At 36.6% G+C, this 144,179-nt stretch overlaps 1 protein-coding gene and 1 long non-coding RNA gene across 2 annotated transcripts; both read left to right on the forward strand.

Moving 5' to 3' along the window:
* Positions 1–14,085: 14,085 nt before the first annotated feature.
* LOC125867098 (THO complex subunit 2) lies at positions 14,086–71,591 on the forward strand. Its single transcript, XM_049547520.1, has 32 exons — positions 14,086–14,408; positions 15,002–15,127; positions 19,864–19,905; positions 27,832–27,891; positions 27,998–28,060; positions 28,394–28,474; positions 33,092–33,163; positions 33,238–33,285; positions 33,431–33,499; positions 33,595–33,728; positions 34,742–34,817; positions 34,932–35,125; positions 37,163–37,243; positions 41,028–41,235; positions 41,371–41,613; positions 41,693–41,773; positions 41,858–41,977; positions 42,075–42,134; positions 42,824–42,951; positions 52,192–52,288; positions 52,380–52,508; positions 55,679–55,782; positions 56,130–56,310; positions 56,981–57,162; positions 57,310–57,916; positions 58,044–58,148; positions 58,634–58,789; positions 58,879–58,959; positions 59,481–59,867; positions 64,478–65,638; positions 70,346–70,644; positions 71,247–71,591. Exons 1-32 carry the CDS (start codon positions 14,274–14,276, stop codon positions 71,314–71,316), a joined length of 5,580 nt encoding a protein of 1,859 aa, XP_049403477.1. The 5' UTR covers positions 14,086–14,273; the 3' UTR covers positions 71,317–71,591.
* Positions 71,592–131,249: 59,658 nt separating this feature from the next.
* On the forward strand, positions 131,250–132,831 carry LOC125867109 (uncharacterized). Its single transcript, XR_007446609.1, has 3 exons — positions 131,250–131,422; positions 131,947–132,018; positions 132,684–132,831. It is a non-coding gene; the product is annotated as an uncharacterized LOC125867109 (long non-coding RNA).
* Positions 132,832–144,179: the final 11,348 nt, after the last annotated feature.

Consider the following 144,179-nt stretch of genomic DNA (forward strand, 5'->3'; position numbering starts at 1 on the left):
GGAAGGACTCCATTCCGATTTATTAACCTCGAGTCCTCAACACAGAAAACAAATATTCACAAGGAGAGAATCAGCCTGGACATTAACAAAAAGTCCAAAACAAGCGATCTGAACAAATCAAATAAGACATCCAACATTAAGGACCAAATCCAACAGATATATGAAGCCATGCATTTTAGATACTTAAAAATGCAATTATCTCCGGATAACTAAGAGGCTCGAGTCTGTTCCAGTGAACAGATTCGAGATGAGGAGTAATGGAAACTCAAAAATATATATACCCTGATTCATACATTTTAAGGCAAATAATGAATGACGCAACATCATTACTAATGCATATTCATAACAAATAGAAATAAATTACTAAGAAAGTGGTTAGATTTCAAATTAGGACATGACCACATGAGTTTCAATTATGGTCAATTGTAATTAAGAACGTAGCTCAATTGAATTAATTTAGCAAATTCGACTGGGATTTAAATAAGATTAGTTAACACACTTTTTAATCTTAACCAAATAAAATAAATAACTTATTGATAAACTAATTAATTCGAAAATATAATCTACTAACTAATAGTACTAATTTAACAAAATATTTAAGTAATTTAAACGATTTTTGAATATTCATAAAATGTATGTATTAATTATATAAAAACATACTTATTATTTAAAAATTATAAAAAGCGACAAAATTTATTTTAAAATACCTTGAAAAACATTGAATTTTACAAAATCAATTATTTCAAATCATTTGTAATTGCTGAAGTTTGATGATTAACCTTTAAAATAGGGTGTCAACAAGTGTTTATCATGATTGAGCCATTTTCCAATTCCCTTGAAGAATTATTTGATGTTCATTAACAAAAGATTTGTTAGCTTTGAAGTGTTCTGACATGTTTCTTGTCTCTACTACCTTGTTTGGGATCTCGAAGATACTATCATGCATTGCTAGATATATGTTGTTTATGGGTTTCAACAATTTGCTTGAGCATCTCGTATATTTTCAGTTCTTCAATGATCTGATTGTTTTAGTGAAATCGAGAAGTTGCTCGATATATATATCAGTTAATTCTCAGTTTATTAAATCTATCCGGAATATTTATCTGTCGAAAAATAAACTAATTGCACTCTTCTAATTTGTCTTTCGGATTGCAAATATATATGGATTATATTCTTATTTTTGTCTAACTTTAAATGCTTAGATTAACTTAATTAATTTTCAAAGATAAATCATTTTTTATGTTAATTTATTTAATTTTTCTTTCACAATTTACTGAGTTTTATAAATAAAGTTTGCTTACTTTCTAAATTATTTCAAATGTTTAAGTTAAGTTCTTTTTATTCTTAAAAACTCAAAAAAATACTCATTAATTACTTATTTTTCTCAAAAGTTAGTCAAATATTTTAAATTAAATCATCGGACAAAGTTGCAGAGGAACACCTTGTATAGTTTAGTAGAAATGTAATTGCAGTTAAAATCTTTTCATTTTCTCTCACATTGAGTTATTATTTCTATTTAATATATAAAAAGATGATTGAACATTTCATAAATAAAATTATGGACAAAATTAATGTTAAAAAATATGTAGGAGTTTGTGAACCAAAAGCACACCAACATAACAAACATGAGGGACTAATATTATTCCATGTGAAAACTCAAGGATGATTTTAAGTCATAACCCGAAGATAAGAGACTATTTTGGGCATTCACTCTCCAAATTCAATCCGAACCTACCCAATTCCTATATTAATCCATTTTTATCAATAAAACTAACAAAGTCCCCATTGTGCTTTGTGAAAGACAGGGGCAGAGCCATGTAGGCTCCAAGGGTGTCCAATTGGACACCCTTCGTCGAAAAATTATACTATATATACATGTAAAGTTTTGACTTTATATTGGTATATATAGAATTTGGACCCCCTGAAATAACAAAGTGATGCGCAGTAGAGTTGGCAATAGCCTGTGCAATCCTACTCTCTGTACCGGTTCGATTCCCCACAGGGTTGTTTTCTTTTTCTGTAATTATTTTGACTTCTTGAATTCAATGAAGTAAATAAATATGCGTAATTTTAACATAAAAGTTCAGTAGCTTGGTGGATGATAGTATCATGAATGGCTCCAGGGGACCCAAGTTCGAATCCCTCCTCTACTAACTTATTTTTTTCAATTAAAATTGAATTATTTCCTTAAATTTTAATACATTTTCCTTGTGGAATAAGATTTCCTTAAATTTAATATTTTTTCTTGTGGATTTTTTTCAATTAAAATTAAATTATTTCCTTAAATTTTAATACTTTTTCCTTATGGAATAAATTTCCTTAATTTTAATACTTTTCCCTTATGGAATAAGGTTTTCTTTCTCTATAAATAGGACACTCATTTACCCAAATTATATCACAATATTATTAAGAATATCCACTTATATTTCGCTTAGTGAAATTTGCTTTGCTTTTGCCAGTTGCTACTGCAACCGTTGAAAGAGTTTTCTCGGCAATGAAGTATATTAAAAATGACTTGCGAAATCGAATGGATGATGAGTTTTTAGACGGTTGTATAGTGCCTTATGTAGAAAAGAAAGTATTTCGTACTATTTCTAATGAGTCTATTATAAAAACGTTTCAGGATATGAAACCTCGTCGAGTACAATTGTAATAATATATTTAAATTATGTTTTCAATAGTAGTTTATTTTCTTTATGTTAGTTTTGAATTATACACTTGTAATTCTATTAAAAATATTCCTATATTTAATTAAATATTGCTTAACTTGATTATTTGTTTAGGTAATTTAAATCGTCATTTTTTTAAAAAAAGATTACTATTAAAAGTTTGGACACCCTTCATTAAATTCCTGGCTACGCCACTAGTGAAAGAGTATTACGTATTGTTCAAGCATTTTATGTAATGGTAGAAGATATTTTAACCTCTTTGCCATGTCTTGGAAATTCTCTCGCAACTAGTAAATAAAAGAGAAATCGTATGAACCTGCTTGATATCAAAATCTTAAAGGTATATATGGCTTTCTGTTCCCATTAGTCTTATCAAATAAATGGTTCACCAGTCAGTGAGTTCAGTTCACAGAAAATTTCAGTATTGCCGTTTTTGTGAAAAATTAACTGGACTGAAGTTTGTTTTTATAGAGAATGGAGGCTTTTGAGGAGTGATATAGGTTTTTTTTGTCTTTTTCGCCACATAGGTGGCTAAAGTGTCAGAGTTATCTCTTTAAGTTCTTGACCATTCTTTCTGTTTATCCATTCACATTCTCGTTCGAGAATGTTAACATTTGTTTTGACCATGGTCCCTCCTTGGACATTGTGCACCTCAACTCAGCCTAGAAGCCTGAGTTGATGGTGGCTACTATAGAGGAAAACAAGAAAAGAAAGGGGTTTGAAAAGAGTTGTGTACTGAGAAAAAGAGAAAAATAAGATGGTGTGGCAAGAAAAGAAAAAGATAAAGGCATGAAAAGTTGAAGAAAATATTGAAACGAAAAAGAAAAGCAAGGCAAAGCCACATCTAAGCTTTAATGAAAACATGAGAAGAAAAGAAAATAGAGGTGAAACAAGTATTAGTTGTAAAAGAAGGAAAGTAGTCAATGTAACGTCAAGGAGGGAAGAAAAGTCACTTTAAATCTAAATATACCACAATTGACCCTGAGTCTATGTTACAATCTATGAAATTCCTATAGTAATTCTAATTTAACGGTTCGAGAGTCCAAGTGTTGAATATAAGGGCAAGCCTATGATATTGTACATGTACTGTATTGAATTTGATTGTGAGAGTAAGCGTATACCAAGTCCTTGTACTCAAAATATATATTGATATATGTTTGAAGAACGAAGATTTTTTTGTGGTAAGAGAACAAGTTACATTGTCGAAAAGTCGATATCTTGGTGATTGTTATATGTATTTGTGAATGTATCCATTGGTATGTCTATGTCATGAATTGATCCAGATGTGTTATCTTATTTTGAACTTAACAATCGCATTGTGTTGAATGATGAAAATGGAGGATAGATGTTGAGAGAAGTCTATGTGATTACTTGAATTCTAAGTCTACTTTTTCTTCGTGTCGCTTTTGTGTTAGTAAGTGTCGCTTGAGGACAAGAAACAATTTTAAGTTGAGGGTGTTGATGTACCACAGATATACGATACTTGTAATGCTTTAAACTAGGAGTTTTACATGGTTGATAGGCACTTGTTAGTAGATTTGATGGTATTTTACCTTTGGTTTGTGGGAAAATAGGTTTTTAACAAGTCGGAATGAATATGTAGAGAATCAACATTTTTGGAGGTTTGATGACTTCACCTACGAGCCATATACTTTTCTACGAGCCATAGGAATAAGTCATAAAAGACAACAATGATTTTTGGATCTAAGTGTTCGGCAAAGAGATTGGACTATAAGTCATAGGTTAGAGTCGTAGAAAAGATCAAAGATTTTGAGCTCCAGTACTTAATCTACAATTTGACAGGGAAAACCGCACAAAGTTCTACGAGTCATAGATCCTGTCCGTAGAAGAGTACAGAAGATTTATTGAGGAAGTTGTTTCGATGAATGGTTCCTACGAACCGTAGAAGCGACTGTCAAAATCCCATTTTTCCTATATTTTCATTTCCTAGTTTAATTAGGATTAGATGTTTATAAATAATCATTTATTTCTCATTTTTTTTACGTTAGACAGTTGATACCCTTGTTTCTACCTTTTGAGAATTAATTTGTGAAACACTTTTCCATTCTAATTCTTGAAATCGTTGGTTTATATTGCAATCTTCTGTTCATCAATTCAAGATTTTGAAATTCATCTACTTTAATTGTAAGTTCATTATTTATTTTAACAATATTAATATGAATTGTACGATCACCCAAGCATGAGTAGCTAAATTAACAACTAGGGTTGTGGGAACCATGATGAATTAACTAAGTAAACCTAATAAACTTAGTAATTCTTGAATAGCGTTTATGCATGTATTGTTGATCTATTTGCTTTAATTGCTTTTTAATGAGGGTCCACATTAGAAATTGCCTTATTCCTACTTGTTTGACTAAAGAGGGTAACGAATGGGAAAAGAGATTAGACAACATAGATTTGATGACTACAACCTTCATCTAAAAGCTTGAACAGACCAGTGAGAGCTAATCTGGGGTCACGGGTAAGGGTTAGTAAAGCAGACACCTGTAGACTGACCAAAGTTGCGTGGTGAAATTCTCTATTTGGGCGACCAGCCACTTAGGAGATTCATAACTTACTGATCGTGCATACTAGACACTAGACAAGCTTACTACTATTAGGTTTGTTGCGTTAAGGACTTGTGGGAAAAACATATACCTTAATTTCATCTTCTATTGATTTTACAAAACATTCAATTCTAGTTACTTAGTTATTTGTTACTGAAATCAATCAATAAAGCTTTTTTTATAACTCTCCTTTTTTACGAAAATAATTAAGACTGGGCTCGTTTGGTGTGAAGGATTAAAAATAATAGTGATGGGATAAGGAAATAGTGATGGGATAAAAAAAAGGGAAAAAAGACAAATATAGCCCCGAACTTTTGTAAATGGTATCTAAATACCCTCCGTTATACTTTTAGAACTCTGATGTCCCTACCGTCTAATTTTTAGAGCATGTATACCCTTTTGACTAACGGAGGGACACGTGTCACGATCTTGACAACCTATCCAAAATTTATTTAATTTTTATTTCCAAATAAAAAATTGACCCGGAGAATTAAAAACCCACCCAAATAATTTAAGATCCGCTCCGAAACTATAACCAAGTTATCAAGAGACGGAGAACTAATCCTAAAGTAAACTTCAAAGTTTTATAACCATGTTAGCATTAAATTCCCTGAAAATGGAAATTCATGCAGGAAAGCTCAAGTAATTCTTGAATCGCCAATCAAACTAGGAACCTTCGCTTTGGTACAAATATCAGTACTAAAACTTTCATTGTTTTTTCCTAATATTGGCATGTCAACAACTGCAATTCTTGATTCTTCATCAATTTCTATTCAATTGTCGCACACAATGTTCTTGTCTTGAAAAATGCAGGAAGTGTTCCAGAAGGTCATTTCAGTATATGATGTTTTCCCTAAGGCTATTTAATGTATTGTTGATTTTCGATTTTCACAGATCTATTTTCTTGGCTTTCAGCCCTATAATCTTCATTTTTCAAAGTTTCAGTCATCTAAAATAGTTATTGAGTTTTGTGATTATAAATCCATTCGAAGGTCGCTAGTTGATTCGTCGGAGTTGTTGGAGCAGCGGTGAGGGAGGGATGGGTGAGTGGTGGTCAGGTTTCATGGTGGATGAAGGTCGCTACCTCAGTGATTTCGCTGGAGCGTCGCTAAAGCAAGGGAGGTTGGGTTCGATAGCAATTAGAGGTGGTTTTATATGTGGAGCTTCGCCGAAGAAGATGGAGTCGCCGGAGAAGATGGAGTTGCGGCAGTTGCTTGAACTAGAGANTTCAGTCATCTAAAATAGTTATTGAGTTTTGTGATTATAAATCCATTCGAAGGTCGCTAGTTGATTCGTCGGAGTTGTTGGAGCAGCGGTGAGGGAGGGATGGGTGAGTGGTGGTCAGGTTTCATGGTGGATGAAGGTCGCTACCTCAGTGATTTCGCTGGAGCGTCGCTAAAGCAAGGGAGGTTGGGTTCGATAGCAATTAGAGGTGGTTTTATATGTGGAGCTTCGCCGAAGAAGATGGAGTCGCCGGAGAAGATGGAGTTGCGGCAGTTGCTTGAACTAGAGAAGAAAGGAAATATGGGATTTATTTGGGTGGATCTTAAATTATTTGGGTGGGTTTTCAATTATCTGGGTCAATTGTTTAATTGGAAATAAAAATTAAATAAATTTTGGAAAGGTTGTTAAGATCGTGACACGTGTCTCTCCGTTAGTTCAAAGGGTATGCACGCTCCAAAAATTAGATGGTAGGGGCATCAGAGTTCTAAAAATATAACGAAGGGTATTTAGATACCATTTATGAAAGTTCGGGGGTATATTTGTCCCTTTTCCCAAAAAAAAATTATGTTGTTTGGTTGTCATGTTTGGGATAACTTATCCCACCATTTATATCATAGTGATGGGATAAGTTATCCCATATACATGGTGGGATAAGTTATCCCAGGATAGCTAATCCCAGGATAACTTATCCTGGGATAACTTGTTTCCAACCAAACGACCCCTTAACAATATGATTAACAATCAATTATGCTAAGTCTAGACCTCATTCTTTGTGGGATCGACTCTAATATAATCTCTGTTAGGTTCTTTATTTGAACAACGATCACTTATACTTCTTTAGGGAGGTATAATTTGGGCGTATCAGTTTTTCTGCAGATTTTAGATTTACAAAATCAAAAAGGACACATGCAGCAATACAGGGAGATGCATATAGTAATGCAGCGCTAACAGAGTAGAACAATCATGTAGCGCACAACATTTCTCACAAGAACAGTTCAGCCAACTTATTCATTTCCTACTTTCTCCAATTCTGTCATATCTAAGAATGATGTCACTCTATGGTACAAGAGATTGGGCATTTGCCTCATTCATCAATGAAGAAAATTTAGTTTAACTGCTACTTATGATGGATTTAGTTTTTTTTTTTTAACCATTGTAGATGATTTTAGCACAGGTTCTTAGACCTATTTGTTATCTACCAAAATAATGCTTTTCAATTCTAAAATCATTTTTTTAATGGTAGAGAGACAATTTAACACCAAAGTCAAAGTCATTAAATCTAATTAGGGGTGAAGAAGCCAAATCGTAAAGTCAAATCGGACCGATGGATCAAATCAGACCGAAAAAAATGATTTGTGGTTTGGTTTGGTTGGTTTAGCGTTGAAAAAAAAAACCGACCACTCTTGATTTGGTTTGGTATTAAAAAAAAAAAGTCAAACTGAACCCAAACCAAACCAACATAATATATATATATATATATATATATATATATATATTATATATATATATAAAATTTTATTTTATTTATAGATAAAAAATATTATTTATAATCTACTTTGTTAATATATTTTTAGTTAGTTTATAGTTTTCAATGTTTAGATATATTATTTCAAATTTGGCCTTGTAAAATTTTGTAAATATTTTATTTTGTATTAAGATCGAAAGTTACAATTATATTGTTATAGTTTTTCAAATTCGAAGTTAACAATTTACTTTGTAAATATTTTGTTTTGTATTCTGTTTGAATACTACGAGCACTTGTCTACAGCCCATAGACACTTCTACGACTCGTAGGTCTCCTTTGTAGAACGCGAGGTAACAAAAATAACTAACACTGGATCATTCCTACAAGCACTTCCTACCGCCTGTAGAGATTTCTACGACTCGTCCTATTGAGTCGTAGACCTTCATCTAAGACTTGAATTTTCCAAAATCTATCTTAGATTCTACGACTGTCATTCTACGACCCGTATAACTTTCTACGATCCGTAAGTAGGATCATAGAAACCCGCACCAACTACTTTTCCTAGCATTTTCTTTCCAAACTCAACGTACCAAATTTTGAGGTGTCACACAGACGCGTAAAATTAAATATATTTTACAAAACTAATTATTTATTGTAATACTGTACCTTTATCATAATTCCCCGGATTAAAGGTAGGTTTACTACTCTTTATCTTATTTCTTATTTTTTTTTCTTAACAATCAGAACAAATGTGGAAAACAATTATTTTTAAAACATTTCTCTTAAGCTACAACTTCTTAAAAACAATGCATAAATTTCAAACATGAAATGATTTCGTATTTAAATTGTATTGATGAAATATTTAAAACGAGAAAAAAGGTCGATCTTCATATTTGATATTTATTAGAAATATAACTACTTATTATTTTTCAAACTACTTTGTTTTATTGATTTTTGTTATTAATAATACTTTTTAATATACAACAATTTAAAGTGATAACAACAACAACAACAACATACCCAGTGAAATCCCACTAGATGGGGTCTGGGGAGGGTAGAGTGTACGCAGACCTTGCCAAAAAAAATATTTTTTAACTAAGTGAATAAAGCTAATACCAATTTAGTTGCTCGTGTATGTGGTTGAATTAGAAAATAATGCTACTAAAACATATTCATGTTTCCTCATATTGAATTTCAACTTCGTAGATTTAGACAAAATCTAATTATTTTAAACTCAACAAATAAATTACTGTAAGACGATTGACATTTTAATCATTAATAAGAAATTGTTTTTTCTTATTTCGTATATAACTATTTATCAATTTTTTTGTTGGTGAATATGTCCACATGGGCCCATTTTCCATTTAGCAATTATCAAAGGGAAAATTGTATATAATAGCAAATCATTAATTCAAATTAAATATTATAACCATAGTTTGATTTAATTGTACCCCATAGCAAATTGTTGCTATTTCGCGTCTCTCCTGGTGAATCTCGCTCGTCACTCTCGTTCTCGCTAGGCAGTCTCCCTCGCCTCTCTCGCTTTTATACAAACAAAAATGTATAAAATGTGTTTGTATTTGTATAAAGCGAGAGAAAATTGTATATATACATATATTTTCGTTCCCCTCTCTCCCCTCTCCCAGATCTCGCTCTCCACTCTCATTCGCCTCTCTCACTTTATACAAACACAAATGTATACATTGCGTTTGTGTTTGTATAAAGCGAGAGAATATTGTATATACAAATACAAATACATATATTTTCGCCCTATACACTTATGATTATACAAATACTATCTTCTTCTACCCAGTTTTCTTTTGTCTTTCTCTCTTTCTTGCTTTATACAAACACATATTATACAATTGATCTTTTGTATATGTATACCGAAACAAATTATACAATTGCTTTCTTTTGTATATGTATAGCGAAATATACATATTTATGTTTGCTATGGAGCACAATTATGCAAACTATAGTTATAGCATACAAATATGATTTTTATGTTTGCTCTATGTGAAAGTTGCTCATTATCAAACAATTCCAAAGAAAGAGGTCCAACAAAAAATACATCTAAAAGTACTTATTTTTATCAAAAATAACAATAATAACAATAACAATAATAATAATAATATCAAATGTTTGGACTAATTTATTAGGAGTTATTTGGTAGAGTGTACTATAAAAATTATGCATGCATTAATTTTGTATGTTGGCAATATCTTGTTTGGAACACCTTTTTAATATATGTATAATTAATGCTACACTCTATTCTCTATTGATGTGTGTATTACTACATGAGAATCCGTGATATTAATAATGTAAGAGGATTTTAATGCATGCATTAATATGATTAAAGACTTAATTGTCTCTCAAAACTTTTTTTATATCTTTTCCACCATATTTGAGGAGGGTATCTTTGTAAATATATATATATAGGGAGAGAGAGAAAATATTCCTAACTTGAATGGTAAATTACTATAATATTCCTAACTTGATTTGTGACTTATTCGATGAGTTGTGACTTTCCTGATAAGTTGTGACTTTTTTGAAGGGTTGTGATTTTTCAATGAGTTGTGACTTTTCCAATGAATTGTGACTTTTTCAATAAGTTGTGACTTCTCCAAAAGGTTGTGACTTCTAAAAAGGTCATGACATTTTCGATGAGACACAAAAAATACTTGTTCATACCACCCTTTGTTGACTATAAATAGAGGGGCTTCCTCTCATTTTTTTCAACCACATTTTTTTTTAATTTTCTACTCTTCTTCTTCTTGCATTTTAAAAGATTTCGTGTGATTTATTGTCATTGAGTGAGTTCGAATAAGGATGTAAGTGATGCCTTTGCTCTTAGTATATGTTGATTACTGTCAAGTTGTGAGTGGAAAGAAAGATTTCTTTTTGGTGAAAACAGAAAATGTACATTTTTGTCGGTGTATTACTTGTGTCATTAGTTGTATGACAACCCGGTGCTGCCTTTTTTGTAATAATTTTATCATATCAAAATTAAATTAGCTGCTAATAGTGGTCCATGTGTAACTTGCTAAGTGCATGGTAGTGGTGTTAACTCCCCTTTGACTATATGATTCAATGTTCTACCACCAATAGAATAATTAAGCAAAAAAAAGATAAACTTTATCTTGAGGATTACAGGAAACGTATCTATCCTTTCCCTTCACTCAATATTTCTCTGGTGTCTCTACGTTGCATTTTGTACCTTCACCTTTTCTCTTATTTTTTAATTGCTTGTCAAGGAACACACCATAATTATTATTGTCAAAATGCGGTTGTCTTTACCTCCCCCTTTGATAGTGATCTTTGATATTTGAATGAATTGCCTTTTTTTTTTTTTCTCAGAATTGTTGACTGATGAACTTCTCGATTGGCACTACCGAAAGGCCATCAATTTGGATAATATATACAATAGTATGTAATGTTCCAATATATGAAGTTAACATGATGTAGTCTAAATTCATTTGTTTTTTTTTTAACAATTTCTCTTGTCATGTAAATATATGTTTTTGGACATCTTTTTCCAAAATTATTTAACTTCTCAAGAGTTAGAGAATTGTCACAATTTATTTATTTGATGCTCAAGACAAGATAATTACTTTATTTATCAATGTTACTTATGTTATTTAGAATGTTAGGAAGTTTGCTTCAAAATAGTTATTACTATATAAACATTGCCTTTTTGTTTTACCTATTTACTATTTCTTAATATTACGGTATTTTAGACTTAGAAAAGTTTATATATATATATATATATATATAGGTATGTATTTGTATTTAAATTAATTTATTATATATGTCACAAATGTATTATCAAGTTAACAAGATCTTTTAACTTCAAAATACATTATTTTAAATTGTTTCGAGTTCTTTTTTTTTAAAAAAAAAAAAACTCACAACAAATGTGAAAATATGTGAATATATATGAATCATTTAAAAATTATCATTTACAAAATAAATTTTATTTTCAATAATATGGAATAAACATTTTCATTTTGTCCCTACACTAAATTAAAATCTAATAACTATATAAAAATATAGCAACATTAATTAAAAGTCCTATTTATATATGTTAGTATAAAATGTATTAGAAATACAACTATTGCACATTAATTCTTTAGTTATAACATTATAAATTCTCTTAGTTATTACTAATTATTGCAAATGTAATTCACACTCTTTAACATTCTTTAGTTATAAGATTATGAGTTCTCATAGTTATTACATTAATTGTTTCTATATTTCATCTTCTCTTATCTTAACTTTTGACCAATAATTTTTCATATTATTATACCGACCCATATATGTGATAACACAATGTTGTTAGTTTTTCTTAAACGAATCATGCTTTATTGAATAAATTGAAAATTGCTTACAAGTATATGAACTACATCTTTGTTCGGTGTAAGATAAACAAGTGATTATATATATGATTTCACAGATAAAATATATTCTTTAATTTTAGGTTTTAGTTTTTCCGATAAAAAAAAATATTTCTCAGTTAACTATGGACAGTCAGATAACTAGCTTTGATTTATTTACACAGTCAATTGAGAAGTCAATATGAGAGCCAACAACAAGAATGTCATTTATTATGTTATAACTTATAAAATAAAAATTAATATGCAAAAATTAGTTCTAAAAAATAAAATGTAGTTATTCTTTTCACATGTTCATAGGACATCTAAATAGTTACGTGAAATACACGTGCAAACACATCTAGTTAAGATGACTAGAAAAATACACAACAAATATCGTTTATAAGGTAATATTATTGAGATACGACTAATTACATGATTGAACCTCAGCAAATTGAAATAAATATATGCATTTAACTAATAAAAATTTTCATTGACCATCTTCATAGGTTCGCGTGAATAAGAGATATATATGATGATCCACATTGAACATCCATAAAAAAATCTGCAATATTATTGTGTGCAAAACTTATTATTCAAATCTTCGCTTATATAAGCAATAATATTTACTATAACATATTTTTTCTGAATTGGTAATCACGCGCAACGCACGTGTCCAAAAACTAGTATATATATATTAACAAATATGCAATACATACTATTTTTAATACACCAAACCGAATAATACATACACAATATTTCTGCATAATTAGTGCAAGCATAACTAATACAAAAGTTACAAATATAAGCATTTTGGTGTAAATTTTAGTGTTTTAAAGCTCCAATCCTATACCATTTTTACACTATTTTAGTGTGTGAATAATGTCACACCAAATTTGATATGACACTATTCATCCACACTAAATCACTTTTACAATATTTTAATATTCTTTTCATTGAAAAAACATTTAAACCAACATTTTATAAATAAGTCCCTAATACACTTAATTATTTTTATGTAATATAATTTTATAATATTAATTTATATCTTAAAATTGTCGTATATAACTAATTTTTGTTTATATAATTTTTAAAATAAAATTTAAGTTAAGTTTTATTATAAATTATAATTGGATAAATACAATTAGTCTATTATTGTGCAAACTTTTCGTGAGTCACGCTCTCAAAAGAAAAAAATATTTTACGATGAAACAAGAATCATGTTGAAAAAATGTTGAACGTGCATTCAAAATTTTGCAATTATGTAAGATTTTTAATAGTATTTCATCAGTGATTTCACTTTTATTTGTATTATCAATTATTATGTATAATATTTGCTAGCAATTTCTATTACATAAAAATTACACATAAGATAGTTATATATTAAATAACTATATAAAAAATGAATTATATAGGTAAATATATGAAAATAGAAGAATAATATGTTTTATGAAATAAGAAAATAATGTATAATTTTAAAGAAAGAAGAATATATATACAATATTTCTTTTTAACGTAAAATTTAGTACAGAGGATTGAAGTTAATTCACACATAAAATTGTGCTGATACTATTTGAATATAAACTTTGATATTATAAATTAAAATACTTTAATAATTTGACATTATTTTTACACACAGTACAAATATCAAACCGTCTTTTATCTTAAAATAAAAGAAAATAAAATAATAATAATAAAAAAATCAATCCTATATTTTGTTACACCCCATGGATGTAAGTTGATACTATTTATTGTAGGAGTAACTATATTTATAGAAAAAAAAAAAACAGAAAAGAGAAGGATCAGAAATTTGTCGCAGAGAGGCATTTATTTTCCTTGAAGTTTCGAAACCCTAAAAAAAAGCTGATATCGCCATGGAAAATCTTCGAAATTAGGATTTGGTGTTTCTCTATCTTAATTCTCAAGAAGCAAGTGCCAAAACCCTAGGTCGTAGGGTTTGTCATCTTCGACAACAAACATGTCTCTTTCACCTTTGGAGTATTTGTACTTTACAGAGGACTCCATCAAAGAGTTGAAAAATGGAAACACTAGCTTCAAATTCGCTCAACCACTTCCCACTCTTCGCTTTCTTTATGAGCTCTGCTGGGTTATGGTATTCATTTTATTTATTTATTTATTTATTCAATTTTAATTATTTGTGTTTCGTTTTAGATACTTAGGATTATTTGGAACTTCCATTATTATATAATTGAGTTGAATTCATTCATGTTGTTGAAACATTAGTTTGTTATTTGCGAAGATAGTGATCTTTTTAAAGAAGTCCGATTATGTAGAAAACCGATTAATAGATAATTCACTACTCATTTAATCAATTTGTTGAACTAATAGTTCGTTTATCTGCAAAAAAAAGTGATTTTTGACAAGTTTGATAATTTTAAAAATCCATTATTACATAATTGATTGAAAACTTTATTCAATTTATTGAAATACTTGGTTAGTTGCTGAAAAGGTGATCGATAAATTATGGATCCTTTTGGGTGAGATTAGTGGGTTATTTTCTGCAAAACACTTGTTTCTGTTTGTGAATTTATTGAATTTAAAGCAACATACTGATTAGATCATGTAAAATGAATTCAAAAAAAAAATACAGGCCCTGAAAGGATATTTTTGTTAGCATTGCTTTTCATTGGTTTGTTGCTTTGCGGTCTGTGAATTGATTGTTTTGGGTTGTTTTGGGTGTTCAAGGTTCGAGGTGAGTTGCCTTTTCAGAAATGTAAAATGGCATTAGAGTGTGTGGAGTTTGTGGATTATGCATCCCAAGAGGAGCTAGGATCGAGTTTGGCTGATATTGTTACCCAACTGGCTCAGGATGTGAGTTTTCCTATTCCCTTTTCTTCTTATTGTCAACTATTAATCCTGAAATTATTGTCCATATTTGTTTACTTTTTGTCTCTTAATATGTGAAAATAGACTTAAATGAGGGGTACAAGGGTATCTTTGTACTCCACATTCACTTGCTGCTCTGGACATCAAACAAACACCACTTGATTTTGGCTTATAAACCTCCAACCTGAAACATCAATTTCTTTGTTGGAGTTCTATGAATTCTATTTCTTAGTATTAGCTTAGTTTGATGAATTGATGAGTATATTTAGTCAAATATCGACTTGTATAAAGCTCATTTCAGTAGGTCAAACTTGACTATATGTTGTTATGACTAGCATTAGTGGCACTAGGTACAGGTGGATAATAGGAGTAGTTTCTCAGGTATTCTGTGGTCATTATCAGGACATATGTGTGAGTTACAATAGGATGCAGGTGAGTGTAATTGTAATTGCAACAGTCAAGTAGCTAGATAAGCTCTCTAGGGACATATAGGAGCACTAAGTTTTCCTTTGGGACCATAGGCTTAATAGAAGCCAGTGTATAGGACATTAGAAACAACCAATCTGCTGTGAAGTCCAGAGCAATCAGACTCGTAAGATCTGAATTTCGCTGGTTTGAGTTAGTTCCAAATTATTGAATTTAGATTGCTTTTGTGCATGTTTGATTTTGTAGATCTTTTTGGATTTGATAACTCAGCTGGCAGGTCAAATGCCGTTGCATATATTTCCTTTCCTTTTGGTGTTAATTTGAGCTTGTAAATCATTATAGGCTCCCTGGATAGTTAACCAGGCATGCATTTTCGATTTTGCTTTTTGATGTAAATACAGAGCACTATCTTAGAGATGAATTATTAATATATTTATGTAGTTTTTTTTTGAAATGACTTCCTCATCACACCTATATTGTGTGTATCACATCCCTCTTATTTATGCCGATATGGATATAAAATGCTAAAACTAACAGTTTTGAGTACAACCTTTGATAAGATAAATGAGTTTATTAATGGTGGAGAAATCTCTCACAGGTGTATACTAAAAAGTAGAGAATCTACTACATAGTATGAATCTCTACGAATGACACCCAATATGCTATAACTATACCATGAGGTCACTATCACTCCAAAAGAAACTAGAACTGAGGCTATTCCTCCAATGTAAATAGTTGTTCTCTGTACCTCGAAGGCTATTCTATTTTTCTCCTTCCAAAAGATCCACATGGGTTTTAGCGGGGCTACATGTGATGCTATGTCTAACTAATAAGTTCCTCCATTGTTGCATGACCATTGTACTCGGAATCATCTCATCCCGTCACAAGTGAGTTGCTAGTTGTAGAGATGTGGTCCATATCTTCACCTCAACATTTGCACATAAAACACTCGGGGGTCGTTTGGTGTGATGGATAAGAGAGGTTAATCCCAGGATAATTTTTGAGTACCGTTTGGTTGCAAAGGCTGGGATAGCTTATCCCAATTCCCAGGATTAACAATTAGTACTGAGATAAGTTATCTCTCCAGGGAGGTGGAGTAGTAATCCCATGATAACTTAAAAATAACAAAAATACCCTTCTTAAACTCTCATTTATACACCACTTTTACATTCATGTATATTAACATAATTTTTAACAACATTTATAATAACATTCACAACCTTAATTATTTGTTGTTTTTATAATAATATATTTTTTTATTAAAAAATTACATTTTATAAATATAGTTTTAATTTATGAATACATTATAAGTTGGATTTATTTGCCTAATTCTTATGTTTATTTATACTTTGATTTCTCTTAAAATGTTCACTCCAATATTAAATTACATATTTTCAAATTAAATAGTTTATTACTCACTTAAAAATTATATTTTATATATCAATTAAAATGTAGATAATTTTAATGATAAAATTTCTTTTACTTTAATAAACTTAAAATGAAAGTTTTATTTTAAGCTAAATAAGATGGAAGTTAAGATGACCCTTCGGGGTGGCCCAGTGGTTTGGGCTTGAGACTTCCATGTTGGAGGTCTCAAGTTCGAAACGCCTTGCCAGCGAAAGTAAGGGGTTTGCCTTCTGGGTCGAGCTCGTCGCACCGAACTTGCCTAGTGCGGGTTACCTCTCCTATGTGGTTTGCGAGCTATTGCATAGGAGCGGGGGTTACCTTGTGCGCACCCAAAGGGTAGGAGCTGCGCACCCAATCTAAGCTCTAGTTGCTATCTATGTGAAGAACAGGTGGAGACAGTCAACCATCTCTTTTTACACTGCAAATGGACTGATCAATTGTTGCAGATGTTTATCCAAAAGGGGAAGATTAAGTGGACAAAGCCTAGGAGTATTATAGAAGTCCTACAATGTTGGAACAGGGATGGAAATGCAGGAAAAAATGAGAAGAGATGGAGGATTGTCCCAGCTTGCATTTGGTGGACAATTTGGAAGGAAAGGAATCAAAGATGCTTTGAAGGAAAACAGAACAATATCCAGAAGATAAAGACTAATTGCCTAGGGCTTTATTATTTTTGGTGTAAGCAAGTAGTGATAGGAGATACTGAAAATGTGTTTAATATTATTGACTGGTTGCAACTAGAAGATCCTAGGAATGATGTAAGTAAAACTTTTTTGAGGGGGACTACACTTTGATGTAGTATACCTGTGGATATATAGAAGTAATGTTACCTTTCTCAAAAAAAAAAGATGAAAATTTTATTTTTAAGCTAAAGAAGATGGAAATTTCATTTTTAAGCTAAATAAGATGGAAGTTTTATTTTAAGTTAAATAAGATGAAAGTTTAATTTTAAAAACACACAGCACAGTCATGGAAATGCATACACAAAAATATTTAAGCTAAACAAGATGAAAAATTTATTTGTAAGAATGAATAACTATAGCTTGCAAATAAAATGTACAAAAAAAACTAAATAAGGTGGAGGGTATTTTTGTAAACAAACAACTTATACTTGAAATAATGCAATGAATATAAGTTTGAATACAACAAACCAAACAGGCAATAAAAACTACTTCCAGCATAACTAATCCCAACATAACTAGGTGTTTTGAGAGCATAGAAAATAGTGTGCAGAAAGTGAAGCTCAACTGCATTTTACTATTATGTTTTTGGTGTAATCAGTTATACTCAAATGATACTGTCTCTATAATTGAGGTTTTAGACTCAATTTAGCCATAGAGCAGTAAGAATTTGGGGCTTTTGTATATAAGGTTTCAGTACAACCCATGTACTGTTTTGTGATATAATACAACCTTACCAAGTTCAAAAAAAAATCCCAACATAACTTATCCTAGCATAAATAATCCCATCATAACTTGTATTCAAACCAAACGACCCCTTACACATGTAATTTTTTTTCATTTCTCAAATTCTTAGTTGTCAGAATCACCCTCTCGTTGCACAAGTAAAACACCACACATTTCTTTGTGCTAGGGATTGAAACAGATAAGTACGGAAAAATTGATTCCCCGCTTCCAAGTGCCTATGATTATGACTTTTTTGAAAAATGATCCGTCTCCTTGCACCCCAACCTTCATGAATCTTGAATACTACACTATGCTTAAAAACACCTCAACGGCTCAACCAGGCCTTGTAATTCATCTTCTTGTAACCCCCCCCTCCCCAAACACACACACACACAAAAAATCTCTAGATCTCTTGTACTGTCATTGCATTGGATATATTCAGGAATGTGATGTCTATTTTCTTTGAGTAAGGTGGTCGGGTTAGCTTATGGGCACCTCAACTAATTTCACAGTGTACTTGCTACTTCCTATCGAAAAGTACCGATGGCTTTGTCTACCAATGCTTGGATAGGTGGGGAAGAAATCTTAGTGTTTTGCTTGTGTTGAGAATTTGAACTTGAAACCTCATTGTTCTCAAGCCACTTTGAGCCTGTTTGGGTATGATTTATTTCAAATGCTTTTAAGCACTTTTGTAGTGTTCGAGTAAAACAAAAAAAATGTTAACAGAGTAGTGAAACTTTTCAGCTTTTTGTTTTTTCCTGTCTCTTTCTCTAAAACCTTGCAAATGCTAACAAAGTACTGGAACTTCGCTCAAGGTAAAAGTATGAAGGAGGCGTGCTTTGTTGTAATCATATGACAGTTCTCTTTGGAATATTCTTTTGCAAATATGGCTTACTGATAGAGATGACCTCTATCCATTTAATTATTAAAAGAATCTTAGGGGCCATTTGGTTCAGAAATCAAACAAGATAGTTTCTGAATACAATTCAGTGTGGTTTATAAACAAAATATGGTTGTGAAATCAAGTCGCAATCTGTCCAAAAGACCAAAACTGAAGGAGTCCATTACCAAAGTAGGCCCCTTATCAGTTGCAATGCTACTATTCTTTTTGACAATTACAATACTTCCCGGATTTTCCTTATCTAAAACCAATTATTCCAAAATTATTTGCTAACACTTGTGTTATTTCCCAAGGGAACCAGTTATTCCAAAATCATTCCAGATTCCAGAGCAAAATGCAACGTTAGACTTCTTTGATATGGATTATAACTCCTTTGGTTTCACATATTAAATAAGAGAAAAATTTAATGGATATTCTTTTCTAAATAAAGAGAAGATTCAGTTCATAGTTTTTAGCAAAAAATAGCAAGAAGCTAACTCTTATTCCTTGCGAATGCACTTACTAATTTATGCAATGTCATTATGAAAATTCTTTTAGGACATTCATCATACTGATACATAGGAAATGTTTTTGCTTTGCAGCTGTCATTGCCGGGAGAAAATCGTCAACGTGTTAGCAAGCTGGTTAGCCTGATCTCCTTTATTCTTTTGTGTGCCTTACTCGTCTCTTTGTTTTTTGTTTGTTTGGGTAGTCTAGCATTTGAAGCTATTATTTCGAACACTTCTATCGATTTTTTTTTCTAAGCTATTGAAGAGTCTTAGGATGGAGAAAATAAAGAGAAGTACAACACTTTTTGTGTGCTACCTTACTAAGGACCCATTCTTTAATTCTGGAAAAAAAAAAGAAGAGAAGTACATCAGTTTTTGTGTGCTACTTTGCTGTGGATCTATTCTTGAATTTTTAAAAAGTTGAGTTTTGCACTTGCTGGCTTGGGAGAAGCATGGTGCTAGCGGTGGATGGAGAAAATAAAGAGAAGTACTCTCCAAGCTATCAAAGTGGGTCAAGTTTTAAGATGTGGAAAATAAAGAGAAGCACATTAATTTTCGTGTGCTGCCCGGCTAAGGACCCATTCTTTAATTTTGGAGTAGTTGTGTATGGCACTTGTTGGTTTGGGAGAAACATGTTCTGGGTTTGGATCTTAACGGTGGATGTGATTGTTTATCTTTTATGATTCAATGACCACTATGTTGCAACTGTTACTCTTAGCTAGCGTTTGACCATAGATTTTCAAATATTTTTGGCAAATATTATTTGGGTGAAAATTTGGATGAAATTTCACCATGTGTTTGATCATAGTATTTTGGAAACATATTTCACTTTTTTAAGAAATATGAATTATACCCATGAGTTTTAAAATCTATCATTACTTCCACAACAAATCTATTGGATCTTCGTTGCAAGAAATAACAAGTAGTGTCCATGACACTAGAGCAATGTGGTAGTTCAGAATGAGTGCAACAAGCATCATTCCATATATCGTGGAGTAGACGAAGCACATGATTTTGTTATCTTGAATTGATTGTTCATCATTTTCATCAATAACCATATCATCACTTTCATATTCACCGAATATTTCATAATTGCTTTGGTGTTCACATAAAAAATTATGTAATACAACACAAACAACTACTATAGAAGATGTTTTTGTAAAAGATAAAAGTTTGGTGTAGAATTTGAATTTTTAAAAGCTCCAAACAATGAGATTTGACCCAAATACTAGTGTTTTCTAGTATTTGAGAATTTAGGTTATTTGCCAAATAATGATAAATTTTATGGACAAACACTATTTGCCAAATTTCCCCCCAAATTTTACTTGAAAAATCTATGGCCAAACGGGTCCTTAGTTACTTAATTGATGACATGATTAACATTTGTCATTTCTTGATTCCAATCCTTTAGTGCTTTGCAACGATCAAATGTTCCTTTGTTGCTTTAATCTACAATAATAGGGTAACAAGGCTACTATAAACTACTATGCAACGTATACGAGACATCGACAAACATAAGGTGGCGTCAAGCTCGCGAGACTTTCAAATCATCGACGTCCTTCATACTCAATCTTTCATATTACTAATCATCAATATATTTGCCTTCTACAAGGCCAACTGTTGCGCCCAAATCGCACACGCAAGTGTACGTGGTCGTTCAAGTATTAAAGTGGCTCTTATAAAGAGCCGGGTATCATACCCACAGGGACTTGCGATTAGAAAACTCGATTGTTCCAATAGTTTCAGCTAAGCACAAGTGTTATCAAGATTTCAAGAGTGATTTATTTTATAATCTAAAACTTAAACATAATTAAACAAACGCGATTCAATTTCAAGGGTTTCAAACAATGATTGGGTACAGTCCAGGGCTGCAACTCTTATTAGGATTCATGCAATTATATTGTTTAAACGGGTATTAATCAACAATCGAATCAGTGATCACAGGGTTAAATGTATGATCATGGTCTCCCGACCTCTAATCGCCTACAATAAATGACAACCTAACTACATCGTTGAGCGGGGATAGGTTGGACCAAGTACCGAGCATTGCGATTTCTTCCTGTATAGTGACCAAGCATGGTTTCTAGGTATATCCCTATCCTAGATACAAATTAACCATAATTATTAAGAGAAAATCATGCTCCTTATGCCCAACGTTCTATCCTCTTATTCCTCTCCCGAGTTCAATTTGGACAATGTGTTTATTTCAATGGTGATCAGTCACGAAATACGAACAACAAGAACATAAGAAAGATTCATATGATAATTGATTTTAACCTAATGAAAACTTAATAAATTACCATCATCCTGTAGCCACAGCCCTAGAACTAGGGTATTTAGCTACTCATAACAATAGAATCGATCAAATAATTTTAATAATCATAAAGAGATCGAAAGTAAAGGAGTTTAGGAAAGAACCCTAAAAAAATGATGAGATAGCTCTCCAAGTCGCCGTTCTTCAAAACCCAGAAAAAGAATATTTAATAAAATAAAATATTAGTCTATTTATACTAAATTCGAAACGGCCAAATCTGGCAACTGATGGCGCGACGCAGAGGCTTGGCTGAAATTAACTTCGTGATAAAGCATGCTTCTCCGCGACGCGGCTGCTACACGGATGGTTCTGCCTCAAAATCCATTTTCGCGAACAAAAATAAAAATCCCTCTATGCGACGCGGAGAGGACACAGAGTGCTCTGCTTGGGAATTATTTTACGAACCAAAATAAACTTCCTCTCCGTGATGCGGAGAGGATACAGAGATATTTCTTCTTTTTTTTCTTCCTTGCTTCTTTTTGGCTCGGCTATTTTGTGTTCCCTAGTGTCCATTCCAATGCTCGTTTCTCCATTTAATCTCACTTACACAACTAATCATGCTGGTTAGTACATATAAAATCCAATGACTCTAAATGACTCTACTTTGCATAAAATGGGTCCAAACTTGGCCTAAATGTGGTATTATTAGGTCCTTGGGCATATAAATACGCCTAAGATCACCAACCCATCAAACAACAACTATTACAACTCTTTACATACTCCCCCCTCACTAAATACATCAATCACGACAAATGAAACTTAGACTCATGGCTTCCTATCACTGTCCCATGAGTCCTACTTATAGAATACAACTAAAATGTTGAGAATGTCTCGTATATGACAGTAGGGAAAGGAGACATACCTCTATTGCTAGAAAACACAACCTCTTCTCTTTGCATTCATCAAGATAATACTTATCCTTTAGGACAATAACTTAGATTAATCACTTTTGCAAGAACTTGGAGGAATATTGTCACTTGATTCTACACCTTGAGTTTTGATAAAGAAGAGGGAGAAGTCTTGAGAGAATAGACCCAAAATGTTCTTAACAAATTTTAAATGAAATCCCTCCACTGCAACTTAAAAAAACATGAGTTTTTGGCTGAAATACTCGTGGTGCCATGTTCCCTGCATGCCTTTGGGTGCTGTGCAGTTCCGTAGTTAAATGCGCAAAACCTTTTTTTTTTTACCTTCGTCAATTTTATGAGAGGTTTGTGTCATTGGAAACTAGACTCAATGATATTTAATTTGATAGGTAAATTCTTATACTAACGCTCCCATAAGTCCTTAAACCTTGACTAAATTTTACTGTATGCTTGTAATAAATATTGACCCCAAGGAGGTCTTGGCATTAAGAACCTTGCAGTCCACAACAAAAGTATGATGATGAAGTGGCTTTAGAGATACAACTTGGAAGACGCAGGGCTCTGGAAAGAGGTCATCATAGCTAAGCATGGAAGGCTGAATCAATGGTGCACAAATATTACTACACTTCCTTACGGAGTGGGACTATGGAAGAGTATTAGGATGTTGTGGGACACATTTGATCAGAACGCTTACTTTGAATTGGGGAATGGTTTACTCAATGGCTTGGAAATAACACTCTTCAGGAGGATTTCTCGGATCTGTTTACAATTGCTCAAGATGCCAATTCTGTTATTGCTGCTAATAGAGAAGGGATCAATTGGGATATGAGATTTAGAAGGAATATGCACGATTGGGAAGTGAATGATCTGGTAGACCTTTTTGCTAGACTACAACACTGTCACATTAATGTCACATTAATCTCCAGGCAGCTGATAAGCTCAAGTGGGGACACCAGAAAGGAGTTTATACAGTCAAGGAAGGGTATCAACAATTGTGCTCTAGAAACCTTGTGATATATAACTGTCCCCTGGGAACTCATTTGGAGGACCAAGCTACCACCTAAGGTAGTTTTTTTCACCTGGACAGCTCTATATGAGGCATGTTTCACCCAAGACAACATAAAGAAAAGAAAAATCCAGTTCCCAAACAGATGCTATATGTGCAAAAAAGAGGCTGAAACCCCAGACACCTTCTTCATTGTGAGGTGGCCTCAAAATTATGGAGCATGTTTTTTTGTCTCTCTGGCATCAATTGGACCACACCCCTCACAATTAAGGATGCATATGAGAGTTGGAGTCTATGGAAAGTTGACAAAGCCATCAAGAAGATTTGGATTATGATACCTGCTTGTATTTTTTGGTGTATTTGGTTAGAGAGGAACAAGAGATGTTTTGATGGAGAGTCAACTGCTTTAGGCATTTTGAAGAGTAGGTGCATTGTAAATTTGTTTAGTTGGTCCAACTTGTATCCTGCTGTTAATGCAGAACAACTTCAGGATTTTACTAACTCATTAGTTCTGGCTTAGATAGTTTGTATAGTTAGCTAGAGATTTTCTTTGTAAGCTCAAATGCCATATCTTGTAAATCTTGCATCTTCTTGATGCTGTTATTAATACCACTTATCTTATCAAAAAAATAAATATTGACCCCAAGGCTCATACACAACTTTGTCCTCCCCTATTCAGTCAAAGTTTACGTCTACATGATTGTATGCTAACTCAAGGGTGTTTGGCATTACATTATTACTAACACTTTCCTGTTGCTCTAGAACTATTATTTGTACCCGAATACTACCCGAATCCTCTATCTCGGATCCTGTGTTGAGTGGTTCAGGCTTTGAATATGAAAGTTTGGGGTATTACAATTTCAGAGGCCATAAATAAAATTTGACTCTAGCTACTTCACAGAGGACATAATCTATGTCCTTGGAACTTTGACTTTGCTTGCGTGTAATAGCAAATTTTGTTAAGGGACTTCGATTGCATTTGTTGGCTTGGGAGAAGCATGGTGCTAAATAGGATTTAGATCTTAATGGTTAATGGAGAAAATAAAGAGAAGTACATCTTCAGGCTATCGAAGTGGGTCAAGTCTTAGGATGGAGAAAATAAAGAGAAGTACATTAGTTTTTGTCTGCTACCCTGCTATGGACACTCTTTAATCTTGGAGAAGTTGAGTTTTGCACTTGTTGGCGGGGGAGAAACATATGCTAGATAGGGTTTGGATCTTAATGGTGGATGAGGTTGTTTATCTTCTATGTTTCAACAACAACTCTGTTTCTGTTGCTACTCCTAGTTAGCGCTTGGTTAGTGATATGATTAACACCTATTGTTTTGAAGGCTTTTATCAAATTTGACTCTAGCTACTTCACAGAGGACATACTCTATGTCCTTGAAACTTATTTTGCTGGTGTGCAATAGCTCATTTGTCGAGGGACTTCAATTTATTTTCTGATTTAATATGAAAAACCTTATTTTATGTTTTAGTCCATTGATTTTTGTTAATTTGACCAAAATCAATGGAGAAATTTGGGATAGATACTATGATTTTTGTAATCAAAACAAAAGCCAAGGTGAAATTGAAGAAAATGGAATACCTTGCATATGAAAATTTGTGTCAGTCGTTTTATCTCCTTTAGGATTCTCCTCAGCATACTTGTAAGTTTTTTTCATAAATTAGACATATAACTCTAATTTTAGATATTTAAATTATTTTTAGCTGAATCGCTGGGCCTTTATCTGTTCCTTTGAATTTAAAAATTTAGATCAGGAAGGATCCAACCTCTAGATTTGCACCTGTATAGGACACCCTTACCTAGTCCGAGCAACTTAGACCATCACCTTCTTCATTGTTCACTCGCAACCTATTTGACTTTCATTTAAAACCAAAGAGCTCAGTACCCACTACAACCATTCATTCAAAAGGAAGAAGAGATCAATAATGCATATTTTGTTCAAGTAGACACGTGTGAATATTTTGAACTTCAACAACACTTGCTTTTGCATTTATTTGCATGTTGATAAACAAAGAAAGTTAGCATAGTAACCCTTCTGGGTGGCTTAGATGGTTTGGCTTGGAACTTCTATAATGGAGGTCTCAAGTTCAAAACCCCTTGCTTGCGGCAACAGGGGATTGACCTTCTGGGTCGAACTCTTCTCACGGGGCTTGTCTAGTGAGATTTACCTCTTCTATGTGGTTTGCAAGCTATTGCATAGGAGGGGGTTTACCCTGTACATACCCAAAGCATACCGGCTGTGGGTTTCATTTTCGTAAAAGAAAGAAAGTTTACATAGTATGTAAGGAGGAGAACAATGAAATAGATCAGGAATATATATATTAACACCGGATATCTTAAAGGTCCCACTTTAAAAGTTGGATATACTAACTTCATCTCAAACATTTCATTGGTTTTCTACACTTGTTTAGTTCAGGAATGTGGGTCAAGTTCTGGAGGTGTGGGTACTTTTTATCTGTAAGAGGCCGTGCAGTGGGAAGGGGGAAGTTGTTGTCTTGGAGCATGGTTGAAGATGGGTTTGCCGGAAGAGGTTTTAGCCTTTTAGGTCAAGAACAAATGTTTCTCCGTTTGTCTCGAAGGGAAAATTGGTCAGAACATAATTTTTTATGTATGCTATTTGCTGATGATATTGTATGAATTAACGAAGTGTCAACCAAAAGCTTAACAATGGAGAAGCACCTTAGAGAGTAGTGATTTTAGGATAAGTAGAAGTAAGACTGAACACATGCATTGTAGGTTTAATCAAACATGAGATTAGATGGGGTTGCAGTGCCAAAATGCAAAAAATTAGATATCTAGGCTCATTGCTTGAAGAGAATGGAATAATAAATGGAATGGAGATGTCATGTTACTCATATGATTAAAACCGGATTGTTGAAATGGAGAATTGCTACCGGGTGTTAAGTGATATAAGATGCCCACCAAAGTGGAAGGTAAATACAATAAAACAACAATAAGACCGACAATATTGTATGGATAAATTACTTGCTTTGGTGTAAACATTGGGTGTGGCAAGTACTTTCTGAAGATCAATTTTCCATAGAGCTTGTTAAGAACGTAGGACATCTACACCTTTTGGCTTCTCAGCTGAAGAACCACCTACAAATTCATATCTCTGTTATTTATACCCCACTTAAAAGCATTGGCCGAGTTTCCTAATTTGACTTCCCAAAATTCATTTTTAAACACAATGTGCGATCACGTCATAGGTTTTGACAATCACGAGTTGGTAACTGTAGCTGATTGTCTTGGTCAATCTTCAGACAGGTGATAGAATGTCTCTCTGGCAATCTCAAATTTCAGCTCACAGTTTTGCCATACTTCAGATGCACGATCACATATGTCTACCCAAGGTTGCAAACTTCAGAAATGGAGCTTACTGTTTCCAACTATTAGCCTTGCGGTGATTGTGCGGACAGAAAGAAAGAGAGAGAGAGAGAGAGAGAGAGAGAAAGAGATCTGGTCTCAGCTTGTTTTGGCTTTAATCAACCCCTTTAACAAATAGTTACTACAAATACCTGGATTAAAACTTTAGTCATCTATTTTACTTCATAACTTTGCTCTTAACAGTAAAACTCATGGATTTAGGCATTGATAAGTTTACACAAAATCATTGTTACCTTTCTTAAAAAAGATCAGTTGATCTGAAATATATTATATACTTATCAAGGCGTAGTAGTAGTTGCTATTTCTGTATCTTTCTTTCTGTTTTGCTTTTCTTCTGTCAATTCTCAGCCTGTCAACACCTTAACAATCAAAGCAAGAAAAAAAATCTCAGCTTGTTCCGCAGAAATTAATTCAGAGTAGAAAGCCTTTTTGAAGTATAATGTATTTTGTCTTTACATAGTTTTGGTTTGTCTTCTTTATAGGCAAAATGGCTTGTGGAATCTGCTTTGGTTCCTTTGAGATTTTTTCAGGAGCGATGTGAGGTACCTTTTTACTTGTTTCTAACTTAATATATGTTTCTACCATTTTGCTCTTGTTAAATACTAGCTTGAAAAATGAAAGCTTATGAATGCCTTTTCATGTGAAAAGGAAGAGTTTTTGTGGGAGTCTGAGATGATCAAGATAAAGGCTGCAGATTTGAAGTCGAAAGAGGTATAGTTTTTCTCCCCCAAAGTAAGGAAAGAGGTGCTGCTTAAAATATATTTTAGGGTTATTGTTCTTGCTCGGTGTCATCCCTGCCGGCTAATTTGTAGTACATCTTGTACTGAGTGTGCTTCCAGTTGGTGATTATTGTTTGCTTAAAAATGACTCGGAAGGTTGGCGATATTTCCCTGGCTAATATGAATTAATATGTTAATGGATCCATCTGTCCTTTTCTTCATTGCTTTTGTTGGTTTTTATTCAATAGACTCCCAACATATTGCTTGCAAATTGTGTATGAAGATAGTTCCCTTAAGTGTGATATCCTTCTGTAATGGATTTCAGGTCAGGGTAAACACTCGTCTTCTTTATCAGCAAACAAAGTTTAACCTTCTTCGTGAAGAAAGTGAAGGTTATGCAAAGCTGGTAACTGTTTCCTCTTTGTCTTTCTCTCTCTCTCTCTCTGTCCGTCTTTCTTTCTAGTCTCTATGCATCTCCTCTGTTTGCCAGTAGCTGCTCTGGATGCTCTTTCTCTATTTCTTTGGGTGATTTTATAGCAATCAAATCTAATTTTGCATATGAAGGAGGCAATAAGGAAAAAAGAGCTTAGCTTCTCACTTTGTGCTGGTAACAGTAGCTTAAACAATACCAACTTCTAGTTCATAACTTCCATACCCTTATGGGAGGTAAGCAAGAGCTAGTTTATTTCTGAGCATGGATAAATGACCATTCCATGCTGCCGTATGCTTAAGATGAAGCTCTCCTGTGGACTATCTCTTTTGACTTTGTTGCTTAGGAGATATTGATGAATTGTTCTTTAATACACCCATGTGCAGTTTTGAGTTTTTTACTCCCGAAAAATGTTGTAATGAACTTGTTTTTTGACTTACTATTTTGATTTTTGATATATCTCAAGAAGTTTTGATCTTGGACTTCCAATCCTGATTCACATTATATTGTTCAGTGTGTTCTGCCCTAATGGAAGTGCGCCAATGTTAGGACCATATTTGTTTGTTACAGTTACTGAAGAATGACCAATTGTTATGGTCCAGGTTAATATTTCCCTAAAAGTTATATGGTTGAGCAGGTTGTTCATCTTGGGGGGCTGGTGTGAGGGTGTGTGTGGGTGGAAGATACTATGCTTTAAGGCCTCGTTAGTTTTCATTTGAATATTAAGATGTTTGAATCTGAATGCACATTTGAATATTAAGATGCCGTGTCTAGATCTGAACACAAAATAATTAAGACGATTTTTGTTTTTAAATATGTGAATGAGTATATTTACATGAAATGATATTAGACAATCCATATAAAATAAAAATAAAAATAAAATATTAGAGAAAATTTTAATCTAAACAAAATCATAAAATTATTATTCGATAAAAAAATGTAAATGTGCTAATATTTTGTATTATCTAGACTACAATTAAAATTTATATCAATAATAACACATAATGTAGTCATAAATTTTTTAAGCTCAACATAATTTAGTCTTTAAAAGAAAGTTATCCAACCAAACAATAAATTTGAAGGTCAGTTTTAGAGACCACCCCTCAGGTCTTGCTTCATAACACTAACCTCCCTTGTGGTTTACAATATTACCATTACCTCCCTTATCTTGATTTCTCTGTAACATTCTATATTCTATTAACTTATTTACTATTGAGAAAATTGATTTTTGAATAATTTACCCTTAACAATATTCTCTGTTCTTTAATTAATTTTAAACATCTCTTTTGAATAAATATCATTTTATTTTGTGTTCTCTTATTTGTTTTATACACTGAATGATTAAAACTACAAAAAGGTCATTGAACCGTCACAGGTCAACCTTGTTGTCCATTTGGTGAAGAAGAGTCTATTATTATTATTGGCCCATCACAAACAAATACAAGTTCATGTATTCTTTATATCTTATATTTTTTGAGGGAATCATCTCATTCTAGTAATAGGATGTTCTTTCTCAAAAAGTAATAGGATGTTGGAAGAAAGCAAATGGGTTTATGGTGAATGCTCAATTGAATTGCAATCTTGAACAGTACTCCCCTGTTCATGTTTACTTGTCCATTTTTGACATAATGCATCCCTTAAGATGCAATAAATAAAATGGTAATTTTACTATATCACTCTTAATTACTGTAAGTCATCTACATGTTGGGAAATGAAATGATCAGTACTTAATAATAGAGGTAAAATAGGTATAAAATGATAAATCATCTCTTGGAATTCCAAATTGGACAAGTAAAAGTTAAAATCTTTTTCTAGTATAGTAAACGAGAAAAAGTGAACGGAGGCAGTATGTGAAAGTCCAAAATAAATTATCTATGAAAAAAAGAGAAAAAATGGGTGTTGGCTATTTAACTGGAGTTCTTACTTTTGTCTTTCAATTTTAAGGAGAGAGCCTTTGTAGGTGAGGAAGATAGGGAACATGCACTTGGTTAATTGGGAATCTCTCATTACCAGCAAAAAGGAAGGGCCATGGACCGTAGGAACTTAGAAGCACATAATCAAAGCTTACTCATAAAGTGGTTGTGGAGGTACAATTCTGAACTTGATGCCTTGTGGGGTTAAGTCATTGGTGAAAAATAGAACCAGACAGATCAGTGGAGTACGAGTCCAATCAACACCCCTCATGGACAGGGGTCTGGAAAGCTATCAGGCAACTATGCAATTCTTTTCAGATGAATACTAGTACAAGGGTGGGTAATGGGAGAAGGACTTCATTTTGGCATGATAAATGGGTAGGTCATGGGCCACTAAAAGATATGTTTCCTGAGTTCTTTTCTATTGCACCACTTCCTGACATCTAACTGAACAGTGCTTGGGGATTGAATGGATGGAATATCATCTTCAGGAGAGGGTTAAATGATTGGGAGCTGGGGAGAATCACTGATTTTTTATTTAGTTTAGAAGCTTTCAAAGGTCTCAAGGAGGAAGAAGACTCTTTATTGGAACAAAAACAAGAATGGGATTTATACTGTTAGATCAGATATCTTAACCTTTCACAGACAGGCCAATCCATTGTGAATTGGCCCTGGAAGTGCATTTGGAAGGCTAAAGTTCCTACTATGGCTGTATGATTTTCATGGTGGTTGCTATGGAAGCTTGCCTAACTCAAGAAAACTCAAGAACAAAGGGCTGTCAATTGTGTTCAAGGTGGGTTTTATGTGGGAAAGCTTTAGAATCCAATGGCCATCTGTTTATATTGTCCTTTCACTATGCCATTGTGGCTTATGTTCCTAAACTTGGCGGGGCGTAGATGGACTATATCTGTTAATTCTGCTGATCTGCTAGAACCTGGAACAACAAGGGGAACATAGTGAGACAGAAACAGAACTATGGTTGTATGATTTTCATGGTGGTTGCTATAGAAGCTTGCCTAACTCAAGAAAACTCAAGAACAAAGGGCTGTCAATTGTGTTCAAGGTGTGTTTTATGTGGGAAAGCTTTAGAATCCAATGGCTATCTGTTTATACTGTCCTTTCACTATGCAGTTGTGGCTTATGTTCCTAAACTTGGTGGGGGCGTAAATGGACTATATCTGTTAATTCTGCTGATCTGCTAGAACCTGGAATAACAAGGGGAACATAGTGAGACAGAAACAGTTGTGGAGTGGTCCCTGCTTGCGTATGGTGGTCAATATGGACAGAGAGGAACTCAAAAGAATTTTTTAAGACATGCAATTGACTGTAAGAAGTTAAGACAAATTGTATCCTTTTGTTTTATGTTTGATGTAAATTAAGCCATGTAGAGAGTATAAATTCTCTGGTAGATATGTTAACTAGTCTGTAGATAGATCACTTTTGATCTATTCTGTTGCTGTAAATATGGTATAACACTTCCTTTTTAGTGTTCTTAAATATACAGTTACCATTCTTGAAAACAGAAAAGGCGTGAAATTTTCTGTCGAAGAGAAAAAAAGAGAAGTGTGAACTTTTCGGGAAATAAAAGTAGCGTCTAAATAAGTCTGAATTGTGATTTATTTAGGTCCATTCAGACCCATTAAACAACAACAACATACCTAGTGTAATCCCACAAGTGGTGTCTGAGGAGGGTGGTGTGTAGGCAACCTTACCCCTACCTTTTGAAGCTAGAGAGGTTTCCGATGGATCCTCGGCTCAAGTAAAGCATATGACTTTATATAAAAGTCAGTATGAAAAGGTAATGCAATAGTAATTAGTAAAACAGTGAGATAAAAAATAATGGAGAAAAGAACAATAGCAACAACAATAGTATGATAACCGAAGCAAAGCAAACAACATGTAATAATAAAATCGAAGAACAAGATAGGAGCATGATTTTAATAATAGTGATGAGGGAATCTAGACAATGCTCAACTACCTACTAACCTTCTAACCTTCTACTGTAATCCTCGACCTCCATATCCTCCTATTTAGGGTCATGTTCTCTCTAAGCTGCAGATGCGCCATGTCCTGTATACTCACCTTTGTCCGATACTTCTTCAGCATACCTCTACTTCTCCTCAAACCCGTCATAGACAACCTCTCACACCTCCTCTATGCGGCATCTGTGCATCTCCTCCGAGTCATTTCAGTCTCGCCTCCCTCATTTAGAGACTTTAAAATGCAAAAAACAAATGCACTGAATGGGCCGAGATCTGAAGCAATTTGATTTAGACCCCATTAAGTGCAAATAAATGACACGTAGTGTGGGAGGTGACTGGAGGACTTTTGCCTGTCCATTGAAAATTGGTTGCCCTTAAACACTGATTGTTACAGATACAAGGGAGTGTCTGGTGCAAACTTTCGTCCTTTCCCTTTCTTTAGTCAATGGATTTACGTAAGGGAAGAAAGACCAAACCCACACTTCTCCTTCCAAGCAAAGGGATTAACCCATTCCTTTCTTGCTTTGTACAAAACAAAGTTCTGTGCGTGTGTTCTCTAAAATAGGGCAATTTTTAGTAGTTCATGCTTGCTTTTGGTGATGTTTTCTTTTGGTGATGTTTTCCTCTTGTCCTCCATTTCTTTGTAGCTCACTTTTGTTTTCTCTTTTATTTTGACCCTCCATTGACTGTAATTGTAGGTCACTCTCCTTTGTCAAATTCCAGAGGGTTCTAGCCAAAATTCTTCAGCTGCTACAGTTGGCATAATCAAGGTTTTATTTCAACTAAGCACTCTGGTAGCTGAAATCTTATTTTTATGTGTTTCTAATTCTTGGACCATATGCAGTCGTTGATTGGGCATTTTGATCTGGATCCAAACCGAGTCTTTGATATTGTACGTTTTTTATCCATAGTGATATCGTGCATTATCCATAGCGATATCGTGCATTTCCACTCCGTTTTATGCATTTTTTTGACTTCCATTCCTTTTAAACTTTTGAAAGTTCAGTGTTCACTTGTCTTTGGCTGTGATTTTACAGGTTTTGGAATGTTTTGAACGTCAGCCTGGTAATAGTATATTTTTGGACTTGATTCCCATATTTCCCAAGGTATAATTGTGGTTGTCTTGTTGTTTTCTCGTTTTGTGGAGCTCTCCCAGTCTTGAAAGTGCATTTGTTTTCCATTTTCTCTCCATTATTTGCAGTTCCATGCCTCCCAGATTCTGGGGTTTAAGTTTCAATACTACCAACGCCTGGAAGTAAATGATCCTGTTCCAAGTGAACTTTATCAGCTGACGGCCTTGCTGGTGAAAAGAGACTTCATTGATGTTGACAGCATGTGAGTATATCTGTATACTTGGTTACCTCATCCCACCTTTTCCTCCTCCCCTTGACAATTTCTTTAAAGTATTTGAGTGCCAAAAAGGATACTTAACTTTTGTAGTGAACATTAGGCTTTAAATAAGCTCTGAGTAGCTGTTGTGCATGAAAGAGTGCATGAACATCTACCTTTCTTGCTAGCAAGTATTATGTCTTTCTTCGTGCTTGAGTGGTTTTTTTTCTCTTTATTTTGCTCTTGCAAAAATGGATTTTGTTATTTATTATCTATTTCACAAACCATAGATGGTAATTAAACTGTGTGTTTCATCAGACACCTTCTTTATGTATAAATATAATTTGGATGACATGCACATATTGAGAAATTTACCTCGTCAAACGAATGTAGAAAAAGTTGTGTATCTTATCAAAAACTAAGAGTTTGACTCGGTGATTTTGGTTATTATCTCATGCACATTGACATTACTAAGAGTATAGGATACAGATGCCTTTTGATGCTGGCGACTAATGTGAATTATGATAGGGGAACAAAAGGGGTAATCAAAGGCACTGTTATTTGTTGGACCAATTAAAAGTATTTTAAGGAGTTAAGAGCATCTCGTGTGGTTTTTTCGTGGCTTCTTTTGTGTACAACATACTGCCTGTAAAAGGATGATATGAATGTCATCATCTAAAAGGTCGTTTGATAATACTGATAAAAATGATGTTTCCCTGAGATTGGTGTCAAAGGGCACTAGGTAGGCAACCGAAGGCAGAGAATTGTAAGCTTGATAAAATGAATACAGGGAAAAAATATGCTACTTATGTGTCTTCTCTTTTTGAGATAATAAGTAGGATCTTTGCATCCTCTTGTTATAGATATAAGAAGTTGCTTATTCTAAGCAAAAGCATCTACTGATTAATTTGAGTTGCGAAAGGCCCAAAGCATAATTGGGCTTTCTAGTTTCCTTTTGGTAGGTAACCTGGGCTATTTAATTCAACTTATTGCTACTGACGACCTGGTTTTTGTTTCAGTTATGCACATTTACTTCCCAAGGAGGAGGATGCTTTTGACCATTACAATGCATTTTCAGCTAAGAGACTTGATGAGGTTCCAACATTTTCTAGTGTGAATACTTCTGTTCAATGCGGGTATTTTAGCTTGAAATTCTGCGTGCTTGTTTGGTTAGGGGGTTATTTTAGCTTTCCTCTTGGATTCATGTAGGCCAACAAAATAGGGAGAATAAATCTTGCTGCTACTGGGAAGGATCTCATGGATGAAGAGAAACAAGGAGATGTGACAGTGGATCTGTATGCTGCATTGGACATGGAAACAGAGGCAGTTGCTGAGCGTTCCTCGGAGCTAGAAAATAGTCAACCCCTGGGCTTGCTTATGGGATTTCTTGAAGTGGATGACTGGTAAGTTTGATTTCGTAGTTCCATGATTATGAGCTAACCTTTGCATTTGCTAGTGTGCGTGTTCTGGCCATCTGTTCACCTTTACTTTGCTCCGACTGATTTTATGTATGTAATAGTTGACTATCTTTTCTCTGGGTTTTATATTTGACTATAGCTTTTGGGTCTCTCTTTTTCTTCTAGAAAGTAAATATCAGTTCTTTTGTCTAGTGAGATAGCAACTTACTTTTGTCTTTGTGCCAGACATTCGGCATATAATATCCATTCTTTTCCTTCTAAAAAAAAAAAATCCATTCTTTTATCTGCCTGTCCCGAGGATCTATCGGAAACAACCTCTCTACCCCACTAAGTTAGGGGTAAGGTTTTGCGTACATCCTACCATCCTCAAACCCCACTAGTGGGATTAGACTGGGTATGTTTTTGTTTTTATCTGCATGTTAATCCTTATTCCTTATTGGTAGATATTGATCCTCTGATGGGACATATGCTAATGTTTTCTTGGTTTATAGCCCGTGTTATCAAAGGCGTGCTTAAACCCTGAAGCGAGGCTCAAAGCATGTTGAGCACTTTGCCTCGCTTTATGTGCACTTCATTATGTGCACTTCAGTGTCGTCATCAAGGTTCTAAGGCAAACGTTTCCTTGCCAATGGGCCTCTTATGAAGAAGTGAAACTAAATAATTGATATTTCACTTGATCATATTCTTTTTTCAATTTCTTTTGTCATATATTTGTCATTCATGTTTATAATTATTAGTCTTGGACTAAACATATATATTTGTTTTCTTTTCTCCCTTTGCGCCTTTTTTCATTAAAGCCCACACTTTTTTGCGCTTAAAGCCCCCACAGACCTTAGAGCTTTTTTGCGCTTTTCGCCTTTGATAACACTGTTTATACCTCATACTTCTGTGTTTATTTAATTTCAATCCTTTCAAATGTAATTGTATTTTCAATGTGCCTTTTTTTTTTAAAGAATGTAGTCAGTGTGCCTTTGTTCTATATGTGTGAATAGAACTTACCTTCGGTCTTTGTTTCTTCACCATCTTTTTATCTGGTGAGAGCCTCGAGACTTCTTTCAATGAACACGAGGAGACACTTTTTGTTATTAATTTATTTCCAGGAGCAGAGTAGATAGGATGGTGCATTTCACTGGCTTGTGACAGTTTATGGACGAATGGTTTGTTACATGTGTATATGCTTTGTGCTTAGACTGCAGAGATATCTTTTCATTCTCTCTTGCTATTGTTTTTTAATTTAATTTTAGTAATCACAAATGTCTATATCTCAAACGTCAAGAATACTCATTTGCTAGATTTTTATTAGTGAATTTGTTTTATAAGATGCTAATCAGAATGACTAATCAACTAATGATGGCCAACTTCATCTTTTTTTGTTTTGAAACTGGTAAGGTTAAATGGCCAACTTCATCTTACTTATAAGAACTCGTAGAATATGTATTTTTACTTTTTGTCTGAGAGTGCTGTTTTAATGACCGACATGTATGCTAGCTAAATAAGTTTTATTGGCTTCTTATCCCATTCTTTGGAGGTACTCTACATTGTTTCAACGTTTTACTTTATCTCAGTTCTAATTTAGTGGATTATTTGCAGTGCGGTCTAGCTAGCAGTCTAAAACTCTGAAGTGTTTTTCACATACTTGTTAGGCTTTAATCAGTGTTTTCCTAATTTATCTTTGTATAATTGCAAAGTATTTTTACTCGTGATTTGTTTCATAAACTCACTTTGTTTTTGCTTTCAACAAGTAGAATACATTCTTTGGAGTATTCTCTGTTGGAAGAATCCATTTTAAAGTAGGGTTATATACTTTGATTTTTGTCAGTGTTGTCTTTCTCTATGCTGTTTCCCTAGATATCCCTTTTTTCTTGTTCAGCAGGTAAAAAATTTCTGTCATCCTATAGAGGTAGAGTCATTTGAGTTCCATGTTTGTTGACTCGTTTGTGGTATTTTGATCTTTCGCTCTTTTGTCTTCCTTTATAATTTAGACATATGGATACCTTTACATATAACATTTATAACTTCCAGGTATCATGCTCATGTGTTGTTTGGCCGTCTCTCACATCTCAATCCAGCAGAGCATGTACAAATATGTGATGGATTATTCAGGTAAATCAAAATCTATCATAATAATTAGACTGTTGTAATTTTGTGTGCAAAGGTGGACGTGTAATTGATACTGTCATTTCTCTTTGTTAGGACTTCGGAGTATAGTAAATTATAGTGTGTATCAATTATGATCAGTCAGATTTAACTAAGATTGATTCTTTCCAATAATTATGTTCTTATCTATGATTTTCTTTCCCATTTTAGACTTTGTCGCAATGAGATTATCCTTCGCAAAAATGTCAAATATGGGATTATGTGTTTTTGTTTCTTCTTCAAATGCTATATGAAAAATGAGATTACTGTTGCAACATTGGATATTATTCGAACTCCAATGTTTAAAACCCAATAGCTTGAGGGAATAATCAAAGTTGAGTGTTCTCCTCCTCGTTTCATTTTTACTTGGTATAATTGCCCTTTTGTTAAAATTCATACTATGCAATCCCTAGCAATGTGAAGGAGGAAGAGAGATAGTCAACATGCATTTTTCATTGACCAAAGTTGCTGGCCGAGTCACCTTTAGTGTCTGGAGATGTGCGAAAACCAATACTTACACAAGGCGCGCAACCTTCTTCCGAAGAAAACCCAGCTAGACTTATTGACAAAAGACATGCACATGTGGGGATCGTGATACATTCCTTTGACATTCTCTTAAGTGATTCTTCTCCCAGTGCTGTTCATCTTTTCCATCCAACTAGATCGCCACCATTGTATTTCGGTCACCAGAACCCTAGTTCGAGAGGGTTAATCTATTTCCCAGCGAGATTTTAAGTTTTCTTGGTATTCTCACTTTATTTTCGAGCACCTGGGATCAATATAGATCTCGTGTCTTCCACGTTAGAAAACTGGATGATGTCATTTATACAAACACGTAACAAAATTCCAACACAAGCTTCAACAACCCTTGGAGGCCAGAAGTTACAAAACCTTGGTAATTATCATGGAGGCCGTTGCCAATATATCATGACTTTGTCTTCCTTGCTTTTGTGTAGTATTTGCTGAAATTGTTACAGATGCATCTTCCTTCCTTGGCTTAGCTTGTTTTTCTCTCTTTTTCCATGTATTCATCTTCACGCAAGATTATTAGAGAAGTGTGAGAATAGGATATTATTTTTCATGTTTGTGTTTTAAAATATATTTTATATGTTGAAATTACATGAATACTTTATGTCCATCAAAGCTTTGGCTAGATTTGGTAATTCCAGTGAACTCCAAATTAAAGAAGGCATGGTTGGTAGGGGTCAAAATTCCCTGTTGAGGTATGAGAGCTTGAATAAAGCTTTAGGTCCACAGTTTATGGTAAATACATGCAGTAAGGAGGTGACGGGGAGGTGGGTAACTCTCAGCTACAGTTGCCATTGTTTCGAGGAATGTTCAATTCTGTCTGTGAACATTGGAGAAAATTTAGGGTGATTGAGGGAAGAGGAAGATATCCCTGAACCTTTAGTGACCATTCTAGGGGAAAGTTGTCTCAATGGCCAGGGAGAAAATTCCTTAATTTTCATAAGTTCTTGGGAGTTCCATGAGAGGGGAAAGATGGTATCATTATTTCTTTTGTTAGACATTGAACAAGAGACTAGTAGAACTGACGGGGAAGGTAGTGGTGTTATGTCAGGGTGGGGAGGGAGAATGGATGAGACACAAAGAGATCTGTTATTATCATCCAATAAAGAGATCTTTTATTATCATTCAATGTCAGTTCGCTGACGAAAAGAAAGAATTGTACTAGGAAACATAATGAATATGGGAGGTATATGAGCATTATAGCCTTAAATGCTGGGGGAAGATCTTTTATTATCATCCAGAACCAGTCTTGAATGCTTGATGGAACGATGTAGCATTTAATCCCAAAATACCAGTAACAGTTACTCTACCAAGATTTACAGACTCCAACTATCCTCACTCAAAGGCTGTGAGAGACGGCAAATGGCTTTTAAAAAGCAATAGAGAAACAAAGGTACAACAAATGGCTTTTAAAAAGCAATAGAGAAACAAAGGTGTCAAGCACATTAGACAAGCAGAACCAAGAAGATGGATTGTTGAGTAGGTGTCTTGTAGGATATCTGGAAGAGGCCAAGAAAGGGAAACCTTCCTTGTATGAAATCAGAAGGTGGTCGTCATCTGAATGGAAGAATGTTTTAGGAGTCAATATTTATGTGTTATACCGCGACACGTTCTTCTTTGAATTCCCAAACAGATTCATAGCTGAACAAATACTTTAAGGCCAGTGGAAATGGAAAAACCTAGGTCTCAGCCTAGAATGGTGGTGCCCGATTCTAGGTTGTGTACCAACCTCCATGGAAGTCAAAGAAACTTGGATCAAAGTTATAGGAGTTCCCCTATATCTTTGGTCGTATCAAGTTTTGGCACAAATTGGGTGTCTTTGTGGTGGATGCATGTTTTTGCAGAAATTGGGGAACTCTATGGTGGTTGACTGACTACTGAAGAGGAGACAGAGTTGAAGAACCATATGAAGTGGGCAAGGATCTTGATTTTAAACGATGGAAGAAACATGCCGAAAGAGGTGTCAATCTCGTGAGACGGAGTCAGGAACTACTTTTGGATATGGGTGAAAACAATGTGAGATACGATCTCTCGCTTGAAAAAGATTCGAGTTTCGTCGAAGAAGAGAAGTGCTAGGTCAATTCAGGTTGTGGTCTTGTATATCAGAGGGTAATACAAAGTAACCTCTGTGGTACAATACAAAAATTTCTTAATACTAGGGATCCTCGTACACAAACCCATTTGGGGAGAGAGTAGATGACAGTTGTGGTTGTGCCCACGTGACCTCTTTAATGAAGGACTCGGTATTGGGTCTAAGTAAAAGGCTAGAAAATCTGAATGAAGAGCTAAGTGGGCCAGTGGACTACTCGTTAGCTGGACACACTCATTTAAATGATCTTGGGCCAAAGTGTTTTATGCCCAAAGCTGCAGCCTTTAAAACGGCTCCTTTAGTTGATGAGCCTTTCACAGAAAGAGTTAATTTAACTGTTGGAAATGTCACGAAGGAGAGTTTTTTTTCAAGTTTCAGTAATGGTCATGAAACAAGAGAGCTTATCATCAAAGGAAGCTCTGCAATACACATGCAGAAGGGGGAGGCGAACGTTATGGTGGGGGCGATCATAACCTTAGAGATTTCGAGCTCGGAGTTCGACATGGCTGACACAGGTGGAAACAAGGAGAACACAGTGGACCCCTCCCAAAGCCAAATAATTCCTTTGGAGGAACCAACACCAATTCAATATGATTCCAGTGAGTGTATCAAGGAAGTGGAGGCTGGTGCCACCTTGGCACAAGATAACATCATCAAATTGAGCAAGCAATTCGGGACTCTGTTTGATGGTTTGGAGAAGGATGCAGAAGTACTATTCCAGAAGCTTGATCAAAGGAGGGGAATACCAATGGTTAGCAACAGCGACACTCAACTAGTCCCAAAGGAGTTACAAATTTTATATTTGATGTAAGGTATAAGGAAGGGGAACCAAGAGGTGAATTGAGGAAGGAGAGAAGGCCACCAATTGGTGATCAATGAGAACCAAAATCTTTTCTTGGAATATTAGGGGATTAAATGAGGGTGATAAGAGGAAGTTGGTGAAGCAGTTAATGCACCAATGGAGATCAAATATTATGTCCTAATCGATACCAAATTAGAAGGAGATGTTAAACGTCTATTAAGGGAGTTATGGGCTTCTCATTAAACATCAAAACAAATTGTCTTTTAGCTTTGCCATTTGCCCTTCCTATTAATCTTGCTTGCTGATACTTCTATTTTCATTCATGTGATCAGGCTCATTGAAAAATCGATATCAGGACCAAATGACCTTGTTTGCAAGATGCAACTTTTGGGTTCACTTTCTGGAGTTGTCACTGACAACTCTATGGAAGTGGCAAATTCATCAAGCAGTAGATCTTATATCAATCTTCGGAAAGAGCTTTTTGAGATGCTTTCTTCTGTGGGACCTCATCTTTATCGAGATATGTTATTGCTACAGAAGGTTTGGTTCCCCTGATTTGGTGATATTATGACTTCTTGTTTATGCTGGGACTTAATTTTGCTTATTTCCCAGGACTCTAATGTAAGTATTTCAAATATTTCCTAAGATTGGTATTTCTGATTCTGGGATAATCAGGTATGCAGAGTATTGAGAGGTTACTACATTTGTGCACATGAGCTTGTCACTAGTGGAGAGACATGCTTTATCTCCCAAACTGTTACCATTGGAGATCGAACTCCTCAAATGCACTTGAAGGATGCTACGTCAAGAATCGTAGAAGCATTAGGAGGATGTCTGCTTCCTTCCTTACAATTAATACCAGCAAATCCTGCAGTTGGACTAGAGATCTGGGAACTAATGAGTCTCCTTCCATATGAGGTTGGTTTAAGGTTTTAACCTTCATGTTACAGCCTTTGCTGCTATTTGGTGTAATCTGATCAGAAGTTAGTTGCTTTAGCTGCGTTATCGTTTGTATGGTGAATGGGAGAAGGATGATGAGCAATTTCCAATGCTTTTGGCTGCAAGGCAAACAGCAAAGGTGTTATTCTGCTGTCTAGAAATAGTGCATTTTATTTTTGTTGTCATGTCTCTTTGTTAAATGCTATGTTACTTTGTGTGACAGTTGGACACGAGGAGGATCCTGAAGCGCCTTGCAAAAGAAAATCTAAAGCAGCTTGGTCGAATGGTTGCCAAACTTGCTCATGCCAATCCAATGACAGTATTGCGAACAATTGTCCACCAGGTATCATTTAATTGGTGCCTATAGGCCTATGTTTTTCAAGTCCTGCAAGATTTAGGGTTGTGACTTTAGGGATTTAACATACAGTTCATCTGTGCAGATTGAGGCTTACAGGGATATGATTACACCTGTTGTAGACGCTTTTAAGTATCTGACTCAGGTCTAGTCATTGTTTCTTTTCCCATTTCTGCTCCTACTTTTCTCTTTATGTATCTCTTTCTCATGCGTGCTTGGTCATTGCATGTTCCGAGGGTCTATCTGAAACAACCTCTCTACCTTCACAAGGTTGGGCAAGGCTGTGTACATACCACCCTTCCCAAACCCCACTTGTGGGATTGCACTGGGTATATTGTTGTTGTTGCTGCTTGGTCATTGCATGTCTTCTGTCTGTTACCTTTATCAAAAAAAATGTCTTCTGTCTGTTAAAAGATCTCAATTGTGGAAATATATCTTCTGATTCATCTTGCCAACTTTCAATCAAGAACCTTATCTGTTTTAAAATTTTCCTCCCTGAAGGGCACTAAGGTTGGTTTCATCCCAGGGATTCAGATTCCTTACAAACGTCCCCATATAGCTGCTGATTGTGCAGAAGTTACAGAATTTGTATACCATGGTCATGCATCTTGCCTTGATAGCAGTTTGCTGAGGAACCATGTGCCAGTGTCTTACACTCCTATTATGGCTTGTCATAAGCTTCTCTGTATTCTTTTTTTAAATAACTAACATGACTTGTACACGAAAGATATACAGTAGTTTGTCGGATCGCATTTTGAGTTTATTTTATTTAAAATTGGATAATATTATGATTTATTTGTACTTTTATCTTATTGATTTTATTTTTTGAAGCAGCTGGAGTATGATATTTTGGAATATGTTGTTATTGAGCGGTTGGCACAAAGTGGGAGAGAGAAGCTGAAAGATGACGGCCTTAATTTGTCTGATTGGCTTCAGTCTTTGGCATCATTTTGGGGTCACTTGTATGTGTTATTTCTTCTTGCTATTCATTTTGGAGTCTTTTTTCAATGTTTAAAATATGTGAATTGTTCAAAGTTGAAGAGAGTTGTTGGAAATTTCTTCTAGTTTTGCCCCTCATTTACATTTTCTAGGTGATAATTTCAAGAGAGTTGATTAGTCATATTTATGGTTTTACTTTGAATTATTTATATTCTAAATAAAATAGTTTGAGAATAACTAAAAGGGCGAAAGTGGAAAGTAGTGATCAATTTATGTCCTAAACTTTTTTTCTTAATGGGTGTGCATTGCCGCACAAATCCACTTTATATGGAATAGAGGGACTATCTCCCTAGTTTGAACATATTCTGTTGCATATGATAATACTGCTTTGTGTTGTACTTCTTCCTTAAGGAACGAGTATGTGACTTGGGATTTTTAGCTACTGCATACACTTGTGTCATTTATGTAGTTGAGGTCAGTGTTTCAAAAGGTAGGGGCATGAGGTGAGGCGTAAGGCGTAAGCCCCATGGAATCTTTAAAATTTTAATTTATAGTGTAGTAAAATTGTATAATAACAGGAAAGATTATTATAAATACATTATTAGTTCAATTATTTTTAAAACATGATTAAAGAAACACATAAGAAACAAAACTTCTAAATTCTAATATGATTTTTCAAGTATAAATATTGCAATGATATAAAGGGTATTATGAGATGCAAATAAACTCTAACATGTTAACTTTTATATAATAAAAGAATTACAATTTTTAAAAATATGTTACAATCATACTATGCAATCTACCTCACTAAAAGAAAATAATCAATAAGCTTTATCAATATTATATATAAAACATCACTTCTTCATGAATAAAAATAAAATTACAAGGTGAATTAACTGAGGAGTCTACAAGAATAGAAAGTGCCATTATCGACTTCTACCAAAAGGTGTATTCAGAGACCACTCATCAGAGACCTACCAACATGCTCAATAATTGTCCAACTCTTTTAGTGGAAGACAAGGTGAGATTGCAGGAAAACTTCACTGAGGAGGAAGTCTTAAGGTGTCTGAAATTGTGTGCGGGAGATAAAGCTCCTGGTCCAGATGGTTTTTCCATGGGTTTCTTCATCAAGTGTTGGGAGATTGTGAAACAGGACATTGTGAATGCCGTTCATAACTTCCTTGAACAGGAAGTTTTTGAAAGAAGCTTCAATGCAACAGTCATTACTCTTATTCCTAGAAGAAAGGTGCTAAGGATTTAAGAGATTATATCCTGAGTATTCCTGTGTTTATAATACAAGTTACCATTACTCAAAAAAAAAAGAAGAGATTATAGGCCTATTAGCTTGATAGGAAACATCTACAAATTATTCTCCAAAGTGTTGACAGAGAGGCTGAAAGGAGTGATCTCCAATCTGGTGGATGTACAACAAATGGCTTTCATCAAAGGAAGACAAATGATGGATGCAGTTTTAGTGGCAAATGAAGCAATAGACTCAACAGTGCAACAAAAGAAGCCTGGTATCCTATGCAAACTAGATATAGAAAAAGTATATGATCATGTAAACTTGGAGTACTTGCTATGCATGCTGAAGAAGTTGCGCTTTGGGCAAAAATGGATTTTGTATATCCACTGTTAGTTATTCTGTGTTGATTAATGGATCACCTGCATGCTTTTTCAAGGCTCAGAGGGGTCTTAGGCAAGGGATCCTCTTTCTCCTTTTTTGTTTATCATTGCCATGGAAGGACTGAACACTATGTTCAAAACAACTTTGTATGGATGGATAAAGGGTTTTGAGGTAGCTAGGGCAGGGAGTGATAGCCTAGGGGTGACTCATTTGCAATATGCTGATGACACCCACATATTTTTTTTTTTTGAAAATGGTAATGGTGTATTCTTCAGCATTAAGGAGATGCTGGTGACCTACAAACATAGGGGAAGAAAAGAAGAGAAAAAAAAAAGAAAAAAAAAAATACTTACAAGGGTCCTAATAATTCTACAATCTGTTCTGTATCCTCTAAACCTTTCTCTTTACACCAAAAATAAAAGGATGCAATACAATCCCATCTAACCTTCTGAATGGAATTGGACCTATCTTCAAAATTTCTACTATTTCTTTCTTTCCATACTGTCCACCAAATGCAATGTGGAATTAGCCTCCACCATACCTTTTGACTCTTGCTCCCCCCTCTTCTTATCCAACAACTCAACAAATCTGCAGTATGCTCGGGCATGGTCCAGTTTGTTTTTGTGAGACTAAGCAAGATGGCCCAAATTTGTGTTGTAAAGTTGCAATGCAAGAATAGATGCTGGTTGGTCTCTGTTGCGTTCCCGCATAATGAACACCAAGATACTATAATCTTTCCTTTTCTCCTCTGCACTTCATGTGTCAGGCAAGCCCTTCTAGCAACCAACCATGTAAAACATTTTATCTTAGTTGGTGCTAAGGTTCTCCATACCTTTTGTGTTAGTGTGGACTTTCCGTTTTGTATGCTCTGCTAACCGTGAAAGCCCCATCTTTACTATGTTTCCATCTCAAAGAATCAGGAGCATTGGTGATGCCAGGGAATTTTTCTAATAGCTCTAGCAATTTGGCCACTCTCTCCACTTCCCAGTCATTCAAAAACCTTCTGAAGATTAGATCCCACCCTTGTGCTGTCCAACATTCATTGATATTTGCATCAGGATTACTACATAGTAAGAACAGATCTGGAAAGGATTCTTTTAGAGGAATCTGTTTGTTCCATGCATCTGTCCAAAACTTAGTTCTCCTGCCATCTCCCACTTCAATGTACGTATTAGCTTCAAGTTTTTGTCGTAAGTTTCTGATAGTATTCCAGACCCCCACCCCATAGGCATCAACACTAACATTACTGCACCAAGGATTGTATTCACCATACTTGGATCTGATGACATCCTTCCATAAAGCTTGCCCCTCTTCATTATACCTCCATAACCACTTCATCAAAAGACTATTGTTTTGTTTCCTTAGATCTCTAATACCCATACCTCCTTTGTCTTTGCTTATCAAGGTTATCTCCCATTTGACTAGGTTATAACCTTTAATTTCTTTGCATCCATGCCAAAGGATGTCCCTCCTTAATTTGTCCAGCTTCTTCAGAACTTTGGGGGGTAATGGAAATAGTGACATGACATAAGTAGGAAGGGAGTCAACCCTCAGGGGTTGGCCTGCTGGCAATTGACTTGAGCCTTGGGGTTTGCTCCCTTTCAAGGTCTCAAGTTCGAAACCCACTAGGTGCAAACAATTTCTGAGGGCCATCGGACTGGGTAAAACCTGAATTAACCGTGGTGCACTTGCGGGAAACTCCTTGCCGAGGGCCTGTGCACCCCCGGGATTAGTCGGGGCTCAAAGAGACTCGGACACCCGGTGCAAATCAAAAAAAAAAAAAAAAGTAGGAAGGGAGTCTAGCACTGAATTGATGAGAGTGTGTTTGCCTCCCATAGACAAATATTGAGCCTTCCATCTTGCTAATCTCCTTTCTGTTTTCTCCACAATGCCATCCCAAATTTGTATGCTCGTGTTCATTTCCCAAAGGCATACCTAAGTAAACTGTTGGCATATTCTCCACTTTGCACCCCAAAATATCTGCCAGATTCAAAATGTTTGTCACCTCCTTGATTGGAAATAAATTGCTTTTCCCCCAATTCACTTTCAAACCCAAGGAAACTTCAAAAAACAGTAAGATTGTTTTTATGAATCTTATTTGGTCCTCCCGAGGTTCATAAAAAATGATAGTGTCATCTGCATATAGCAAATGACAAATTTCTTTAACTTGTCCACTGCTACCCTGTATCTGAAAACCTTTGATCCATCTGTTTTGTATTGCTATTCTCATCAAGCTATCAAAACCTTCCATTGCCAAGATAAATAGAAAGCGGGATAAGGGGTCACCTTGTCTAAGTCCCCTTTCTGAAGGGAAGAAGCCCACTGGTTCACCATTCACCAGAACAGAAAAATGGACAGTGCTGATGCAAAAATGAATCCAACCCAACCACTTTTCTCCAAAGCCCATTTGTCTGAGGGTGTTCAGCAAGAACTTCCAATTTACATGATCATATGCCTTTTGAATGTCCAATTTGCACATTACACCAGGCTCAACACCTTTCAATCTTGAATCCACACATTACTAGCTGTAAGTGCAGCATCCATTATCGGTCTCCCTTTAATGAAGGCCATCTGTTGCTTGTTGACCAACTTATCCACCACCTTTTCAGTCTCTCTGCTAGTATCTTTGCTAACACTTTGTATATGCCTGAGATTAGACTTACAGGTCTGAAGTCCTTCAATTCAGAAGCACCTACTTTCTTGGGGATGAGAGCCACAAAAGTTGCATTGAAACTTCTCTCAGTCCTCTGATTATTATAGAACTCGTGTTTCATACCTTTGATGTCTTCTTTCATTACCTCCCAGAATATAAGATAGAAGGACATAGGAAAACCATCGGGCCCAGGAGCTTTCTCCATCGCACAAAGTTTAATGCATTCTAGAATCTTCTCCTCAATTTGTTTATGTAACTCTTCCTTTTCATCCTCATTAATACAAGTAATCCCCTGCAATTGTAATTCTGGCCTCCAAACTTCTGTCTCCTTGTACAAATTTTCGTAGTAACTCTTGATGGCCTCCTTGATATCAGTAGGATCAGTGACATTGCTTCCCTCCACCTTTAAAGATTCTATGGTGTTGTATCTTTTGCGAGATTTAGCTATTCTATGAAAAAACTGTGTTCTTATCCCCCTGCTTCAACCATTGTATTCTAGATCTTTGTCTCCACCTTATCTCTTCATTTTTGGCAACTTCTTCAAAAGACATTGCCAAATTTGTTTTTTGCGTTAATTCATCATCTGTAAGTGGTCTTTGCTCCTTAAGGATCTCCCATTTGGTCAAGGATTTCTTCCTTTTGTTGTTTCCAGTTGCTCCTATTATTCTTGCTCCATTCCTTCAATTTCCTTTTTAGGAGTTTCAGCTTTTCAGCTAAGACAAAACCTGCTGTACCAGTAACTACAAATGATGATCACCAGAAACTCACTTTCTCCTTGAAGCCTTCATCCCCCATCCACCAGTTTTCAAATTTGAAGTATGACTTCTTGAAGTTCATGTCTCCACAAGTCAGTAGAACTGGGTTATGATCAGATACCAACTTTGGAAGAGTTGATTGTCTAATGAGGGTGAAGAGTTCCTCCCATTGAGCAGAATACATTATTCTGTCAATCCTTGAAGCAGTTGTATGGTTCTCTCCTCTTCTCCAAGTGAAAGACCCTCCAAATAAAAGGAGGGTCTATAAGCTCCACCTCCTCAATACAATCAGAGAATTCTGACATAGACCCATTGATAGATGAACAGTTTGTTCTTTCTGATGGATATCTGATGACATTAAAATCACCACACACTACCCACGGCCCTTCACAGAGATTTCTCATGGCTCCCAATTCACACCAGAGATCCCTTCTTTCCATTTTTTTGCACTTCGCATAGACAGCCGTCAGGTACCATGTTAAATTCTGGTTCTGACCTGTTAATTTGCAAGAAATGCATTGCTCACCACTCTCTACTAACTCCCCTTCCCAGACCTTTTGTCCCATAGTATTAGTATCCCTCCACTGCTTCCAAATGCAACTCCCCCACCCATCTATTGTTCCAAATAGTATGCAACAGATTACTTACGTTACCCGTCAGTTTAGTTTCCACTAAGACATAAATATCTGCCCCCCATTGACTAACTAGATTTCTAACTAATCCCCTTTTATTTTCGTCATTTAGACCCCTTACATTCCATGAAACTAATTTCACCCTCATTGTTCCACAATAGGTAGGCTTCTCCCTCTGATTCTTGGCTCACCATCCTTGAAATTCATGTTGAAAATTAAATTCCTTAATTCCTTTGGGACACTGTTGTTGTTACTGCTTGATGAGCTATCCTTTGATTTCTGATTCTCCCTTGGCTTGTTTTGCTCTAATTTCATGATTAAGGAATAAAATTCTTTTTCATACCCTTTGGTAGAGACTCTAAACAAACGACTAAGTTTGAGTAGATTGAGTTGAAACCTTAGCGTTGCTTGTGATTCAATACAGTCCTTTACGATGCTGTCATCCATTGCTAATGGTTTAGGGTCCTCATACTCCACCATTTGTTCTCCGAAGAGCTCTATAACGCCTTCTTCCCCCTCACTGTCAACTCCCTTGATGCTATCCATTTGGCTTGAAACTAGATCGCTTGTTTCTTTGCCTTTTTTGATCTGCAAATTGTCTACGCTAAGGCTCTGAAAGTTCTTGGGAGTCGTTTCCATTCGCGTGCAGAATTCTGTGTCCTCATCAATGCTGGAATGTTCAAAGATTTTTTCTGATTTGCCCGACTCCCTTAGAATGGAATTTGTAAAGGGTTCTGTGAATCCATTGGACTTCTTAATTAAAAAGCTCATCTCATCTGTTGATTTCTGAAAAAGGAGCCGGTCCTCCTCTTGATAAGGCTCTTGTGACCCAATAGGCTCAATAAATGGTTCTGATGTGGGCTTTGGTCTGGGAGTTAAATGAATAGGCCCAAAAGGACTTTCTGGTTGGTCCTTGTCTGGTGGCAAAATGGAATTTAAAAGAATTGGATCAGGCCCCACAGATTCTTGTAAATTCAAACATTCAGCACTGCTACAAGCCACCTGCTCTAACGCTGACACCACCTGTTGTGTGTCAGACCCCACAAAATCTGTTGGGTAAAGACCTACAACCTCTTTACCTTTTTCATGAAAAGTCTTCTTATACTTTCCACAACCCAGAACTACTCTTGGCTCTCCTTTACCAGCTATAGTCACCTGTTTAGGGTTAGTAACTATCTCCTTTTTCTTGTACATTGCCGGCGACTCTACCCATATGGGCATAGAGAAGATCAGATTTCCATCATCAACATCAATGGACAGTGGTATTGTCTCCCTCGGACCCTTAACCCGAATGCGAGCCCATCGCAGGTGGTTTTTAAGTTCCGTTTCTTCTTCATTTTCCTGCCAACCTCCACATTTATCACCTATCTCTTTCATGACACTTGTGGACCAGGGGTGTAGAGGAAGACCATGTACTCTGATCCAAAACCAATCAAACTTGGTTTGGATTGGAAAGGAGCCCTTCGTCGGAGACCACCAGTCAAGTGTTAAGATGACCCCTTGTCTTCTCCAGTCGCCCATAAGAATGTGTTCAGCTGCTTTCCTTGATTGGAAAGAGATACTGAAAACCATTCATGTCATACACTTGGATATTCTGAGTCCCTTTCCATGTCTGCTGAGCCCATCTTCTCACTTCATTGCGAGTCGGAACTTCATCCCCACCATTGAATCGACCAACTAGACATCTGCGCAGAAGATCATTATCACCCTCTTGAGTTTTCACAGAAAGCTGGTTCTTCACAACATCAACCTCAGTAGCCTCAGCTTCCTTTAAAGTCCACTTGCTCTTATTAAGAGCATCTTTGAAGCTGCCCTTCTCATTTAATAGTTGTTCTGTTGTACCTCCATTCGTAATAAATGCACCAGGAGTGCTAGTTTTGTTTGTAATAAATTCCTCAATCTTTGTAGCCACCAGGCCCCATCCCTCATTATAAGAACTTTCTGGAATGATGATCACAACTCTGTTATATCCCTTAACTGTAATAATGGAAAGGAACCTCCCGTACTTGTTGAACTTTTGAGAGCAATAAATATAAGTAGAGAAGTCTCTGCATCTCCACGATTTAAAGTTCTTCCCCCTGTTTTCTGATGCATCACTCATTCTTCCGCATAGTCACAGTAAAGCACCTTTACTCACAGTTAACCTTCTAATGGAATTCCTGACATTTTCCACCTAATCAAACCAAAGTACTGACTCTGATGAATACATAGAAATCTCATGAGATTTTCTCCCAGATCTAAAACAAAGTCTGTTGTCCATTGAAAGAGGGTAAACTGGAGGGTGCAGAAGAGTAGAAGAAGGTAGGAAAAATGGACTCCGGTGATCGGATTTATCAATAATCACAGTGGGTGATTATTGTTGGCTTTGAAGAGAAGGGTTGATTCCGGTGGGGGTAGCCGGAAAAAGGTGGGTTTCTCTCACCTAGAAAGTAGGAGAGACAAGGGGCATTGGGGACTGTGCCTGGGAGCTTTCCTCAATGTGTTCAATCTGTAGTTTTGGAAACTCGGTTACCCGTACACCCACATATTTTGTGATGCTGATAGAAACCAATTGAGACATCTCAAAATAATCCTGGTTCTTTGAAGGCATCTCAGGCCTTCACATAAACTGGGGTAAGAGCTTCCTTTACCCCATTAATGATGTTCCCCACATGAACCTGTTGGCGTCTATTCTAGGAGGAGAGGTAAGGTCTTTACCAACCATTTATCTGGAATGCCTTTGGGGGCCAAGTCAAAGTCTATTGAGCTTTGGGATACTGTTATTGAGATATGTCAAAAGAAATTGGCAAGATGGAAGACCCAATACTTGTCAAGAGGAGGTAGATTAACTTTGATCAACTCAGTCCTTGATTAACTTCCAACATACATGATGTCCTTGTTTCCCATTCCAGCTCATCAAGAGATTGGATTGAACCAGGAGGAACTTCTTATGGCATGGTGACAAAGAGAGGAAATGCTATCATTTGGTCAAGTGGAACTCAGTCATTTTGGAAAAAATGGGGTGGCTTGGGTATCAAGAACCTGGAAATCCAAAGTAAAGCTCTAATGATGAAGTTGTTGTTGAAGTTCACCAAAGAAAAACCACTTATTGTGGGGAAGAGGGATTAAAGCCAAATATGAACAAGAGGATAGCTGGATGACCAAGTAGGTCAATACTCCATATGGGATCAGCCTATGGAGGCGCTTCGGAATATATTTCTGGTGATAAATCAGTTTTGTCAAGTATTGTTTATTCACAATCTTTTCCTGTTGGACAAGCTGATCCTGTATGCTTTATCACTCTAAACTTTGTTCTTTGTGTCCCTGATTGTCCTTTTAATCTTGCATCTGTCAATTGTTTGAATCGTGTCTTAAATTGTGCTATAATATTTCTTGATGATTCTTTTGTAATTGCTATATTTAGAAATACTATATTCATAGCAATTTATAGTTCAGCAATACAGATTTTTCATTTGACTTATTTAACAGTAATGGATTAAATCACCCTGTTGATTGAGAAGAAGTTGTTTTCAACAAGAGTTAATGATGTCAACCTAATACCACGTTACGTTCTTGCATAGCTTGAGTCTTAGTATAATCATTGGTAAATTCTCCAGGTGTAAAAAATATCCGTCAATGGAATTGAGGGGCCTTTTTCAGTATCTTGTCAATCAGTTGAAGAAAGGAAATGGTATTGAGCTTGTTTTCATGCAGGTATGGATTTTATTATTATCATTTGTGACATGCGATTTGGTTTTTCTGGCTGAAAACTCGCCTCTTTTGGAATTTTGTTGATAATGTGCAGGAGCTCATTCAGCAAATGGCTAATGTACAGTATACAGAGAATATGACAGAGGAACAATTGGATGCCATGGCTGGAAGTGACACTCTACGCTACCAGGCTACCTCATTTGGTATAACACGGAACAATAAGGTGCATTAGAAACTCTTTTTAGTTGCAGAAGTTTTCAGATATTTTTTATCCTGGAAAATGATTACTTGAATCTGCAATGGTGCTGGAGCATGATATTTTCAAATAAATGTCTTCAAAAGAAGTGGGTTAGAAGAGTTTTCATTACCATTTTATTTCGATTTTGCATATGCAAGTGCTAGTAGCTTTGAAATCTTTCTACATTGGAGTGAACATATGATGATCTTATTGATTTTGATCATTCATTGTGCAATTTAAATGTTTTGAAACGTGAAAGCTCCATCTTCCGATTTGTTCCCCCCCTTTTGTTTGCGATGCAAGATAAGAAGGGAGAAATGAGAGAAAATAGGGAGGTATTGGAGAATGCAAGAGAAGATAGATAAATAAAAGAGAGAAAGAGGAATAGCAACATATCAAGAGGGAATCCCACATGTGGAGTCTGGGGAGAGTAGCATGTAACCTTACTCTTGCCTTAGGAGGTAGATAGGTTGTTTTTGATAGACCCTCGTCTCAAGGAAAATCACATCAGAAAAGAAATAGCAGGAGTGAAAAAATCATGCTAAAATACAATAGAATGCATCTCAAAACATTATGAAAAAAGGAACATTAACTACAACAAAATAGTATGATAATCAAAGTGCAAGAGATAGCAGATAGCAGCAGAAATCAAAGGACAAGAAACTACAAGGAAAATACTACGACTACCAGCATGTAAGAATAAGCAAGATTACTCTCCACTAGCTATTAACCTTCTACCTTAATATGTGTCCTCCACAACCTCCTATTTAATATCATGTCCTTGGTATGCTGCAAGTGCATCATATCCTATTTAATCACCTCTCCTCAATACTTCTTCTACCTACCTCTACCTCTCTTGAAATCATCCATAGACGACCTTTCACACCTTCGCATTGGGGTATTTGTGCATTTTAGTATTAAACATCAAATCAACTTATATCAGTCAACATCATCTGCGCATCTTAATATTAAATGTTAAATCAATTTATATCACTCAGAAGAAAAAGGGGTGTCAATATCAAATTAATTTCATATTATCTAAGGGTGTGTTTGGTATGGAGGAAAATGTTTTTCAACTTTCCCATGTTGGGTTGGCCAAAATATTTTCAAAAATATTTTCCCTAGGACAAGTTTCTTTAAAATGAGGAAAATGACTTCCTTAAAGTAGGTGAGGAAAACTAGTTCCATAAGTGACATTTCAAGTTCATTGTGTCCTCTTCACCATCCAACACTCCCAACCCCCACTTCTTGACAATCCCACCCCCCGTCACCCTCGAACCCCCACTCCCCACCTCATCCCACCTCCATAGTGTTTTGTTAGATTACATGTAAATGCTCTTGAGATTATATTATATTTTTTTGGTTTACTTACTAAACACTAAAAAATAAGTAAGAAACCCACTTATTTTTCAAGAGAACATTTTCCTTCACACCAAACCACACCCTAAGAGCTTTTTTGGATTGACTTTTGGCTTTTGACTTACAAGCAAGTTAGGATCTAACTTATGGCTTTAGACTTATTTTTCTCATTTTCGCTTAAAACCAAATGCTTATAAGCACTTAATTTGCCCACACTCCAAAAGTTCTTAAAAACTATTTTGGCTTAAAAACACTTAATATAAGCCTATCCAAACAGGCTCTAAGAGGGTGTTTGGATTGACTTATTTTAAGTAGTTTTTGTCTTTTAAGCTTTTTTTTGGTGAGTGTTTGAGAAAGACAAAAAGTACTTTTATGCACCTGCAGTTGGGTCAAAAACGTACAAAAATAAGCTTAAAGCCAAAATTTGGATATGATCAACTTATGACTTAGCTTATAAACTACTTAAAAAAAGTCAATCCAAACACCCCCAAGTATGATCCGAAATATTGTAGTGTCTTTTTTTTTATAAAGGACTACCTTCTTTGCAATTTGAACTCCTGAAACAAACTATATGCGTAACTAGAATGTACATATTGCCTCAATTCTTATCTCTACTAAAGGAAAAGCTAGATAAATTTTGCGTCTAATACCCTCTGTCATGTTTTGTTCGACACACTTTCCCTTTTAGTCTAACTCTATCTAATAAAAATCACACCTTCCTCTATTTATAACTTATTTGAAGTTCGCCTCCCAATTTTACCATTAGGAGTCTTTTGGTACCAACAAGTTATATCCGAATTATAATATGAGGATTAAATAATGATGTGATTATTTAATAGATATAGTTTTATTGGTAGATGCTTGGTTGATGGACTAAAAATGGAATATACAGGGTATAGTACAAAACATGTGTCTGGCTTTACACAACATAAATTAGGTAAAACTTTTATCGTTAATTTTTACCTTGACTTTTGAATGGACTATGGGGGGAGAAGAGAATGGCATTTTTGTCATTATGATGTTCTATCCAGGGATTAGTTATCTTTGGATTGTTATTTCACAACAGTTATGGAATAAATAATCTTGGGATTGCTTATCCTAGATTAAAAGCTCAACCATACGTTGGATGAACTGATCCTGTATTTTATCTCGAGGTTGTTATACAAGTTCCACAAACCAACAACTCCTTAATGACATGACTTGGTTGAAATTGTTTACTTTAAATGCTCATTTGTTACAGGGGAGGGAAAATGACAAGGCATCTGGAACTCTTACCACCACTTATTTAGTAATGGTAGTAAGGGCAATGTTGGTACTTTGCATATATTTATCTTATCTTCAAAAATTCTTCTTTTATTTCGTAAACTTGTTTCCAGTTAAATACATTTACGTAAAGTGGGATTTGTTATAGATAAACGTAAATAATGTACCAATCAAATGAAAAAGATAAATATAAATAATGTATCTACACTAATTTGTTGGGTTATTCAAACATTTATGAATAGCTACAACATCATTAAAAAGCCTTGGGTACATACAAATCTATCAACCCCCTCCCTCTCCCGCTCCAGCCAAAAACAAATAATCGTATTTTGGCTTGAGGTGTCTTTCTGATGTTGTAGTTTGTCTATGTTGTTTTCACTAGTAAACTCAGTTTTGCACAAATCTTAAATATATGGTATTGCAATTCATTTGGGATTCCTCTTGCACCTGGATGTGTGCTTGCTGTAGATCTCTAATTTGACATTTAGCATCCTAATTTGACGGAATGTCCTAAAATATGGCTCTTCTTACAGGCATTGATTAAATCAACTAACAGGCTGAGAGATGCTTTGCTCCCAAAAGATGAACCAAAGTTGGCAATTCCACTTTTGCTACTCATTGCTCAACATCGTTCCCTGTAAGCATAAACAATACTGGATGTGTCCTAGAAAAAATTCACAACCGAAATACGAATCATGAAGTTATGAAGAGTAAACATTTTTCCTGTGAAAATCAAGTCCAACTTCTTTCCCTGACTCCTATTTGAAAGATGCTGAATTTACTATATCTGGAAGGATTGTGTTGCTTCCTTCACATCAGTTTATACATTTTTTTGGGCTCATCCAATGTGATTTCAATATTATATCGATCGAGATCCAATCAAGAGCCTGGAGCTACGTCTCGTGCTTGAACACAGATTCCTTTATTACGTGTTTCAACAACTGTATTAATTGATTTCTTTTAATCTTGCATTTTACTCTGCAGGGTAGTTATAAATGCGGAAGTTCCATATATTAAAATGGTCAGTGAACAGTTTGATAGGTGTCATGGAGCCCTTCTTCAGTATGTGGAATTTTTGTCTAGTGCAGTGACTCCAACAGCTGCCTATGCTGTTCTTATTCCAGCTCTGGAAGAGCTTGTACATGTGTATCATCTTGATCCTGAGGTTATCCCGATTTCTATTGGTGTCTTCTAACTTTTCTTATGTTTCATGTGATTCTTCTTTTAATAAATCTGTTGAAGTCTTGGGTCCATGTGACTGAGAGGGCATCTCAGATTTATTTATGTTAAACGGACATAATTGTCATTTTAAAAGACAAAATAAGAGCCTCCTTAACTTTTGTTCCGTGATAAGAGCACGATGCATGGTATGTCTGTTAAGCATGTTATGAGTTCGCTCTTCTGGGACTAATGCCAGGTATATTAAATAGAGAGAAGGGTTGGGGGGGTGAGTCCATTATCTCCCGATTTTCGAACTATGTGCTAGCTAGCTCTCTGGATTTCTTGGTTATAAAAAAAAATCCAAAATGAGATTTGAAATGAATTGTTATGGAGTTTATATTACAATTCAAGAACTGTTTTGATGTATATCCAAAAAGGTGCAAAGAGGTTGGTGACCTCCATTGCACTTCAAGAGGCCCCTGTCCAAGTGGCATAGTCTGCATTATAATTTGTGGCAGCGAGGATCCTTAAAAAAATAATGGCAGCAAAACTTTCCATCCAAATGTTCTCCTCTTAGGTTTTTTCTAGGTCTTCTCTGTTCTAGCGTTTTCACAGCATTGTAAGTAATATGCTTCAGTATTTCCTATAACACATGCGATTTCTTACCTCCTCAGGTAGCATTTTTGATTTATCGGCCTGTTATGAGGCTCTTCAGGTGTCAGAGAAATTCAGATGTCTTTTGGCCTTCAGATAGTGATGAAGCAGTGAATGCAGCCAATGCTGAAAAGGAGTCTGAAAGATCAGACTCATCTGCTTACTTACTCCTTGATCTTGGTTCATCTCAGAAACCTATCTCGTAATACTTTCTGACCTCCAGGCTCGAGTAGTTAGATAGTGTTATTATATAAATGTTTTGCATGTACTTGTGTTTGTTGCACATAATCTATTTTCCTGCTTGTATGATCAATTTAGTATTATTCAGCCTTTCTTATCTTATGTGTAGATGGACAGATCTTCTTGATACCATCAAAACAATGTTGCCTTCAAAAGCCTGGAATAGCTTGTCCCCAGACTTGTATGCCACCTTTTGGGGTCTTACACTATATGATCTTCATGTTCCTCGATCCCGTTACGAGTCTGAAATTGGTAAGCAGCATGCTGCTCTAAAAGCTCTGGAAGAACTTTCTGATAATTCAAGTTCTGCAATCACAAAAAGGAAAAAAGATAAAGAAAGAATTCAAGAGTCTCTAGATCGATTGACGACGGAGCTTCAGAGGCATGAAGAGCATGTAACATCTGTTCGAAGACGCCTGACTCGTGAAAAGGATACATGGCTGAGTTCCTGTCCTGATACTTTAAAGATCAACATGGAATTCCTTCAGCGGTGTATATTTCCACGCTGTACATTCAGTATGCCGGACGCTGTGTATTGTGCCGTGTTTGTTAATACTCTTCATTCCCTTGGAACACCTTTCTTTAACACTGTGAACCACATAGACGTTTTGATATGTAAGACACTACAACCCATGATCTGTTGTTGCACCGAATATGAAGTAGGTCGACTAGGAAGATTTTTGTATGAGACATTGAAGACGGCTTATTATTGGAAGGTACACTTCAATACATCTCTGTTGCATAATACCTTCAATGGACTGAAGTAGTAGTTTGACTGGCAGTTTCTAATAATGTGCAGCTATACTATCTACCTCTTCTAACTTTTTAAATTTTAAATTGAAGGGTGATGAATCAATTTATGAACGTGAGTGTGGAAACATGCCTGGATTTGCCGTCTATTACAGATATCCAAACAGTCAGCGTGTTACGTATGGGCAGTTTATTAAGGTTAGTCTGTGACATTTCATATGTATGGGAAAACATGAGTGCAGTTCAAATTTGTGGGGAATAAACTGAGCTCAGTTCCTTACTTGCCCCTATTGTGATAATTTGGCCAAGCACTTCACTTCCAAAGATTTTCTCCTTAGGAGCATTTCTCAGCAGCTGAAAATGAGCGGTCTACAAACAATATGGATTATCATCCTAACACGTAAATTTGTGATTGAATTTTACTTCACAACACTAATTTTCTTCAAAAAGTGTATATAAGGTGTCCTCCTTTACTCTCTCTTTCCTCTACTTCTCTTTTTCTTAAGAATTTTTTGTTGTCCTTATTTGATATATTAGATATTCTTTGTGACTTCCACCTTTATCTCCCATTGTGTGATACAAAAAAGTTATGATGCTTTATTTCTTTTATTCTACCTGTCTTCTTGGTTCCTTATTGTTAAATACTCTTACCTTATTACTTAATAGTTGCAATTCTGCTTAAGGTACACTGGAAGTGGAGTCAAAGAATCACGAGGTTGCTCATACAGTGTCTGGAATCAACTGAGTACATGGAAATCAGAAATGCTCTTATTTTATTGACAAAGATCTCCAGTGTCTTTCCAGTTACTCGGAAGAGTGGAATAAACCTTGAGAAGAGGGTAAACCTGATTGCAAATACAGAATTGTATCTTCAGAACTCTAAAACATCAAGCTCATAGGTTTTTGCTTTTATTCTTTGGTCTTCTAGGTTGCCAAAATTAAATCTGATGAAAGAGAGGATCTCAAAGTATTGGCTACAGGGGTTGCTGCAGCTTTGGCATCTAGAAAGGTAAATCTTGGATTAAAGCTTAATCATAGTTTTTAACTGATTCTGGAGCAATACCTTGCCTGACTACAACAGTCAAAAACCATATTATATGGTTTCTTAAGAGTTTCTACTTCTGTCAACTTGAGTTTTCTTCTTGTTACCATTTTTCCTTTTTCCTGTGGAGGGCAGGGTGGCATTGGCTGACGAAAGCCTGAGATGAAATATTACGTATTTCCTTCCAATTTGTCCCAAAAAAATTAGCACTTCTCATCTTTAGACACGTCCCATGTTTACGCTTTTTTGCTTTTAGTGACGTGCTATTTGTTAGGACCTGATGTGACTTCATGAAGATAAAGGGTATGTCTGGCAGTATTTCTTTCTTAAATTCCATTCAATTCCATGTTCAGTAAAACATTAAAAGAAAAATATTGGGGCAGTAAGATTATTTCTGTCTGAGGTTATAATTACCTTGTGTTTATATATGCTGATTCAGGGACTTAATTAATTGATATTTGCAATTCGCTTGCTTTCTTTTTCCCCAGCCATCATGGGTGACAGATGAAGAGTTTGGAATGGGTTACCTAGAACTAAAGCTTGCAGCAGCACCTGTTTCTAAGTCTTCGGCTGGTAATTCAGTGGCCATACCAAATGGGAGTGGGGCTAGTGTTTCTCAAGGTGAGCCTTCTATTGGAAGAACCGTGGTGGCAGGAAGAGTAGTTGATGGCAAGTTGGATAGGCCGGACAGTTCTATGCCAAAACCTGATTTAGGTCAGGCAAAACAGAAGGGAAGTCAATCAATTAATGGACTAGATGTGCAATCTATGCCATCTGCTACCCTGCAGTCTGATACTCCAAGTCAAAACTCTACGTGTAGACCATTGGAAGAGAGTACCATAAAAGCTGCTTCTAAGATGTCTGGCGAGCAGGAGGTATGTTTCCTACAGTATTGACCTTCCTAATATAACCTAATAGATGTTAATTTAGCAAACATCTTTGTGGATTTTAGTGGCTATGCCTTTTGAATTAAGTGTGTGATTGTTGCAAATTATGTTTACATCGATCGTCGTACTTGATACTTGAAAGAGCCTAGAGTAGTTTATGTCTAAATGTAGTTGTATTGAAGTTCACTTTTTTTATTTTATCATAGTATCTTAAATAGCTACCTCTATTGATTAACTACCAACTATGATATTGAGACGGTCTTGTAAACCATTCCTAGCTTAGTTAGTAACATAAGCTTTGGTCCTTTATGGAAGTCCTTTGTTGAGTAACTTGTATTCTGATGGAGCATGTATGTTTCATTCATGATGGATGTGTTCTTTCACATCTTCACTAATTTAGCATCTCTTAGCTCGACAATTATTCCTACACAAATTATCAATCTTAACTAAATTTTTGATGTGCTGTTTTTTCATAACTACTTAATAGTTTTTTGTCTTGTAGACTTGTAGTTGACTCTCTTGATAGCACTAATTTTATTCTAGAACTTTTTGACCTAGAAGGCCATATCGTGGAACAAAATTTTTGTGGCTCTAGTTCCATCGTGTAATGTCACACCCCAATTTTTAGGCTTACCTGACTGGCACCCGACACTCTACTAGCATCGAGAGAACTAATCCTATTTTACCATTTTGACACTCATATCCATAATAAGCAATAAGAAACAACAATAATAAAAGAATGATCAAAGTCTGGGTCTTTCAACCCAATTATGAAAAAAAATGAACCTAAGACGCCTCCACTGGATCTATAGTGGGGGTTCACCAAAGTATATTGGATGGAGGTGATGCCTAACTTGTGACACCGTCACCCAAAACACTTTTCTCTTTTAGGAAGGAAATAGAAAAAGGTCTCGTTAATCTCCCTTCAAAAGGTGGGATGAGATTTGTAACATGCATAATTATACCACAATTTACATAACAGTGTCCTGTCCCAAATTATCCCCTAGATGTGACTGTCTTCCGCTAACACCACCTATCAAGCGAACTAGTTCTCCATTCACTTAATCACTTATGTAAGTAATGAGAGGTAATGAGTGCAAGTCCAAACACAATAATGGTCATTAGATACAAAATAATTGTCTAACCAAATTTATATCAACTTATGAAGTCCAGCTAGCCCAGATTGCACACTAAGACTATGGAGCATCTAATGGAATAGCATGAGTTCTAATTGTCGGGCATGCAAACCTCTATAAAAGAAAATAAATGATATAAAATAGATAGAGTTGAAACGACACCCTCCATGAACAATGCAACGTCTCACCTTAACAACTGATACGTTGAGGGTCCTCACAATAGGCTTGTAACGTGAGCTCACTGCGTGGCTTTAGTTGTTCCTGGACTTGCCTTCCTTGTGGCACGAGACCATCACAAGGCTGGGTGGTCAGCTGAAGAATCCCTCTCGTGATGTGTTTGTGGCATGAGCCCTTATACTAGTGCCTAGGAATGAGTATCTAGTGAGCTTGTGTTGGGGGCTAACGTTACTGTTGCTTCCAATTGCATGCACAAGTGTACGTGGTCGCGCAAGTAATATAGTGGCTCTAAAAGAGCTGGATTATCGAACCCAAAGGACTTCACTATTTTACTAAATTATACTAGTCTAATTATTTATTCAAGCGTGACAAACAAGTTAAATTTATATTTGAATACTAAGAATGTAAGAATAAAATAATAAAATTACTTACAATAAGTGGCGCAATTCTACGGTTGCAGCTTACTAAGAATTCATGTATCACATCTCTTGTGGAGATGTATTAACTACGGTTATCAAATTACTGATTTACAGGGTTGATTTTATGATCATGTTCTCTCAACCTCCAATTGCTTACTCCAATTGACTGTCTAACTATATTTTGTTTCGTAACCAAGCTCGGTGTTCGTCCGGGTGTCAATCTTGAACATGAATTTGAACAAGTGATATGTTAGAGAGATCGAGCTCTTTGTATTCTTTGGTCTATCTACCTCTTTGTCTCTCGAGTTCAAGAATAGACAATGTATTTATCTCTATGGTGATCAAGCATGAAATGCTAAAACAAGAATACAAAAGTCATTTAAGCGATAATCAACATTAATTCAAAACAATCGATGTTCAACAATTACTCGTAGCTACAACCCCAAAACAAGGGTCTTTAGCTACTAATGTCTAACAAAAGAAGAAAAAGAATCCTAAAAAGTATGACGACTTCGTATTTGATTGATGCCCGTTCAAGAATTATTCCAATGGACTATTTATAGATGTAGAAAATTCTAAATAAAATAATTGAGTCCAAAATAAATTATGAACCCAAAACGAAAAGGAATTGGGTCTTCCGCGTGAAGTTGTGTCGGTTTCAAATTTTGTGTGTGTCTTCTGATTTTGACACGTGGGTAGCTGTTTTCAATTTCAATTCTACCATTCACAATTCACACTTGATATATTATACATTATTATTGAATTTAATCCATTAAGCTGCTTGCTTGATTTCCTTCTATAAACTGCCATCTTTAATTCATTTTAGCTCCAAATTTCATCTTTACACCAATTTACTCCTACAAATAAAGTATACTATTAAACACATTTCATAAAATTAATGCTCAAAAAGGACAAATAAAAATACTAAGTGTGAGGCAAATAATGATTAAAAATATATATTTTTGGCCTCACATCACTTACTGCTCTTGCCAGGCACTCTCCCTCAAAAACTTTAAGTTCTTCACATTAGGCATGCGATATGATGCCATGACACTGCATTGGACTTGATTCCATCATTCCATTTTGATACTTTTAGCCACTTAACACTTCAATATAGTTTCCATCTTGCACCATGCACATATGTTAACTTGTCCCAATGGTCCCATCCACCACACGTGGTCCAAATATACATTTGGGTTATTTTAATCAGGTTATTCGGTTCATAATTAACCCGAATCAACCTTCATCAGGGATTTACATATAAGTTGTTTTCAATATCATGTCAAGATTTTGGCCAACTTGATATTTTAAATGGGTAAAATGTGGGTTTCAACCTATATTTTAGCCCGTAATTGTATGGATCAAAATGGGCTTGCCATGTATGGGTTTAATTCGCAAGTTGCAGACACGGTATTTGTATTCCATACAACCAATTTTAGTTATCCCTCAACTTGCTGCTACTTCAACACTTCTAAATCGTCATTGAAGATGCTTCAACAGTTCAACCCATTTGATCCTCTCAATCTCATCATAGTGATTCTCTGCATCTAGTGGGACCAATTTTTTTTTGGGAGGAAATAAAAATATTGAAACCAATGTATAACTTATATCAGTGTTATCAAAAAGTGAAACGTGCAAAAAAGTTTAGATCCTTTGGGGATTTAAGTGCAAATTAATTGTGGGCTTAATTGAAAAAAACGCAAATTGAGGAAAACTACAACTATAGATGTGTAGTCCAATATTAAAAATCGAAAGCATGAATAATAAATATAAGGACAAAGAAATTTAAAAAACATTACAATAATGTGAAATATCAGTTGTTTAGTGTCACATCTTTAGGATTGCACTCATTAGCAAGGAAAATTATGCCTCAGAGCTTTGATGATGTTGAAGTGCCCATAAAGCGTGACAAAGCGCTCAACATGTTCTGCGCTTGTAGCTTAAGCGCGCCTTTGACAACACTGACAACATAATGTGTAGTAGTCTAGTAGATGGCTTAGTAAAGTCATTGAATAAGAAGCACTTGTTCTACTTGTGAGGAGAGAATGATGGCTCAATTATACCTAAATTATCTAGTAAATTTTTTTACTATGCTCCATTATTTTATTAATATTGTATATGCTTGATTTTTTTTTTAAAATTACTTTTTTACTTTATAAATAAGATATATTATCCTATAGATTAGACCACAACAACAACAACATACCAAGTATAATCCCACAAGTGGGCTATGAGGAGGGTAGAGTGCACATAGACCTTAGCCCTACCTTGGGAGGTAGATAGGCTGCTTCCGATAGACCCTCGGCATAGATAAGTCCATAATATAAATTAGAAACAGAAAGTATCACATAATATTTAAAAAGTACAAAAAAGAGCATAGATTGATAATACAGATAGTTAAATTGGTATTTGGACAGTGGAAAGTCTAAAATATCTGGTTGAGTGTGCTATAAGCATAGTTAAGTGAGCTTTTGAGTTTTGAGTAATAGACTCATTAGTTAATCCATATTTTCTTAGTTTTGTTAGCAGTAACGTACTATATATATATATTAAGTAGATTCATTGAAGAACCAAAGAAGCTAGCAATTCAATTCTACAATTTTAAGCAGAACATGAATTTTAATGATGCTTGAGATTTTAAAAAAATGAAGATACAGAAGAAATGGGTTAGACTCATTTTTTACCTAACCCAACCCGCCTATTTGCCACCCCTAATTGTTAGTGTGTGATATGTATTATGAAGTAACCGCTTTACTTTCCTTTTCAATGGATCTTTCTGCATATGGATGGATCCTTCATTATTCAGTTGAGTAGTTCTCTTTTGTTAACTTGTTTGAACTTAAAAAATGTTCACCCTTTTCTGTAGGGAAGAGCCACAGGCAAGCGAGCTACTCTGGCTGGATCTCTCTCAAAGCAACAAAAGCATGATATTTCAAAAGATGATAAGTCTGGGAAAGCTGTTGGAAGAGCATCTGGAGCTGCTTCTGGTGATGTTAGTTATCCTTCTGAGAGCAGAGCAAGTGGGAGTGTTAATGTTTCTACTACAGTTTCAGGGAATGGTAGCATGTTTTCTGCTGCACCTAAAGGTGCAGCTTCATTGACGAGATTGTTAGATCCTTCAAATGAATCTAATGCTGAACTTACAACTACTAAATCTGCTGATCTGAGGGTTTCTGCTGGGAAAGATGATGTCAGTGAAAGTTCTGATGTGCATAAGGAGTCCACATTGCGTCTGGTTCATTCGCCTCGACAGGATGCTTCTAAAGCTAATGAAAAAGTACAGAAGAGATCTATTCCCGCAGAAGAGCTTGATAGACTGAACAAACGCCGGAAAGGTGAAATTGACGGTAGAGATATTGAATGTGGTGATGCTCGTTCATCGGAGAAAGAACGGTTAATAGATGCACGAGCTGCAGATAAACTTCATCCAGCAGATTATGATAGACATGGATCTGATGATCAAATATTGAACCGAGCCTCTGAAAAGCCTCTTGATAGATCAAAAGATAAGGGTGGTGAAAGACTTGAGAGAGACCCCAGAGAGCGAGGGGACCGTCCTGATAGGTCTCGCGGTGATGATGCATTTGAAAAATCAAGAGATAGGTCAACGGAGCGGCATGGAAGAGAACGTTCCATTGAGAGAGTACATGAGAGAGTTGCTGATAGGAACTTTGATAGGTTGAGTAAGGATGAAAGGATCAAAGATGACAGGAGCAAGCTGCGACATAGTGAAGCGTCTGTAGAGAAATCTCTTACAGATGATCGGCTGTATAATCAAAATTTGCCTCCACCTCCACCACTGCCTCCTCACCTGGTCCCGCAATCCATTAATGCAGGCAGGAGAGATGACGATTCTGATAGACGTTTTGGAACTGCCAGGCATAGTCAAAGACTTTCTCCAAGGCATGATGAGAGAGAGAGACGGCGGTCAGAAGAGAATAACACATTGTTGCAGGATGATTTGAAGAGAAGGAGAGAAGATGATTTTCGAGATAGAAAGCGGGAAGAGAGAGAACTTTCAATTAAGGTAAGCCTGATTCAAATTTCATGCATAATTGTTCAAGATACTGTAGACAGTTTAATTGTTGATGTTATTACGTTATGCCCATAATTATTATTGAACTTTAGGCAGGTCACTGGAACTGAATATATACTATTATGATAGTTTAGAATTCCATTATCCCTGAGACTGACAGGTATACACATTTTCTGTCTGTATAAAAAATAGATATTCTACTTACCCGTTGCATGCTATTCTGAATTCTGACATTCTAACTTTGGTAATTCCATTTGAAGTTATTCCTATTTGCTCATATTTTTTTAAAATTTGATCGTAATTCAAAGTTAGTTTTGGCTATATATCTGTAGATCTAAATTTAATGTTTCTAAGCAAGCATCGAAATGGAAGTGAAGCCTCGTGAAAGAAACAACATGTTGTATTGTCAGTCTATCTCCTTTCTAGAGGCCATTTCCTTTTTTTAATCCTGCCCTCTATATTTGACCTTTGTTCTTAAATTGAAGAAGCTTTCCGTTTCAAGAGCGCACTTCATTTCAAGAGATGGTATCAACACATGAAGATTGTTGAAGAATACATTTCTAACATATACTCTTTAGCGTTATCACTCCTTAGAATATGCACTGAAGCATTGAATTGAGTTTTGGCTTCAGCACATTCGACACATAAGTTGGCACACTACAGAGTGACTTTGCATAAAATAAATGGAAAAGGATTAAAAATGCCCTTAAATTATGGATATTGAACAAAATGGCCCTCAGTTAATAGTTTGGTCCAAAAATGCCCTTGCCATCAATAGATTGGTCAAGAAATTCCCCTACTACTAATAGTTTGGTCCAGAATTGCCCCTATTTTTAACTAATGGGTCAAAAATTCCTTTTTCCTGGTAAATTTGGTAAATTTATTAGTATCTTTTTTCTTATTAAATCCTTTCTATTCCTGATAAAAATATTACTTTCAAAAGAATCCTATTCTTGTTTCTTTTCTTTCATAATCACTTTAACTAATAAATAAGTAGAAATTTTGCCTTCTTTCTTAATCTCATTTTAATAATTAAAATATAGTAACTCCTTGTACCTCTTTAACTGAATATACAAGTCATATATGTAAAGATCGTATTTAACCCCAACATTGATTTTCATTTACACAACTATAAAAGAAATTCTAATAAAATAAAAAATATTTTTATTTCTTCATGTGGTACCTTGAAATTCCTACATTTGTAGAAGAAAGAGAATGGTCTTCTGAATGAGCATTTTTTCTATTCCAACACTAGTGAGGACTTCTTTATACAAGTCCTTTATGAACGTTTAACATGAATTCCTTTCTTCTCCAACGCCTACCAAAGAACCTTTCTAGGCACTCTAATCATATGCTTTCTTTGGATCAACGGATACCATATGTGGATCTTTCTTTCTCACCATAAATTTTCATCCGTCTTCTCAACAAGAATATAACTTCCATTGTAGGTCCATTGGGAAACAATAACATACCCGGTGTAGTCCCATAAACTGAGTCTAGGGAGGGTAGAGAGTACATAGACCATACCGCTGCTGCAGAGATAGAAAGATTATTTTCGATGGACCCTTGCCTCAAAGAAAAACAGCCCGAAGTAGACCAAAAAAACAACAAAAGTGAAAGCATAACAAAACATACGGTAACTTCAACAAAATAATACAATGATCAAAGTAGAAGAAACAACAAATAGTAATAGAAACTAAAGAAGAAGAAACTATAGGAGCAACACTTCGACTACTAGTATGGACGGATAGCAAGACAACACACTACTACCTAGTAACCTCCTACTCTAATCTGTATCCTCGACAACCTCCTATCTACAGGCATGTCCTCGGTAAGCTGATATTGCCTTATGCCTTGTCTAAGCACCTTTCCCCATTACTTCTTCGGCCTACCTTTACCTCTCCTTAATCCTGCCATAGCTAACCCCTCATAGCTCCACACTCGAGCATTTGTACATCCCCTTTTCACCTGTTCGAACCATATCAACCTCATTCCGCATCTTTTCCTCCATCGAAGCCCACCCATCTTTTTCCCAATATCCTCATTTCTAATCCTATCTCTCCTAGTGTGCCCACACATTCACCACAACATTCTCATTTTTGCAACTTTCATCTTTTGAACATTAGAGTTCTTAACAGGCCAACACTTTGCCTCATTCAATATAGTTGGTTTAACCACCACTTTGTAGAACTCACCTTTAAGATTTGGTGGCACCTTCTTATCACACAAGTCTCCAGATACCAGCCTTCATTTCATCCACTTGCACTAATATAATGAGTGACATCCTCATTTCCCCCTTTTCTTGGATAACATACCCAAGATACTTAAAATTTCCTCTCGTTTGAATAACTTGTGTATGCATTACTTCCATGCCAGCCTCAGGTGTTACATCACTGAACGTGCACTCCAAGTATTGTGTCTTGGTCATGATCTTGCTCAACCTGAACCCTTTAGACTCTAGGGTGTCTTGTAATCGCTACCTTAGAGTTAACCTCATAATACGTCATCCGCAAACAAACATAAACCTAAATTGGTTCTCAGTACCTCTTGTAGTGTCCCTAGTGTTTTGGATGATGAAAGACGGTCTGCCTCGCCTTTTTGAATGAGGCACCAATTAATACTAGAAACGTAAAATATTTAATTGCATAGATAGATAACCAAAATCTAAATAGCAATAACCTATTAACAAATATTTCAATTGAAAAACTAAAAGTAAATAGTAGATACTAAAAGTCAGAACTTGAATGACTCAATAATTCATATGGCTAGCAATACTAAAACAGAGGAATGAGAAAGAGGAAATTGGGCAGATTGCAGTTTGAGGAAGAACAAAACAACTGCCTTACTTCTTAATGAGAAAGAAGGAAGACAAGCCCGCAAGTCGAAACAGAGAAGAAATGAGAAGAGTTGACTTTGACGTTTGAGGTGCGTAAGTCACCTAATTTTATGTTTTAAGGTTTTAAATTGCCGAGTCAAGTTTTTTTTTTTTTTTTTTTTCACAAAAGGCGATGCCTATGTCTCATCGCCTCTCGCCTTTGAGACCTTGCCTCGCCAGTAATAGGGCCCTACCTTGCCTCGCCTCTCGCCTAAGGCACGCTCCTTTCACGACACTGAGTGTCCCTAAGTCTACGCTTTATCAATCTATATAATTCATAAGCTTAATGCCACGATATTTCTGACAACTTCAAATATCTTCGTTATTCTTATAAATTAGAATCAAGATCCTGCTGCTTGCATCAGGCATTCTACTATTTCTTAGTGTTGTATTGAATAGGTTGGTATGTCATCCTACTCCAACCTCTTCATACCTCTATGACGATTCTATCTGTACTCATATTTTCTGTTGCATCCTATACCTCTTCCGATCTCATTCTACAACTTTAGCTTGAGTTTTAATTGTGTAAGAATGTATGTAGATCCCAATTATTGTTCCTGTGGGAGTTGGACAATTGCTCAGTTTTTTTACCTCAGTTGCCAAGTTAACTAGTATTTTTCTCTAAGTTTTTTAATTTCTAATGTGATAATATGCCCAGAGTTCATATTTTGACTAGTAACATGAAACTAGATTCTTTAAAGTATGGAGGGAGTAGTTTCCCTGTTTTGGGTTATATTTGGCCCCTGAGGTCTGAGAAACAACAAACTAGGCTCCAATTACCCTATTCAAGAGGAGGAAGCATCACAACTACTAAAAAGTTTGTACTAGGAGGCAAATCAAGGAGATTCATTTATTTCTTAAGCAGCTGGAGGAACTTCAAGTGGTATTGGGTAGGCTTCCCAAAGAGTATAATGTGCTCATGATGATGATTAAAAGTGAAGACTGGGAGGGTTTGGCCAAGGTTGACCATTGACTAAGGCCCGAGTGAACTAAAGTTAGAAGTAGCAGGGTCACTTACTTTTAGGCCCATGACAATGTAATGGTTATTTGGCTATATATCCATCTTTAACTTTTTTTAATCATTTGGACTCTGTCTTGATAAATTTTGGGTTGTGCTTAATGAGCTTGCCTCAATATTTAGTACTAGTGGAAATAGTTTTAGGTTAAGAGTCTCTAACATTTTGGAAGACATTGAACACTTATGAGGACTAGGTTTGCCGTTTGTTTGCTTGTCTAAATTTTATGCATCAGTTTGCTTCCATATCTTGTCGTCATGACTATCCATCTCTTTCTTTTTAATCATTTGACCTGCAACACTTCTGAGTTCTTGTCTTCTTATACTTCTGTATCCACTGACATGTTACCTTATTGAGATGTAGCAGCTGGAATATTCTTTCCTTACACCTTTTGCATCCTCTTTCCAATTGGGGTGATAAGGATGGTAGAAACTAATTTCTTAGTTGGTTTTCTGTGTTGGCTTAACAGTAATACTCAAATATTTTCTAATGCTTCCTTGCTTAAAAAAACTTCCTGTCTTCATATTGGTCAGAGGCGTGTATTTTCTTGGATTTTTTTTTAATCAATTTTTACTTTAATTACATATTAAATTTATTTTCTTTTGTGTAATATTTGCTACGAGTTTGGAGTGACAGTGTAAGTGTGGATTCATTTAGTTGACCCTAACTTGTTTAGGATTGGTTTAACTATGTTTTGTAGTTTACCTACTTGTTTCAAAGGTCAGATTCTTTCTAGTAAAACCCTTGAGATCTCTTGCTGCCTTGTTGCTTGTTAGTGGTTACTTACATTTCATTTGTGTGTTGTAGGTAGAGGAGAGGGAAAGAGAGAGGGAGAAAGCTATCCTCGTGAAAGAGGATATGGATCCAAATGCCTCAAAGAGGCGTAAACTTAAGAGAGAGCATATGGCTTCAGAACCTGGAGAGTATTCACCCGCTGCTCATCCTCCTCCTCTTTCTATTAATATGACGCAGCCCAGTGATGGAAGAGATAGGGGAGAGCGGAAGGGTGTTATTGTTCAGCAGCGTCCAGGTTACTTGGACGAGCCAGGTCTTAGGATTCATGGAAAAGAAAGTGCCAGCAAAGCACCCCGTCGTGATGCGGACTCGTATCCTTATTGATAAATGTGCATACAATTCCTTAAGAGTTTTCTTTTGACCATCTGCTGCATAAACCAACATATGCAACTGTTTTGTTTGAATGGAAGATTTTGTTTCTTTTATCAGCAATGCCTTGGCATCCAAAATACAAGTCTGGCTAGAATTGTACAATGCTACCAATCTAATGGCCTTTTTAGTGGTTGTCATCTGATAGGCATGGTTTTTCTATCGGTGGTTATCGAAATCCTCTACTATTGCATACTGTACTACTATTGAAAAAAATACAATTATAATTAGATAAATTTTGGTGCATTTGTACTAGTTCATATAATGTACCCAAAATTTGTTGCCCATATTTCACTTTCAGGGGTTAGTGAGTTTTTTTAAAGTCAATTTGGTATCAATGTTCAAATGTCATTTATGATTCCATAAATTGATATATTACATGAAAGGTACAATGATTTTGGTGTAAATAATCTTTTTTAGAACTGCATGTCTTATCAACTGAAATTTAACTTTTGAGAAAACTTGGGAAGTGTTGGTATAAAGGCAGTGTCATGACTTGCCATTGAAGTGTGCTTATATTTGATGCCTTAACTATGCACCACAGTATGTATGACAGAGAGTGGGATGACGACAAGAGGCAAAGAGCTGAGCCCAAGAGGCGGCATCGGAAGTAATTGCTGAACCACTAGACAACTGAGGTTCTGCTGAAGTAAAATTTACTTTGTTCTTTTTGGGCTTGTGTCATATATGTTCCCAGATCAATTTTGTTTAGTCAATTGTTTATTAGGCCCTTGATGAGGTTTGAATTACTACCTGCATGTAGGTAGGCAAGAAGGATGTGTTTCTTTGTGGCAAATTGTTTCGGAACTCTCCATTTACATTATATTACATGTCATATGTGTAAACTGCTTACAATTTTGGAAAAAAGAAATATTAGGTGGCATGGCTATTTTGGACTGTTTATTTAGCCGTTGTTTGAAATGTAAAAAATAAATGGCCACTTCTGACACAAGAATTTCTACCAAATCCCCCCCCCCCCGCCCCCCGATTAGATTATGGAAGAACTTCACGATCTAGCACTAGAAGTTTAAGTTCAAACTTCATAACTTGTTGCAATAGTTTGATGTGTCCATGCAGGTAATTCAAACAAATCATGTAGTCTAAATTCAACAATCCAGTTTGTATGGTGTTCTAAGTTTGAATCCAAGAAGATTATTTACATACAGCTATAATTTTATTGGGTAATGTCATGAGCTTAATGCTGGATATGTCGGGGCATATGGTATTGTGGATTTAGTTTTTTCTTAATGCTATTGCTGGTGCTTAATCTGAAAGTTCTTTTGATATACAATGTCTATTGATGATTGGAAACATCATACACTTGTGTTTTAGTCGACAAACAAAGCATCAACCTGCATTGAATACGACACCTTTGCTTGTTATAAGACGAACATCTCGTGGATAAACTAAATTAGATGCTTCTATTTCTTATTCTTTTCAATTTCCTCATATGAAACAACAAAAATTCTATCCAATTTTTTGTAATAGACTAGTAAACATTTTATGAACTACAATCTTGCTATTATGGTAATGGTGGTCGGTAGTGGCAACTATCGATTGTGGTGATTGATGATTATAAAAAAATGTGGATCGTGATAATTAATGATCATGGCAGGTGATGATATTCGTAGCTGAAAATAGTAGGTGATGGATGACATGTAGCAGTGAGAGTAAAATGTAGTAATGAATTGTACGCCCCAAAACTAAATGAGGTGTGATTGGCACTGATATCTCATTCGAACGAGTTAGCCATTGAAATATACTAGTCGACTAAATTGTGGATTGAAGGTCAAGCAACACAACATTTGAAATACTAAGCCTAGATCATTAAAATCATGACCGGAATAGCAAGAAGTCACACAAACAAAGGTAGACAAGTCAAAATAATAAAATACTAGCTCATACTTGAACTTCAAATCCTAGTGGAGGAGTCGAAAGAGTCCCTACCTGGATCTACTTGCACAAAACAAAAAATACAGCTTCTTCAAGCAACAGGACATCAAATCACAATGTACTGATAAGTAATGCGGAAAGTAGAATCATAAATAGTAGTTGTAAAAAGGGTAATAGATATACCACCAACTTTGATTAGCCTTCATGGATGACGCTTGACCTCATAGTAATCAAATATGCACAATATATATATATATATATATATATATATATATCCAACCAAATGCTAGCAATTATGGTCTCTTTCAGTAGCTAATCGACATCATATTTGCCAACTTGTGGCCATCTGTAATATAAACATAAATGTGTCGGCAAATAGGCCCCCTTCCCTTCGATTATAGCTTGGAGTTTAATGCATATACCATGTTATGATATAAACTCTGAATGCATATAGTATGTCGTCATAAGAACTTAGTCAATTTTGGCTCTTTGGTACTCTTATTCTCATAATCTTGCACCGTAGAACCTCATATGCTTTCCGAATAAACTTAAACACTTTGCTTGAATTTATAAAGTTAACTTAAACCTGAGAATGCTCATAAAGATCTTGAAGTGCTTCAATTAGTTTCTATACATGTTTCTTTAATAGTTTGTAGAAGGAAGTATTTCAAAAAATAAAACATATCCTTTAGTAGTTTAAACATACAAATTGTATTTGCGAGTTTTGAAAATCGACATATTAGTTTAAAGTTTTTCAGCATACACTTTAACAAGGAAGGAGAGATGGTTGCAAATTCTTAGTGTCCCTTCATAAATTTTTTTAAGTCGCAACACTCAGATAAGAATATGAATTCATATATGGACATATAGTCAAAAAAGTCGACAAAATGACCAACAGATGTCGAAGACGCTATATAACCAATTGAGAGGAATACCAACATAATAGATTTATAAACATACTTCAGTTGTGATCCCAATGCCTTTCAAATAAGGTTTTTCTAGCAATAGAATAGTAAAATATCGCATTGACGTTTTAAGAATTTCCTAAATTTGTGTTCAAAGGAAGGACATAGCTTAGCCTTAACATACCTTTTGAATGAACGTTTGAATGCCCATAGTTTTTTTACGGAAGTTATTACTTACATCCTACGATTCACAAACACTATATATACACACACTTAAACACACTTATAAATAGTTTTTAACTGACAAATTTTCTATAAGATCATAACTTGATGAAATGTCTGTAGAACTTCGTAAAAACTATCATAAGAGAGTCCCGAGATGGTTAACATAGAAAATCAAATGTAAAGTTTGAAAACTAAAACTATCAGGTTCTATCTTCAAAAACGTTTTCCAAACACAGCTAATCGAAGGAAAAATGATTGCCACACATAAAGATCATGTTTCTAGGTATGGGGTAAACTTTAATGATGAAATTGCTAAAAATAAATCTTGATCACTTAAGAACTGTCTTAGAACCCATTTTCTCTATGTTTAGGAACTATAATGAAATGTTTTAATCGCTTACAATGACAATATGCTGCCTTATATTAACTTTTGATCGGACCCGGTATGTGACCCAATTTTAGCCTAGATACTTCGGTGAGGGTTTGATGTGTGTTGAAAATTAGATTCACGGACCTTTGTTTTTTTAGGTCTGGTACCCTTTGAAATATTTATTTATTGACAGAAAATCTATGAGACATTTGATTTCAATTTTAGAAAATTTATACAAGAAACTTACGATAACTTTTGCTGACTTTTATTTCGCAACTTGCTTGACTTAAAAAACCTAACATAAGACTATTGTGCTATTATAATACCTCCCAACACATTATTTTTAGCATATTAAACTCTCTTAGTTTTATCCCAAAGGTACAAGTTCATTTAAGTTTTTTGAACGGGTGGGATGCTACATGAACCATTTTCAAATCCACCTTTTCTTTAAGGGATTCCTTTAATCTAAAACATTAGTTTAGTTCCTTGATATTACCATTCATTTGAATATTCTTTTTCCGATGTGCTATACTAATTCATATACACCTCATATATCCATACAACGCTACGTATATTATGAAAAAAAAACACAGTCTCACATTCTCCTCCCTTTAAGAACATTCGTCCACGAATGGATCAATGAAATTCCTTGGTTGCATTTCTTTGCTGCTAATATCTTATTTGCAAGACTGTATTTGTTAAGTTCACAATCCTTAAATCTATTTCTGAATATTTCAACTACAAGGCTTTATATAGCTATCTTGCGACGAAATATATAAATTGCTCTTTTAAGTCATTTAAAATCCAATTAAGTTGTTGTGTGAAAATGCGACTCACCTTAAGTCATAAATAGCTGGGGCCATTTCTTCCCTATTTCCTCCTCGTCTTCCCAAGTCATTTCACCAACGTAATTATTTCACCATTACACTTTCACATAAGTCAATTCTTTAGTGCAAAACTTTCTTACATGACGATATAAAATAGTCACTAGTACACTAGCGTAAATAAGTCTTCAGAGATGCAAATATACTTAACGGGCATAGTACGCAAAGGATCTCCAGTGCACTTCCACAACATATATACATCACATAGAGAATTGGACACTTCCAATTTTGAAGGCAAATCAAGCTCGTACACCACCCTACCGATCCTCCAAATAATTTCATAAGACCCAACATACCTGGGACTGATCCTTTTGATAACGCTCAACTACACTTCATCTGATTTTAAGTGTAGGAGGTCGCTAACAAGTATAAACCCAACAGAGTTGAGGTAGAACCCACAAAGAGTGATACAGTAAGAATTTGATTAAGAAGTAAAATGGTGGTCTAATCGTTTATAGTTGTAGACATTTTCAAAACAATAAAATAAATGACAAGGGGTTGACAATCAATGTCAAGTTGGGGGATTAGAATGAACAGTTAACAACTATGAACAATCGGGAGTAAACAAGTAGAGAGGATTTCTTGAGAGTGTGATCAATTGAATGCCAATTTTGCAAAATGGGTGATTATTATTTACTAGAAGTTATCGAATCATAGTGGGTAGGTTAGAATTTAGATGCAATAGTAATTTCTCAATCAACTATCATGAATCAAGCGAGTTCTTTCGAACCTCGACAAGCATAACACTTATGAACAACCCAATACCTCAATCAATCTATTTTTTCAAGCTAGATTGGTAGGATTGAATTTAGATCCACTTTCTCAAGCTAAGTCTGTAGTAAACCAATCACTACAATCATCAACTAATAGTTTTTACTCTAATACTTCTTTCTCAAGCAAACTTAGAATGCTAAACTAGAATTGCATTTGCAATTACAATTCATCAATTTAAAACTCAACTATTAATTGAATGCGCTTCAAAACAACAATAAAATCAATAAATACTAACACCCATAAGCTAATTGAAACATTCAATCACATAATCACACCCTAAAGAGTGGGGGTTTTAGCCAAACATCATAAAGAGTAATAAATCATTACCAACTATATTTTCCATCAGATTAGACAACAATCTACGAGTCTTCAAATGCTCTAATTAAAGCTCAAAATCAAAACAAACCCTAAATCTCTACTCAAAAAGTGTAAGAACAATGTTTAGAATGTTGAGGATTAAAAACCCATAACTGGACAATGCGGGAACTCTCCAAAACTCCTTTTAAAACTGTATTTATACGTTCCTAGAATTTCAGCTTCGGAGTTACTCGGTGAAATAAGTCAGGCTTCGCCGACCTAGTCGGTGATGCACCGAGTGCTCCTTTCTATCGCCTTCTTGGCTTCGCTCTTCACCTCTTTGCTTCTGTAACTTTAGGCGCAAAGTCGACATTGCCGATTCATTCGACGCATTGCCGAACCATCAGTTTTCTCGCCGAGTTGGTCTTGTCCATGGGCTAGCATACTGAAACTTTTGGCGAGGTGAAGGTCCACTCGACGACTTGCCGAGTAGCTTTGGTGAGTACCAGGCTTGCTTTTCCTCAACTTTTTCAATTTTTTTGCTCCTTTTTGCCCGTAATGCCCTTGCCTTGCTCTTTTGCCTTTATTCCTACAAATTAGCATTTTAACATCAGTTTAGAGCATAAAATAGGCATTGAGGACACTAAAACATTGGATATTAAGCCCTAAATGAGTCGAAATCCCCAACTCATCAACACCCCCAACTTAAACTTTTGCTTGTCTTCAAGTAAAAAATAAGATCAATCAGCTCAATAGAGATGTCTACAAAAAGTGCTACTAGAGACTCAACATGAATGCACATGAGGTTCAAACTACCCATGCAATGTTCAAATGTGCACTACAAGTTTCAAATTGTGACTAGTCATCATCAAATAGAAACCAAGCTCACAAAGCGTGCTTCAAATGTAAATTCAAGCTCAACAAAAGTATTCGAATGCTCTCACATAAAAAATATCACTCCCCGAGGCTACCCCCTAGACGTAAACATGGGACCTAGGATCACGAGTGACCCCAAGCTAAACCTGAGCTGGCATATCATAAGCAAACTGAACATATCCATGTAAAGATGAACTAATGCGGAAGCTAAAATGTGAGATAACTAATAGTGGGGAATACCCATAAATGGTCTGAATATATATAATATACTAAGAGTTTAGTGACACTGAACAATCACTCAAAAACTAAAGTTGAATCTAAACTATGTTTGAAAAAACATCTACTGACTAGAGTTGCTGAGACATGTTCCCAGCTAACCCTAGCAAAACTGAAACTAAAATAAAAGACTAAATTTGAAAACATGTCTATTGTCCTCGAAGTATGAGGACTCACCACTAAAGCTGCTGAATATGGATCGGGAATCGATCTATGCATGATCTGAATGCTAAGGACCTGAACCTACATCATGAAAAGATGTAACACAGAGTATGTGTCACTACTTGGAAGGTACTAAGCAGGATAAGATAAAAGCTGAACAAACATATAAGTTGAACAAGGCATAACTGAGCAATGACATAATCTGAACATAACGAAAATACTGATATATACCATATAGAACTAAACTGAATGCAATGACCAAGTACATAACATACTGAGATTGAATACTGAAGTATAACTGAAAACCTGGTCGAATGCACTAGAGTCTGATTGTGGGAGCTACTATTAACCGACATAAAAACACGTGAACTAAATGTGAAGTTCGATGTATACGCCCCATCGAGAGGACCCAATATACCTGCGTAGTTCTAGGACTATGAGGGTACGTTGAACCCTAGTCCAACTCGGTGCTAAGTCTACTCCCAACTGGAATGTGTATGACACAACTTAACTGAAATACTGGATTAGCTCAATATTCTGACATGCTAACTAAGAATGAAACATTTAAGTACTGATAATGAAACATTCGAAATCTGAGGCATGTATATCTGTTTATCTGACCTAGCTAGTGTAATTCATGAACTAAACAAATCTACACAACTAGAGTTCTGAGTTTCATGCAAGGAACTAAGCAATGATTTCACGAAAATATGATAATCTGATTAAGAATACTATAACAGCTAAATCACATCTAATATCTAGGATTTTAGAAACCCTAGGTCTAAGCAAGATATAGCGAATCAAGAATCTGACTGAATTCTAGGGACCTAGTGGATGAAAGGAATCCATCACTGAAATCCCACATACCCGGTGAAGAATTCACAGAGAAATCTTTTGATTTTGGGACTAGAACTGAAGAAAACTTGCTGCGTTCTTGGAAGGGTTTTGAGTCGCTTCTTTCTCCTCTTTCGTTCTAAGCTTGGTGAATTCTCGAGAATAATGGTTTAGGGCAAAATATGACTAGAATAATCTAAAACTGTCCAAAACGAAGTAGTTTGTGGATAACATAATAAGGAAAAAACCCTATTATCTCTAAACTAAAAGTCGACTAACCCATCGATCGAGCTTACTGACGGGCCGTAAGTCGACTGACGGTTTATCTTGTCAGTCGTTGTTTGCTGTCAGAGGGCTGAAATCTGGGGTCTGAAACTAAAAGTCGACTGGCCCATCGATGGAGCTGACTGATGGGCCGTAAGTCGACTGATAGTCCGTCCTGTCAGTTGTCGTTTGGCTGTCAGAGGGCTGAATTTCGGGGTCTGAAACTAAAAGTCGACTGGCCCATCGACGGAGCTGACTGATGGGCTGTAAGTCGACTGACGGTCTGTCAATGGTTTCCATCGGTGACACATGTCTGAAATTTTTCCTTTTTCAAATCTAGGGTGTTACAATATCTCTCCCTTGGGAACATTCGTCCTCGAATGAAGACTAAACTAGCTGGGTATGGAGAGAAGGAGTTGCAATCCCTACCACTAAGTACTAGAAATTGATAACTGACTGAACTGAGTTCCAAGAACATGTACATATGCTAAAATGCAAGAACAACTGAAGGAACAAGATACTAAGGTTGAATTTACGTAAGAGTAAACTGAGAGACTGAAGAAGATCTGTTATCTCACACTGGAATGGAATCGGAAGGAAATAGATGAGGATACTTGGCAGTCATGGCTGCTTCTGCTCCCCAAGTAGCTCCCTCTACGGACTGACTGCTTCGAGTTTATCAAATCCATCACCCTTTTCATAAGTAGTACTTTTAGGAAAAGAAACCCAATCATCTATCTCAAACTCTATGTCCCTTCTCCTTACATCTGCATAGGGCTTCTATCTTAAGTCTATTTCGGATGAGCTAAACTTTTCCCATAGCATCATGTATCGAATCTGGCCCAATCAAGGTTGCTTCACCTACTCATCCACCTTAGGAACACATAAGCGACCATTTTCCCCTTGGGAGAAAACCTCTACTTTCTGCTGATGAACTTCACCTTTTCAACTAAAGCAGTATAGGATCACTATCTTGTTTTTCCTTAACCTCCGCTACTAATGAAGATTCCGATCTATTTTGGACTATCATATCACCATTTGATGTGTCCATAAGACTAACTCCTAAGCGAGCAAGCCGATGAGCATCTTTTGCTAATACCTTCTTCTTTTTCCTCAATATGTGCCACACTACCTTTTAGAGATCATCTTTCTGGCCTTAAGGTAAGAGATAATTCAACCTATAGGCACTGAGCTACTATCCTTCCATTCTAAGACTGGCCCATTTGGAAACTGAAATCGAATGATCCTAGTTCTACAATCGACTAAGGCATAATATGAATGTAACCAATCCATGCCTAGAATGATATCGAAATCTACCATTTCTAACTCTACAAGATCTGCTGAGTTGACTTTCTAAGAGATTGTGACAGGGCAATTTCTATATACCCGTCTAGCTATAACTGGGTCACCAACTGGAGTAGAGATTGAGAAGGGTTCTGAAAGAGTTTTTGGACTGACATCGAAGTTTACTGCTACATAGGGAGTTGCAAAAGTCAATGTAGACCCTGTTGTCTTTCCATTGAGTGAACCATATGTGAGCTACATCCTTAAGCTAGTAGGATGCCAACTCCACCCTATCACTACTAGTCACTTGCATCACTCCAAAGATTTTCTTAACCTCATCAATGAAGTTCCGTGGGTCCTCACCAACTTGCGACCCTAAAAACTCAAGCGGATTCATCTTAACAAAATCTCGAACCCTAGCTGCGACTGATCCACCATTACTATTAGTAGGAACTGGACCTGCTGATTGTTCTGGTTAGTCGTACTCTGAGCCAAAAGCTGAATCGCATTCCGAAACTCTTCATTCGAAACCTCATAGTCTGGGACTGGAGGAACTGCGTTAGCATTGCATGCATTAGTATTCCTTTGGTAAGCTCTACGAGGAGGCATGATCTGAAACGCATAATGTTTAATTAGAAATGAGAAGTTGGATCATACCTTACGCACGATAAGAGTAGCAAAGAAAGTGAAGTTTTCCTAAAACACTTCGCAGCCTCCCTCTCATTAGATGTGGTGCACTTCATACCCACGAAAAGGACTCTACTTAGTGCGACTTTTCAGACATCCTAGGACTCTTTAACCTAGTGCTCTGATACTAAGTTTGTCACTCCTCGAGGCTACCTCCTGGATGTAAACACGGGACCTAGGATCACGAGTGACCCAAAGCTAACCGTAAGTTGGCATATCATAAGCAGACTGAACATATCTATGAAAAGATGAACTAATGCAGAAGCTAAAATCTGAGATAACTAATAGTGGGGAATACCCATAACTGATCTGAATATATATAATATACTAAGAGTTTTGTGACACTTAAAATTCACTCAAAAACTAAAGCTGAATCTAAACTATGTCTGAAAAACTTCTACTGACTATAGTTGCCGAGACATGTCCCCAGCTAACCCTAGCAAAACTGAATTGAAATGAAAGACTAAATCTAAAAACATGTATATTATCCTCGAAGTATGAGGACTCGCCACTGAAGCTGTTGAATATGGATCGAGAATTGATCTATGCGTGATCTAAATGCTAAGGACCAAAAGATACATCATGAAAAGATGTAGCGCAGAGTATGCGTCAGTACTTAGAAGGTACTGAGCATGCATGATATGATAAAAGCTAAACAAACATATAAGGTTAACAAAGCATAACTGAGCAATGACATAATCTGAACATAAAAGAAATACTGATATTTACTGTATAGAATTGAACTGAATGCAATGACCAAGTACATAACATGCTGAGACTGTATACTGAAGTATAACTGAAAACCTGGTCGAATGCAGTAGAGTCTTACTTTGGGAGCTACTATTAACCGACATAAAACAACGTAAGCTAAACGTGGAGTCCAATTTATATGCTCCATCGAGAGGACCCAATATACCTTGCCAGGGGTATAAAGGCCTGATTGGCGTGATCACTAAATCTGATACCCACAGAGGGGACTGATAAACCTACGGGGGCACGTAGTTCTGGGACTATGAGGGTACGCTGAACCCTAGTCCAACTCGGTGCTAAGTCTACTCCTAACTGACATGTGTATGGCACAACTTAACTGAAATATTGGATTAGCTCAATATTTTGACATACTAACTGAGAATGCAACATTTAAGTACTGATAATGAAACATTCGAAATCTGAGGCATGTATATCTATTTATCTGACCTAGCTAGTGTAATTAATGAACTAAATAAATCTACACAACTAGGGTTCTGAGTTTCATGCAAGGAACTAGGGAATGATTTCACGAAAACATGATAATCTGATTAAGAATACTATAACAACTAAATCACATCCAATATCTAAGGTTTTAGAAACCCTAGGTCTAAGCAAGATATAGTGGATCAAGAATATGACTGAATTCTAAGGACCTAGTGGGTGAAAGGAATCCACCAGTGAAATCCCACATACCTAGTGATGAATTTCACGGAGAAATCTTTTGATTTCTGGGCAGGAACTGAAGAAAACTTGTTGCGTTCTTAGAAGGGTTTTGGGTCGCCTCTTTCTCTTCTTTTGTTCTAAGCTTGGTGAATTCTAGAGAATAATGGGTTAGGGTAAAATTCGACTAGAATAATAGGCTAAAACTGACCAAAATGAAGTAGTTTAGGGATAAAATAATAAGGAAAAGACCCTATTACCCCTAAACTAAAAGTCGACTATCCCATCGACGGAGCTGACTGACGGGCCATAAGTCGACTGATGGTCCGTACTTTCAGTCGTCATTTGGCGTCAGAGGGCTGAAATCTGGGGTCTTAAACTGAAAGTCGACTGGCCCATCGACGAAGCTGACTGATGGGCCGTAAGTCGTTTGATGGTCCATCCTGTCAGTCGTCGTTTGGCTGTCAGAGGGCTGAAATCTGCGGTCTGAAACTAAAAGCCGACTGTCCCATCGACAGAGCTGACTGACGGCCCATAAGTCAAATAATGGTCCGTAGGTGGCCTTCGTTGGTGGCACCTGAAGCATGGTTTGTAACGGGGTTGAGGGAAAGGTATGATCATTTTGACTTAGTGACTTCTACCTTCATAAAACATGGCTTGCAATTCACTTCTTCCCCTTTTCTTTCACTTTTGGCCTAAGTTGACTATTCAAAACAAACCAATACTTCATGAAGATTTTAGGTGTGGAGGAAAGGGGTCAAATGTGCTCAAGTTTCATTCAAAGAAAAGGATAGGCTCAAATGGTGTCAATCTAGGTTCACACTCTTACAAGGTGGTCACAAAGAGGTATAATAACAATTCGGTTCACTTTCAAAAATTTGTGCCTAAGATCATTTCTTTCAATCGCCTACATCAGTTAGTTGGACCAATGGGGCAAGTTCTAAGTATCACAAAGCACATATTTTAAGAAAATCTCACCACACAAGGCATTCAATACAATCATCGATCATGACTCTACAACTTGATTTCGCATGCAACGATTATCACAAGACTCATTTCAACAATTGACTAGTCACAATGAGATGCTAAGAGTTCACACATGACATACACAACTCAAATTTGTCTCATTGGACTTGCACAAACATAATGTTTAATGAAGAGCACTATTTAAATCATCGGTATTGATCACAACCGGTTCTTAAATATGCGAGAGAACAGCCACGTTCACAACCACAAAAATCAAGAGGTGAATTTTAATTCGTACATAAAAAACAACAATAACATTAAAAAAAACAACTAATAGTCACGAAATCATCCAAAACAAGCTAAATGCAACCCAAAAGGAGCAGGTATGAAGATACCTTACCCCGCCAAACAAAACCTAACATTGTTCTCAATGCAAAATAAAATAACCTTCTCAAAAGCAAAACTAAAAGAGAGTCAGGATCCCCCTCTTAGGCTAAGCCTGAGGTGAGCTCTGCACATCTGGGGTGCTCTCAATCTGGGCATCAGTGCCCTGCTCATCTCCATCATTTTCTCCACTAGAGCCAATCATCGAAGTATCTCTAATAGAAGTCTGCATAGACGTCTGTACCATCGCTCCCTCTAGATCCTCCAGATCATCATACATAACTGTATCATGGGCCCCAAGCTCCTCCTCATCAATCTCGAGAGCATCCGACTCAACATCATCATCAGCTATAGCAACATCTCCGGTCACAGTAACCGGAGGGATCTCAAAAATATGTGTCATCTCTGTACTCGAAACCTCGGGAAGGTCCACAGTGCAAAAAAGCATAGACATATCCATGGATTTGAGCTCATAAACGCCACGTCTCAAACTAGCAATATCGGCTCCGAAGGCCGTGAAATAAGCTGACTGGCATCCACTCTGCTCACATGCCTCCACTCACACCATGAGTGTGTCTAAGTCTAGGCCATGCACGACAATCAAATCCTGGTGCTCCCGTAATTCAGCTCGGATAGGAGCTAGGGCAGTGGCAATAGCCCTCTCAATTAATCCGAGAACAACTGCCTCGACCTGGGAAACACGTACATCAGCAGATTGTGCTAGATGTCCCATCTTGTAGAGAATCGCCTGTGTCAATGGGGGTGGGAAGCAACAACAGTAGTGGTAGAAGCAGACGAAGAAGGAGATGTATTAGTGGTGCTAGGAGTACCTGAAGGCTTACCGGCCTGAGTGGGAGGGGCTGTATCTATCTCTAGCATCTCTACATCTACAACTGGGGAAGTGTCCATGATGCTGCTCTCCTCCTATCATCCTCGTCTCTAGTGTACTCGACCTCAATCCTCCAGATGTCAGTGGAGGAAGTGGGATTCACTTCCACATCCATCTTCGCCATAAAGGGAAATCGAGCACACCGACACAACTCCGTGATCAACATCGAGAAAAGAAGTAACGTTTGGCTCTGCTTGGTCCTAATGGACATCTCTTTCTCAATAATTAACCCGAGATTCAGTCTATCCTGATCAATGATGGATCCCAATAAAGCCGCATTCGCATGCCGGAGTATTGACTTATTCTGGGAAGGCATCAATGTGTTGCTAATGAATTTGAGCCAATACCGTGCAGCTACATTCAGGTCCTTTTTCTCAATCTGGACCCCTGGCTCGATCCATGACAATTTAATATTAGATATCAGAGGGACCAGCCACCCCTTTAGATCATCTAGGGTCTTCTTTTGGATCCTATCCGACAAGAAGTGGATCACATTCATCATACACCCCAACACTTTATTAATATTTGTGCTGCTGCATTTGACCTTTTTACCTCGCACCACCACATGATCCACTGATGCGAATGAGTTGACCTTCTTCCCCTTCAGAACTAGCCTCCCGTACTCTATAAAACTCCCAGACCCAGGAAGGTATATATGAGCCTTGGGGCTATGTGAATCTTTCAAACTTGTGGAACCTGATGGTGTTCCATACCTCTGGATACCTGTCTACCACTCTATCCATAAACAACCCCTTTTCTTCTAAAATCCCCATAGGAAAGTCCTCCAAAGAGACCCTTCATTTGTAGCAGCTACAACATAGTGCTGGCCACATGAAAGACCATATTGCCCACAGTTGAAGGCAATCAAATAGCACCCGCAATTCCCAACTGATAAACTACATTAACATCATGCAAATTACCGATGTCACCATTGTGGCCAAGTTGGCTAGCATTTCTACCGTTAACACTCATCTCTTCACCTGTTTAAGAGCAGCTAATAACGAACAAAAATAAGTTGATTTAACTACAACAAGATTAGTTCACGGCTAAACTTCACTAAAAGAATTCTAAACACCACTCGCCGGCAGCGACACCATTTTTGATAATGCTTAACTAGACTTCATTCGATTCTAAGTGTAGGTGGTTGTTAACAAGTATAAACCAGCTAAGAGGTGGGGTCGATCCCATAGGGAGTGATACGGTAAAGAATTCGACTAAGAAGTAAAATGGTGGTCTAATCGTTTGTAGTTGTAGACTTTTTCAAAATAATAAAATAAATGACAAGGGGTTTGCAATCAATGTCAAATGGGGGGATTAGAGTGAACAGTTAACAATTACGAACAACCAGGAGTAAACAAGTCGAGAGGATTTCTTGGGAGTGTGATCAATTGAATGCTAATTTTGCAAAATGAGTGATTATTATTTCCTAGAAGTTGTTGCATATTAGTGGGTAGGCTAGGCTTTAGATGCAATAGCCATTTCTCAATCAACTATCACGAATCAAGCTAGTTATTTCTAACCTCTACAAGCATTACACTTATGAGCAACCCAATACCTCAATCAATCTACTTTTTCAAGATAGATTGGTAGGATTGAATTTAGACCCACTTTCTCAAGCTAAGTCTGTAATAACTTATAGTTTTAACTCTAATACTTCTTTCTCAAGCAAGCTTAGAATGCTAAACTAGAATTGCATTTGCAACTACAATTCATCAATTTAAAACTCAACTACTAATTGAACCCACTTCAAATCAACAATAAAATCAGTAAATACTAACAACCATAAGCTAATTGAAACATTCAATCACATAATCACACCCCCAAGAATGCGGGTTTTAGCCAAACATCATAAGGAGTAATAAATCATTACCTACTATGTTTTTCATCAGATTAGGCAACAATCTACGAGTCTTCTAATGCTCTAATTAAAGCTCAAAATCAAAACCAACCCTAAATCTCTACTCAAAAGTGTAAGAACAATGTTTAGACTGTTGAGGGTAAAAACCCCAAAACTGGACAATGTGGGAACTCTCTAAAACTCCTTTTAAAACTGCATTTATACGTTCCGAGAATTTCAGCTTCAGAGTCACTCGATGAAATAAGTCAGGCTTCATCGACCTGGTCGGTGATGCGCCGAGTGCTCCTTTCTATCGCCTTATTGGCTTGGCTCTTCACCATTTCACTTCTGTAAGTTTAGGCAATCAAAGTTGACATCGCTGATCCATTCGGTGCATCGCCAAACCATCACTTTTCTCGCCGAGTTGGTCTTGTCCATTGGCTAGCATGTTGGAACTTTTGGCAAGCTAAAGGTCCACTCGGCGACTCGCCGAGTAGCTTTAGCGAGTACCAGACTTGATTTTCTTTAACTTTTTCAGCTTTTTCGCTTCTTTTTGCCTGGTAATGCTTTTGCCTTTCTTTTTGCCTTCATTGCTGCAAATTAGCATTTTAACATCAATTTAGAGCTTAAATAGACATTGAGGACACTAAAACATTGGATATTAAGGCCTAAATGAGTCAAAATCCCCGACTCATCACTTTTCTTTCTTGAAAAATTTCATGAAACCCTTATTAGGCTCTACTTTCTGGAAACCACGATCTTCTACATCATAATGTTAGTCTCATTGTCGAATATCTAATAAGAGTTCTACTGATTTTGTGCTAAATGTAGTCGACCTTTAATAAGCTTTGTTGGTCTAGATTGAGACCTAGAAACTCTACTTACCCGACCTCAAAACAATCGATTGACGACCTACACATTAGACCGTATAGTGCTTCGTAAGGAGCTATCTTAATATTAGCTTGGATGATGTTATTATAAGATAACTCAACAAAGGGTAGATGATCATCCTATCGTTTTTTAAAATCCATCACATACATGTAAAATATCCTTGATGGTCTGAATAGTATGCTCGACATGTCTAATCAGTTTGTAGCTGATAAATGATGCTAATATTTTATTGAGTTCCTAGACCCTTCAGAAAAGATCTCCAAAAATGTGATGTAAATTGAACTACTCAATCAGAGACTACAGATAATGGAACTTCGTGAAGGTGTACAGTCTCTCTATTGTAAAACCTGACATAATCCTTGATCTAATATGTTGTCCCCACTGGTTGGAAATGAGAAGATTTCATTAGCCTATAAAACATTACCCAAATAGAATCATACCTCCATGGTGTGCGAGGAAAATTGGTGGTGAAGTATCATGTCCTGTTTCCATAACGAATTCTCGATATACTATGTTAGGCCTCTAGAACTCTAATGTTCTGCTTTAATTTGCTAATAGTTAGGACATTGGGCTACTATCTTGGCGATATCTCTTTTCATGTCCACCAATAAACCTATCGAAGGTTTGAGTAGATCTTTATTTCTCAACGGTGAGCTGCATATCTTGAATATTGGGCTTTGAAAGATTCTTCACACAGATCTCTCCTGTTATCGACACACATAAGAGGCCCTAGTATCTAAGGACTCCATCTCTAGTTAGCTCAAATAAAGGTTGCTATTTCTATGAATTCTTGTGTTGTCGCGCTTTCACTTCAGTAATAAAGGAAGATCCTATAATATTGAAAATGACAGCACCTCCATCCTCTGTGTCTAACAATTGCACTTGTAAACTAGCTAGTTGGCATAGATCTTTGATCATTTTGACGTTATCAGCTTCAACACCTATGGACATTCGACTAAGTGCATCAATAAAAACATTAAATTTTCTAGGATGATATGAAATGTCAACGTCATAGTCCTTTAGTAATTCTATCCATCTATTTTTTTGTAGGTCCAACTCCCCCACTTTAAAAAATTGGAAGGATCTTGTGGTCTATCAGAGCAACAATATGAACCCCATATATATAATACCACCAAATCTTTATGAAAAAGACAATTATATCCAACTCAAGATTGTGAGTATGATATTTCTGTTCATATTTCCGCAGCTATCTAGAGACATACGTGATATCCTTATCATGCTGCATAAGAACACAACCTAAGGTATGCAATAAACTTACTCTTGGGTCTGGGTGCTTTACCTTTTCATTCTAGGACTGGATCACCTAGAAAATACTATCTTACCAGCTTTGAACAATAATCAATATTATCATACTAAGATGGAAACCAATCCATACCATAATTATATAAAAATCTAGCATAGTCAATTCAACTAAATCAGCGGAGGTAAGGCAATCATTAATTAACATCGTACAACTTCAATAGACATTTCTAACTATAATATAGTCGCCAACCGGTGTAGAAACCTTAAATAACTAAAATATCATGTCAATCTTACCAATTATAAATGGAGTAATATGTGAAAAATGTAGAGACTTGATTTATCAATGCATAAAAAGTTTGAGAAAGCATTATCAGTATATTTGTGACAACATCTAGGGACGTCTCTGAATATTTTTAACGACCCTCTAGGTTATTTTCCATGTATTGTATTATTTTCAGCATTATGAGATTTTATATAGTAGCCCCAAGTCACTTATAACTTGCTAAGACTGACAGTTCGGTCAATTGGTCGTTCGTTTGGATTTTATGCGAGTTTGCGTGTTTTGAAGCTTTTGAAATTTGAATGATTGACTTCTGCCAAACCTTCACAAATACGGTCTCAAAATGCATTTATGATGGTTTTGTTAGCTTCAAAACATCATTTTTTGTAACACCCTGTAGTATAGTAGGCCAACTAGGGCTAAGTATGAGTACAACAAGTCAAGGCTAGAGGGCAAGAGCCAAGGCAAATGGGAAAGGGCCAAGGCAAGGACCAAGGCTTCCCTAATCTTGCCATGCACTGCCTCATCTTCACGGCCACCACCACGGCCTGTGGAGTTCGTCCATGGAGCTTGGGTAGTAGCTCCCTAAGGGCTGCCTAAAGTTGACACATTACGACGAGCCAATTCACGGTCAGTGGTGAAGACCACGACCCGTGGAAAGGCTCGTGGTCATGCCTTGAGGTTTTAGAGGCCAAGCTAAGTGGCCTAGCTACTGGTCCAAGGACCACGAGCAGGACCACGACTCGTGGAGCTTGCCGTGGTGCCTGGCACTAGGCTACCTAATAAGGGTTATTTTGGGAAATTTCTCTTTAAGTGGGTATTAGGTGAGGTCATTTTGTATAGTCTTAGTACACCTATATAAGATATTTTAACCCTTTAAACTCCCCAATTAAGTCATTTTTTCCAAACCCCTAAAAGAATCCCAAAGTTCATCCTCTCAAATATTCTCTCTCTAGAAAGTGAAGAAGAAGAAAAGAGTTAAGCTAGGTCAAGTCAAGTTTCCATTGTTTCAATCTTGGTAGGCTTTGTAATCAAGGTATGATGGCTTATTCATTCATTGATTTCTTTCATCCATGAATCCCCCATTTCCCCAATTTAGAAGATAAATTCCCCAAGTCAAACTAGGGTTTCCTCTAATGTTATGAGTTATGATCCAAGAATGAGTCCGAGATTTGGACTCATTTAGCGCTTTGTTTATATAGATTTAGTGTCCTCAAATGCGTAATTTGTGCCAATAACTGATGTAAAACCTTTGATTTTTAGGTATATGGATTGAGGAACAAAGCAAGGACACTAACAAGCAAAAAGAAACAAAACAGGTTGAAGAAATAAAGATGTGCGAGCCTGAGGATCGCCAAGAGCACTCGGCGTGTCGCCGAATGGCTCATCTGACCACCTAAAGTTCCAATACGCCAAGCGTTGAGGGAAGAAACCAAGTCGGCGAGAGAAAGGAGCAATTGGCGGATCGTCGAGTAGTTCTGCGATGCATTGCTAGATTGCCCAAAGTTACAAGCCTTGAGGATGCTGAATGCCAAGGTATAAGAGTGATGAAAGTGACCAAAGGACGGCTCATCGAGTGGGTCGGAGAGCCTGACTTACTTCGCTAAATGACTCTTCGCAGCATATTTTTGGCGACTATAAATACATTTTTGAACATTTAGTTTAGTATGAAATAATCTTTTGGATATTTTAATCTTTGGAATCTATTATTTTAGTTTGGAGCATTGAGAGACAATTTTCTCTAGTTTTCTTTAGCTTTTAGGGATTGAAGAAATTCTCTTTTGAGAAATTGGAAATGGGTCTTTGAAGTTCATCTAATTGGAACATTGTAAGGATGAAATCAATCTTACCAGTTGATGGATAATCAATTTGGTAACGATTTTTATCTTTTTATGATGTCTAGCTAAAACCCCAATTCTTGGGGTGTGATTATGGACTGATTTAGCTTATGGGTATTGCGAATTGTTAGTTTAAATGCTATTTAAAAGTGAGTTTAATCATTAATTGTGGTTTAATTTAAGAATTGTAGTTGCAAATGCAGTTCTATGTTTGTGTTCTTGGCTTGCTCGAGAGAGTGGTTTTAGAACTAAAATTATTGATTAATGGTTTGTGGGTATTGGTTTAACCTGGGTTCAGCTCGAGAGAGTGAACCCTAAAGCCAATCCCACACATTTAGCTCGAGAGAGTGAATGTATTAAGGTGTGGGCTGCTCTTATTTTGCATGCTTGTTGATGTTCTAGAGAAATCACTTGATTCGGGGTAAATTGTTCGAGAGAAAATTTACCTCCACTATAGCCTAGCCTACTCACTAATATCTAGATATTTTCTAATAGTTTCAATTACCCATATGTCTATAATCAATCACATCCCAAGAACCCGTCTCATTATTGTTAATTCTTATTATTTGTGACTATTGTTTGTAGTTGATATCAAAACCAAAATCCCCATTTGACATTCGTGTCACCCCTTAGTTTGAATAATGTATTTATTCGATAATTTCTATTCCTATGACTGATTTGAACACGTTCGTACTTCCCAATTGAATTTGAAACACGTACCGCTCCTTGTAGGATTCGACCCCAACTCATTTAGTTGGGTTTTATACTGATTTAACGACCATTGACGCTTAGAATTGGATGAAGTTTCTTCGAAACATTATTAATAATCTAATAGAGTGGATTATGATTGTTTATGATCATTTATGATTGTTTATGATGGAATTACATGATTTTAGTATGATTATAAATGTATTCTTGATTAACCTAAGATTCTAGGGTAAAATTTATATAGTTTGGTTTTATGCCATGAAAGGGGAAATTGAGGGCTAAGATGTGACCTTCTAAGATTGATGAATTACTTTATGAATTTCTTGAGATTAGAGCACCTAGATATGAATTGCTTAAAAGTAAAGCTTGTAGACATGAATTGATTAGATAAGGGCTTATATGATGAATCATGATTAGTAGTGTTAAGTTTGAGGCTATATGAAGATATATGATTAGAATTGATTAAGGATGAAGCATGTGGGTAGAATACCTTGAGACTTAAGTCTTTGAGATGCTTATGAGAAATATTGCTTGAGAGTAAAACTTGTAGTCATAGATGATGAATTCTAGCGCTTTGAGAGTAAGGCTAATATGTTGAATTATGAATGTTAAGGATTTGAGAGTGAAACTTATATGATAATGGTAGACTATTAGATAGAATTGCTGTGGAAGGACCTTACCCACCTCATCTACCTCATGAATGTTTGAATGCATGGAGTGAAAGAATCACATGAGTTAGGATGATGTCCATGTCTAGTGCTTGAATCCTAGTTGTGCTGATTGAAAGTAAGTTTTGAACCTCAAGGAGGTGAAGTATGAGATTATGCATGTTTTTATAAAGTTTATGTTTATGCTTTAAGAACACTTTGAGAGTGAAGTGTTTATGTTTATGATGTAGTTGTTGTGTTGTTGAAAGGTTATTCCCATATACACACTTATGCATAAATATGATATGATGTGAAAGGTTTTCTCATAATATGATGATTCTAAGGTTGAAAGGCTTTCTCACCTAATTGAGTCTAATACTTACATGTGGACGTGATGTGAAAGGTTTTCTCACCCATGATCCAAGAGCTATCCTAATGAATTAAGTATGGATTGAGTGTCAAGACATTCTTCCATGAATATGAACTAAGTCAAGACTTATTATGTACTCCGTGGGAATTAATGCCTAGCACCAAGTGAATATTGTATATGAGATGGAACTTTTACGCCAGTTGAGTCTGACTTCCAAATGGAAGCTTTTACACTAGTTGAGTCCGGCTTCCAAATGGGATCCTCTTACGCTAGTTGAGCTCGGGTTCCCAAGTAAGTATCTCATGAGATGGAGACCTTCTACCTTAGTTGAGTCCGGGTTTCTAGTAGCAATCTCCTTATCCCATAAACTATGTGCCTCCGTATGTTACTTAGCTAATGGATCCACCTAAGCTAAGAGTATGGTTCTACCTTAGACAAGTAGGACAATCCTTTTCGGTGTGGGTAACACTGGGATCTTGTTATAGCTCACATGGTCTCTATGACGGTTAAGGCTTATTCCTACAACAAGAATATGAACATGAATAATGAACTAAGGTTACTTCAAAGAAGTATTGTAAGTATGTCTTGATATGAGAACTACTTGTATGATGTATGCTTAGTTTGGTTGTTGTTATAGTTGCTTTCCTTGATATGTTTGACTAAAAGGGGAGTGTTCCCTTGTCTATGAGAAATAAGCTATGGATGAGATCAAAAAATGATGAATATGAATGAGGGCCTAAATTGATTTGCTTAGTGTGGGTGAGATTTATGGGGTCTTATCCATGCATTGCACAAGCATGCTTTGAGGTCACTTGTGAGGTGCTTCTCTTATATTATGTTGATCTATATGCATTGATTATTCCCATGACTATATTGTTATCTTTTATGCTTATAGCCTATGTCTTATAATGATGTCTTTTATACGTATGACTTATGTTATTGTATCTTATGATTATGGTATATGTCTTATGTTGACTAATGCTTACATTATGCTTATGTTGACGATTTATGATAGCCATCATATTTAGTACATTATTGTAATGACGAATACTCTTGCCTACATTCTAATCAAATGTAGGGTTCGACGATATTGACCTCTATTCTCGTGGCTAGGATTATAGTAGAAGCAAGCAAGTTAAGACTTGGTGAGTCCTCATAGCATTCCAGGGCTTGACCACCATGTCCTTATGTCTTTCCTTTTATGTTTAGAACTATTGTATGGGCTACATCCCAAAGATAGTCATGGTTTAGATGGTTTGAGACAAGTGTAATAGACTTCCGCTTCGTTTTATGAAATTTTGATGTTATGAAAAATGTTTTAAATTTCTGCTCATTTCTATTATGTTATGTTATGATATGCTAAGGGGTTTGTATGAGGCCTCTCGGGGTCTTGTACGCCTTGTTACATCTAAGGGGTACTCCTGGGTTGTGACAAACTTGTTAATTAGAGCACAAGGTTTAGAATGATTCTAGGATGTCTCAAAACCACGCCAAGTAGAGTCTTGTTCATAAGTGTGAAGCGCACCACATTTACGAATGAGAGGCTACTAGATACTTAGGAAAATTCACTTCTTCATTACTCCAAGTCATGCCATAGAGTTTGACTCTATTAGGTCTTTCTCCTAATCCGTGCCCGATGGTTCTGAGGATATGACCACTACAAGGGCTAACGTTAGAAGGAATGAGGAAGACAAGGTGGATTAAGAAGTTCCTCCTCAAGCTCCTCCTCAAGCTCCTCTGCAAGCTCTAATTGACCCTTTGGCTGTGAATGTGACTAATGAGAAGTTTAGGTTTAGTTTTCAACTGTTGACTCACGCCGGGATAGAAACCCCTGAATTTTATGGGTCAAAGATGGAGGAAGATCCTCAAGAGTTTATAGATGAGGTCTCTAAGGTGTTGGGCTTTGTGGGAGTGACTTCGTTAGAGAAGGCGGAGTTGGTTTCTTACCAACTCAAAGGGGTTGCTCAGGTTTGGTTTAATCAATGGAAAGAGGCTAGACCGGTAGGAATGGGTCTCATAGAGTAGCAAAGGTTCAAGAGTGCTTTTCTAGATAGGTTCTTCCCTCTAGAGATGAGAGAAGCTTTAGTGCTTGAGTTCATTAACCTTAGGCAATATAATATGAGTGTTAAGGAATATGCATTGAGGTTCACCCAATTGTCTAAGTATGCTCCATCTTTGGTGGCCGACTCTAAGTCGAGAATGAGTAAGTTTGTGTCGGGAGTGTCCAATTTAATGGTGAAAGAATGTCGTACCGCTATGCTCATGAATGGCATGGATATTGCTCGTCTTATGACCTATGCTCAACAAATTGAGAAGGAGAAACTAGAAGGGAAAGCTAGGGAGAAAAAGATGTCTAGAAATGATGATTGTGATTCCTCTCATGTGGGGTCCGATGGACATGGTCATCCTAGGTGTCAACAGAGGTCTTCCGGACGATATTATTTCAATGCTCCTAATTATAGAGAAGATAGGGTGTCTAACCCTAAGCCATAAGGGATTAGTAGTGAGTCCCTATGGCCTACTTGTGCTAGGAGACATGTGGGTAAATGCCTAGCAGGTTCCAATGTTTGCTTTAGTTGTGGTGAAAGTATCACGAAAATTCAAGCTCGTAACCTACAAAAATGTAGAAGAAAGGGGTGGGTACCAAACCATACGATATTCAGCAAGTAAACTTCTAAACACAAACTAAGGGAATAGAATACAGGTAATCCTTACACCCCAACCGAACCTCCACAACTACAACCTGCATAAAAATCAGTCCAACCTACTAGTTCACAATTTACATAGAACACATCTCAAAACAAACACTCTAACAATTACATATCCTCAACAACAAACTCAATATTCATCAATCACAAGTTCCACAGAAAGGCACTCACAATGTCAGCAACACACAAGATCAAGTTCACCAATGATAAAAATGTGCAATGCAATGAAATGCAATGTCAAGTATAGTGATACATGTCTGAACTAACGATACATTCCCGTTGTATCTTAGTCCGAGACCCATGGAGGACATATCTGTACATGCATCTGTCGCGGCGACACGACCTTCGATAATAAAATCCATAGTGGCATGTGACACATCCTTCAAAATATAGTATCTAGCGCGGCGCGCGACACGTCCCTCAAAATGGTACATCCTCTTGAATTTCTTATTCTCCCTCAATTCACATAACACTTATCACAACCATGTCTCAAAACTAATGCAAATGACATGTTCAGACAAATAATGATGAGATGACAATTTTCATAACAGTGCACAATTCACAACAACACAATCGTGATACAACATCAACAATTAATACATAAGCCTTTCAAATCATTGTCAACACATCACATGCCAATAATTAATCACATTGCCTTTTATTACCCTTTTTTCATCATTAGACTTATTCAATATGGACAAGTCAACCCATTACCCTTTTTTCATCATTAGACTTATTCAATATGGACAAGTCAACCCATCACTAAGTCCTATTACTCCCCAACACATACCACAAGGAAATACACAATTCTATCACTTAACAAGGATTGAGAAATCCACTTTCCTCAAATAGTTGAACAATCACTCCAGGACTTGAGCTTTCCCCTTTCATTGGACTTCCAAATCAATGTAATATATTCAAATAAATAACCACAATAAGATTTCAAAACTAACAATGCGCATATTCTAGCCTAGACCCAAAAACTTGCTCAAATCTATAATCAAGTTCCTAATCTTAGTGTCAATTAATATGTCAACTCCCATATTTTCCAAATTTCAATCCTAAGATTAAGTCTTAATTCTTTCAATATCATAACTTAATAAGAAAATCCAAAATTGAAACGGTATACTCCGTCTACAACTCTAACTACAAAGGGAACAATGGAGCCCACAATGCATTGATCAACCCTTTTTAATCATGGAAATCATTATACAGTACTTTTAATATGAAAATTTGTTTTCAACCCTTTATCATATATTACATCCAGTAACCCCCTGAAGGACAATTGCTTTAAAGTCATATAGAGAATCACCTTAGGATGCCTACTGATCAATATTAAATAATTAGTTGCTTAGGAGTTTAGGAGTGGCAAATCTTTCAAAATGTTTACCTGTAATCCGAAGTGCGAAGCCTTTCTCAACCTATCGTTCCAGAGGTAACTTTCTGCCTCCCTTTTCTTTTCTTAAATAGTTTAGAATAAAAGTGACAAGCCCTAGTAACTTATTTTATATATATATGGGCAAATTGGTATATGGTATTAAATAAATTATGGACTTGGCTCATTAACCACAAACTAAATAAATTAATTATTTAATAATTATCCATTAATTAAATAACCGTAGTTATCGAATAGTTTAAAATTTTCAAACCAACTTCACCGACTGATCAAACATGACTCGAGAAAACTATCATGAGGGGTAAAATGATAATTTTATAAGTCTCAAAAAATGATCTTGCGGGTCATTACAAAGTGTTTGTACCTTGGCAAATTATAGAGCACCCTGCCAACTTAGGTACAAGTTGGACTTTGTCTAGTTCAGATAGAATATGTCAGTTATTAGTATCTCTCACAGTTTAGACTCTGATATTGTATGATATGGTATTCAGTTTTTCAGTATAGTATTGATTAGTTGCATATTTATTTCCTGGTCATTGCATCAATTTATATGTATCAATTCCATAACTAGTTTAGCATCTCAGCTTCATCATGTTCAGCTTTATAGTTAGTAGTGCATATTTCACATACTCAGTACATTCAAAGTACTGAGTGTATACCTTCTTTTGAGCTATATTGTTCATAATATAGGTTTAGACACTCAACATCCAACTTGTGGTTAGTACGGTTTCATATAATCTTAGAAATAGAGTTTGGTGAGTACTTATCCTTTGAGGATAAAACCTACTTTTATTTTTCTCTATTCCATACATTCATTTGTCATAGAGTTAGTTGGGGGCCTGTCTCAGCAACTCATCTTAGTAGAGGCTTCCAAACAGTCAAACATTTGTTCAGATAATTTCTATTTGACTATAAAGTTTGTTTTGGACTTATAATATTCAGTTTTTAGTTTCTACTGAGAGATTTTTAAATTTATTTCATGAACTTTTTATACCTATTTCACAAACTATGTTTTAAAGAAAGTCCAGCCACTTGAAATATTTATTATAAGTTTAAATTTTTTCATTATATATAGATATTATTTGCAAAGAAAATTTTCTTTTATCATAAAAACTCATAACATCAGTATATTTTATATTCTTGTGAGTATAGATTCACCAACATTACATATAAATTTGAGCGAAAAATCATAGTATGATTTCAGTTACACTTTTAATGTAATGTTATGAGAATATAGACTATTTTGAGAGGATTATTTAACATAGTTAGAACGTCGGATTATTACATCCAAGTTCCATACTACGTGCCTCTATAAGATCTGAGTATATTACTAGGCGGTCAGTTTTTTTTAGTCCAAGAGTCTCAATAGTGGATCCACATTAGATAGATACGTTCTACATCCAATCAAGGTATAAAAAACCTCCTAATTGGGTTAGGTCTCGGACATCATGAGCTCATTTAGATGTATGTCAATTGTAAGAAACTTCCCACTTAAGGATATATAATTTGAGCTAATATTATTACTTATTTTGTCATAGATATGATGATTTCTCAGATTTACAGTGCTCAAGTCATAGAAATAAATTTTATATCATCAGATGATGAAAGTACTTCGTAACAACTTGCATTCTATTTTAGGTTTTCTCTTTTAAATCAATGATAATCAGATATCATGTTTTAGTTATTCAGTTTAGAACATGTCCCAAATTTTCAATTGAAACCCCTATTTTTTTTAATTATTTGACTTTATTTCAATCTTACTCCGTAATTATTCATTCAGCTTAGTATGTTTAGTTTTAGCTAGTTATTTCATTCAAACATTTTACATACCTTACATTCCATGTATAGATGTCGTTCGACACAACATCTTTTTAATGATGTGGATACAAGTATTCATGGTCGACAACAAACACATCATTAGGATCACTTTCATCCAACTTTGGTGAGACCTTTCATGCTTTCAAAGGGCTCTATTTTATCTTGAGTATTAGTAGTTAGTACATGATGTTAGTAGAGTATTCAGGTAGCCTGAGTTTTGTCCCAATAACCCATCTTCAGTATGGTAGGGGCTTCATAGACAAGTCAATTGAGTTATAACTTTCTCCTTTGTTTCACAAACATATGCATATTATACATACTTCATTTTTAAAAGAAAGTTGTTAAGTTTGTTTTAGATATATTGCATGTTCATCTTTTTACAAGTTTTCACATAATTATAGCCTTCAGCGTAGTAGTAAGGCAGACCAAGGGTTCGTGTGAGACCAACAACGATTTTGAGTATCGGTCATCTCCCAAGGAGTAGGCTCTGGGTGTGATAATTATAATCAAAATATTTGAGTAGGAACTCAAAATAAGTCTTAGAGAGAAGCCTTAGGGTGTTTTATCTCCAAAACGTCAGTTAAAAACATATGGAACATTATTTTTGAGCTAGAAAAGTATTTATGGAGTCTAGACCAAGTTTCATTTGGATGGAGAACCTTGTCAGGTAAAGCCTAGAGGGAGAGAGATGAGCTCGTAGAGCAAGGTCTAGGGTGAGGACTTGCCTCGCTCTCAGCCTTGTTGAGTGAGGTCATTCAGACTCTGACACTTAATTAATTTTTAATTTTTGCATGGTAATTTTGTAAAATACCTATAATTTTTTATAAGGAACTTCAATTGATGAATGGTTCAGTGCATTGGAACAAAACTTGATTTTCCATTATTAATATCTTGTCTCACATATGAGATAAACCATACTTTAGATTAAATCACACAAATATATCTAGTTCAATATAATTCAAACTTGCTATGTGCTACAACGATCCAAAATATACACAAAATGTTTCAGACAAAAAACATGGCATGTGATTCCATAGGTTATCCTTAGAGTTCACATATTTCAGTTGATTGTACTTGATATTTCTATTATTTGAATCTCATTGTATATCTTATTTTATTCAGTTTACCTTACATATGATTACAATTTCATATGTATGCATGCCCTTTTTATTATATCGGGCATTATACTCACATTGTAGGTACATACATATGTAGTGGTAGATCATCCCGTTAGACACTTGATCTACACATCAATTATTAATTGATGATCTCTATTCCTACCTAGAGTTGGGTTGAGTTTAGTTATTTTTTTATTGTATATATAAATACTTTGGGTAAGTCAAGGTCATATCCCCCACAGTGTCATAGTTGTATAGTTGTTAAATCTCGTAGAGACTTTATAGACTTGTTATATATCGTTAGATGTGTATATATGTTAAGTTAGTTTTACTTGTTATTCATTATGTTTTGGGTCAATAGCCCCTTCCATACATATGTATTATTATTTTTGTCGAAGACGTGTCAGTATGTTATGTTATTTTACATGTCAAGAATGTCAATCGTATATGATTTAGTATACTTAGATTAGGGTCATGTTCTCACATAGGGTTGTCTGCCTCACCAAAGGTCGGGATGTGACATATGTCTTGATATTAGATTTACACTATTTTGTACTCAATAATAAATTAGCAGAAAAATTAATGAATATCATTTTCACTTACATAGTAGCTACACAAACAATTTTCTACCGTTGGCATGATATTAGGACAACACAAACTAATTTTTCTTTTTTTCAATAGAAATTCAAAATGTGCTAAATATGTTTGATTTCAATAGTTGCATCCAAGAGAACAATTAGCCAAACAATGGAATAATTGGAGATTCTCAAACTTATTGGGTAGCAACACTTTAAAAGTTCTAGTATATTTCAAAGATTGAATAAATTGGAGCGAAGAAATAAAAAATTTCAAAATGTATATCAACTAGATGACAAAAATATTAGATACATCATGAAAAGTGATTACACATCCAAATCAAACACCCGAAAGCAGAGCAAGAAACTTATATTAACATGGAAGAACTTACACAAATGGCGAAGCACCTTTGAATGCACTTATTCTTTGTTACTTTTAATTTAATTATTGTCAATTTTTTCAAGTTTCAAAATAATAAAACTTGTAAATTATATCAAAAATCTTCATGTTCAAAACATTTATTTTATGAACCCTAAATCTATAAAACATTTCAAGTTTTTTTTCTTCAAATGTTTGTCTTTATTTTTCACTTACTTAGTTGCTTTGTAGTTTACTTCATTTTCTAAAGTATATTATTTTATTTATTTATTTTAAGTTACAAGTTTAATAAACATCTAATAAATATTACATTGTTCTAGTTTTATACAGTTTACAAAAAGGATTAAACTAATTCGGCTAGAACCAATTTAATAAAGAGCGACCTAATATAAGTTAATTGTGGTCCCACCCCCACACCCAACCCCCACCCTCATAATATAACCTCTTGCAAGTCGACTTTCGAAGCTCGTGACTGGAATGATATCATGATTAACTTGTCTAATTTTTTTTCTAATTAGGACTAGCTTCACCTGGCATGTTGACACCTATAATCTTCATAGTAAATATGCTTTAATATAATTTGACACTTGAAAGCACTTCTTGACAAAATTGGATAAAAGATCATCTGCTTGTCAAATAATAATAATAACAATACTTTTCAAGCAGATTAACCAAGTAAAAATTACTCTTTTTCGTAAATACTTGTCTAGAAAGCTATTTTGTTGGACAACCTAGCCAAATCGATTTTTGTTATATATAAAGTATGGGAAAAGGTAAAAATACTTTAAACTATGAAAAATTGAACACAAATGTCTTTCTGTAATGACTCACTAGGAAATTTTCCTCTATATCTGTGCATTTTTATCATTTAGAGATTTCCAATTTCCATCCGAAGTCATTTATGACTTGTTGAGGCTGATAGTTCGGTCACCTGGTCATTCATTTGGTTTTTATGCAAGTTTCTGTATTTTGGAGCTTTTAAAGTTTGAATGGTTGACTTTGGCTAAAAATTCAGGTAAACGACCTCAAAATGTTTTTAATGGTTCTGTTAGCTCCAAAACATCAAGTTTGTTTTAGAGAGACCTTTAGTTTGGGTCTTGAGACTTTTGGACTCGTTCCGAGCAACCTTGCATTTTTTGGATAAAATAGAGCTTTGGGTATAGGACCCACCTTTTGTCGAGATGATCTCCAATTTAACTTTCGACATCTCTATTGAGTTTGGAATGTCAAATTTTGGTGGGATAGTATAGTTCATTTGTGAGTGCGAGATTCTGAATGAATACCGAGCCCCTGTCAGTGCATATTTCTAACTTCAAATTTGTGCAAGTGCACCCACCGTGATCTTCGTGTCCGCAAGCTTTGAGCGCATTCACGAAGACCAATATCATTGGTCTTCGTGATCGCAAGCTTGTCACTGTGTTTGCGAAGACCATTTATCTTGGTCTTCATAGTTGTGGGTGTTGACCTACATGATTGCGATTAAGAACCTATGAACCCAGTCTCAACTAACCATCGTGATTGTGACCACTAGGTCTCGGATCACAATAAGTAGTGTGACTCGCAGTATATTAGTTCAGTCCCATTTTTAGTAGCTCATTTCTTAATATTTACCTACCAAAGAGCATCCTTGAGAACCCGATTTGGAGTGTGAATTGCTGCAAATTGTTAAGACTGGCATTGGAACGTTGTTAGGCTCATTATTGGTGCATTTAACTCGTAAGTTTCCTTTGAGTTTTTTTAACTCTTTGATTATAATTTGCAGTTTTGGTGCATGATTTGTCATGGATTTGTGCCTATTTTCGGGGCACACACTCCTTGAGTTGAATGAGACCTATTGACAAACTCAATTTTGGGACTCCTTGTGTGGGTTCCACATGCCATTTTGACTCATCTTTAGTTATATTTTCAATTGTTATGAATTGAGTGTAAAAACGATTGTATTGATGCCACGATCATTATCTTGATAGTGTGGCAGCGATCGAAGGAAGTTTGAAAGGGTAAAGACATTTCACGCCCCGAGCCTACACTCTGGACGTGGCCGACACTCGAGAATCATTTCTGATCCCTAAGCGAATCCTTGGCTTGGTTGACTACTTAGCGGAAGACTTACTCAAGCAATAATAGGCTTAAAACATAATTTTTGAAAATTTAAACTCAAAGTAAATACACTCAAATTTTCTGTAAAATGCTCAATAACATAAGTATAATAGTTTGCAAAAACATCTCAAGGAAAAGTAAATACTGTAAGACTCCTCAACTCTATCTATCTATGAAGCCTCTATTACTCAATATAGATGTCGGGACAAGACCCACAACATCTCAAGACAACTAACTAGAAAATAAATGTGAAGTCCCCCGGAATGCAAGGAGCTGACCCAAGCTATCTGAAGTGCAAAGTGATCTGAACGAAGTGCCTGTTGATGATCCTAATCACATGTATCTGCATAATAAAAAGATGGAGGTCGAATGACGCTAGTATAATGAATGTACGAGTATGTAATATAGCCGAAGTGAAATAACTGAATGAAAGGACTGTAATAGATAAAATATACTCAATTGAATGTAAAGAAATAAAGGAGTTAAATCATTTAAAGCTTTACAAAATACTTACTCATCTCTGAACTCAACATAATAAGTGATATATTAAAATACACTTTAACTCTATTTGAGAGATTATCTGACCGACAACCATTACTATGAGTTACGTGATGATACAACGTCTCACCCATGCTGGTAGAACTGTCCTATAGCTTGTCGGGATATAGGAAACCTCAACTAAGTGGATCCACTAAGCAATAAGAATTCATCTAAAAAGTATGACCCTTTACCCATGTTGGCATACATGGTTTATGATGATTTTGAGTTGTCTGAACTCATCCCCATATCGGTGCTCAATACTACTCCCAATAATATATACTCATGCTAAAATGTATAAAACATACTCTTTCTCTAGTTTAAGATAATTGCTCAAACTATTAGCTTAAAAGAGGTAACTGTTCTAACACATCTTTGAACTCATAAACTTGTTTAGAAATCAAAGTTTCTCTTTTCTCAAAATAATAATTTCTTTCTTCATGTAAAAATGAAACATTTAGGAAATACTTAGTTCCCTTATACTCTTTCTCAAACTCCTCTTTATTTCCTTAAAAACTCAGTTTAAAACACAAATGTTGGATTTAAAAGATTCTCAAAATTTATAACTCAAAATAGGATTTATGTTGAAATATAAGCATGAATGAATCAACTCAAGGATCTCAATAACAATATAGAAAATTCAATCAGAACTCAACGATACTACTCATCTCAAGAATATTGAATTCATAGGGTTCATGCTGAAATATAGGGATGAATGAACCAACTCAAGAATCTAAATGCATAACATATAGCAATTAAATAGTTAGGAATATAATTTCAAAAGGGATAAAAAACTCAAGAACTCAAAATCAACTTATCTCAATAATACTCAAATCTAAGGATAGAACCCTAGATTACTCTTTTACTGATTTAAAAGTAGATGTAGGGCATGAGGACGAACTAGTTCAACACTATGATAGCCTTAGATACTTGGAAGTACGAAGTTCTTGGTGAAATCGACGAAACTCTAAGAACACTTGAAACCCTAGATTTTCTCCTTTTGGAACCTTTCTCTAATGACTTGAAGTGTCAATGAATATAGAAGAACTGAGTAACACTTTCTAAGCCCTTAATTAGGTGTAAAACACCGTGGTTTAGGCTTAAAATAAAGGTTAAAATGACGTAGTTTAAGTACCAAACACATATGAGAAAGACCAAAAAGACCCCAACTTAAAAGACTGACGAGGTCCCTTAAAAGAGAGGTTTCATGGATTGTTTAAGGTTCCACATTCTGTGAAAAGCTTCATCGGCCGTATAGCCAGCCGTGAAACTTTGACTGTGTGACAGGGCTTCACTAAAACGGGGATAACTTTTTACTTTGAATTCGAAATGAGGCCAACTTGGCGGTGTTGGAAAGAGGACTCAAAGACCTTTAATGTGATAGATTATGGGCCACCTATTTCGTTATGTTCTGAGAGATATAGTCGTTTTAAGTTGACCCAAGTAAAATCTCATATTGAAACTCAATCAGTAGGAAAGCTTTCAACTCAATTTTGTGCTAGGGGATTCTAGTGACCTTAATTCATATCCAAAATCATTCCCACACTAAAGAATTGACCTTAACACCTAAGAAAAATTAAGAATCACTCGGTATGATCCTATTCACAAATGAAGAATGTTTCGAGTCTTAACTATGAAATTTTCGAAGTGTTATAAGATACGATTCGGTAGACTTTGGAGTAGGCGTGACCGACGTTAAAATAGTTACAACTATCCAATCTTAGACTTCACTTATGATGGTATTTATGTGATGTTTATCTAGTTTTGGATGTGGTTTAACATCATTCTCGTTTAAATGATAACATTATTGTCGTAGCCTATTTTGGGGTATTTTCATGAAAATGAGTATGTTTTACCTTGCCTGCAATGCCTATCATATTATGTTGAATTATATACCTGTTGTACTGTTGATTGCAAATTTTTCTTGACCTTAGCCCTAGGCTTAGGCTAGTGATTGTGTTAAAATTTCTAATTGGAGCAGTTTTGCGTTGATAATCCTCCAATGTTGCCTCAGACAGTCTTAGCTCGACATAGACTATTGTAGCAGACTTGGGTCTAATATTATGAAGCATTAGATCGATGACAACTCTACTCTTGTTAGATTTTCATCCACAATCTCCTTATGCTTGTCTCTGATATGATTCAGTTGTGAATTTGAGTTGTATTAGACTATTGGAGATTGGACTTGGGTTCAAGATAAGAGTGACCCTTTTTGTGACTCCAGGGTTGGGTTTTGATCAACAAAATTTCCTTGTGATGGAAATCAAGTAGATATGGAATTTTCCAAAGTGGCGTAGTTGGGTTCAAGTCTTAACCATTCTTTTAGCCATGGTTCAATCCCTGACATGTTGTGTCACGCCCCGAGGCTACCCTCTGAATGCGGACACGGGACCTAGGATCACGAGTGAACCCAAGCTAACCCAGCTGGCATATCATAAGCATCTAAAGCAAACTGAATCAATAAATACTACGCGGAAGCTAAATGATATAAATAATCTGAAATGATAGGGAATACCCATATACTATGTCTGAATATATGAAAACTCAGAGTTTGAATACAATGAAAACTCAAACTCTAAGACTAAAGCTAAAACTAACTATGTCTGAAATAAAGCCTCCACCGACTAGAAACGCTGGGACATGCCCCAGCTAGATCTAGCAAAACTGAAACTAAAAGCAAGAAATATAATCATGTCACTAGTCCTCGAAGAATGTTGACTCACCACTGGTGTTGCTGAACTGAAGATCGGGAACCGATCTATGTGTGATCTGACTACTGAGGACCTAAACCTATATCACGAGAAGATGTAGGACAGAGTATGCGTCAGTACTTGAAAGGTACTGAGCATGCAAGATAGATTAAGTTGAATAATAACAAAACTGAACAAGCAAATATGCAATAATATAATCTGAACATGATAAGGCTACTGGAAATACTTAACAAGGCTAAACTGAATGCAATGACCAAGTTTATGACATGCTGAGACTGAATACTGAACTATACTGATAACATGGTCAATGCAATAGAATCTGATTATTGTATACGCCCCATCGAAAGGACCGAATTTTCCCTGCCATAGGTATAGAGGCATGCTGGCGTGATCACTAAAATATAATGCCCAATATAGGGGACTTATCCTACGAGGCACGTAGTTCTAGGACTTGAGGGTGACTAACCCTAGCCCACTCGGTATTAAGCTTCACCCAATTGATTAAGTAGTTAACACTGTATGACTGAAATGATGTAATACTGGATAGCTCAAAATACTAACATGCAAACTCTGAGAATGCAACAATTATATCTGATAATGTGACATTTGTAAACTGAAGCATGTATAATTGAAATAACTGACCTAGCATATGTAATTCACGAACTAAAAGAACTACATAACTAGGGTTCTGAATTTATGAAAGAATCTACACCAAAAGATACTGAATTCATGAAATTCTAACCTGGATCATTCTAACAGCTACAACCCAACAATTTCTAACATTCAAGAAACCCTATGTCTAGATAATCTGAAGGGAATCAAGATTCTGACTGAAATCTAGGGGCCTAATGGGTGAAAAAATGAACCCACTAGTGAAATCCCACATACCTAGTAACGAATTCCACTGAGAAATATTTCAATTATAGGGCTGGAACTAATGGAACCTTGCTGCGTTCTTGAACTAGGGTTCTTGACCTCCTTTCTCCTCTTACGTTCTAATATTTCTAAGTTTTGATGAATGATCTGACTTAGGTAAGTTCTAGTTATGTTCTAGGCTAAAACTGACCAAACCTACATAGTTTAGGGTTTAAACGACGTAGTTTAGTGGTCCAATGCATAAGGAAAAGACCAAAAGACCCTTGACTTAACTGTTGTCGGGGTTACCGACGGACCGTCGATCGACTCACGATCTGTGCTGGTCAACCGTCAATCGTGACTGGAGTCTGAGTTTTGGGGATCTGATCCACGAACGCGGACTATATCTCATGGTCTGACCTACGGTCTGTAGGTCCGGACGTGGGTCGACCCTTAGAATAAATTTGGGAATGAGTCTGGGGAAGGGTTGCAGTTGCGAACCATGGACCACCAGCACGGGCCGTGGGTCACCCTACGGTCCGTGGGTGGCAACCGTGGGTTGCACTTGTAACTTCTGGAAATCTGCATCGAGGTATGTTTTCAGATATGAGGTGTTACATTATCTCCCCCTAGGGAACATTCATCCTCGAATGATAACTAAACTAGCTAAAATTGAGGGACTGAACTAAGTTCCAAGAACATGCAAATAAGCTGAAAATGCAAGTACAACCCGAAGGAACATGATGCTAAGACTGAAACTGTGCATGAATGACTGAAAAATTGAAGAGGAACTATTACCTCAAGTCGGAATGGAATCGGAAGGAAAGAGGTGAGGATACTTGGCCTTCATGGCTGCTTCTACTTCCCAAGTAGCTCCATTTACGGACTGACTCCTCCACAAAACCTTGACTGAAGCGACTTCTTTGTTTCTCAACCTTCGGATCTGACGATTAAGGATTTCAACTAATACCTCTTTGTAAGTGAGACTATCCTTCATAACCACACTTTCTAAAGGTACTATAGATGCTAGATCACCCACACACTTCTTCAACTGCGAAATGTGAAAATCTGGATGCACTATTGCTAGTTCTGTTGGCAACTCTAACTCATAAGCCACTTTACCAACCCTTTTCAAGATCTTGTAAGGGCCTACATATCTAGGATTGAGCTTCCGTTTCTTACCAAATCTCATCACCTCTTTCATAGGTGACAGTTTCAAGAAAACCCAATCATCTACTTGGAACTCTAATTCCCTTCTCCTTACATATGCATAGGACTTCTGGCGACTCTGGGTTGTCTTAAGTTTATCTCTAATGAGTTGCACTTTCTCCATAGCATCATGAACTGAACTCGGCCCTATCAAGGCTGCTTCACCTACTTCAAACCAACTAACTGGAGATCTACATCTACGCCCATACAATGCCTCATAAGGGGCCATCTGAATATTGGAATGGTAACATTATTGTAGGCAAACTCTATGAGAGGAAGGTGATCATCCCAACTACCCTTGAAATCGATCACGTAAGCTCTCAACATGTCCTTTAAGGTCTGAATGGTACGCTCTGCCTGACCAACCGTCTACGGATGAAATGTTGTGCTAAGATTAACCTGAGTACCAAGACCCTTCTGAAATGACTTCCAGAAATAAGAGGTAAACTGAGGACCTCTATTTGAGATGATAGACAAAGGAACCCCATGCAACCTGACTATCTCATTAATGTATAGCTTGGCATAGTCCTCTACTGAATCTGTAGTCTTGACCACCAAAAAACGTGCAGACTTAGTAACTCTATCAACTATCACCCAAATGGAGTCATGTTGTGTGCGAGTATGAGGTAATCCTGTAATGAAGTCCATGTTCATCACTTCCCACTTCCAAGTAGGAATGTCGATCTCTTTCGTTATACCTCCTGATTTCTGATGTTCTACCTTGACTTGCTGGCAATTGGGGCACTTAGCCACAAAATTCGCTATATCCCTTTTCATACCATTCCACCAATAGACTTCCCGTAGATTACGGTACATCTTAGTGGCGCGTGGATGAATAGAATATCTAGAGTTATGGGCTCTACAAGAATCTTCTGTCTCAACTCACCCACCTTAGGAACACATAATCGACCCTGATAGCGAAGTACACCATCTCCCCCTTGGGAGAAACCTCAACCCTCTGTTGATGGATTGCACCCTTTAGTTGAAGCAATATTGGATCACTGTCTTGCTTTTCCTTAACCTCCACTACTAAAGAAGATTTTGACCCATTCTAAACTGTTACACCACCAACTGGTATACTTATAAGACGAACTCCTAAGCGAGCAAGTCTGTGAACATCCTTTGCTAGCTCCTTACTTTCATCCTCTACATGTGCCACACTACCTATTGATAGTCTGCTAAGAGCATCTACTACTACATTGGCCTTACCAGGATGGTAATGCACACTCATATCATAGTCCTTGAGGAACTCAAGCCATCTTCTCTGGCGAAGTTTCAACAATTTCTAGGTGAACACATACTGAAGGCTCTTATTGTCTGTGAACACATCTACGTGAACACCATACAAGTAATGTCTTCAAATCTTAAGTGCAAACACCACTGTTGCAAGCTCGACGTCATGAGTTTGATAGTTTTTCTCATGCACTTTAAGCTGTCTAGAAGCATAAGTTATAACATTACCACGCTGCATCAAGACACAACCTAGGCCAACTTTGGACGCATCACAATAAATCACATAACTGTATGAACCCTCTGGTAGAGTCAAAACAGGAGCTGTAGTCAACCTAGTTTTCAGTTCTGCGAAGCTCTTCTCACAATCATCTTACCACTGAAACTTAACCTTTTTCTGAGTCAACTTAGTCAACAGAGAGGCTATGGATGAAAATCCTTTCACGAACCTTCTTTAATAACCCGCTAGACCCAAGAAACTTCTTATATCTAAAGGAGAGGTAGGTCTGGACCATTGTTTCACTACTTCTATTTTCTAAGAATCCACTTGGATCCCTTCGCTAGACACTATATGCCCAAGGAAAGGAACTGACTGCAACCAAAACTCACATTTGCTAAACTTAGAGAATAATTGGCGATCTTTGAGAGTTTGCAGAATAACCCTCAAATGATTCGCATGTTCTTCCTCATTCCCAGAGTAAATGAGGATATCATCAATAAAGATGATAACGAACAAGTCCAAATGCTGCTTGAATACTCTATTCATCAAGTCCATGAAAGCTGCATGAACATTGGTTAGTCCAAATAACATAACTACAAATTCATAATGACCATACCGAGTTATGAAGGCTATCTTCGTAATGTCACTATCACTAACTTTGAGCTGATGATAACCCGATCTGAGGTCTATCTTTGAGAAATGACTAGCACCCTGAAGTTGGTCAAACAAGTCATCAATCCTGGAGATGGGATACTTATTCTTGATTGTGACTTTGTTCAACTGCCGATAGTCAATCCATTTTTCTTTTTCATGAACAACACTAGCGCACCCCATGGAGAAATACTAGGTCTGATGAACCCTCTATCTAGAAGTTCTTTCAACTGCTCTTTCAGTTACTTAAGCTCAGCTGGAGCCATTATGTACGGAGGAATAGAGATAGGCTGGGTATCTGGAATGAGATCAATTCCAAAGTTGATTTCCTTTCCGGGAGGAAATCCGGGAAGATCTTCTGGAAACACTTCTGGGAACTCATTAACTACATGAATTGACTCAAGAGTTGGGTCTTCGGAGCTTGAATCCTTAACCTGAACTAGATGATAGATATACCCCTTAGAAATCATCTTTCTGGCCTTAAGGTAAGAAATGAATTGACCCATAGGCGCTAAGCTACTACCCTTCCATTCTAAGATTGGTTCGTCTGGAAACTGAAAACGAACAATCCTAGTTCTACAATCAACTGAGGCATAACATGAATGTAACCAATCCATGTCTAGAATGACATCGAAGTCTACCATTTCTAACTCTACAAGATTTGTTGAGGTGACTTTCTGGGAGAGTGTGACAGGCCAATTTATGTATACCCATCTAGCTATAACTGGGTCACCGACTGGAGTAGAGACTGAGAAGGGTTCTAAAAGAGTTTCTGGACTAACAATGAAGATGACTGTTATAGAGAGAGTTACAAAAAACAAAGTAGCCCATGCTATCTTCCACTGAGTGTACCATATGTGAGCCACATACTTAAGCTGGTAGCATGCCAACTCAACCCTACCATTACTAGTCATTTGCATCACTCGAAAGATTTTCTTAACCATATTAATGAAGTTTCGTGGGTCCTCACCAACTTGTGACCCTGAAAACTCAGGTGAATTCATCCTAACAAAATCTCAAACCCTAACTGCCACTGATCCACCATTTCTATTAGCAGGAATTGGAACCTGCTGATTATTCTGGTTTGTCATACTCTGAGTTAACAATTGGATAGTGTTCTAAAATTCAGCATTCAAAACTTCCTGATCTCGGACTGGAATAGTTGTGTTAGCATTGCGTGCATTTGCACCCCATCTATAAGCTATATAGGGAGGCATGATCTGAAATGCAAAATGATGAGTCGGAACAAGGAATTAAATCATACCTTATGCACGATAAGAGTAACAAAGAGAGTGAAGTTCTTCTTAAAAGACTTCGTAGCCTCCCTCTCATTAGATGTGGTGCACTTTACACCCATGAAAAAGACTTTACTTAGTGCGGCTTTTTAGACATCCTAGGACACACCAACCTAGTGCTCTGATACCAAGTTTTTCATGCCCCGAGGCTACACCCTGTACGCGGACACGGGACCTAGGATCATGAGTGACCCCAAGCTAACCCTGCTGACATATCATAAGCATACTAAACCAAACTAAATCAATAAATACTATGCGGAAGTTAAATCATATAAATAATATGAAATGATGGGGAATACCCATATACTAAGTTTGAATATATGAAAACTGAGAGTTTGAATACAATGAAAAGTCAAACTCTAAGACTAAAGTTAAAATTAACTATGTCTGAAATAAGCCTCTACTGACTAGAAATGTTGGGATCTACCCCATCAAGATCTAGAAAAACTAAAACTAAAACTAAAAGCAAGAAATATAATCATGTCACTAGTCCTCGGAGAATGAGGACTCACCACTGATGTTGCTGAACTAAAGATCCAGAACCGATTTATGCGTGATCTGACTGCTGAGGACCTAAACCTACATCACGAGAAGATGTAGTGCAGAGTATGCTTCAATACTTGAAAGGTACTGAGCATACATGACAGAGTAAAGCTGAATAATAACATAAACTGAATAAGCAATAATATAGTCTGAACATGATAAGAATCTTGGAAATACTGAACAAGGCTAAACTGAATGCAATGACCAAGTTTATAACATCCTGAGACTGAATACTGAACTATACTGATAACATGGTCAATGCAATAGAATATGACTGAATTATGAGGGAGCTACTAATAACCAACATAAAACCACATAAGCTAAATATGGAGTCCGATGTATACACCCCATCGAGAAGACCCAATATACCTACCAGAGGTATAGAGGCAAGCTGGCGTGATCACTAAAATGTAATGCCCAACAGAGGGGACTTATCCTACGAGTTCACTCGGTATTAAGCTTCTCCTAATTGATTAAGTAGTTAACACTTTATGACTGAAATGTTGTAATACTGGATAGCTCAAAATACTAACATGCAAACTCTGAGAATGCAACAATTATATTTGATAATGTGACATTTGTAAACTGAAGCATGTATAATTGAAATAACTGACCTCGCATATGTAATTCATGAACTAAAAGAACTACATAACTAGGGTTCTGAATTTATGAAAGAATCTACACCAAATGATACTGAATTCATGATAATCTGACTTGGATCATTCTAACAGCTACAACCCAACAATTTCTAACATTCAAGAAACCGTAGATCTAGATAATCTGAAGGGAATCAAGATTCTAACTGAAATCTAGGGACCTAATGGGTGAAAGGAACCCACTAGTAAAATCCCACATACCTGGTGACGAATTCCACAGAGAGATCTTTCGATTTTAGGTCTTGAACTGATGGAACCTTGTTGTGTTCTTGAACTAGGGTTCTTGACCTCTTTCTCCTCTTATGCTCTAATTTTTCTAAGTTTTGATGAATGATCTGAATTAGGTAAGTTCTAGTTATGTTTCTAGGCTAAAACTGACCAAAACTACATAGTTTAGGGTTTAAACGACGTAGTTCAGGGGTCCAATACATAAGGACAAGACCAAAAGACCCCTGAATTAACTGCTGTCGGGGTCATCGATAGTCTGTCGATCGACTGACGGTCCGTGATGGTCATTTAGGGCTATATTTTGATAGAATTAGTATCCCCAAATGCATAATTTGTCTCAATAACCGATGAACAACCTTGAGTTTCAAGTATTTAAATTTAGAGGCAAAACATGGACACTATTGAGCGTACAAGGCACTAGCAACTGAAAGAGCGAGGAAAAGATAACCTGATACTCGCCTAATCTATTTGGCGATACGCCAATGTGACCATCGGCTCGCCTAGATGTTCCAAAAGTGCCAATACAAAAGAGTAAGAATAATGAAAACTTGAAGATCGCTGAAATCATTTGGTGACACGCCGAAATCATTCGGCGACACGCTGAATAGGCTACCAAACCGCCTAAAGTTACAGAAGCTGGAGCGAAAAATGAGAAAAATGACAGCAAGTAGTAATCTCATTCGGCGTGTCGCCGATCTAGTCGGCGTCATATGACCTAGTGGTTGAAGGTGCTGATGAAGGTCGTAAGCAAGTGTTGATGGGAGAAACAGCAAGGAAGAGGGTGATTCACGAAATCAATCGGCGACCCTCGATCAAGATCACCGTAAGTTACAGTGATTTAAAACAAGAACTGATGACGAATTCAAGGCGAGACGAAGAAAAATCAGCAGATCGCCGAGTTAATCGACAATCTCGACTAACGACACCAAATGATCCGCTGCAGCACAGATGTTTGAAAACTATAAATACTTGTTTAGAGTTGTAGCTTAATATCAGATTTTTAATATATAATTTTTAAGATATAATTTTGAGTTCTAAGTTTGGAGAGGGTTTTGAAGAACTTGAAGATTCGAAGGGTTTTAATTCCAAGAATTTGGACTTGGGTCGTGTGGATTCTTCACTCTTTGCTTGTTTTGAGACTTAAATCTTCATACCCATTTGAATGCAAACTCATATTGGTATAAGTTTGTTGATGGTTTATTTGTTGTGTAAATGTGATTTCGTTTAGTAGTTGTGGTGGAACTTAATGAAATTGTAGTTGCAAATACGATTTCACCTTTGTGTTTTTGCCTTGCTGAGAGAGAGGTCGTAAAACTAAAACTACTAAATTGATGGCTGGTGGGAGTGGGTCGACATGAGATTCAGCTCGAAAGAGTGAACCCTAGTCCTTCTCCCACACACTCAGCTCGAGAGAGTGAGGGGCTAAGGTGGAGGTTGTTCTTCAAGCGGCAAGTAGGTGTCCGAGAGGAACCCATTTGATTCGAGGTAAGTTGCTCGAGAGAGAATTTACCCCCACTATAGTCTAGCCTAGTCACAAATACTCAACATATTTACTATTAAAAGCATGTACCCAATAGTCTAGTCTAACCCGTATTCCTATCACATCCCAAGAATTTCATCTCCTTGATTAGTACTATTTGCATTTTTGCTGTTTTTGCTTACTTGTCAAAAACCCCCATTGATAATTGATGGTTGCGTCACCTCTTAGATTTAGCATGTTTATATTCGATAATGGTTTTAGCTATGACTAACTAGAGCTTAATTTTATTTTTCTATTAATTCTCAAGCCCACTCCCTTGGGACTCAATCCCAACCCTTGGTTGGGTTACTTTATTATTGTACGATTGTAGACACTTGCAGCGGAAATTGTGTTTTGATTACGCAAATATCAAAATGGCGCCGCCGCTGGGGAGTAGTGTTATTTGAGAATTCTTAGTTTAGTAAAAATTTTGTTCTTCTTAATCATAGTTAACTCACTTAATTTTCAGTTTTGTTTTGAGTATTTGTGTGTTACAACAAGACATATCAGTGAAATCATGGAGAATAGTTGCCAAACGAGTCATCCAGTGGGTGGTGGTCTTCATCGAGACGACATCGATGATGTTAATAGTGATTATAACCCTACCCACATGGGTGAGATGGGTGCACTTTGCATGCCACAAGCCAACGGAAATGCAATGTTCGAAGTTACTAGTGCGACACTCCAGCTCATACATTCAAGAGGTTTATTTGGAGGGTTAGAGCATGAAGATTCGCATGAATATATACGAAGCTTTGTGGAATTGTTCACTGTTCAGGCCAGATCGCACACACAAGTGCACGTGGTCGTTCAAGTGTGTATTCAAGATTTCAAAAGTGATTTAGTTTCTACTTCTAAGATTATAACCAAATGTAACAAAAGCGATTCAATTTCAAGTGTCTAAAAGCAGTGATTGGGTAAAGTCCAGGGTTGCAGCTTTTAATCAGGAATCATACAATCAATATCATTTATATAGATAATTATCGACTCAAGGAATCACAGGGTTAAATGTATGATCATGGTCTCCCAACCTCTAATCGCCTACGACAAATAACACCCTAAATACATCATTGAGAGGGGATAGGATGGATTAAGTACCGAGCATTACGATTTCTTCATGTATGGTGACCCAAGCATAGTTTCTAGGTATATCCATATCCTAGATACAAATTAACCCTAGTTATTTAGAATTAATCATGCTCCTTATGCCTCACCTTCTATCCTCTTATTCCTCTCCCGAGTTCAATTTAGACAATAATTTTATTTCAATGGTGATCAGTCATGAAATACGGAAAACAAGAACATAAGAAAGATTCATATGATAATTGACATTAACCTAATAACAAAATTAATAAATTACAATCATCTTGTAGCCACAGCCCTAAAACTAGGGTATTTAGCTACTCATAATCCAATAATCGACCAAACAATGTTTTATAATCATAAATAGATCGAAAGGAAAAGAGTTTGAAAAATAACCCTAACACTGGAGAAAAGGTTATTCCAAATCGTCGTTCTTCAAAACACAAAAAAAAGAATTAATAAAATAAAATAATGACCTATTTATACTAAAAGTCGAAACGGCCAAAATTGGGCACAAGGGGAGCGACGCGGAGGTAATCTCTAATTTTGTTCTAAGATAATTTTCTCTTCTCCGTGACACGGGAGCTACACGGACCATTCTGCCTAATTCCTAATTTCGTGAATTAATTTAGGACACCCTCTCTGCGACGCGGAGAGGGAACGGAGCACTCTGCCTCAATCTTGGATTTGCAAATTAAATTATCATTCCTCTCCACGACGCGAAGAGGATACGGATATGCCTTAAGTGACATTCCTCCATCTTTTTCCTTGCCCTCTTTTGCCTCGAATCTTTTATGTTCCTCCATTGTCCATTTACGGGCTCGTTTCTCCAATTAAGCTTTAACTACACAACTAAACATGTTGGTTAGCTCATAGACAACCAAAACACTTAATAAAACTATAAACGAACACATATTGAATTCAAACTAAGCTTAAATGTGGGCATAATTAGCTTTGTAGGCATATAAATATGCCTAGGATTATCCACCCTTTTATCGTTCAAGAATCTATCTCAAGAATCCATACAGCTTCCCTTATTTCCATTATCATTGACCGGGTGAGCTACTAAATGGTTGGTCGAGCTTCCAAACAACTCCATCAAATCATGGGAGGAGTTGGTTATGGCCTTTCACGAAAGATTCTTTTCTCCATCAAGAATGATGAAACTGAGGGACGACATTCAAATATTTAAGCAAAAGGAGAGTGAACCAATTCACGAATTATGGACAAGGTTCAACAGATTTTTGCGTAAGTGCCCAACGCATGGATTGCTAGGTGAATTGTTGCTCCAATACTTTTACCGTAGTCTGGACTCAGTTAATAAAGGGATAGCTAATTAATTGGTGCAAGGAGGAATAATGTTACAATCATTTGAAGAAGCCTCATTTCTCCTAGATGGTATGACTAAAGTAAACCAGACATGGTACACCAAAGATGATTAAGTTTCCCCACTGTGCTTCAGATTAACACAAGAACAACTCGATAAAGAAAAGGAGAGGGACAAAAACATCATAAAGATGTTGTCTCAAATGAAAATTCTACAAGGACACATGAAGGGGACATATGGATTATTTTGAGTTGAGGAGGGTTCTTCTTCTGGTTACTCAAGACCGGGGGAGAATCAAGGTTGGAACTCCAAAAGATACGAGGAGGGTTTCCACCCACGCTATCAACAGTGGGGCAAAAATCAAGGTTGGAACTATTATAGGGGTGAAGAACCAAGGAGATATTGGCAAGATTGGGTTGAGCAGGATGATCATGGGGAGGACCATACTCACTTGAGTGAAAGCTCGAAATCTAAAGGGAGTGCAAGTAGTCCTCAGGTAAATGATTTATTGTCACGCATACTCTATAAAGTTGAGGGCTATGATGATTTGCTAAAAGGGATGACAGATGACTTTTCATTATTAAACAGTAAAGTGAATTCTCATGTTGATGCCATCAAAATGCTGGAAGGCCAATTAAGTATATTATCAGCTCAATTAACTTCCAAAACACCGGTGGAAGATATTGAAAGAGATCTGGTTGTAATTACCCATAGTGAAAAGGTAGCAATAGGGAATGTGATGGAAGACGAGGATCCTCAAAAGCATGAAGAGAGTCAAGGTATGGAGGAACAAGAATTACCTATTCGACAAAACCTTGCCAAAGAACCACAGGAGGAAGCGGATCAACAGGTTCAAGTTCCAAAAGTCATGTACCATTTACCCAAGATACCTCCACCATTTCCCTAACACTTGAAAAAGAAGAATGAAGATGAGAAGTTCAAAAATTTTTGTCAGTGTTCAAGAAATTATCCATTAACCTCCCTCTCGTGGAAGCATTGTTGGAAATGTCGGGATACGCCAAATTCATGAAAGAGCTATTTACAAAGAAAAGGAGCTTGGACTATGAAACTATAGAAATACCTCATAGTTGTAGCACAATTATGACAAAAGAGCTAATCACTAAAAGAGAAGATCCTAGGGCATTCACCATCCTGTGCACCATTGGTATGCTCTAATTCGCTAAAGCTTTGTGTGATTTAGGAGCAAGCATCAACTTAATGCCATACGAAATATACAAGCAACTTGGTTTGGGTGAACCAAAGGCAACCACAATGAGACTCTTTATGGCGGATTAATCAATAAGCATCCAGTGGGGATACTCTATGAAATCTTGGTAAAAGTAGATCGGTTCATCTTTTCGGCTGATTTTGTGATTTTAGATTGTAAGATCGATGCTGAAATCTCAATTATTTTGGAAAGACCATTCTTAGTAACTGGGAGGGCATTGTGGATGTCGAAAGTGGGAAATTGAAGTTTCGGGTGAACAATGATAAGGTAACCTTCAATATTTGCAAATCCATGAAACAACCAAGCGATATCCATGTGGTGTCAATTGAGGATGTTATAGATAAAACGGTGTAAAGTGTGAGTCATTTGATGCAAAAGAATGAACCCCTTGAATTTGTGCTTGCTAAATATGATGAATCTGTGCTTGCTAAATATGATGAATCTGAAGTTCAGGGCTATGATGAAGTGGTAGATGCCTTATCGGGATTAAGAGTATATTCAAGGAATCCAATCAAGTTGGATATCGACCTGAAAAATGGAGAAAGTCCTCCTGCAAAGCCATCAACTGAGGAACCACCAAATCTGGAGTTAAAAGCACTACCCTCTCATTTCAAATATGTTTTCTCGGGAACCAATAATACTTTACCCATGATTATTGCAGCTGACTTGCTTGAAAGGTGAACTTGCTCATTGAAGTACTGCAGAAACATATAAAAGCTATAGAATGGTGGTGGGCATTCCTCCTAGTATTTGTATGCACAAGATTCAGCTTGATAATGAATGTAAACCTAGTGTTGAACATCAATGGAGATTGAACTCACCAATGCAAGAGGTAGTGAAAAAAGAGATTATCAAGTGGTTAGACGCGGGAGTAATCTACCCGACTGCAGATAGTAATTGTGTAAGCCTGGGACAATGTGTACCAAAAAGAGGAGGTATCACTGTAGTCCCAAATGCAAAAAGGGAAGTATGCATGGATTATCGAAAGCTTAACTCAGGACCGAAAAGAACCACTTCCTAATGCCATTTATGGACCAGATGATTGATCGATTATCGAAAAGGGGGTGGTATTGTTGTTTAAACGAGTACTCCGACTACAATCAAATCTCTATTGTACCTGAAGACCAAGAGAAAACCACTTTTACTTGCCCTTATGGAATTTTCATTCAAAAGGATGTCATTCGGGTTATGTAATGCCCCAACGACATTTCAGCGTTGCATGTTGTCTATTTTTGCGGATATGGTCGAAGACTCAATGGAGGTATTCATGGATGACTTCTTAGTTATAGGGTCGTAGGGGATACTTTTGAAGAATTCTTGACACACTTAGGGCAAGTGCTCCAAAGATGCGTGGAAACGAATCTGGTTTTGAGTAGGGAGAAATGCCATTTTATGGAGAAAGAAGGTATTGTTCTCGGGCACAGGGTATCGCAAAAGGGGTTGGAAGTTGACATGGCAAAAATTGAGGTTATTGAGAAACTACCCCCGCCGATTTCAGTGAAGGGTGTTCTCAGTTTCTTGGGCCATGCAGGGTTCTACCGAAGGTTCATTAAAGACTTCTCAAAGATTGCACACCCACTATGAAAACTCTTGGAGAAGGAAGCAAAGTTCTATTTTGATGACGCATGTAGGGCTGCATTTCAGTGTCTGAAAGAGAAACTAGTATCCACCCCGATTATTATCATCCCTAATTGGTCCGAATTTTTTGAAGTAATGTGTGATGCTAGTGGTATGGCATTGGGGTAGTGTTGGGGTAAAAGCGCAACAAACTATTTCACCCAATTTATTACACAAGCAAGACTCTAAACAGTGTCCAGTGAAATTATACGGTCACTGAACAAGAGTTGCTTGTGGTAGTCTACGCATTTGAAAAGTTCTGGGTATACTTGCTAGGAACCAAAGTAATCGTACATACTGATCATGTTGCACTCCATTACTTGATGGCAAAGAAAGATGCAAAACCAAGATTGATAAGGTTGGTGCTACTATTACAAGAATTTGATTTTGAGGTAAAAGATCGAAAAGGCTGCGAAAATCAAGTGGTAGATCATTTATCGAGGTTGGAAGGAAGGGAAGATGCTGAGCATGAGGTCGACATAAATGACTCCTTCCCCGATGAACAGGTGTTTGCAATATCTTTCAAACATACACCATGGTATGCAGATTTTGCAAATTGCATTGTGAGTGGACTGATGCCGGATGAGTTGACCTTTGCCAACAAAAAAGGTTCATGTTCGATGTTAAAAAATACTTTTGGGATGAACCATACCTGTTTCGAGAGTGTGTTGACCATGTCATTAGAAGGTGTGTTCTTGAAGAAGAAGCGGTAAAAATTCTCCATGCTTGTCATGCATCTCCAGTGGGAGGTCACCATAGTGGTATTCGCACCGCTGCTACAGTTCTCCAAAGTGGATATTACTGGACGTCCCTCTACAAGGATGCACATGAATTTGCGAAGAAATGCTCTGAATGTCAACAACAAGGTGGAGTGTCTAGAAGACACGAACTACCTCTCACTCCTATTTTATAGGTTGAGCTATTCGATGTATGGGGATCGATTTCATGGACCCATTTGTGAGCTCATTTAGAAATAAATATATCTCGGTAGCTGTAGATTATGTTTCCAAATGGGTGGAACCCATTGCACTTTCAAACAACGAAGGAAGAAGTGTTGTCCAATTCTTGAAACGTTACATCTTTACAAGATTTGGCACTCCTAAGGCAATTATTAGTGATGGGGGATCTCACTTTTGCAATAAGTGGTTTTCAATGCCACTGAGCAAATATGGGGTGAAACACAAGGTAGCAACCCCATATCATCCCCAAACAAGTGGCCAAGTTGAGGTATCAAATCAGGAGATCAAAGCATCTTAGCAAAGACAGTGAATGCCAACAGAGCTGACTGGTCTAAGAAGCTCGATGATGCACTATGGGCATATCAGACCGCTTACAAAACACCTATTGGTATGTCCCCATATCAATTGGTTTTTGGTAAGGCTTGTCATTTGCCCATCGAGTTGGAACACAAAGCATTATGGGCATTGAAAGCTTTAAATTTGGATTGGTCAAAAACTTCAACAGGAAGGGTAGAGTAGTTGAACGAACTGGATGAATTTAGACTCAGATCTTATGAAAGTTCAGTCATTTACAAAGAGAAGATGAAGAAATGGCATGATGCTTAAATACTCAAGTAGGACTTCAAGGTGGGAGATTGGGTATTGCTATATAACTCTCGACTTAGACTTTTTCCTAAAAAACTCAAATCCAAATGGTCTGGACCTTTTAGAGTAACGCGAGTGTTCACCAATGGTGCCATAGAAGTTGAAGATCAAGAAGGACCCCCATTTAAAGTGAACGATCAACGATTGAAATTATATTTTGGGGAATGTCAAGAGATTTATTTGGTTGAAGTGGTGTATCTAAAGGATTCTTGAAGGCACTTCCACGTCGTGACACGACGTTAAATAAGTTACTTCTTGCGAGGCAACCCAAGTACTAAAATTTTTAAATAATTTGTGATTTTTGTAGGAGGAAGAACTCTCGGTGAATCACCGAACCTGCTTGGCGTGTTTGATGTGATTTGTCTGTCGTGGGGAAATTAAAACTGGAGATGAGGCTCTGTAACATTCAGCGAGACACATGTGTTAGTCGGCAGATCGCTAATACAATTCGGCGACCCGACCTACCTCGCCCATTAGTGAAGATTCCTCATCACCTTCCTCTACCTGTTCACACTTTACATATTTTTCTTGACTAATTTTATGTTTTAATTTATTTATTTATGTCAATGTCTTTTTGCGGTTTTGCAGGCTCATTGAGGGCAACATCGAGTCTTTTTGGTGGGGAGTGGAAATTGGGTAGCACTTCCCCCTCTTCTTACCATTCCCCTTTGTATGCTAAATATGATTGCCTTCTTGTAAATTCAAGTTTCGGTTAAATCAATATCGATAACTTGAATAGTGCTCATAATTGAACGAACATGAATGTATGGCTACGATAAGGCCAAATGAAGTTGCATAGACAATATGTGAACTCTTTGCATCTCGTTGTGATTAGTCATATATCAAATTGATTCTCATGCGATGAACATTGCACACTAGTGAAATTGTGGAGTCTTATTTGACTTTAGTGTCAATGCCTTGTGTGATTAGCTTACTGTGAACCATGCATGAATACAACTAGAATTTGCCTCTTTAGTCCGGTCAACTAAGTAAGGCTATCTCTTGATATGATCTTAGGCAACTTCGAAGAGTGTGAGCCAATTTGACATAGACCTCTTTGGTGACCTACCTTGTGAGTGTGTGAACCTCTCTTGAACACCCTTTGAGCCTTACCTTTCTTTGGGAGAACCTTGATGAAAACTAGACCTCTCTTAATCCATCACCCAAAATCCTCATGAAGTTATAGTTAGTTGAATAGCCAACTTAGGCCAAAAGCCTAAGTTGGGGGTGTGGTGAAAAGATAAGGGCAAGTCAAGAAGTGCAAGGAAAGTCTCCTCTTACCCATGGTTTTGAGAAAAATGGAACCCCTCCATATATAAAAAAAAGAGAAAGAAAGAGAAAAAGAATGAAAAAGAAAGTTATGGAATAAAGTACAAAAGAAATGGGGTTTCCAAACAATTCATGGAAAGTGAATAATTAGATGACTTATGAGCACTAGCAAAAATGATGAAGGAAGAGAAAAAGAAGTGTTGAAAATACCACATCTCATGAGGATAAAAGTCACTAAGCCTAAATGAACATACCCTTGCACTCTGCCCCACTACAAGCCTTGAAAAGACCTTTGTGATCTTGAGTAAGCTGAAACAATTGTTGATTGGGAAATACGGGCAAACCTATGGGTGAAAGCATACATTGTATTCTTCTTTGTGAGAGTGAGTGTTGTATTTGATTTCAGAACTTTAAATGAATAAATCATTCGGTGTGAATATGGAATCATTCTTTGTGTAAGGGCATTCAAATACTTTTGTTGAGCTTGAACTTGCATTTGAAGCAAGTATTGCGAGCTTGAGAATCTTTGGTAATGTTGTGTCACAACTTGAATCTTTGGGTACACATTTGATCCTTGCATTAGTAAATTGAGTCTTGTTGTGAACATTCATGATCGAGTCTTATGTAGCATTGTTTGAGACATCCCTGTTTAAACGGCTGAACCTGAGTTTTACTTGAGGACAAGCAAAACTTTAAGCTGGGGGTGTTGATGAGTCCTCAACTTGGACTCATTTAGGGATATATTTTGATAGAATTAGTGTCCCCAAATGCATAATTTGTCTCAATAACTGATGAACAACCTTGAGTTTTAGGTATTTAAAGTTAGAGGCAAAACATGGACACTATCAAGCCAACAAGGAACTAGTAGTTGAAAGAGCGAGGAAAAGATAACCTGATACTCTCCTAAACTATTTGGCGATACGCCAATGTGACCATTGGCTCGCCTAGATGTTCCAAAACTGCCAATACAAAAAAGTAAGGAGAATGAAAACCTAAAGATCGCTGAAATCATTCAGCGACACGCTGAATAGGCTACCAAACCGCCTAAAGTTATAGAAAGCTGGAGCGAAAAATGAGAAAAATGACGGCAAGTAGGAATCTCGTTCGGCGTGTCGCCGAACCAGTCGGCATCAGATGACCTAGTCGGCAAAGGTGCTGATGAAGGTTATAAGCAAGTGTTGATGGGCAAAGCAGCAAGGAAGAGGGCGACTCGCGAAATCAATCGGCGACCCCGATCAAGGTCACCGTAAGTTACAGTGATTTAGATCAAGAAGTGATGACAAATTGAAGGCGAGACGAAGAAACATCGACGAATCACCGAGTTAATCAGCGAGCTCGACTAACGACGCCGAATGATCTGCTGTAGCACAGATTTTTAAAAACTATAAATACTCGTTGAGAGTTATAGCTTAATATCATATTTTTAATATATAATTTTTAATATAGAATTTTGAGTTCTAAGTTTGGAGAGGGTTTTTGAAGAACTTGAAGATTCAAAGGGTTTCAATTCCATGAATTTGGACTGGGTCTTGTGGATTCTTCATTCTTTGCTTGTTTTGAGACTTAAATCTTCGTACCCATTTGAATCCAAACTCATATTGGTATAAATTTCTATATCTTTTATATGTGTAGCTAAAACCCCAATTCTTGGGGTGTGATTTTGTGAATATGGGTTAGATTATCTGTTGGGTCTTGCTTGTTGATGGTTTATTTGTTGCGTAAATGTGATTTCATTTAGTAGTTGTGGTGGAACTTAATGAAATTGTAGTTGCAAATACGATTTTCACCTTTGTGTTTTTGCCTTGCTCGAGAGAGAGGTCGTAAAACTAAAACTACTAAATTGATGGCCGGTGGGAGTGGGTCGACATGAGGTTCAGCTCGAGAGAGTGAACCCTAGTCCTTCTCCCACATACTCAGCTCGAGAGAGAGCAGTCTAAGGCGGAGGCTATTCTTCTTGCGGCAAGTGGGTGTCCGAGAGGAACCCATTTGATTCGGGGTAAGTTGCTCGAGAGAGAATTTACCCTTACTATAGTCTAGCCTAGTCACAAATACTCAACGGATTTACTATTAAAAGCATGTACCCAATAGTCTAGTCTAACCCGTATTCCTATCACATCCCAAAAATCTTGTCATCTTGATTAGTACACTTTGCATTTTTGTTGTTTTTGCTTACTTGTCACAAACCCCCATTGATAATTGACCCCTTAGATTTAGCATGTTTATATTCGATAATGTTTTTAGCTATGACTAACTAGAGCTTAATTTTATGTTTCTATTAATTCTTAAGCCCACTCCCTTGGGACTCGACCCCAACCCTTGGTTGGGTTACTTTACTATTGTACGATCGTAGACACTTGCATCGTAAGTTGTGTCTTGATTACACAAACATCAACCGTCAATCGTGGCTGGAGGCTCAGTTTTGGGGGTCTGATCTACAAACGCGGACCACGGCCCGTGATCTGACCTACGGTCCGTGGGTCCGGTCATGAGTCGATCCTTATAATAAATTTGGGGTTGAGTCTGGGTGAGGGATGTAGTTGCGAACCACGGACCAACAGCATGGGTTGCACCTGCAAATTCTGGAAATCTGCATCGAGGTCTGTCTTCGAAAAAGGGTGTTACATGTTGCTTAGTCTAGTTCAATTGCTGACCATTGTATCAGTAACACCTCAGAATCTAGTAGGTTTAAATAGAGCTTGACGTTAGGGTTTAGAGTCGTAGTTGTACCTCCCCGTACCTTAAAATTCATGTTTTTGTGTTAGAGCATCAATGTTTAAACCCCAAGGACCAATGATAGGTCCTTAAGAAAGAGCATCTAAAGAGTTGCAGTGACATACGGAGGGCATCCACGCCTCGTGGGTCAACCCATGCCCCGTGGGAAGGCAACCATAGGTCAGGCCCAAAGAAACAAGCCCAAGAACCTCAACACACGCTTCACCAGCATGGGCCGTTGGTCCAACCACGGTTCGTAGGTGAGGGGTCGTGGGTCATGCCTGAAACCAATTTTGGGAGTTTCACTTAGGGGTATTTTAGGGTTTTTTTTTAAGTTAATGTTAAGTGTCATCGCTTTAGACTTAATTAAACTAACTATATAAGGTTTTTAAGTCCCTAAACTAAGTCTTCTAAATTATAACTACCAACTCCCCAAATTAAAATCAATTTTCCCTAAAATCTTCTCTCTAGAACTCCAAGGAAGAAGAAGAAGAAGAAAAAGAAAATCAAGCTAGGGTTTGAAGAATGAGGCTTTCTCATACGAATTTGTTCGATTTCTTCACCTAAGGTATGGTAGTTCTTCATCCATGGAGCCCCTCAAACTCTTGATTTCAAAGTTAGAAATTCCCTAAAAGTTAGGGTTTTGACTCCAAGTCATGGATTCTTCTTAACAACGATTTTAATGATTTAATTACTACAAATTATGATTGAATTGTTGATTATTATAGTTTTTATGATGAAATATCCCATGAATCCATGATAATCCCCCATATCCCCAATTTATGACTTTGTGATGTGGGTGAATTGTAGTGAGATGAATATTATGAGATTATGTTGTAATTGTTGAGTTATTTGAATCATGTTATTATCCATATCTAATGTAGTAATTCTACATGTGAATGATTGAATGTGGTCCTTGATCCTTAAGGGTAAAATATTAGGGTTATGTATGATTATAAGTATGATCTAGTTGTTGTGTTATTGAAAGAATTACTTCATATACACATATATGTATGAATATGATGATTCTAATGTTGAAAGGCTATTCTCACCTAATGAATCTAAGAGCTATAGTATGAATTATGTTAGATTGAGTGTTAAGACATGCTTCCATGAATATGAATCTAAGTTAAGACTTAATATGAAATCACTGGGAATTAATGCTTAGCACCGAGTGGATATGAATATGAGATGGAACCTTTACACTAGTTGAGTCCAGCTTTCCAAATGGGTTCTTTCTACCATAGTTGAGTTCGGGTTCCCAAAGTATGTATCTCACGACATGGAAACCTTCTACCTTAGTTGAGTCCGGGTAAACAGTAGAATCTCCTTATACCAGAACTATGTGCTCACATAGGTCTTTAGCTAGTGGATCCACCTAGGATAAGAGTATGGTTCTTCTTTATGAATGTAGGACAAGCCTTTTCGATGTGGGTAACATCAGATTCCATGGTAAGCTCACATGATCTATATCGGTTGAGGCTATTTCCCACTATGAACAAGAATATGAATTATGCATTATGGTTACTCAAGAAGCTTTACTTAGGCATGGGTAGGATTATGTGATCTTATTCATGCATTGCACAAGTAGGCTTATGCTTAGGGTATGTTTCTCTTATGCTATAATGACTTATGTAATGAAATGTTTATGACTTATGCTTTTCCATTATCTTCAAATTGATGCTTTAAACTAGCAAATGGCATGCATTCAATTAAAATGTCCTTTTTTGCATGTTTTGAAGGATTTTATGCATGGCTACCATACTTAGTGCATTTTTGTACTAACCGATTCTTAAGGCGGTGATCATTTGGTTCGAGATTGGATTCGACTATTCTCCTTGATTGTGGTGAGTCCTCATGATTCGAGGATAGGAGATTCACTTAGAGTTTCATTCTTGTATTTTCACTTTCGAATTATGTTGTTTTGGGTTGTGACCCTATTTTGACTCAAGTATTGTAATAGATGGCTAAATGAGACAAGTCTAGACTTCCACTTTGCTCATATGAAACTCTTGGACCTAAATGCATTTTTACTCTTGTTGTTCTAATACTTTATGTTATACTATGCTAAGTGGCTTACATGGTGCCTCTAGGGGTATTATGTGCCTTGTTACGTCTAGGGGGTAACCTTGGGTCGTGTCAAACTTGGTAATCAGAGCACAAGGTTTAGAATGATTCTAGATGATGTCTCATAAGCCATGTCTAGTAGAGTCCTCATCATGAGTGTGAAGCGCGCCACATTTATAAGTCAGAGGCTATAAGACGTTTAGTAAATCTCACTTCTTTCATTACTCTTAAGTCATGCCATAGAGTCTAGCTCTATAAAGTCCAGCTCTATAAAGTCCATCTTAACCTTTCTCTTGTGGCTTCAGGATATGAATACACGAAGGGCTAACGCAAGAAGAATAAAGGGTGACAATGTGAATGAAAAAGCTCCTCCTCAAGCTAATCAAGCTAACCAAGCTTCATTTGACCCTGTTGTTAAGAATGACCCATGCGGAGTTTAGGTCTACTATCCAAATGTTGGCTCAAGTCGTGATGGTTCAAGCCAATAGAGAAGTTATAGCTCCGGTCAATCCTAATATGAATGCCACAGTTTCTAGATTGAGGGATTTTGCAAGAATAAATCCTCCCGTGTTTCTTGGTTCCAAAGTATGAGAGGATCCTCAAGAGTTTTGGAAGAGGTGTATAAAATAATTGATACCATGGGGGTGACTTCGGTACAGAAAGCGGAGAAAGACACTTACCAATTGAAGAGTGTGGCACAAGTATGGTATACTCAATAGAAGAGGAATAGGCCGGTAGAAGCGGGTCCTATAGATTGGGAGGTGTTTAAGAAGGCATTCATTGATAGGTTCTTTCCCCGAGAGTTGAGGGAACCTAAGGTGGAAGAATTCATTAACCTTCGTCAAGGAGGTATGAGCGTTCAAGAGTATTCTGTAAAGTTTACCCAATTGTCCAAGTATGATCCGGTTTTAGTTGCGGATTCAAGGGATGAAATGAGTAGGTATTTCACAAGTATGTCTACATTAGTGAGAAAAGAATGTTGTTCGGCAATGCTTCATGATAATGTGAATATCTCCCGTCTTTTAGTGTATTCCCAACAAATAGATTATGAGAAACTCCAAGATAAGAATAGGGAGATGAAAAGAGCTAGAACCGTAATGGGAGTTTCTCAAATGCTAAGTTTGAGGGATACGATCGACAAAGGTTCAAACAAAGGTTTTCCAACCAAGGCTCCTCTAGTTCCCCAAGGGTCGATAAGGATAGGGTTTCCAACCCTAAACCTCAAGGAGGTAATGGTGGTGATTCTTATGTTGCTAGGCCTAATTGTAAAAAATGTGGTAAAAAACATGATGGCAAGTGTCTTGTTGGCACCGATGGGTGTTTTAGTTGTAGGAAGGTTGGCCGCAAGATCAGAGGTTGTCCAATGCTCAAGGTTAAGGGAAGGGAAGATAAACAAGCTCCTCCAAGCGGTTCCAACTCCAATGCCCAAAAGCAAAACCACTTTTATACTCTTCAATCCCGAGGTGACCAAAAAGCTCCCCAGATGTTGTGACCGGTATGTTAAAAGTCTTTTCTATTGATGTATATGCCTTGTTAGATCCTGATGCCACTTTGTCCTTTGTAACACCTTTTGTGGCTATGAAGTTTGAATTACTCCCCGAAGTGTTAGTAGAACCTTTCTTTGTTTCTACCCCATTGGTGACTCGGTAGTGAAAAAAAGAGTCTATAGAAGTTGTCTCATTTCCTTGTCCCATAAGGTTACTTTGGTGGATTTGGTAGAGTTAGACATGTTAGATTTTGATATGATTTTGGGTATGGATTGGTTGCATGCATGTTATACCTCTATCGATTGTAGGACTCGGGTGGTTAGGTTCCAATTTCCAAATGAGCCTATTTTAGAGTGGAAGGGGGAAATTCTATACCTAGATGTCAATTTGTCTTTTGCCTTAAATCTAGGAAGATGAACTCCAAAGGGTGTGTATATAATATTGTTAGGGTAAGGGATGTTAAATCTAAAACCCCTTCTCTAGAGTCGGTTCTGGTGGTGAATGAGTTCCTGGAAGTTTTTCACGATGATTTGCCCGGTATTCCTCTCGAGCGGGAAATAGATTTTGGTATTGACCTTTTACCGGATATGCAACCTATCTACATTCCTCCTTATAGAATGGCTCCGGCCGAGTTGAAAGAGTTGAAAGAGCAATTGAAGAATTTGCTAGATAAGGGTTTTATTTGACCGAGTATCTCACTGTGGGGTGCTATAGTGTTGTTTGTTAGAAAGAATGACGGGTCTCTTAGAATGTACATCAACTATCGCCAATTGAACAAAGTAACCATTAAGAATAAATATCCCCTTCCAAGGATCGATGACTTGTTTGATCAACTCTAAGGGGCTAGTTACTTCTCAAAAATTGACCTTCGTTCGGGGTATCAAAAATTGACCTTCGTTCGGGCTTTCCGAACTAGGTATGGGCACTATGAATTCCTTGTGATGTCACTTGGCTTAACTAACTCCCTGGCGTCATTTATGGACCTAATGAATAGGGTGTTTAGACAATACCTTGATATGTTTGTAATCGTGTTTATCGATGATATTTTGATCAATTCAAGGAGTGAGAATGAACATATGGACCATTTGAGGATTGTATTGCAAATCCTTAAAGACCACCAACTATTTACGAAGTTTAGTAAGTGCGAGTTTTGGTTAAGTTTCGTAGCCTTCCATGGTCATATTGTGTCGAGCAAGGGTATTGAAGTAGATCCTAAAAAGACGAATGCGGTCAAGAGTTGGCCTAGACCTCTAACGCCTTCTGATATTAGAAGATTTTTGGGTTTGGCCAGTTACTATAGGAGGTTTGTTGAGAAATTTTCCTCTATTGCTTCTCCATTGACGGCTTTGACTCAAAAGAAAGCTAAGTTTCAGTGGTCATAGGATTGTGAGAAAAGCTTCCAAGAGTTGAAGGATAGACTTACATCCACTCCGGTGTTGACCTTACCGGAGGGTACAGATGGTTTTGTTGTTTATTGTGATGCCTCTAGAGTATGGTTGGGATGTGTCCTCATGCAAAACGGTAAAATAATTGCCTATGCTTCAAGGCAACTTAAAGTGAATGAGAATAATTATCCGACCCATGAACTTGAATTAGCGGCGGTTTTGTTTGCTTTGAAAATATGGAGAGATTACTTGTATGGGGTTCATATGGATGTTTTCACCGATCACACGAGTCTTCAATATGTTTTTAGTCAAAAGGACTTGAATCTTCGTCAACGAAGGTGGTTAGAACTTTTGAAAGATTATGATATGAGTGTCCTTTATCACCCCGGCAAAGCTACTGTGGTAGCGGATGCTCTTAGTAGATTGCCTATGGGTAGTATGGCTCATGTAGAGGATGAAAAGAAAGAGTTGGTCCGTGATGTGCATAGGTTGGCTCGGCTAGGTGTTCAACTAGTGGATTCCGCCAAGGGTGTGGTGTCATGATTCATAATGGTTCTGAATCATCTTTTGTGATGGATGTGAAGTCTAAACAAGGCCTTGATCCTTTATTAGTTGAGTTGAAAGAGTCGGTACTCAAAAAGTCTATAGAGGCTTTCTCCCAAAGGGGAGATGGGGTGCTAAGGTACCAAGGTCGATTATGTGTTCCAGATGTTGATGGGTTGAGGGAGCAAATTTTAGAGGAGGCTCATAGTTCTCGGTATTCTATTCATCCAGGAGCCACCAAGATGTACCGTGATCTACGGGTAGTCTATTGGTGGAACGGTATGAAGAAAGATATTGCAGGATTTGTAGCCAAATGTCCTAATTGTCAACAAGTTAAGGTTGAGCACCAAAGGCCGGGAGGCTTGTCACAAAATATTCCTATCCCTACTTGGAAGTGGGAGGAGGTGAATACGGATTTTATTGTCGGTTTGCCTCGCATCCGAAGGCTACATGATTCTATTTGGGTCATAATTGATAGGATGACAAAATCAGCCCACTTTATTCCTGTTAAGGTTTCTCACTCGACAGAAGACTATGACAAGTTGTATATAAGAGAGATGGTGAAGTTACATGGAGTTCCTCTATCTATCAATTCGGATCGGGGTACTCAATTTACATCTCACTTTTTGAAGTCCTTCCAAAAAAGGCTTGGCACTAAGGTGAAGCTTGGTATCGCTTTCCACCCTCAAACGGATGGTAAAGCGGAACGCACCATTCAGACCTTAGAGGACATATTGAGGACATGTGTCATAGATTTAAAGGTAATTGGGATGACCACTTGCCATTAATAGAGTTTACCTACAATAATAGTTACCACTCAAGTATTGGTATGGGTCCTTTTAAAGCCTTGTATGGTAGGAGATGTAGGTCTCCGGTTGGTTGGTTTGAGGTAGGTGAAATTGCTCTTATTGGTCCCGAATCAGTTTATGAAGCTATTGAGAAAGTTTGGCTCATTAGAGAGAGGTTGAGAATGGCTAAGTAACACCCCTAAATACTAACCAAGAGTCGCATGTCGATTTACCGTTGCTTAATTACTAGAATATGTTTTAGTCTCATTTTGGGAACTTGAAGTGTTGTGAAAATTGCCAACTTGCTTAGCATAAATTCTTATCGTAATTTAAGGATTTGTGATGGGGTGTTTAGGTAATATCCTAATTAAAATTTTGTTTAACTTTAAAAGGAAGGTAAGGGATATACATATAGATATATATGTATGCTTTTTGGGCAGCCAACATTTTGTTGGGCAGCCCCTTTTGGTGACTTTTGTTTAGGTGATAAGTATCACCTTTGGAAGATATATTTTTCCAACCCCTATAATTAATTTCGTTTTTCCTCAAGTCTAAAAACATTAGAACCTTAGCTTAACAGATTGTTCTTCAAAATCACAAGAGAAAACTTGGCCCTTTTGGTTGGAATTCAAGAACACACACTTCTTGTTGGTAAGTGTCGAAATCTGTTGCTGAACTGGGCAGTGTTTAGTATTATATGCATAACTCTCGTTCTAGAGCTTAGTTTATAGTGAGTAAATATGATTTGGAAAGCTAATTGATAGACCTACAACTCTTATGTTTATGTCAAACTCTGATTCAGCTGTTATAGACTCGAAATATGGGACGCAACATAGGACAAGTTCTGTCCAGATTTTAGAATTTCAAATTCTGTATGAACAGCTGTTAGTGTTTTGACTATATCTTGTTGTACAAAATACCTTTTGCGGTGATTCTTGTTTGTTTGCAACCCTAAGAGATGTATCTACATATTTCATGAAGGGTATAAAGTCTAGTTTTGCTGTTTTCCGTTTCAAATCTAAGTTGCGACATGAGGTACTAGGCTGGCCAGAATCACTGTTTTGGAGCATTGTTGTGTTTGTGCAGGCTAATTTTACTTGTGATGATAATCCCGTTTTACATCAATATTATTGAGCTGCTAGGGATTAAATAAGTTGTTTAATTGTATTTTAAAGGTTGTATATACTCGTGAACAAGTTGAGGACCTTGATACGTTGGTTGGACTGTTTCTTTGCTAAGGCACTGAGGTTTGTGTATAAACTTGTACTTGCACTCTTTTAACCTCTAGTATATTTGAAATTGGATCTTGGTACCTTGGCTACCTCTTGTCACTTTGCATTGTTGTGTTGGTATCCTTTGAGAAGTTAAAGATGCTTGTGTAACTCGCCCACTTGTACGGATTGTTTGATCACTTGGCACTCTTGTTGGGACCTTGTCCTTCTTGTGGCTGTGACTTTGTCACTATTGGCATGCCTCTTGATTCGGATCATTTGCCATCTTGACTTTGGATTTTTAGTTCGTCTTAAGTATGGATGTTGTCCATTTTAAGTACGAATTAGAAAGCCATTTTTAATATGGTTCTTGGTTCTCTTGATTATTGGGCTTGACCCTTCTTGATATAGGGTGTCGACCCTTCTTGATACTTGTTTGTGCTTGGTGTGAAGACAAGAGGTACATATTGGGCGAGCCTTGTTGTTGAATCTCTTGGAAAATGATGCTATGAACGTTCTTGACATTTGGGTCTTTAAATATCGAACTTGATACTCTTTATATATTGTTTACTTGATTTATTAATTATGTTCAATTATGTTGCCCATGACTTGAGAAAGTTTGTTTTGTGAATCGGATGGCTCCGAAATTATAGTTTTGCACCACTAAGCTATATGCTTAGCGATAGTTGTTTCTATCGTAGGGGAATGATCGAGTGGATGCATGAAGCGGGCCATTGGAGATGGAATTTTTGAGAGCCTTAAGGAAGATCACATTTGCATTTAGGCATCTATATTTTGTATAAACCTTGGGACTTGTACATGATCTTTGTGTTGTATAATTACATGAAGTTTCGAGGATGAATTTGATCATGTCACCATGGGTTGTAAATTAAGTATGGCCATATGTTTTGTTCTTTTGGGGTGTGTAAGCCCAAGTATTGCAATATACTAAATTTACTATTTGTTTTGAATATTTTTTGTGAAGCATGACGGGCTGATTTCGGTACTCCGAAGTGGGTAATATTCGTGTTATTTCATCCTTTAGTGTGAAGATAATATATGCATGAAAAGCCCATCGGTTATTTGCTTAAATTATTTTTGGGAGGGTTTTTCCGTCATAAATTGAAACTCCATGCCATATCAATTTTGACATCACATAAATGTTTAAATGGACAAGATGCACATCCTTATCTAAAATTTTTCCCTTTATGAACCTAATCCCCCTACTAAACTACAATCAATATGGCCATAGTAAATCTCTTTTAAATGTCGCAAGTATTTAAGTAGTTTTCTTGCTTAGGTGGTAGTATCCTTTCGAAAGGGTCGTTACAACTATTGGTATCAGAGCCAAGGTTTGTGGTTCTAGGACTTTTGTTGTGACTTACTTGTATACTTGGTCACATCTGAAAAAGGGTTCTATTTGTATTACTTGTTCACTTGCATGGTTTATAATATTTTTATCGCATGTAGAGTGCACATGCATCATGTACATGTCCCTAACGCAATGTGATCTTCCCTTTTGAAGGATTAAGTTATGGCCACTTCTTCTGACCGACCTGTGGAAGCTGATCGTGAAGGGTCGGGTAACTCTGTGCCCCAACCTCATGCACTAGAAGAGGTTGGCGAACCTTTCTCGAATCAATATGTTCCCCACACTAGTGGGTCTGAAATGGGAAACCATCAGGGTGTAAGAGCGGGTTCACATCCTCAGATGAGTCGTGGTACTCAAGCCATGAATCCTCCTTTTCAACAAATGGCTGAATTCTTCCACCACATGTCTGAAGCGATGCATGATCCCAATGTGATTAACTTTGAGAAAATGAGGAAAATGGGTGGAGTGGAATTTGAAGGCACCGTTGATCCCACTGATGCTGAACAATGGCTGGAGCGCATGGAGAGGGTGTTTGAGCAGTTAGAATGTTCTGATGTTGCTAAATTTAAGTATGTTATTTCACTATTACAGAATGATGCTTATGATTGGTGGGTAAGTGTTCCAAATGCCAAGGTAAAACCTCCTGTTCTTACTTGAGATGATTTTCTTAGGGAATTTCGTATGAAATATGTCCCACCTGCTTATTGCGATGCAAAGAGAAAGGAGTTTTTAAATTTAAGGCAACGAGGTATGTCTATTGCTGAGTACCAACAGAAGTTTCTAAGGCTCTCTCGTTATGCTGGAGGTATTATTAAAGAGGAAAAAGACAAGTGCAGGAAATTTGAAGATGGTTTAAATGATTCCATTAGAAAGAATGTGGCGATCCTGCAACATGAGAACTTTTGTAAGTTAGTGTATGCTGCTTTTACTTGGGAGCGACTTGATAAGGAAGAAGCTAGTAGAAATGAAAGCAAATTCCGGAAGCCTAGAATCGATTTTGGGGGGCCATCAAAAAGGGGAAGGTTTGATAACTTTAAGTCTAGTAGTGATAACAGGCCACCGCAGCAAAAGCAAAGCAGATCAAATTTTTCTACAGCTAGCACGCCAAATTATGGCCAAGGTAAGCCTCGCGTTCCTACTTGTCCGCAATGTGGAAAGAATCACTATGGTACTTGCAGGAGAGCTTCTGGTGCATGTTTCAATTGTGGGAGCTTTGATCATAAAGTGAAGGATTGTCCTAATCCTAATAATGCTCCTTCCTTGAGAACTGAAGGCTCAGTTCATAAGCCTTCTATTAATCCTCCTCAAACTAGTAGAGGTGCAAGACCTAAAAACACCCAAGCAGCAGGTACAAGTGGAGCTAATCAAGCTAGTGGACAAAGGGCTACTGCACGTGCTTATGCTATGAGGCAGAGGGATGATCAAGATGGACAAGACGTGGTTGTCGGTAAATTTCACTTATTTGGCTTATGTGTGTTTACATTGATTGATCCGGGTTCTACACATTCATATATTTGTTCATCACTTGTTCTTCCTGAAAATGTGAAATCTGTGAAACTTAATTATGATGTGCTGGTTGAAAGTCCTTTGGGTTATCAGGTTGTGTGTAATCGAATTTATCGTGATTGTCCCTTCGTGATTCAAAGCCTGGTCTTCCCTGCTGATTTGATTGAAATGCCCTTCAAGGATTTTGATGTTATTATCGGGATGGATTGGCTTCATAAATATCATGCAGTGGTAGATTGTAGATCAAAGCATGTGACCTTTAAAGATCCGACATTTTCACATATCATTGTACAAGGTGAAAGATCATTGACAGCTAGTATTATTTCTGCGGCCTTGGCAAGAAAATTGATGCGTCAAGGTTGTGGGGCATACCTTGCTCACATAGTTGATACACGGTTGGAGAGTCCTTGTATCAGGGACATACATGCCGTATGTGATTTTCCAGAAGTCTTTCCAGAAAACCTTCCTGGATTGCCCCCGGAAAGAGAGGTTGAATTCCCAATCGAGCTTATTCCTGGATCTACCCCTATTTCTATCACTCCTTATAGAATGGCTCCGGCAGAATTAAGAGAATTGAAAGCTCAATTGCAAGAACTTCTTGAGAAAGGTTTTATTCGACCTAGTGTTTCTCCTTGGGGAGCCCCTGTTTTGTTCGTCAAGAAGAAAGATGGCACTCTTAGGCTTTGCATCGACTATAGACAATTGAACAGAATAACAATCAAAAATAGATATCCGCTACCAAGGATCGATGATTTGTTTGACCAACTGAAGGGTGCTAAAGTATTCTCAAAGATTGATTTAAGGTCTGGATATCACCAACTGCGTGTTAGAGCGGAAGATATTCCTAAAACTGCTTTTAGAACTCGGTATGGGCATTATGAATTTTTGGTGATGCCATTCGGATTGACAAATGCTCCTGCGGTATTCATGGATCTAATGAATCGAGTATTCAAGCCTTATCTTGATCAGTTTGTGGTTGTTTTTATAGATGATATTTTAATATTTTCCAGAAGTAGTGAAGACCATGATAAACACCTCCGGATTATTTTGCAAATTTTGAAGGAGAAGGAACTTTATGCTAAACTTTCCAAGTGTGAATTTTGGCTTGATGAAGTGACATTTCTAGGACATGTTGTATCAGCTGAAGGCGTGAAGGTGGATCCTAGTAAGATACAAGCAGTTGTTGACTGGAGACCTCCCAAAAGTCCAACCGAGGTAAGAAGCTTCTTAGGCTTAGCAGGATACTACAGAAGATTTGTGAAAGGCTTTTCCATTATCGCCTCTCCTTTGACTAAACTCTTGCAAAAGGAAGTAAAGTTTATTTGGGATGACAAATGCCAAGAGAGCTTTGAAACTCTCAAATCCTTGTTAACTCAAGCGCCTATACTTACTCTACCAATTGAAGGGAGAGAATATGTAGTATACAGTGATGCTTCTCACAATGGTCTCGGATGCGTTTTGATGCAAGAAGGGAAGGTTATTTCTTATGCCTCTCGAAAATTAAAACCGCATGAATTGAATTATCCTACCCATGATCTTGAACTTGCTGCTATAGTGTTTGCTTTAAAAATATGGCGGCATTATTTGTATGGAGAGAAATGTCATATATTTACTGATCACAAGAGCTTAAAGTACTTGGGTACTCAGAAGGAGCTAAACCTTCGACAACGTAGATGGCTTGAACTCATTAAGGATTATGACTGCACAATTGATTATCATCCAGGTAAAGCCAATGTGGTTGCCGATGCCTTAAGTCGAAAATCCTTCGCAAGCATTTCCTTGAGTCCTTTACCTTTACTTCTTGAATTAAGAGCCATGAATGTTTGTTTTACACCTGATTCAAATGGTTCAGTTGTTGCTAATTTGCAAGTAAAGCCAATATTACATGAACAGGTGAAGGAAGCACAAAAGATAGATGAGAAACTTGTAAAATTGACCAGAGAAGTTCAAAATGGGGAAAAGCTTGATTTTACATTAACAGAGGATGGTGTCTTATTTTACCAAAACAGGTTATGCGTCCCTAATGATGACAGCTTGAGGAAAAAAATATTGAAGAAAGCACATACTTCACCATATGCAATGCATCCTGGAGGTACAAAGATGTATCTGACCATCAAAGAACATTATTGGTGGAATGGTATGAAGAGAGACATTGCGGAGTTCATTTCTAAATGTTTGGTTTGTCAACAAGTAAAGGCAGAACATCAGGTCCCAGTTGGATTACTACAGCCCTTGTCGATGCCGGAATGGAAATGGGAGAGAATAACTATGGACTTTGTTTCTGGACTTCCTCGCACTCAGAGAAATCATGATGCAATATGGGTGATTGTAGACAGGCTAACCAAGAGTGCTCACTTCTTAGCAATCAAGATGGATTACTCGCTTGAGCGTTTAGCCGAATTGTACATTAATGAGATTGTAAGACTACATGGGATCCCTGTGTCTATTGTATCTGACCGAGACCCAAGGTTTACATCTAGATTTTGGGGTAGCTTGCAGGAAGCTTTGGGTACTAAGTTGAGATTTAGCACTTCGTTCCATCCTCAGACGGACGGCCAGTCGGAAAGAGTGATACAAATTTTGGAGGATATGCTTCGAGCTTGTATTATGGAGTTTGAGGGTAGTTGGGACAAACACTTGGCTTTGATAGAATTTGCTTATAATAATAGCTACCAATCGAGTATTGGAATGCCTCCCTATGAAGCCCTTTACGGAAGGAAATGTCGGACCCCTCTTTGTTGGAGTGAAGTTGGTGACAGAAAGCTTGTCGGTCCTGAAATTGTGCAACAAACAGACGACAAGGTAAAAATTATCAAGGATCGTTTAAAGATTTCTTCAGATAGACAAAAGTCGTATGCTGATCTTAAAAGGCGGGACATCGAATATCAAGTGGGAGATAAAGTATTCCTAAAGGTGTCTCCATGGAAAAAGATTATGAGATTTGGCCAAAAAGGAAAACTTAGTCCCCGATTTATTGGACCTTATGAGATACTTGAAAGGGTTGGACCAGTTGCATATAAATTAGCTTTGCCACCGGACTTGGAGAAGATTCACAATGTCTTTCATGTTTCTATGCTCAGAAGATATCGTTCGGATCCATCACATGTTCTCCCAGTTGAGTCTATTGAGGTTAATCCTGACTTGACGTATGATGAAGAACCTATTTTAATTCAAGCTCGGGAAGTGAAGCAACTTAGAAACAAGAGAATCCCCTTAGTAAAGGTACTTTGGAGGAACCATTCTGGAAAAGAAGCTACTTGGGAAAGAGAAGAAGACATGAGGACCCAGTATCCTCACTTCTTCCGGGACTAGCGTAAGGTAAATTTCGAGACGAAATTTCTTTAAGGGGGAGAGAATTGTAACACCCCTAAATACTAACCAAGAGTCTCATGTCGATTTACCGTTGCTTAATTACTAGAATATGTTTTAGTCTCATTTTGGGAACTTGAAGTGTTGTGATAATTGCCAACTTGCTTAGCATAAATTCTTATCGTAATTTAAGGATTTGTGATGGGGTGTTTTGGTAATATCCTAATTAGAATTATGTATAACTTTAAAAGGAAGTTAAGGGATATACATATAGATATATATGTATACATTTTGGGCAGCACACATATTCTTGGGCAGCACCTTTGAAGGACAGCTGCCCAAGGGATAAACATCTCTTGTTGACTATATATTTTCACCCCTCCTTTAGTAATTTCGTTTTTCTCAAGCCTTAGAACCTTAGAAACATATCTAAACAGAGTGTTCTTCAAAATCACAAGAGAAACTTGGCCCTTTTTGGCTGGAATTCAAGAACACACACTTCTTTTTGGTAAGTGACGAAATTTGTTTCTCAGCTGGGTAGTGTTTTGTGTTTTATGCATATCTCTCGTTCTAGAACTTAGTTTACAGTGAGTAAATATGATTTGGAAAGATAATTCGTAGACCTACAACTCTTATGTTTATGTCAAACTCTGATTCAGCTGTTATGGATTCGAAATATGGGACGCAACATAGGACAAGTTTTGTCCAGATTCTGGAATTTGAAATTCTGTATGAACAGCTGTTAGTGTTTTGACTATATCTTGTTGTACAAAATACATTTTGCGGTGATTCTTGTTTGTTTGCAACCCTAAGAGATGTATCTACATATTTCATGAAGGTTATAAAGTCTAGTTTTGCTGTTTTCCATTTCAAATCTAAGTTGCGACAAGAGGTACTAGGCTGACCAGAATCACTGTCTTGGGAGCATTGTTGTGTTTGTGCAGGCTAATTTTACTTGTGATGATGATCCTATTTTACATCAATATTATTGAGCTTCTAGGGATTAAAGAAGTTGTTTAATTGTATTTTAAAGGTTGTATATACTCGTGAACAAGTTGAGGACCTCGATACATTGGTTGGACTGTTTCCTTGCTAAAGCACCGAGGTTTGTGTATAAACTTGTACTTGCACTCTTTTAACCTCTAGTATATTTGAAATTGGATCTTGGTACCTTGGTTACCTCTTGTCACTTTGCATTGTTGTGTTGGTATCCTTTGAGAAGTTAAAGATGCTTGTGTAACTCGCCCACTTGTACGGATTGTTTGATCACTTGGCACTCTTGTTGGGACCTCGTCCTTCTTGTGGCTGTGACTTTGTCACTCTTGGCATGCCTCTTGATTCGGATCATTTGCCATCTTGACTTTGGATTTTTAGTTCGTCTTAAGTATGGATGTTGTCCATTTTAAGTACGAATTAGAAAGCCATTTTTAATATGGTTCTTGGTTCTCTTGATTATTGGGCTTGACCCTTCTTGATATAGGGTGTCGACCCTTCTTGATACTTGGTTGTGCTTGGTGTGAAGATATGATGTACATATTGGGCGAACCTTGTTGTTGAATCTCTTGGAAAATGATGCTATGAACATTCTTGACATTTGGATCTTTAAATATCGAACTTGATACTCTTTATATATTGTTTACTTGATTTATTAATTATGTTCAATTATATTGCTTATGACTTGAGAAGGTTTATTTTGTGAATCGGATGGCTCCAAAACTATAGTTTTGCACCACTAAGCTATATGCTTAGCGATAGTTGTTTCTATCGTAGGGAATGAGCGAGTGGATGCGTGAAGTTGGCCATTGGAGAGGGAGATTTTGAGAGCCTTAAGGAAGATCACATTTGCATTTAGGCATCTATATTTTGTATAAACCTTGGAACTTGTACATGATCTTTTTGTTGTATATTTACTGATCGTGTCACCATGGGTTGTAAATTAAGTATGGCTATGTGTTTTGTTCTTTTGGGGCGTGAAAGCCCAAGTCTTGTAATATATTAAATTTACCACTAATTTTGAATATTTGTGTGAAGCATGAACGGGCTGATTTCGGTACTTCGAAATGGGTAATATTCATATTATTTCATCCTTAAGTGTGAAGATAATATATGCATGAAAATCTCATCGGTTATTTGCTTGAATTATTTTTGGGAGGGTTTTTTCGTCATAAGTTGAAACTCCGTGCCATATCAATTTTGACATCACATAAATGTTTAAATGTACAAGATGCACATCCTTATCTAATTTTTCCCTTTATGAACCTTCCATTAAACTGCAATCAGTATGGCCATAGTAAATCTCTTTTAATTGTCACAAGTATTTAAGTAGTTTTCTTGCTTAGGTGGTAGTATCCGTTCGAAAGGGTCGTTACAGGCTAAAAGTAGACAAAAGTTATATGCCGATGTGAGAAGAAGGGATTTAGAATTTGAAGTTAATGATTGGTTCTATTTGAAAATCTTATTCATGAAGGGTGTGATGAGTTTTGGTAAGAAAGGTAAACTTAGTCCCCGGTATGTGGGCCCATACCAAATTTTGAAGCTAGTTGGTAAAGTTGCCTATGAGTTGGATTTTCCAAATGAGTTGGCTCCGGTTCATCTGGTATTTCATGTTTCTATGCTTAAGAAGTGTATTGGAGATCCGATATCCATTATTCCCTTAGAAGGGTTGGGAGTTGATCAAAGCCTTTCCTATGAAGAGGTCCCGGTAGAGATCCTTGACCGACAAGTCTAGAGATTGAGAAACAAGGAGATAGCTTCCGTGAAGGTTTTATGGAGAAATCATTTAGTTGAGGGTGCTACTTGGGAGGCCGAGGCCGATATGAAGTCCGGATATCCTCATCTCTTTCCTTCTACTCCTATTCAAGCTTGAGGTAATTAGTTCCTCTTGAGTTTTAGTGTTTTGGAAGTCATGTGTGTTGTATGAGCTTTTCCATGATTTTCTTATGTTGTGCATGTTCCTTATGAAATTCATGTTTAATGAAAAAATGAGTTCTCGTGATTTATGTTCCTCATGTTGTTGTGCATTTAGTATAAGTTGTCTATTTGACTTCATGAGATGTGTTGATGAACATGCTTTAGTATGCTTTTAAGAGTAATTGCATATTGGCTCCGTGATGTTGTGTTGGGCATTATTTTAGTTGGAGAAGGTAGTTCCTCCTATGAATATGAGAAATATTGAGCTTCATGCATATTGGGTTGTTAGATATAGTTCCTACTCGCTTGTATTGCATTGATTATGTTTTGAGATGGAGTTGATGTTTCCTTCTTTGAATTGTGCATTATTTTGATGTTTCATGCAAGATGGGTTGCTAGTCTTGAGTCTTTAACTCTGAAAGATGCCTAGATCATCATTCGAGGACGAATGTGCCCAAGAAGGAGATATTGTAACACCTCGAAAACTAGTAGGCTTAACTAGAGCTTGATGTTAGGGTTTAGAGTCGTGGACGTACCTCCCCGTACCTTAAAATTCATATTTTTGTGTTAGAGCGTCAAGGTTTAAACCCCAAGGACCAACCATGGGTCTTTGAGGAAGAGCCTCTAAAGGGCTGCCTGGCAATAACCCACGGAGGGAATCCACGCCCCGTGGAAAGGAAACCATAGGTCAAGTCCACAGAAACAAGCCCTAGAACCCCGACCCACGCTTCACCAGCATGGGTCGTGGGTCCAACCACGATCCGTAGGTGAGGTGGTCGTGGGTCATGCCTGAAACCAGTTTTGGGAGTTTCATTTAGGGGTATTTTAGGATTTTCCTTTTTTAAGTTAATGCTAAGTGTCGTCGTTTTACACTTAATTGAACTAACTATATAAGGTTTTTAAGTCCCTAGACTAAGTCTTCTGAATCATAACTACCAACTCCCCGAATTAAAACCAATTTTCTCCAAAATCTTCTATCTAGAACTCGAAGGAAGAAGAAGAAGAAAATCAAGCTAGGGTTTGAAGAATGAGGCTTTCTCACACGAATTTGTTGGATTTATTCACCTAAGGTATGGAAGTTCTTCATCCATGGATAGCTTTCATCCATGGAGCCCCTCAAACTCTTGATTTCAAAGTTAGAAATTCCCTAAAAGCTAGGGTTTTGACTCCAAGTCGTGAATTCTTCTCAACAACAATTTTAATGATTTAATTACTTTAAATTATGATTTAATTGATGATTATTGTAGCTTTTATGATGAAATATCCCATGAATCCATGATAATCCCCCATATCCCCAATTTATGACTTTGTGATGTGGGTGAATTGTAGTGAGATGAATATTATGAGATTATGTTGTAATAGTTGAGTTATTTGAATCATGTTATTATCCATATATAATGTAGTAATTCTAGATGTGAATGATTGAATGTGGTCCTTGATCCTTACAGGTAAAACATTAGGGTTATGTATGATTATGAGTATGATCTAGTTGTTGTGTTATTGAAAGAATTACCATCCCTACACATATATGTATGAATATGATGATTCTAAGGTTGAAAGGTTATTCTCACCTAATGAATCTAAGAGCTATAGTATGAATTATGTTGGATTGAGTGTTAAGACATTCTTCCTTGAATATGAATCTAAGTTAAGACTTAAGATGAAATCAATGGGAATTAATGCTTAGCACCGAGTGGATATGAATATGAGATGGAAGTTTTTACACTAGTTGAGTCCGGCTTTCCAAATGGGTTCCTTCTACCATAGTTGAGTCCGGGTTCCCAAAGTATGTATCTCATGAGATGGAAACCTTCTACCTTAATTGAGTCCGGGTTTCTAGTAACAATCTCCTTATCCCATAACTATGTGTCCACAAAGGTTTTTAGCTAGTGGATTCACCTAAGCTAAGAGTATGGTTCTACCTTAGGCAAGTAGGACAACCCTTTTTCGGTGTGGGTAACACTGTATTCCATGGTAAGCTCACATGATCTATATCGGTTAAGGCTATTTCCCATTATAAACAAGAATATGAATTCTGAACAATGGTTACTCAAGAAGCTTTAATTAGGCATGGGTGGGATTATGTGATCTTATTCATCCATTGCACAAGTAGGCTTTGAGGGTACTTAGGGTATGTTTCACTTATGTAATGAATATGCTTATGACTTATGCTTTTCCATTATCTTCAAATTGATGCTTTAAACTAGCAAATGGCATGCATTCAATTAAAATGTCTCTTTTAGCATGTTTTGAAGGATTTTATGCATGGCTACCATACTTAATGCATTTTTGTACTAACCCATATTTCTTCTACATTTTTCACAAAGTGTAGGGTCCGGTTCTTAAGGCAGTGATCATTTGGTTCAAGCTTGGATTCGACTATTCTCCTTGCTTGTGGTGAGTCCTCGTGATTCTAGGACGGGAGATTCACTTTGAGTTTCATTCTTGTATTTTCACTTTCGGATTATGTTGTTTTGGGCTGTGACCCTATTTTGACTCAAGTATTGTAATAGATGGCTAAATGAGACAAGTTTAGACTTCCGCTTTGCTTATATGAAACTTTTGGACTTAAATACATTTTTACTCTTATTGTTCTAATGCTTTATGTTATGATATGCTAAGACGCTTACATGGTGCCTCTAGGTGTATTATGTGCCTTGTTACGTATAAGGGGTACCCTTGGGTCGTGACACTATTAAGCCACACTTTAAGTTCTAGCGCATTGCAATTTTTTGGGTTCGAGTCTTGATAGCATGATCCTATTAGATTCTTTGGGGTGCCATAACTATAGTTGTGGTTCCAGTTTGAGTTTCGATTTCTCCAGTCTTGAAATGTATCTAGTCTTAACTAGGAATAACTTTAGCTCTTATGTGTACTCATCAAGCTTATGGGGGTCCGTTTGAGTTATTTTCATTTCAATTGCACATTAGTGTACCTTTTGAGCTTACAGGGGTCCAATTAGATTTTAGTCAACTGCTTTACCTTATCTTTCCGCGTCATGTTAGATTATTAAGGCACTTGGTTAGACGTATAGTTCTTCTGCCTCATTGATACCATTTTACTCCTCGCTTTACATTATGCATTTACTTTTCAAGCAAGC

This window comes from Solanum stenotomum, chromosome 6 (assembly GCF_019186545.1).
Source record: "Solanum stenotomum isolate F172 chromosome 6, ASM1918654v1, whole genome shotgun sequence".
NCBI classification, from domain to species: domain Eukaryota; kingdom Viridiplantae; phylum Streptophyta; class Magnoliopsida; order Solanales; family Solanaceae; genus Solanum; species Solanum stenotomum.

Bases quoted from the DNA above. Each gene is read 5' to 3' on its own strand.
- LOC125867098 (XM_049547520.1), top strand. From the start codon at position 14,274: ATGTCTCTTTCACCTTTGGAGTATTTGTACTTTACAGAGGACTCCATC. The intron at 56,311-56,980 runs GTTATCCCGATT...TTACCTCCTCAG, and splicing joins TGTATCATCTTGATCCTGAG to GTAGCATTTTTGATTTATCG. The intron at 70,645-71,246 runs GTATCCTTATTG...TATGCACCACAG, and splicing joins CCCCGTCGTGATGCGGACTC to TATGTATGACAGAGAGTGGG.